General features: G+C 37.1%; 11 protein-coding genes and 1 pseudogene across 25 annotated transcripts; 8 read left to right on the top strand and 4 right to left on the bottom strand.

Moving 5' to 3' along the window:
* Nucleotides 1-573: 573 nt before the first annotated feature.
* On the top strand, nucleotides 574-7,596 carry LOC110763564 (acylamino-acid-releasing enzyme-like). 12 transcript variants are annotated; one of them, XM_021966362.2, is made up of 18 exons: nucleotides 574-769; nucleotides 946-1,112; nucleotides 1,256-1,414; nucleotides 1,524-1,833; nucleotides 1,945-2,166; nucleotides 2,269-2,487; nucleotides 3,988-4,126; nucleotides 4,269-4,420; nucleotides 4,517-4,599; nucleotides 4,689-4,810; nucleotides 4,911-4,989; nucleotides 5,090-5,267; nucleotides 5,645-5,705; nucleotides 5,868-5,990; nucleotides 6,207-6,404; nucleotides 6,606-6,674; nucleotides 7,044-7,120; nucleotides 7,251-7,596. In XM_021966362.2, the coding sequence occupies exons 1-18, from the start codon at nucleotides 738-740 to the stop codon at nucleotides 7,312-7,314; spliced, it is 2,454 nt and encodes an 817-aa protein (XP_021822054.1). In that variant the 5' UTR covers nucleotides 574-737; the 3' UTR covers nucleotides 7,315-7,596. The 12 variants fall into 12 exon arrangements, with proteins under 12 accessions (XP_021822054.1, XP_021822055.1, XP_088103278.1 ...); XM_088247152.1 differs by having other exon boundaries at nucleotides 580-769; nucleotides 1,029-1,112; XM_088247151.1 differs by having other exon boundaries at nucleotides 580-769; nucleotides 1,029-1,112; nucleotides 1,239-1,414.
* A 2,483-nt stretch (nucleotides 7,597-10,079) lies between these two features.
* On the top strand, nucleotides 10,080-13,340 carry LOC110763596 (Tetratricopeptide repeat (TPR)-like superfamily protein). The gene has a single exon (XM_021966418.2). The coding sequence runs from the start codon at nucleotides 10,271-10,273 to the stop codon at nucleotides 12,869-12,871; it is 2,601 nt and encodes an 866-aa protein (XP_021822110.1). The 5' UTR covers nucleotides 10,080-10,270; the 3' UTR covers nucleotides 12,872-13,340.
* A 1,809-nt stretch (nucleotides 13,341-15,149) lies between these two features.
* On the bottom strand, nucleotides 15,150-16,708 carry LOC110763569 (CBL-interacting serine/threonine-protein kinase 4-like). The gene has a single exon (XM_021966378.2). It carries the CDS (start codon nucleotides 16,637-16,639, stop codon nucleotides 15,332-15,334), a length of 1,308 nt encoding a protein of 435 aa, XP_021822070.1. The 5' UTR covers nucleotides 16,640-16,708; the 3' UTR covers nucleotides 15,150-15,331.
* Nucleotides 16,709-27,710: 11,002 nt separating this feature from the next.
* LOC110763560 (sporulation-specific protein) lies at nucleotides 27,711-28,889 on the top strand. The gene is made up of 2 exons (XM_021966353.2): nucleotides 27,711-27,979; nucleotides 28,416-28,889. Exons 1-2 carry the CDS (start codon nucleotides 27,851-27,853, stop codon nucleotides 28,515-28,517), a joined length of 231 nt encoding a protein of 76 aa, XP_021822045.1. The 5' UTR covers nucleotides 27,711-27,850; the 3' UTR covers nucleotides 28,518-28,889.
* A 748-nt stretch (nucleotides 28,890-29,637) lies between these two features.
* On the top strand, nucleotides 29,638-34,710 carry LOC110763559 (U-box domain-containing protein 44-like). Of its 2 annotated transcripts, none has more exons than XM_021966352.2 (4): nucleotides 29,638-29,828; nucleotides 30,598-31,969; nucleotides 32,319-32,640; nucleotides 33,070-34,710. In XM_021966352.2, the coding sequence occupies exons 2-4, from the start codon at nucleotides 30,740-30,742 to the stop codon at nucleotides 34,563-34,565; spliced, it is 3,048 nt and encodes a 1,015-aa protein (XP_021822044.1). In that variant the 5' UTR covers nucleotides 29,638-29,828; nucleotides 30,598-30,739; the 3' UTR covers nucleotides 34,566-34,710. The 2 variants fall into 2 exon arrangements, with proteins under 2 accessions (XP_021822044.1, XP_088102621.1); XM_088246495.1 differs by having other exon boundaries at nucleotides 30,594-31,969.
* Nucleotides 34,711-41,677: 6,967 nt separating this feature from the next.
* KCS20 (3-ketoacyl-CoA synthase 20) lies at nucleotides 41,678-44,453 on the top strand. Its single transcript, XM_021966402.2, has 2 exons — nucleotides 41,678-42,610; nucleotides 43,351-44,453. Exons 1-2 carry the CDS (start codon nucleotides 41,834-41,836, stop codon nucleotides 44,137-44,139), a joined length of 1,566 nt encoding a protein of 521 aa, XP_021822094.1. The 5' UTR covers nucleotides 41,678-41,833; the 3' UTR covers nucleotides 44,140-44,453.
* Nucleotides 44,454-44,654: 201 nt separating this feature from the next.
* LFR (ARM repeat superfamily protein) lies at nucleotides 44,655-48,760 on the bottom strand. Its single transcript, XM_088244094.1, has 8 exons — nucleotides 48,525-48,760; nucleotides 48,049-48,218; nucleotides 46,792-46,934; nucleotides 46,425-46,678; nucleotides 45,763-45,868; nucleotides 45,522-45,660; nucleotides 45,294-45,439; nucleotides 44,655-45,162 (listed from the first exon to the last, which is right to left on the bottom strand). Exons 1-8 carry the CDS (start codon nucleotides 48,709-48,711, stop codon nucleotides 44,907-44,909), a joined length of 1,401 nt encoding a protein of 466 aa, XP_088100220.1. The 5' UTR covers nucleotides 48,712-48,760; the 3' UTR covers nucleotides 44,655-44,906.
* A 4,080-nt stretch (nucleotides 48,761-52,840) lies between these two features.
* Nucleotides 52,841-58,492, bottom strand: LOC110760957 (Protein kinase superfamily protein). Of its 3 annotated transcripts, none has more exons than XM_088253174.1 (12): nucleotides 58,216-58,492; nucleotides 57,575-57,673; nucleotides 57,358-57,415; nucleotides 57,186-57,266; nucleotides 56,972-57,043; nucleotides 56,631-56,869; nucleotides 56,480-56,551; nucleotides 55,863-55,979; nucleotides 55,697-55,778; nucleotides 54,683-54,729; nucleotides 53,841-53,979; nucleotides 52,841-53,055 (listed from the first exon to the last, which is right to left on the bottom strand). In XM_088253174.1, exons 1-12 carry the CDS (start codon nucleotides 58,386-58,388, stop codon nucleotides 52,972-52,974), a joined length of 1,263 nt encoding a protein of 420 aa, XP_088109300.1. In that variant the 5' UTR covers nucleotides 58,389-58,492; the 3' UTR covers nucleotides 52,841-52,971. The 3 variants fall into 3 exon arrangements, 2 of the variants coding, with proteins under 2 accessions (XP_088109300.1, XP_088109320.1); XM_088253194.1 differs by having other exon boundaries at nucleotides 53,841-53,922; nucleotides 58,216-58,490; XR_015835892.1 differs by lacking the exon at nucleotides 52,841-53,055 and adding an exon at nucleotides 54,130-54,204 and having other exon boundaries at nucleotides 53,841-53,922; nucleotides 58,216-58,491.
* A 1,469-nt stretch (nucleotides 58,493-59,961) lies between these two features.
* Nucleotides 59,962-62,910, top strand: LOC110760949 (GDP-mannose 3,5-epimerase 2). Its single transcript, XM_021963307.2, has 7 exons — nucleotides 59,962-60,154; nucleotides 60,807-61,217; nucleotides 61,513-61,609; nucleotides 61,695-61,824; nucleotides 61,936-62,068; nucleotides 62,318-62,525; nucleotides 62,614-62,910. Exons 2-7 carry the CDS (start codon nucleotides 60,808-60,810, stop codon nucleotides 62,773-62,775), a joined length of 1,140 nt encoding a protein of 379 aa, XP_021818999.2. The 5' UTR covers nucleotides 59,962-60,154; nucleotide 60,807; the 3' UTR covers nucleotides 62,776-62,910.
* A 663-nt stretch (nucleotides 62,911-63,573) lies between these two features.
* On the top strand, nucleotides 63,574-64,782 carry LOC110760977 (F-box protein CPR1-like). Its single transcript, XM_021963344.2, has one exon. The coding sequence runs from the start codon at nucleotides 63,574-63,576 to the stop codon at nucleotides 64,780-64,782; it is 1,209 nt and encodes a 402-aa protein (XP_021819036.2).
* A 13,364-nt stretch (nucleotides 64,783-78,146) lies between these two features.
* On the top strand, nucleotides 78,147-78,822 carry LOC110760950 (splicing factor 3B subunit 6-like protein pseudogene; annotated as a pseudogene).
* A 9,023-nt stretch (nucleotides 78,823-87,845) lies between these two features.
* On the bottom strand, nucleotides 87,846-90,243 carry LOC110760967 (uncharacterized). Its single transcript, XM_021963333.2, has 3 exons — nucleotides 89,123-90,243; nucleotides 88,800-88,989; nucleotides 87,846-88,708 (listed from the first exon to the last, which is right to left on the bottom strand). The coding sequence occupies exons 1-3, from the start codon at nucleotides 89,567-89,569 to the stop codon at nucleotides 88,140-88,142; spliced, it is 1,206 nt and encodes a 401-aa protein (XP_021819025.2). The 5' UTR covers nucleotides 89,570-90,243; the 3' UTR covers nucleotides 87,846-88,139.
* Nucleotides 90,244-120,173: the final 29,930 nt, after the last annotated feature.

Here is a 120,173-nt window from a genome sequence, read left to right as displayed (position 1 = left end):
GTATTTTTCATGTTTAATACACATATTTTTTTATAAAATTTTCAATAATGCAGACAAAATTCATGTATTATACACATAATTTTCACATATTATTGAATAAAAATAATATATGTTTAAATATTAAAATATTATATTGTGGCTGAACTTTTCAGTTGTAACTTGCCAAAATTTTGCCGAATAAAACACGTACGTATTTTATTCGTATTTTTCCCATTACGTATTTTATTAACTATGAAAGAATGTGAGAGGCTAAGATTATTGCTTACTTGTTAACTTGTAACAGAAATGCAAGATTGTGATTTTACAATCTCTTTACTAACTATGAAAGAATTTGAGAGTCAATATTTAGTTAAGAATAATGTTACTCTTACCACATTTGTCTACCATATTCTCATAACATCTTATGTGGCAGATGAGATGTACAACCATATTTTACTCGTTAGTTAAATAGCGAGCGATTTGCCCATTTTGATCATATTTAACTGGGCAGATGCCTATTTTGTTCACATCTCACTTTTGGTATATACAATACAAAACTAGAGTCAAGTTGCCAACTTGCATATTTTATTTTTTGGTGAAATGAAATGCCAACATGAATATTTTGAAAACAATGAATCCAATGAAAGATTTCGCTGAACCCAATAGAAAAAGACAGTGGTCACCAGGGAAGAAGACGGTTGCTGAGCCAGATAGCTGGCTTGAACATGAGCCCAACTCTACCTTAACCAGACACAGAAATGTCTAAAAATGGGCAGTGCATGATTAAGCTGTAAGTGACATGGAGACCCTCTTGCTCTTTTCTCTCTACGTGAGCTCTCTCTTTCTCTCTCCCTCCTTTTTAGTTCCTGTGTGTTCTTCTTCCTTACATTCTGTTGACTTTTAGTCGCTGAATCTAGTTTTTGTGCTAAACTGCTTTGATGGTACATATATATATATGATAAAAAGTTTAAGAGGAGGGGAGGCTACCCATCCTGGGATCAGGGCATACCAAGGCCTCTTTGGTATTAGTCTTTTTTTGGTTTTCACAGATTACCAGCGGAACTCGAACCTATGCCTTAACAGTGAAGATAATGATCTTTACCAACTCAACAAACCCTCCCTCGTTGGCGATGGTATCTATATTTCAAGTTACTTACAGAATTCTTTCGGTTACAATTGCTACTGCACATTTCAGCTATATACTTTCTTTCTGTTGGTTGTTTTCTTCTTGTTGATCTTCCTTGCGATCTACTCTGTAGTAAAAGATTGTTAACAGTTTTAGCCATGGACGGTTCAAAAGCTGGTTCGTTTAAAGAGATGCCTCTGGGGATAGATGCAACAACTGAGGAAGAATATGCTTCCCAGTCTAGACTACTTCAAGAATTTACTGGTATTTCCAGCATTGATAAGGCATGGATATTTAAATCTGACAGCGGTACGATTTCTCATATTTCTAACATTCATGTCCTTACTTCACATACAAGCCGTTGAAAGCCAAAGACCCATTTCTGATGAAGATATTTGCACACAAAACTTTGTTATAGGAATTGGCTCCCAGGCAATGTTTTCAATTAGTCAACCAAATCTTTTGGCAAACAAAAGGAAGAAGTTCATTCTGACCTCTCATGTTTTAAGAGAAAGTAACAATTCTGTAAATTTCCAATGGGCCCCATTTCCTGTGGAGATGACAGGAGTCTCTGTGATGGTTCCATCACCATCTGGTGCAAAGCTTCTTGTAGTTCGGGATCCTGAAAAAGAATCTCCCTGTCAATTTGAAATTTGGGGTCGAGCTCAAGTGGAAAAAGAATTCCACATCCCCCAATCTGTTCATGGTTCAGTATATGCTGATGGATGGTAAATTAATCATGTGAATGCAGTTTTCCCAATGATTGCTGTATATGATATTTGATGTTATCCTGTGCACAAGATACTTTGTAGGAGAGTTCAAACTTTCAATGAATACAGGTTTCAGGGAATTTCTTGGAACTCTGATGAAACTCTCATTGCTTATGTTGCTGAGGAACCATGTCCTTCCAAGCCCACATTTACAGGACAGGGCTACAAGAATAGTACTTCCGCAGATAAGGACTTCGGTAACTGGACAGGTCAAGGGGATTGGAAGGAAGAGTGGGGGGAAACCTATGCTGGGAAACAGCAGGCTGCACTTTTTGTCATGAACATTAACAGGTCTAGGACAATTGGTTTACTTTTTATCAGTACCAAGATTAAAAGTAAGGGGAATTCTTCTTTAGATGGCCAACTTATTTTTAATTTCCCTATGCATTACAGTGGAGAGACACAAGCTGTTAAAGGAATTGAAAAGTCTTTGAATGTTGGTCAAGTTGTGTGGGCGCCACCGGTTAGAGGTTCACATCAATATTTGGTTTTTGTTGGGTGGTCAGAAGGTACCAGAAAGCTTGGTATCAAGTACTGCTTTAACAGGCCCTGTGCATTGTATGCGGTTAGGGCACCAAATTTTGAATCCGAAGCTGATGGACCTGAACTCAAGTGAGTTGCTTTGTGCAATGCTTATGTCCCTTTTTTGGACCCTTATTCTTGTAAATTGTTTTGTGAGGTTCGTTGTGCTTAGACATATCATATAACTATCAATTTCTTTAATTGTTTCAGAGATAGTTCAACTGAAGATTCTCCTGTGGTAAATCTAACTCAAAGCATAACTAGTGCTCTCTATCTGTTGTGAAAATGGACAAACACTTTCACTCACTCCCCTAATGATCTTGTTGTTGATGGACTTTGTGACACACACAAGGATGGATGAATCACACACACACACACTTAAGAAACCAACCAAGCACAAAGTGACACAAGTATTTTAGGGGTTCAGCAATTGCCTACATCCTCTTGGTGATCCCCTTGAGAAATTCACTAATGAAAGAATAAGTTACAACTTTGGTTTACAAAGAAACCCCCTTAGAACTCTATTCTCTCCCAAGCTCTCTTTTCTCTCTCACCCCTTGCTCAACACTTTGATACACTTGTGAACACTCTCACAACTCTTGGTGTTTCCCCCCTTTGGTGTCTAGACTACTCAAGACTCAACTCAGCTCTCTCTTGAACTGATTGCCCTCTCTCTCTTCCTCCCTTGGTGAGATAACCTCCCTTTGAACACAATAGCTCCCAGCTACTTGACAACTTTGAGATTAACCACACTTGCTGTCTTGCTTCCTCTTCCCTTTAATACACAAGCCTTTGGACTTAGGAGGAGGCTCCATCTTTTCCTCCCACGTTCTCCCCTTGGTTTCCAGATTTGGACCACAACTTGGGCAGAACAAAGGCTAGGCATTGACAGCTGCAACTTCAGCCACCCTATCTAGAGCTATAGGGTAGGTACTCTTTGAAACAAGTCAACTATCCTCATTCAATGGTGCTCCAGCTTTTCCAGCACCTTGCTAGACCTCCTAGAACCCATAACACACCTTAGAGGCCCGAGGGATTAGGTAGGGAACCAATACATGTGAAGGCCTCTTGAAAAACGCGTGGAAGAAAACAGCACAGCAGCCTGGCGACCGGTCGCCCGTTACTAGCGACCGGTCGCTTTACACTCTGACTGCAGGCGACCGGTCGCTTGCACCTTGCGACCAGTCGCTTTTCGCGACTTCCAGCTTCTCCTCCAGACTTCAAATCTGCTTCAAAATGACCGGTCGCAAATACCCAGCGACCGGTCGCTTCCTCCTTCACTTGCATACTTAATGTGAGCCATTTTTCCAACACTATCCACAGTTCAGGTAATGTTTTTTTTCCCCATCAGACATGTAAACTTCACAGGGGTCTATAACCTCATGCATTACTTAAATTGAGTCTCTGATATATCTCATTGGAGCTCTCTTTTTAGATTTTAGAGACTTGTCATTTTCTTCATGTCAAGGAGAATTCCTCTGGAAATGCTAGTCTAGATAGAACAGCGAATGGAAATTTTTCTAATTACTTCAAACATTAGCTAACAGATTGCTGATTGTATTCGAAACATGATGAATGTAAATTTTCCAGTCCAGATGGAAAATTCCTTTTGTTTTTATCTGCAAGAAGTGCTGTGGATTCTGGTGTACACTCTGCAACAGATTCTCTACACATAATAGATTGGCCGATGGATGGAGTACTGTCCTCATCTACAAAAATTGTTGATGTGGTGAGCTCTTCAAATTTTATCTTTTTGGTTTGAGTATGATCAAATTTTTATGAATCACACAACCTAATAATGGAAGATTTAGAACCTTGTATGAGTTTTGCTCCCTCTCTATATAACTTTACTTAATACACTTATTTTTTAGATTCCTGTTGTAATGTGTGCCGAGGATGGTTACTTCCCTGGGCTTTACTGTTCAAGTTTCCTTAGTAATCCATGGCTTTCTGATGGATGCACGATGATCTTATCCTCCGTCTGGGGCAGTTGTCAAGTCATACTTTCTGTGAATGTGTTGAGGTAACCATAGCGATCAGTCATCCGGATCTCTCTTGTATCTGCACACCTTTTGTTACCTTGTCCTCATTAACTCATGAAATTTATATGAAATTACAGTGGGGAAGTATTACGTATCAGTCCTACTGATTCAAATTTTTCATGGAATGTTCTTACACTGGACGGGGACAATATCATTGCTGGTAACATAAACTGCCTTGTTTAACTGATAACTGGATGAATATATTTACTGAAGTAGAACGAAGTTTCACTTCTTGTTTGATTTCTCAAGTGTCTAGCAGTCCAGTAGATGTACCTCATATCAAGTATGGTTATCTTGTTGATAAAGAAAGTAAAGATACTGCATGGAGTTGGTTAAATGTATCAAGGCCCACAAATGCATGCTCTGAGAAGGTCTGTCAATTTGCTTTTCTTAGTATCGTTATATTATTACTATGTGTCATGAATATCTTCAAAGCTTGCATTTTTTTTCTCAAAATTCTCCTTGCTACAGGTTGAATCTTTGATCTCATCTCTTCAATTTAGTATATTGAAGATTCCCATCAGGGATGTTTCTTATAGCCTGACAAAAGGTAATATAAGCCCTTTTTTTTTCTTTTCTTAGCCATTTTCTTTCTTTTGTCTTAAAAAGTAATTGATTTTGAAGTCCTCTATATGCTGAAAACCTTTCAGGTGCCACCAAACCTTTTGAAGCTATATTTGTATCTTCCAAAACTAAAAGAAGTGATCCATGTGACCCATTAATTGTATTACTTCATGGAGGACCGCATATTGTTTCATTGTCCAGCTTTTCAAAATCCTTAGCATTTCTCTCTTCAATTGGTTTCAACTTGTTAATTGTAAACTATAGGTAAGTTATGGCTCTCCTTTCTCCCTGCATTTCAATTTTCTTATCAGGGTCAGGGCTCCAAATTTCCAGCTAAAGCACTTGATGCTCAACCAAATTGTGCTCCAATTTTGTTGATCATATATGATGACATTGTCATATGGATGGGGAGAAAAAACAAACACATCATTTAAGATAGTTCCCTTCATTATTGACATGGTGTTGCTTCTGGCTGAAGGAAAAAAAAAAAAAAAAAAGACACGCTTTTGTTTGATGAAACAATGGGAGGGTTATAATACCCCAGTGAAAGAAAAGAGAACTAATAAGCATACTTTTTTTTCCTTTTTTCTTATCACCACCTTCTTGGCCTGCATTGCTCTGACATGCTAATTTTATCTCAGAGGTTCACTGGGGTTTGGTGAAGAAGCACTTCAGTCTCTTCCAGGGAACATTGGGTCCCAGGTGCTTATGCATATCTACCTTTAATCGTTTCATAGTAATCTTACTATTCTGTTATGCTAGCTGGTGTTTGCCTTAGAGATGCCTAATCTACCAAATGTGCGCTTAACTAGAGCCTTACCAAATGTGTTTTGAGACCCTGATCTCTTAGTTTCTTCTCTACAGGACGTGAATGATGTACTGGTGGCTATAGATCATGTCATTGACATGGGACTTGCCAGTCCATCAAAAATTGCAGTTCTTGGTGGTTCTCATGGTGGCTTTCTCACAACCCACTTGATTGGCCAGGTGTGGTAATTTGCAAAAAGCACGACTGTTTTAAGCATTTATAAGTATCTTCATGAACATTAGTGGTTTGGGGATTTCATTTGCATAGAGTTTTTTGTTTTTTGTTTTTAGGCATCTATAACTTATGCACGTCTGGTAGATGCTTTAGAAGGTGATATTTCATGTACTTTTAGGTATATTTAAGAATTTAATAATCTTGTAACTGAAATGCTGCAGGCACCAGATAAGTTTGCTGCGGCAGCAACAAGAAATCCTGCTTGTAACCTCGCATTGATGGTGGGCACGACAGACATCCCAGATTGGTGCTATGTGGAGGCCTATGGAAGTGAGGGTAAAAATACATTCACAGAAGCACCTTCAGCTGAGCATCTAACTCTCTTTCACAGGAAATCTCCTATTTCACATAGCTCCAAGGTATATGCTTAGATTGGGTCTTCTTTTTCTGTTACTATAATTTTGAGCCTGTTCTGGACTTTGAAACTAGCAGTATATTGGAATGGAAGGAAAATCTAAGAAAATAACTAAAACCAAAAAACAGTTAATATTGAGAGCGATATTATTTACTGAGGAGTCGTCTGCTACTTCTAACTTTTTTATTTTTGATGCTCTCTGCAGGTCAAAACACCAACCCTTTTTCTTTTGGGTGCTCAGGATGTTCGTCTTCCCGTTTTTACTGGATTGCAAGTAAGCTAATATGTTCCCCTCATAATGAACTACAAACTGAATACTTATCCTATCTTGATGGTTTGAAAACAATAACAAGTGCTTGGATAATTATTCTTCTTCGCTGCATTGCAGTAGAAAATTACTATTTTTCATCTTTTAAAGTGATTTCCTTTGTCCCCAAAGGGGTGGGAAGATTTTGATGCATCCACAGTTACCTAATCAAAATGATGCAAGTAGAAAAGTGATCTAGAACCGAGGCCTTTTGTGATAAAACCTCACACGCGGACTTTACAAGTGGTTAAGTTATCAATAGTATAGGTGTCAGCAGTAGTAGTGGGCCGCTGGTCTGTTTGTTGAAATCTTAACATGGATGTTTATTGTTTGTAGTATGCTCGGGCATTGAAGGAAAAAGGAGTTCCTGTCAAAGTCATTGTGTTTCCTAATGATACTCATGCAATTGAGAGGTAAAGTAAGCACATGATCCAAATGTGCTTCTGCATTGTAAACTTGTATTGTCTCAGTCACTACTACAATCAAGCTCATAAAACTTCATACTTGGTTTCATTTCAATCTGATTTGAAATCCTGTTTGCAGGCCACAATCCGACTTTGAGAGCTTTCTGAATATTGGTGTGTGGTTCAAGAAATATTTATCCTAAATGAGCTGGCATTTCTCTCCCCTGCTTTTACTGTACAAATCTTTAATGCAATATTGCTGTTTATTAAAGTTCCACCCAGTAGGTTTGATCCACTTATAACCAAACTCTTCACCTTGAACTTGTTGAAGGTGGCTAGCCATGCCTTTGTTCATCATGTATAATCTGCAATCTGGATGGCAAATATTTATGTTTTAGAAGCTAACATTATCGAAATCAATGTGGAAAGTTAAACTGTTATATATCTCGATTACGAATTATTGGGTTGATTAGTATGAGATTAAATTGCACCGTTTCCATAACATATAGTTTGACATTGCAACATTTTTTTTTTCTCTGATTACATCAAGACTCAAAGCTAAGGCCTAAACCTTTCCAACAACAATCATACTCATTCACCAAAATAACAACAATCGAACTCTTATTATTTCATAAAGACATAATAAATTAATAGATGATGAAATCATCAGTTCAGTCTTTATTCCACTGAAAGCAAACATCATACGTTTTGACATACAAGTTAAACCTACATGGACCATTTGGTACTATACTCCACCAACATTTGCTGCAATGCGGTGCATCTCTCGGGTTATCGTATATATCCAACCATTTAAATGTGTTTGGCCACTGAAAACTGCAGTAGAATTGTGTACTGAATATCCAGCTAGGTCGAAAATTGAATCCAAAGGAAGCGTGAGGAGGAAGCACTTGGACACCCCAATGCCGTCATCCTCTGATTTACAGTGAACTGTAAGGGTCAAGTTTCCACCCAAATCATTTGTGACTCTAACAAATCTTCGTTTTTATGAGCAGTGTTCCTTCGTCAGTGTCAGTGTGTCACATATGTTTATTCCAAACAACGAAAACAGCATTAGCAGCATCATTGCATTTCGAATGAACCAAGCCATGCTTGTTTAATCTTAGTTGGAAAACACACTAGAATGCAATGCATCAAGTTTTCTTATAGTCTAGAATGCATGCAGCTTTAAAAAGGTAACGGATGAGGTACATAGAACCAACCTGGTAACAATTTCCTGGGAATAAATGGAAAAACAGGTAAATAAGCGAATGCTAAATCGTTGTTCGCTCAACGTTCCATATATAACCTTGATAATTGAAAAGAAAATAACATAAACAATTTTTTATTAGATAAAACGACTAGGTACATTAAATCTGAATTTATTGTTGAAATTCAAGAAGGTTTCCAAATTAATTCCTACATCCATTACAATTAGATATCATGGAGATCTTTTCAAATTCGACGTGTGTCATTAGTTACAATCGAAATAAAAATTGTTTCCATATATTGACCCATACATTAATATAAAAAATGCAATAATGGCTTAGTTCTGAGTATCTTAGGGATAAATATATAAAATATTACACATAAGCTTGATTAGGTGAGCTTACTTAGTTGGATCATAGTCATCGGACTTTAATTGTAAAAATAAAATAATTAAAAAATGTATAGCCGAGCGGCTGTACTCCTGAAATATATTATTATATGTAACGCGTCTAGCCGCACGGCTATACTCCTGAAAAATATTATTATATGTAACGCGTATAGCCGATCGGCTATACTAATTAAAAATATTATTACATTAAAAGAGTATAGCCGCGCAGCTATACTGGGGTCCTTTTAAAAAAACATTATTTTCATTTATCGTAAGAGTAGTTTAGAGCATTATCCATTATTATTAGGCCCCTTTTGATTTTTTACTTTTTCAAAGTTATTACTCATATATATAGACAAAATTCACGTATTAATATATATTAAATAGAAATTAATAGTACTCGAGAGAATGAGATAGATTAAAGTCGTTTTCCCATGAAAAAAGAAAAAAGAAAAAAGTGGAACTCTTATATTGATTTGATGTGAAATTTCTTTCCCTTCAATATCTACTTTGCATATTTTGAAGCTAGCAAATTAATAACTATAAAGTATAAACTAATGGAAGTATGCCATGAAATTTCAAAATTGCTAGGGAAAAGAGAAGCTTTGAGCTCCAACTGTCACTTTGGGCTACTCAGAAATTGCCTAATCGTTAGGCGGGTCCTTTAAAATATATATATATATATATTAGTCACACAGCTATACTTTTGAAATATATTATTTTAATTGATGTGGTTGTCCACCTTATGTGGTAGATGAGGTAGACAACCACATCATTTAAAATTATTTAATATTTTATTTTCCTTTATGATTTATTAACACTTTAAAAAAAACTATTAATTAAACTTTCTTTATTAAAATACACTTAATTGATTTAATTGATGTGGCATATGATATGGATAAGCCACATCATGTGGTATAGAAATGTGGGATAAAAATATAGTAAGTATATCATTACTCAAATATAATAGCCCTGGACTAAATAATATTTTAGGGGTAATGCTAGATTTACCATATTTTTATACCACACTGTGTACCATCTATCTAATAAAGGTGGAGCCCACCAATAAAATGGGGCTCATCTCTATTAGAGGGGTGTAGTGGTAAAAAATGTGGTAAGCTTAGCATTTTCCATATTTCAGAGGACTAAATTATAGCTTGTACTACATTTAGCCCTATTAAATTGTTAAGTTTTGTAGGGTCTGTTATGATAATTTCACAAAGGAATATACAGTTGTCATTCACAAAAAATAATAGTAATAAAAGAATAATAATAGGTGTGCAAAGACATGTTTTGGGTGGATATAGAACCTGCATCTTGTTTTGATGGGTTGGGTTGGGTTGGGTCGACCCGAGTTTCGTATATGGATGATCCGAATTGTCCGACTGCCTTCAACTTTCTCCTATTTGATTTCTCTGCCCGTCCGCTTGAGCCTACCAAAGTTGATACTCTCCGAGTCTCTGCAAATTAATTACTCCAACAACGTTTGGAGGACTCTAACCATGTTATTATCACTTTCCTAATACTCAAGAAAAATATAGTATGTTTCAGTTTCTGTGAAAACAATGTTTGTGAAGCTCCAGTTGGACACCAGTTGCTTCCCCATTTTGGGTTCCATAAAAACCTCACCCAACATAAGGCATTCTCCATTAGACAAACTTGAACTAATAAACAAGGAGAGGAAACCCAGAGTGGTTCAGAGCCCCAATGGAGGAGGAGCGGTCAAGAAGGGTTTAAGTGAAGTTCATAGACCCACCCATGATAGATGTGGAAATGGTGCTGTTGTTCATGAGTTTGAGCAGAAGAAACACAGTTTTGTGGGCAACCCAGGTGGGGAAAAGAGGAAAATCACTAAGGGTAGTGGTGCTTATGTGAAAAGCAGGGATTTTGATGTTGAATTGAGGGCGGTGAATGGAAATGGAGTGGTGAAGAAAGTGCCTTCCAAGTGTTCGACGAAATGGGTCACTTATGGGGGTTGCATACCTGCAATTTTGAAGGCATTGGATGAAGTTGAGGATTTGGATAAGGCTTTGAAGCCATGGGAAGATAGGCTTACTAACAAGGAAAGGAGCATAATTTTGAAGGAGCAGGTGAGTTGGAAAAGGGCTTGGGAGATTTTTGAGTGGTTCAAGAGAAAGGACTTTTATGAATTGAATGTGATTCACTATAATATACTGCTTAGAATTCTTGGGAAGGCAAGGAAGTGGACCCATGTAGAGAATCTTTGGGATGAGATGAAGGTTAAAGGAATAGCGCCTATCAATTCGACTTATGGAACTTTGATTGATGTTTATAGTAAAGGTGGGCTGAAAGAAGAAGCACTTCTTTGGCTGGAGAAGATGAACAAACAAGGAATGAAACCTGATGAGGTTACTATGGGGATTGTCGTTCATTTGTATAAGAAAGCGGGAGAATTTCAAAAAGCTGAGGATTTTTTCGACAAATGGTCATTGAGCCTATCTTTTAGACAAGAGGGCACTACTACAACAGCTGCTGGTGGATTGGGGAGCTCTTTGCACTCTCATGTTTCTTTGAGCTCACATACATATAATGCATTGATTGACACGTATGGAAAGGCTGGCCAACTTAAAGAAGCGTCTGAAATATTTGCGACGATGCTTAGGGAAGGGATTGCTCCAACTACAGTGACTTTCAATACAATGATGCACATTTGCGGTAACCATGGCCAGCTAGAAGAAGTTGCTTCCCTTATGCAGAAGATGGAAGAGCTTCGATGCCCAGCGGACACGAGAACATATAATATTCTAATTTCGCTCCATGCAAAGCATGATAATATAGACATGGCGACAAAATACTTCACAAAGATGAAGGAGGCTCACCTTGAGCCAGACCATGTGAGTTACCGCATCCTTTTGTATGCATACTCATTAAGACACATGGTTACTGAAGCCGAAGATCTCATATCAGAGATGGATGAAAGGGGCCTTGAGATTGATGAATTCACTCAGTCAGCTCTGACTAGGATGTACATAGAAGCTGGGATGCTTGAGAAGTCATGGTTTTGGTTCATGAGGTTTCATCTTTCAGGGAAAATGAGTTCTGAGTGCTGTTCTGCTAATATTGATGCATATGGAGAGCGTGGGCATATTTTGGAAGCTGAGAAAGTTTTCGTTTGCTGTCAAGCAGTGAAGAAATTGAGTGTCCTTGAGTTTAACGTGATGATTAAAGCTTATGGGGTGGGGAAACATTATGGTAAAGCATGTGAGTTGTTTAATAGCATGGAGAGTCATGGTGTAGTTCCAGACAAATGTAGCTATAGTTCCCTCATACAAATTTTGGCTAGTGCTAATATGCCACATATAGCAAAACCCTATCTCAGGAAGATGCAGGAGGCAAGATTGGTAAGTGATTGTATCCCTTATTGTGCTGTGATCTCAAGCTTTGCAAAATTAGGACAATTGGAAATGGCAGAGGGACTATATAAAGAGATGGTTGGATTCAATGTTCAACCAGATGTTATTGTCTTTGGGGTGTTGATAAATGCTTTTGCTGATGTTGGCAGTGTTAAAGAAGCTCTCAGTTATGCTGATGCAATGAAAAAGGCAGGTTTTCCTGGGAACACGGTGATATACAACTCCTTGATCAAGCTCTATACTAAAGTTGGTTTTTTGAAAGAAGCAGAAGAAACATACAGACTTATTCAATCATCAGAGGATGGTCCTGCCATATATGCTTCAAATTGTATGATTGATCTTTATAGTGAGCAATCTATGGTTAAACCAGCAGAAGAAATCTTTGATGGCTTGAAGAGAAAGGGAAATGCAAATGAGTTTACATATGCAATGATGTTGTGCATGTATAAAAAAATGGGGAGGTTTGAGGAAGCCATTCAGATTGCAGAGCAGATGAGAGAACTGCGACTTTTAACTGATCTGTTGAGTTATAATAATGTGCTTGGGTTGTATGCGATGTATGGAAGATTCAAAGAGGTTGTGGAAACTTTCAAGGAAATGATGAGAGCTGCCATTCAACCTGATGATTGTACATTCAAATCACTTGGACTTGTTTTGGTGAAATCTGGTATTTCAAAGCAGGCTGTTGCGAAGCTGGAAGTGTCAGTGAAGAAGGATGCCCAGAGTGGTTTGCAAGCATGGATGTCAGCCCTCTATTCTGTTGTAAGAATGAGTGGAAGTAATTATGTGTAGATACCATCTCTGCATCCAGCGTTTTGAGTAATGACCATCTGATCCTGTGCTCCAATTTCTTGCTGATTTATGAAATTCAATGAGGAAACTGGGCTGTGGAACTTCAGTGTAGAAGTTTGCATGTTGTTGTATGTAAAGTTGCGCCCTACATAGTACATACCACTCAAAGGCACTGAGAAAGGAGGTGGAAATTTTTGACAGGAACACAACATAGATGGTCTGTCGTTTGACGGGAACAGGACGTGGATGACCCTGTATAGAGCTTATTGCCCAGCACAAGAATTGTATAGCCAACTTTACAGGAACAAGTCCTTGAGCCAAATTGAATATTTTGTAAAATCCTTGTATGACAAATTGTATCTCTTCATATATGGTTGTAATATGCAAGCAAGGTTCAAGTACCATGTAAGTTAACTCAAGGTCTCCTCTCATGCTTAATGCAGAACTTTCTCTACCTTTTTGTTTTTCACCTCTCAAGCACATAGAATACATATTTCCTTACAAAAGCATTTCTGTTTGAGAAGAGTGATAATATACTAAACTCACATACACTACACGAATACTAGGACTCGAACCTAGGATCTTGTATGGGGATTCAATTGCTCCAAAACACTATACTAGCGGGTCCCTTGTAAAGCATATACGTTTAGGAAGACGTATTCTGGACTTTGCTCTTTTTCAGTACTTTTAGTTTCTGAATTCACCCTTGGCAAAATTTACAAGCCCAGTATGTTAAATGTTGCTTGAATTAAACCAGTTCTAACGGGATAATGTAATTAAGGGTCCATTTGATTACCACTTCACTTTCATCCCACCACTTTTTTTTCGTCTCTCTTTTTCTCCATGTATTTCCCCTCTGTCATTAGGCAACAAAACAATAAAAATAAAAACTAAAAACCAAAAATGAAAAGATTACCAAATGGACTAGAAATTATAACCCATTCTTCATTAGTTCATTTCATTATCTATTTGCCAGGTCGCTTTGGTACAAAAATGCAGCTGTGCTAATGCAGAAGCTGATTTGATTTGATCATTTTCCTCTCTTTTTTTCTTCCAAAAACAAGGACAGTAAGTTCACATACTCAATAGGATGTTTGATTTCAAATCAGTAAAATGGAGAAGAAGACAACAATAATTGTTGAAACTATGCCAAATTATCAGAGTCACTTTTGTTATTCACACATCACAGGTCTCTCTGTACACCCACCCATTCATATTCATGTTTTGGTGGGGGTTGACAAGTTGACACCCAAACCACCTTTACCTTTTGGCTGACACTCCAAATAATAATAGTTTATTTTGAAAATATCTAACGATTATAGAAGCAGCTCGCACAGCAATACCAAAAAGTCCATAGAGCAACAGAAAACAGCATGGAGAAGGGCAGAAACAAACGCTTGCTTAATGCTCTTATGGTGTGTTTCAAAAGCTCAAGTTGGTGTAGGTGCTTTTTGTAGACAGTCAGCAGCTGTTAGCATCAATCAAGTATCTTCTGACGCTGAGAAGAATAATGCCCGTGAACCGCCTCTTGTTTTTCTCTTCTTCTGTTCTGTTCAGGCAACTTGCAACAAAGAAAGATAGAAAGTAGAACCAGCTGCCAAATTAGTGAATTATTTGTTGCACAGAAAACTTGGATATTTTTTTCAACTTCTTTTTGCGTTTTCAGATCTCTTTTTTTATATACAGTGGTATGTAAAAAGACAGCAACGATCAACATGTATGTGTGTATCTTTTCATATTTTCTTGTTCAGATTCATTTGCATGTCGTGTGTGGAAGATTTTTATGGATGCACAAGCAACAAATGTAATTCCAGTCAAAAAAGGGCAGGTTTGCTCAACAATCTACTTTTCTTGCAGGGCAAGGGTCACCAAAGCAAGCCTCATATTTTGTGACGAATACAATAATTTGTTTGCTAAAAAATAAAAAGGAGCGCCATGGAACACTCCACCTTTTCAACGATAATTTTAAGATTTATTTGAGTATTTGTTGGTTGATTGATATTATTGGGTAACTACTCTTAATCACTGCATATGCAATTAGTAGAATTAGTACCGGAACTACACGATCTTATGCTCCATTAGTAAGCACCTCAAATATGCTTCACAAATCCAATCTCAAGAAATTCATATGCTACCTAACACTTTTTAATCATTGGATTAACCAATTCACTTATTTATTTAATAATAGAATTTAGATTGATTTAGATTTTGTGAATCATCGTTGGATCTATTTCGTATGCGATATGACTTCCAACCATAGATGAACTCCTTGCAAAGATGAAACTAATTTTGATTAATCATATATTAGTACCAGTAACCACTAATCAAAGCAACATCTCAAGTTTTGATCCAATGTACAAATTCTAAACTCAAAACCCAACTCAACTAATATAACACAAAACCTAAATAATGTAAAACTTATGTCGTACCCTTAATTAGATCCAAATAATGCACACATAATCAAACGACGACGTTAAGCCACGAAACGACAAAGTCCTGCAACCCAGCTCTCAACTCCTCCCAAAGCCTAACCTCCTGATCAAGCTCGACCCCGCCACCCTCCGCCATTTTCACTTCCACCAACACCAAACTCAGCGCAACCTCCTTCACCTCAACCGCCATAACCACCTTCGTCATCACCCCCTTCCCTCGTTTCCCCAACCCTACATTCACACCGCTCTTCCCTTTCTCCACTTTATACCCTAACCTCTCCCCAACTTCCGCCACCTTTTCCACCACCGTCTCCGCCTCCGCCTCAGCCGTGAACCGCCTCTCCATCCGGCTATCCACCTCGAAGAGCCCCGACAGATCCAATCCCGAAGACATCGAGATTATATCAAATGCATTCATCCCGCACGGTACGACGTCGCATTTCGACTTCTCCTCCTCCGGTTCGAAAGCGCCCGTCAGCCCCAAATCCATCGATTTTTTAAACCACGCCTTCTCCATCAGCGCCTCGATCCCCAACCTCGTGTTCGGGTTCGGGTCGAGCAGTTGGTATATGATCCGACCTGCCGGCTTCGAAATCCAACCCGGAATCTCGTACTCTCGCCTCTGAACCTTCTTGTACATGGCAGCCAAATTGCTGTCTTCGAACGGTAGGCGCCCAGCGAGCAAGACGAAGAGGATAACACCGCAGGACCACGCGTCGGCTTTGGAGCCGTCGTAGCCGCGCCGGTAAACCACCTCGGGCGCCGTGTACGCGGGGGTTCCGCAGGCCGTCTGCAGCAGGCCGTTTTTGAGCTGATCGGGCAAGGCCGAGAGCCCGAAATCCGAGACTTTTAAGTTCCCGTTCTTGTCGAGCAGAAGGTTCTGGGGCTTCACGTCGCGGTGAGCGACGCCGTTCTGGTGGCAGAAGTGCAGGGCCGAGACGAGCTGCTGGAAGTACCGGCGGGACAGGGACTCCGGCAATTTACCGTGGCGCGATATTTTGGCGAATAACTCGCCGCCGGTGGCGAGCTCGACGACGAGGTAGATTTTGGACTTGGTGGCGAGGACCTCGTGGATTTTGAGGATGTTGGGGTGGTGGTGGAGGCGGCGCATGGCGGAGATTTCTCGGAGGATCCGAGGCTCCATGACGGCGTCGATTTGGGTTTTGTCGATGATTTTGATGGCGACGGCGGTATTGTCCACGAGGGATTGGGCCTTGTAGACCTTGGCGAAGCTTCCCCGGCCCAATATCCGGCCCAATTGGTATTTGCCGAGGAGGGTGGTGGTGGTGGTGGCGGCGGTGGAAGGTGGAGGGGTTTGTGGAACCCCTTGGTCCATGGCTCGTAGGTTGGAGAAAGCTAAAAGCAGCAGCAGCAACCTAGAGACTGTTGAGGACAAGGGCTGATGCGGTTTCGGTGTTGGCTTTTATAGCATATTGTTTATGAGCCTGCTAGTTGGCCTTCTACTGTCAAAAATTTTATTTCCCATACTACCCTTGTATTTTTTGTTTTGATTTTTGTACTTGTAGTGACTACAACTTTAATTAGAAAAAATACGTGTTTGAGGGTCAATTGAATTTTCACGCAAGTAAAATTTGACCAGATAGATATGATATCTGAGGGCCTGTTTAGTATTCAATTTGTATCCAACTTTTTAAACTCAAAAACATAATTTGAGTCCAAAACAAAGAAAACCTGTTTGGTAACCCTATTTTTAAAAACTCAAACTCAAGAACAACTAAAAAACATCCCAATTATTCAAAACAAAAAAAATCTGTTTTTTAAGTTTTTTTTTTAACAACCCACAAGTTCTCAAATTTTAAGATTTGAAATAGTTTTCAAATTGCATACCAAACAAGTTTTTGAATCTTAAAAATAGATTTAAAAACTCATTGTTTTAAAGAAAAATCAAAGTTTTTGAGTTTCCTATTTGAATAGAATACCAAACGCAACCTTGAGATTTTTTTCGTGTATTTAACACTTTGCACATCTTTGTGAGTTTATTTTTCTCCCTTAGGATTTGTATCCTATGTTGTACGAACACTTGAATTTGTATCCCATAAACATGATCATTTTCTTTATTTAATATATATATATATCATTATTATAATTTATTTTTTTAATTGTTGTGTCCTAATCGTGTCCGTGTTCTAGTTTTTTGATATTTTCCATATCCCTGTATTCCCGTGTCGCGTATTTGTGTCCCCATAGTCATATCCGTGCAACATAATTTGTATATGTATTTTGATATCATCACCCAAAAGCGTATATGATATATATATATTCAGAGTCGGCATTTATTCCATATATGTGCAAATACATGTTTATTAGATTCCATGTCACGCTTAGTTAGGTAGTTATAGATATCCTCTCCAAGTCATACTTATATGAGGATGAACTATTTTTTCTCACCAACCAACCTTTAGTCTATTGTTTCTCCTGGTTTAGATTCAGATATAAGATTTAACTCACATAAATACAAAGACGATATATATTTGTGATGAAGTCAATACCTAATTATAGTTAACTCTATTTGCAACGATGAATTTTGTTATGAGTGCGTTAGTTCGTTTTAAAAGTATCTTTGTAAATATCCAATTGGTTGTCGAACAAAAACTCTACCAAAATTAAAACCTTTTTATGGTAACCGCCACGGAATGCTGCCATAAACAATGACGTACATGCTTACAATGTTAATACGCGAAAACAATTAAATACGCTGTAAACAAACAGAAGAAATGGGTATTATCTTTTGTCATTAGGTACATACGAAAGTGGGCAATTGGGAATGCAGAAGGAACTTTCTTTTGTAACTTTCTATCGTTCCAAGTTGTGGAAGGGTCAGAAACATGATTTGAAAACAAAGGCATCAAGGTGAAAAGTATTTCCACTACCAATTAAGAATATAATGCTAATAAACTAATCAGTGTGCGACAAATGAGATGGCCCCATGCTTAAAGCCTTAAACAAAAGTGTAATTATATATCACTCTCTTTTCAAAGCAAAGCATCTTTTATTTATTTATTTTTTTAAAATTTTCTATAGTAACGGGTAATTATATGACAGACTGTAAAATGAAAGGCACCAGCTTCAACAATAAACACGCATAATACATAAGATTAGATCATAATCATAATTATTAATTAATTAATTAATGGAGTGATATGATATGGGAGCAACTTGGCCCCCTCTGATATGATAAGTCAAATTAGGAGGTAATACGACCATTCGTTGTGTCGTTTTCTTGCAAAAGTTCACGGGGTTGGTTCACTTCTGCCTGCCTGCCTGGTGCCTGCTCTCAACTTGCGTGGTCAAATTCACATGTATGTATAATTGGAAAAGGGTATTTAGGTAATTTACCCAGGTACAGGAACACACTTTCTCTCAAAGTCTGCACGGCTATGAATTTGGGCACGTTGGGATTACCTGCCAACGACTTATCTCCTGCTCCGTCCCTCGCCACTGGGGTTGAAGGAGGTTGTTGCCGCATTATTGTCTTTGCCTTGCAAAATATCATCTATATATATAAAACACTTTTTTTTTTCCATATTGTTTTCATGTTTTCCTTTTCTATTTACTTGATGGGTTGTGTTATGATTTGTATATTTTCTTTGACTTTTTATGTTGTTGAGAAATTAGGGGATTGCATTTATAATTTAGTTAAAAAAATCATTAGTCACAAATGACCATTACAATAACGAAACAATCTAACATCAAAATTAAAGACAATATAGGGGCTCTTCCACTAACGATTACGTCGGATCGAAGAAACTCTGACATAGGCATTCCTATTAAGAGTGCAAACTCAGAACAATCAAAATAAATAAAGCTTGAAAAAATCAAGCCATAACAATACAAATATATGAGATTCAACATTTTGTTTGTTTATTTAAATCCTAGCTCATTTTATTCAAAACTAATATCATTTCATTTACAACCAATTTATTTCAATGTAATATAATATTAAAAGCTCCAATTGACCATTTGACCCCAAAGTAGTGAGTCCGTCATCTTAGGGCTCGTTTGGTTAAAGGTTTAGAAACTTGGAAATGAGTTTCAAATTACATTTTCTAGTCCTCATTTCTCAGCGCTCCCAAATATGGGAATGAACATTCTTCATTTTCAAACATGGAAAGTTAATTCCCAAGAAGTTCAATCCGTGAACCAAACGAGCCCTTACATTAAAGTTTGAATTTCCTCTAATAAATTATTAATTTAAAATAATATAGACTGTGGATGCTAAAAAAATAAAAAAATAAAAACCTCATTCATACATTTGCATTGTTTTCTTAGTTTTTTTTTTTTTATGAGACATGCTATCCTTTATTTGTTTATTTTTTACTTATGGAATATGGAATGATTCCCATATGATTCTTTAAGAATATTACGATTTCTATATAATTTTTTAAAATATTGCAAGTCCTACCTAACTAAGAGGGTGTGAGCCTTACAATCATGTGGAATGAGTCTATATATAAGTTTTAAATTATGCATTAATGAGCCCCACTTAATAGAGTATGATATTGTGAATCATAATACAACAAATTCAAATATAATATTTTATTTTACATCAAGTCCACATAAGACTCTGGATCTCATTTTGCTATTGGCCCTGTTTGACGGCCATGGACATGCCACGTCGACCAGCTCTTGACCTACTTGCTTGTGTAGTAGGGGCCTACATAGCCGGAGACACTAGAGAGTAAACGGTGGTTTATCACGCATGCTGTAGCATGCCTCCAAAATATAAAAGAATAAAAAGACATTTTAAACCTTTTCCAATTGTACTTTATATTAGTTTACATTCAATTATATTATTAGGTTAGTTTGTTTTCTGAATTGTATAAATATATTTAATTATTAATGCATATTCTATGAGCTTCAATTTAGAATTTACCTTAGAAGATACTTAATAGGCCATGAGTTTTCTGGTTTTTTTTAAAAAAACCTTATGGGAAACGAAAATAGACAAGGGTGGATCCACATATGGGTTGGAGTGGGCGCCGTGCCAACCTAGTGCAAGGTTTAAAGTTAGAGAGATTAAGGCATAGTTTGGGATTGCTGTCACTTTTAAAAAAAGTTGCTTCTGCTGTGCTTTGAAAATAATTAGCTGTAAAGTAAAGCAGCTCCATGTTTGGTAAACAATATTTTTAAAGTGCTGTTAGTACAAAAAGCAGTGTAAAAGCGTTTGGTAAATTTTAATATAAAATTGTTGTAACTGCGAATAATGACTAAAATAGACATAATGTTAAAAGTGTTATGTACTAATCATGTGGTGGTAGTTGTAGTGATGGAGTGGAGGTGGTGGTAGTGATGAAGGTGGAGTTGGTGGTTGTGGGGATGGCGGTTGTGGAGGTGGTGGTGGTGGTGGCAGTGGCAGCATGGTGGTAGTTGTAGTGATGGAGTGGAGGTGGTAGTGGTGATGAAGATGGAGTTGGTGGTGGTGGGGATGGCGGTTGTGGAGGTGGTGGTGGTGGTGGCAGTGGCAGCATGGTGGTGGTGGTGGTGGATTTGGAGGTTTTGGAGAAGGAGGTGGTGGTGGTGGTGGAGGAGGAGGTGGTGGTGGTGGTGGAGGTGGTGGATGAGGTGGTGGTGGCGGAGGATGAGGAGGAGGATGTGGTGGTGGTGGTGGATTTGGAAGTTTTGGAGGAGGAGGTGGTGGTGGTGGTGGAGGTGGTGGTGGATTTGGAGGTTTTGGAGGAGGTGGTGGTTGTGGTGGTGGTGGTGGTGGTTGTGGAGGTGGAGGTGGAGGTGGAGGTAAAGGACGAGGTGGTGGTTGTGGTGGTGGTGGTGGAGGATGAGGAGGAAGAGGATGTGGTGGCGGTGGTTGTGGAGGTAGTGAATGTGGTGGTGCAAGTGGTGGAGTTGGATGTGAAAGTGGAGGTGGTGTCATTTTTTAAAATGAATGATGGTATTTTGGGAATTAAAAAAATTCATTAAATGTTCATCTCTGCTTCTTTTGAAATGCTTTTAAAAGCTGCTGTCAAAAGGCCATTGCTTTTAAAATAATCGGGATATTTTCTTTTTACCAAACACCTTAAACTGCTTAACTTTAAAGTGAAGCAGGTTTTTGGCGAAAAAAAGCAATCCCAAACGGGGCCTAACTATTATACTCAATATAGGAGCCCAAATTATTTTTAAAAAAAAACCTATATGAAATGGACTTTAGAAACACACCCAAAGCCCATTTACAATATAACAAAAAGGATTAACTTCTTTTAAATTACAAAACTGCCATTGATTTCTTAAAACAAACCCAACCCCAAAATCTCATTTTAAAAAAAACCCAAAACACTCAATAGGGCATCAAAGTAATTTAAATATCAAAATTAAATTCAATAGGGTCGGCTATCATTTTTTGGGTTTTTTTTTTGGTTTGTTTATAAGAATTAAATGGTGTAGGGTTTATTTATAATATTAGTGCTAAAAATGAGTATATGATTAAATATCTCTTTTTGGGAGCCATCATTTTCGGGATTTTGGGTATATGACTAAATAGTGTAGGAATTAAACTTGATTTTATGGAATTTTAGTATGAAGTATATATTAACTTAATGAGCCATCATTTTTAGCCTAAATCGTATTTTGCACTAAATGGGGGCTACAGTGTAAATAAGGAAGTACCCCCAATTTTGATTTTCTAGTATTTTTATTTGAATCCAAATGAGGGGTACTTCCTTATTTACACTATAGCCCTTAGAGCAGTTCCAGCAACGAGCCATTGCCAGGGCAAGAGGGGGCCCAAGCCTTGTTTTGAAGTTCCAGCGGGCCTAAGCTACCCGGGCAGCAGTTGGGTCCCAGTAAACCAGGCCAACCCAAAGGCAAGAATAGCTTGGGCGACTTCAGCAACAACAAAAAATTAAAAAATACAAAAAATGAGTGAAAGTGCTCTTTGCCATGAATAGTAACAACCCTTGCCTTTTGCCATGACAAATGAGTGAAAGTGCTCTTAGTGTGGTTTTGCCCTTGCTTGGCTTATAACCTCCTATAGTAATATAATATCACCAAGTTTTTCAAAAAATTAAATAAATAAAAAACAATTATGGCTTCATTCTTGACTTGATTTATATATGCCATTTTGTGACAAAATTTGATAACCTAACATTAGTGTTAAAAGAAGAAGAAAAAAAATTTAATTGTCCAAGAAACATCGGGTTTGTTTATGCTATTCTCCAGAGACGTACTGAATCATTTGATTGCATTCAACAATGTATAGTATTTTATGATAGTCTTCATCTTATTTGTGTGGTTATAACTTATCATAGTGTTCATCTTATTTTATTAATTATGTTTGGTTATCATATTCTTAAATGAACATAAGCATTGTCTCCTTGTACGTAACTTTGAAAGTGCCATTTACATTACGACACAAAAATTGAGTGTGGGTCCAAATATTACCAAAATATACAAATAAAACAATGGGTCCTTCATGGGCCAATCCTTCCACTAATTACGTTTAATTAGATGGATGTCAATATCATTGTCCGAGCATTATATTTATTCAATTAGATTAAAACCTAAACTACCCAATTTTGTGCACAAACAACGGCTTAGATATTTTCCTCAAAAGTTGACTTCAATAATTAAAAATGAAAATTGAACTACTTTCATTTCATTCACGGCTTATTTCTCTTACAGCAAGTCATTATTTTTACAGTACAATAATGATAAAATAATCAAATGAGTGTGGAAATAAATAGAGAAATGATGGGTTCAAATAGAAATACTCCTAATTTTGCAAATTAATTAATTAAACAGCATCAAACAAGTGCTCTCTCATCATGAATCAAAATTCAAGATGGCCTTTTGAGTATCCTGAGGAGTGACTTCAAAGTAAAGTTAAAAAGATGTTTTACAAAAAATCTTGTTCTCTGTTCATTAAATTTTGATTTTATTATTATTATTTTTGAATACAAACGATATTGAGGGAGGGGAGATTATAACATAAAATTTCAGGTGCATGAATAAGTGCTCTTAATCAATTGAGAGCTACAAGCCCCTTGCTTGAATTCCATTTTACAAGTACGCTCAAAAGAGTAATAAGGGATATATGTGTTTGGAAGTATTAATAAGTCCCTCTCAAAACTAATCCTATCCATGGTTAAAATATCTTAATTAAGAAAGTGTTGTTTGAAAATAATTTGGTAATTTTAACAATGAAATGCTTGGATGTTTTTGTTTATTAGTTGGACCAATAGCCTCGCATAATTGGATTCTTGTGTGCATCGTTAGACCACAGCAAAGAGGGCATTAGATTTGCAAATCTACATTAAGTTTAATACATGCCTAATCCAAGTCCATATCACGTACGTTTTAAACTAAGCCGTGTTGGATTTAATTTAAGCCATGGAATTTAAACCGACGACTTATATATTATTCATTTGTTTATATATATATTTTATGAAATTTACAATTTCTAAGTACAAGAAAAGACATGCTAACCGTGGCTGATTATCAATATGGTATCTACTTTGGTAGGGAGCCTGGGGCAAACAAAAATTCACGGCTAAAAATAATTAGGTTGATTTTTCTCGGTCTGCATTCCTTACCAATCTCCATCAGTCTACTCTTTTTTCTCGGTCTTCTTTCAAGTGTGATGGCCACATCGTCACCTAGCACTACTCAAGGTTGATTTTGAGATTTTAAGAGTGTAGAACGACAACAAAAGAAGAGGCTCTATATATATACTATATATACTAATAATCTTACACAAAAAATCTTGATTTTATTGTGTTTTACTTTTGTCTAGTAGGTGAGTCTTCTAAGAACGCATTATTGTGGTATGATATTCTCTCTGGGTTCTTTAATTTTTATTTTCCAACAATATTCAAATGTGGAATCTTGATTTGTATGTCAAATTGGAGGGAGAAACACTTGCATCAAACGGGCTGCCACTAATGTTTTGCCACATGAAAAAATTATTATGTGTGTCATAGTATTAATGGTCGGTGATAACAAAATAATGTTATCTCATTGTAACTAAGTTTTTCTCCAAATTAAGTTTGACTTGCAGGCTTGGGTTTGGGGGATTCATTATTAATGTTTTTTTTTTAAAAAGGCGAAGTCCAGAGAAAGTGGAGACGAAACTAGCCCGGCCCAAATCTACAAACACTGACCCGTAGCACACAAAATCGTTCCACGTATCAAATAGTAGTTTTCTAACTAGGATTAATTTTAACTTTAATTTCCTAAATTATTGAACTTCTGGCTTTTGTTTGTTTATGCTTTCTTAGTTGTTTGAGAACAGGTATTACTTTTAGTTTCCTACGAGAGATGAAAGATTTGGTGTGTGTCCTTGGCCAATTAGTATGCTGATTTGACAGTGGTACTACATGTGAGAGAGCCGCCATCATAGCTTGGTTTGACAGTGGAAAGAGAACTGACCCAGAAACTCATGAGGTTCTTGAAGATACTTCCATTGAGGCAATCAATAGAAGAGTGGAGAGAACTTAATTAATGCTCTATCCTTGGAATGGAAATCTCACAACAGAGATGTCAAGAGGAAGATTTTGATCACCTTAAAGGATATTGTAGAAGGGCATGCAAGAAACAAGGTAAGCATCTTCGGCTCTTTGTATATATATATATCATATATATGGAACCAAAAAAGAAGAAGTGAATATTTTGATCACCTTCCTTTAATTCTTTTAATTTTCCTCCCTCCATTTGAATTTGTTGAGTATACAATCTATTATTGCATGGTTGGACAACGCTATGAATTGGTTTAGAATTGTAGAATTTCAAGTTTCTAATCCTTCTTCCATCCCAAAACCAATTGGCAATGGGGAGTAGTTCAACTCCTTATAAGCCCTTTCAAGATTTGTTAGTTTTCTAATATATGGGACATTTTCTCTAGAGGGTCGTTAGGCGAGCTGAAGTTAGCACTTGTTTTTATAGATGTTTTTGGTTATTCTATAAGAAAGTTGATCTTTTAGTTTTAAGTTGTTATTTACTTTATCATCAGGCATGGGACACATACTTTTACTCTATCCCAAGTCTGTGTAATCATGTAATGGCAATCTGTCGTTGCAATTGAACAAGGCCATAATAAGATGTGTGTATGTATGTAGTAAAATATCTTACACTAAAATAAGAGCTGATGCGGTATTTGAGGCTCCTTTCTTATCTATAAACGTGTTCTTCTAATAAATAAATGGACCTTGACATTAAATATCAAATTCAACATTTAACTTTTTAGATTTTTTTTGTTTGTCAATATTTAACTTTTAGATTATGTTAGTGGAAACAGATTTTCTCTTATCATAAGTATTTTATTTCATAGAGAATCTTTTTTTTAAAATAAAAATTAAAGGGAATTGTTGCTTTACAAGAGCTATTTAGCCCTCTGGATCCTATGAATATGGAAATAAATAGTGAAATTATGGGTTCAAATACAAGTACTCTTAATTTTAAAAAGAAATTAATCAAACACCATAGAAGAATATAGTGGGTGCCAAAAACATTTTTAAGTATCCTGCCGAAATTTTTGGGTTCTAGTTGGATTCGGGGCGGGCTGGATCAAGGTTTCAAAGGGCTGGTTGGGCCTAGACAGGCCTAACTGGCCGGGGAGGACTACTATGGGCCTAACATGCTAGGCTTTTCATTTTATTTTTTAATATTTTTTTCTAAGTCTTTTGAAAAAAAAAAATCTTATCAAAATGTATGACTTCTATCCTAAATTAAGATTAGAGATTATTGAAAAAATTAACTTAATTTATAATATATATAAACCAAATAAGAAATTTATTAGTTTATCCTACATATTAAATTATTTTGGTTAAGTATAAAATGAGATTTTTTTTTTGGCCCAGGATGTAATGTAAATTAAGTTTGTTTTATTTGTCCAAAAAAAAAATTAAGTTTGTTTTAATATCATAAAAGCGTGGATGTATTTGAAAAGTGGCCAAACATGTTAGTATGTTACAATATCTGAGTTGCGCTTGAGTGAGTATGTAAAAGTAGCAAGGTGGATTTCAATATCTGGCTTTACTGTGTGCCTCATCGGTTGATTAAAAACTATTTATATTGAATGCTAATGATTTTGGTTAGGAATTTTTTTTAAAGGATTTTTTTTATTGAGATGGGAGTAATAATATACTAAGTTTATGTACACTACATAAATGCTAGGATTCAATTGTTTCAAACCACTGCCCAAGGTAGCATTGGCGAACCTATGAATTTTTTAGCGGATGTGCAATTTTGAAAGGCTAAAACTCTTTGTGGATTGAACATCTAAGGCTTTTTACCTAGATTGGTCTTAGGTTCCTTCATGCATTCATATCATACACGAAAAATTGTTTTATATAAAAATATTGACTAAGTATGAAAATTAGTTTTTCAAAATAATCATTTTCTCAAGATAATTTTTGGCTGCTTTTATTCCTTATACATCAAATAAGAAAACTTGATTTTATGGGATTTTAGTATGAAGTATATATTGACTTAATGAGCCATCATTTTTAGCCTAAATCGTATTTTGCACTAAAACCGATTTTTCATATTTTGATTTGGTGGGAATTTGATTTTCTAGTATTTTTATTTTTTGGGGTCCGACATCAAACAATCAATACCAACTAGGTCTTAATAATATTATTTCGACATATCCATTTGTTTATCAATGAACCAAAGGCGTCTTTCCTAATAGTCTGAGGGGGCTTTGCCTGGCTAGTAGGTTTTGATATATGAGGAGTTGGCTGAGGGCAAGAATTCTATAGTGAGGACCTTATATATGGCCCTTAGGTGAGGTCATATCTCTTAACCGTTGGATCATATTCGTTAGCCTGATTCAACGATTAAGAGATAAAACCTCATCTAAGGGCCATATATAAGACCCTCACTATAAAATGACTTTGAATGAGGGCTAGTGGCTGTAGTTCGGATTGAAAGGCCTACATCCAATTTGGGACGATAAAGATTCTTTTCAACACACCCGTACTTTTCTTTACATCATCTGCTTGAAGACCAAAAACTAACCATTGATTAAAGAAGGAGAATTTTTTTTAAAAAAAAAAAAAAAAGAGAAATAACTGTAAGTCACATCCATTTGGAGAATCAACTTAAGGACAACTTTGCATTTCCGCTTTTGCCAAAAACGGAATGATAGCTGAAGCTGATAGTGTTTGATGAATTTTTTTAAAATCCCCACAATGTCCCTATTAACTTTAAACAATTTACATTGATTATCCTTTATCTTCTTTCTCACATATCCGCACGATTCCTCTCCCCTCAAGCTCCTTGTTGTATGTCAAATTGGGGCCTGAATATGACTTGCAGGCTTTGGTTTGGGAGATATCAATATTAATATTTAAAAAATAAAACTAGCAAAGCCCACAGAAAGACGAAACGAAACAAGCCCGGCCCAATTCTACAAACACTGACTCGTAGCTCACAAAATCGTTCCACGTATCGAGTCCCTCATCCGCACGCTTCACCCACTAAATCCCTCTCTCTCTCTCGGCTCTCTCTGAGAAGGTGGATCATTTTTCTAGGGTTTGTGAGCTGAAACTTCAGTTACTGAACAACGAGAGTGGCCGTTGATTGATTAGGGAACATGTCTTCTCTGGGAACTTCAAAGGGAATTCTAGAGATCGCAAAGTTTGGGCTCTACGTCTCCGTCCCCATCGTTCTTATGTACACCTTCGCCAACAACACTACGAATCTCCAGAGATTCATGGGAAACGTAATCTCTCTCTCTCTATCTCTCTGTTACTGGTTTTGTGTATTAGCTTTGTGATGTATAATGGAGCAAGCTGTGAATTCAAATTGTTCAAAGTTGAGATCAGAGTAGATCTGATATTGCAGTATCATTATGTAAAAAATCTGTTTCATATTGAAAAATTTGCTTCAATTCCGATGTGGGTTTTATTAATCTAGCATAGCATGTTGTAGTGATTCAATTGAACCCTTAGAAGTTGAGGTGATAGTGTTGGTAGAATCTGTTAGATACTGAAAAGTTTGCTTGAAATGTGATGTGGGTTTATTGGTTTTGAAATTTATGGTGTAGTTTAATTTAGCCGAGAGGCAATGGATGTGATATTCTAGTTCATGGCATAAAGGGGCTTGCTTTGCTTATATAGATTTTGTTATGATCTGAGCGATTAGGTTTTGGTCTGCAGCATTCTTATGTTGTGTATCCACCTGAAGCGCCGAGACCTCCGTCACCAGAGGAAATGAGAGAGATGGCGCGAGAACTAGCTAGGAAGAACAATACCCGTTGATGCTTTATTTGGGGTTCTTTTCTTTTGTAACTTGTAAGTGCTTGCTATAGAGAAAACCAAAAATGCTGTGTCTTGCATTTAGATTTCAGTCGAAATAATGGTGAGGCCAGGTGGGTTTTATTTCAAGTTCAAGTGTGGCCTTGTAATGTTCCTCAATCCTACTTAAAATTTCAAATCTACTTTGCCCATTTCATGCTGTGTGTGGAGGACGAAGGAGCTTTTGTGACTTGGGATGTAAATTATATGTTGTGATACACCATGGATGGATTTGAAAGTGACCAAACATCGACAATATTCCTCATGTACTTTTGAACTTTCATTTCGTGTTCTTTGTGGAGCTGGAATCTACTTGAAAGTGAGTTCTTTTGGTTTGCTTTTCTGGGTTGTGCTTGAGTGAAGCTGGAAGGTTAAAAATAATAAAAATATATTATATTGTATTTAAAACTACGTGGCTCTAGGTTCCACACATGTGCCACATCAATAATTTAAAAGAAAATTTAACGGAATCTAACGGCATGGATCATTTTGATATGTAGAGGATAACCTTAAAGACCAATAGTGTCACAAAAAGGGTTAAGGAAGAAATGTGATAATTTTATAAACTTCAGAGACTATTTGTGATTAAAAAAAACCAATAAAAAATAAAAAATGGATGTCGCCCTTTCAATATGGGTTGCAGCCACGAGCCCTCAGCCAACTCCTCCTATATCAAAACCTACTGGTTCATTGATAGACAAATGTCGCGATTCTTCTGGTGGGAGGGAGAGAGTCAACAATGATATAAAATATAATAATCTACATTTTTCTAGCCACAAATGTATACTGAATACTTTTATTTTTAATGAAATGGCGAGGAAAATTCGATCTTGGTATATGTTGAAATAATATCGTTGAGAAAAAAAGTATTACTAAACTAAGAGTTAGTTGGTGTTTATATCAACGATTTGATGTCGGATATGAAATTGTAAACGCAAAGTTACATTGTAATACTCTTTTCTTAAGTACGTGGAATTTTCCTTGCTCTTTCATGAAATGCATTATTAGTATTACGTTCAAATGAACAGTGGTCACTAGTCAAATTTCCACACCGCGTCTGAATTAATTACTTCGAAATTAATGAATATATTATCGAGCCACAGAATGAATCTTTATTGACTTTCTCAAGTCTTCTTCTTGTCTTCCCTGGTGGTGCTCCTGGTCGCACTGACTGGGGCAAAAGCTTTGATCAATTACGAGCACTTTGCTTCATCAAGATATAAACCACAGAGGGCATGTAGCTCATTAAAGTGTAATGACGAACTCTTTTGGCAGGTACCTAAATTTACTACTTGTTCTGGGTTCGTTGTTCATGTTTTTACATTTCTGGCTTACTTTTCTTGCTTCTATCTATGTTTGTCTGCAAAAAAACCCTGTGAGAGAAACATAAGCCAAAAGAGTACTTTCCAGTTTTACAATCTACGTGATTTTTGTTTCTTCGTTGATGGAAAACTAGCCTGAGCTGACACACAGATGCATTTTCTGGCTTAGCCGATTTCCCACTTTTGCCTTCTGTTGCAGGGGTCTGAGCAAGGAATTATTTATCTCTCCTTTTATCAGTGATTTAACCAGGCATTTTGGTTTTCTCACTACGATTAATTTTAGCTTTAATTTTATAAATCATTGAACTTCTGGGTTTTGTTTGTTGATGCTTTCGTAGTTGTTTGAGAACATATTTTGCTTTTAGTTTCCTTCGATTTAACAGAGCTTAAAATTGAAAGATTGCTTGTGCTTTGCAGTTTGGATTGTGGTTTAAAATTCTGTCCTTCACCAATTAGTATGCTGATTGGTGTGTGTGTGTGTGTGTATTTTCCCAAAAGAGATGAAAGATTTGTTAACTCTTCCCTCCCAAAATTTGTAGCAATATAGAGGATATACATGAAATTTGTGTGTCTTTATTTATGAACGAGATTATTATCTATAATTTGCTCTAAATTTGTACAATTTCATCTTCTTCCCTTTGTTAAATTAATATCTTTCTTCTCTTCTCCATCCCCTTTTACTGGATTAAGCTGATTCTTCGTTTTTCTGTCTTTATAGCTAGATGTTCGATGGTCAGAAGGAGCAATAAAAATAGGAAAGCACTTCAACCAGGGAATACGCTTAACTGATCTAGTCTTCATTTTATAGACAGTAGGTGAAATCCTTCTTCTGTTCTAATAAAGGATTTGGCAGAGAATATTAGAATGGCATTGGAGCTTATACCTATTGGGACCATCTTGGCCGTGCTAACAAACCAGGTCATTAAAACAGCTCATGCTGCTAAAGATGTTATCGAAAGAGAGAGTTTCAAGGTCCTGTCAAAGCACTTGTTTGACATTGAACTGGTCTTAAAAGAATTGCAGCTTCAAGAACTGAATGATTCTCAAGCTGCTAGGCTTGCTTTGGAGTCCCTTGAAACAGATGTTAAAAGGGCTAATAATCTGGTTGAGAAGTACAAAAATCGAGCTCGTTTCTACTTGCTTGTCAAGTGCCGACACATAGTCAAGGAGGTACAAGACGTTACTAGGGATATTGGTAGGTCATTGGCTGCTCTATCCCTGGCAAATACTGAAGTTTTATCGGGGATATCTGATCAGGTGAATAGGTTACAGAATGAGATGCAAAGAGTGGAATTTGAGGCTTCCCAGTCTCAGCTCCAAGTTTTTGACAAGCTAAACCAAGGTCTTAAAGATCAGACCCTTGACCAGGGTTTTGCAAATGACATGCTTGCAGAAATAGCTATGGCAGTTGGAGTGCCTTTAGAGCCCTCGGAGATAAGCAAAGAGCTAGCAGATTTCAGAAAGGAGAAAGAAGAAGCTGCCAGCAGGAAGGAAAGAGCTGAAGTTTTCTTCTTAGAGCAGATTATTGAGCTGCTCTCTCGAGCTGATGCTGCAAGGGATTATGAAGAAGTCAAGAAGCAATACAAGCAGCGTGTTCAGGCCATAGAGAGATATGACACGAGTGAAGAGTATATTCAACCACTTAAGCCTTTTATTTGCTGTATAAAAGGAACTGTGATGGTTGAACCAGTCAGCCTTTGCACTGGTACTACATGTGAGAGAGCCGCCATCATAGCTTGGTTTGACAGTGGAAAGAGAACTGACCCAGAAACACATGAGGTTCTTGAAGATACTTCATGGAGAAGTAACCTTCCATTGAGGCAATCAATAGAAGAGTGGAGAGAACTTAATTACTGCCTCAAGATGAGATCTTCGAAGGCAAAGTTGTTATCAGGTGTTGAGACGTCCATGTTAGATGCCTTAAGCCAAATGCAAGATCTTATGCGAGAGAATTCTATTAACAAGGACTGGATTATGATTGAAGGGCTCACCGATATTATAATCTCTATCCTTGGAAACTCTCACAACAGAGATGTGAAGAGGAAGATTTTGATCACCTTAAAGGATATTGTAGAAGGGCATGCAAGAAACAAGGTACGCATCTTCGGTACTCTTTGAATACATGGAAGAAAAAAAAAAGGGAACTAAGAAAGATCCCCTTTCTTTGATTCCTTTAATTTTCCTCCCACTATTTGAATTTGTTGAGTATACAATCTATTATTGCATAGTTTTACAAAGCTATGAATTGTTTTACGGTCGTTGTAGAATTTCGTGTTTCTAATCCTTCTCAAAACGAATGCAACCCTGAAAAAAATTACTTAACGATTCAATTTTCTTGTTGACCTTACTAAAAAATAAAAAGTTTCAATGTTCTTTTTTATGTCCTGAAAATATACGAAACGTTTTGGAGTATTCTAAATCTCTTTTGAAAAAAATCTTTTAGGAAAAAGTGGTTGAATCCCAGGGGTGGGATCACATTGTTCCCTGCTTAGGCCGTGACTCAAGCATCTCAAAGGCTGCAATTGAATTGCTATATGAATTGTTGCAAGACAGATCTGGTTGGAATTTGTCTGTCTGCAGGAAACTCTCTCAACAGTGCAGTACAATTCTTTTCCTCGTTTATACCCTTTTAAAGGGTACTGTGAGGGAGTCAGCTGAGATTGCAGAGAAAATCTTGATGAAACTTTTTGACATAGATGAGGAAAACATTTCTTCTGCAGCTAAGTCTGGCTGGTATAAGCCACTTATTGATCGCATAGTTCATGGTAAGAGGATTCATTTACTGGGACTATAAACTTTCTTTATATTCAATTCCTTCGGTCACATAAAAGAATGAAAAGAGGGATGCAATCAGTAGATCTCAAATTCCTTTTACTACATTGTTCTTACCAGAAACAGTAATTGAATTCGAGGGGAAAAACGATATTGAGGAATTCTACTAGTCAGTGTGCTTATTTACAAGCCTATTAGGACACCGTGGATTCACTTTGTTCCATGATAGCCAGATATGCTAGTAGCTTTTCCTTTATGTGTGAGTGTATGGCCAGATGTTTTAACAATTAGTCTCATTCTCTGGTGTTTAAATGAGATATGTCATGTCCTCTGCATGAAATAAAGCTGTAATTCTGAATTGCCTATAATCCTTTTAACGAAAGATTAGTTGATATGCAATTTGTCATTCTAAATGTTTTCAGGGCCTGAAACTTCGAGGGTATCAATGGTGAGAACACTTGTTAACATGGAATTGGTCGACTCAAATTTGAAGCTCCTCGGTGAGGAAGGGGTTATACCTCCTTTGCTTGAAATGGCATCTGGCAATATTGAAGCAAAACAGTTGTCCTTATCTGCCTTGGCTGAATTGTCAAGTTGCAATACCAACAAAGAGCTGGTTGCAGCTTCTGGTGGGGTTCATCTTGTTCTAAAACTAGCGTTCTCTCCCCATGTTCCCTCAATCATTGTTGTTAAATGTTATGAAATCCTGGAAAAATTCGCTTCTGATGCTGCTGGGGTTAAATTATTTGTTGATGAAAATGGGAGCCAACTCGAGTTAGAGCCAATTGTCACCAATTTGATTGCGTTACAGAAGAATCCCAACTTGGCCTACAATGTCCGGAGGCCTTCCTTGCGCACACTACTTGGAATCTGCAAGTTTGATGCAGGGTTGGTTAAAAAGGCGGTTGTCACTGGCAATGCCATATCACTGGTCCTTCCTCTTCTTGATGACTCCGACTCCGAGATTCGAGAGATTGCAATAAGTTTGCTTTTCCTCTTCTCCCAGCACGAGCCTCAGGGGGTTGTTGAGTACCTTCTCAAGCCAAGAAGGCTGGAGGTTTTGGTGGGGTTTCTTGAGAATGATGACAAGGATGATGTACAGATGGCTGCTGCTGGCATATTGGCTAATCTGCCGAAATCAGAAAAATCACTAACTACGAAGTTAATTGAATTGGATGGACATACTGCAATCATAAACATTTTAAGAACAGGGACCATGAAAGCAAAAGAAAATGCTCTAAGTGCTCTTTTTAGGTTCACAGATCCCACAAACCTGGAGTCGCAGCGTATACTGGTTGAAGGAGGAGCATACCCTTTGCTTGTAAACTTTCTCAGGTCCAGCTCAGTGACTGCAAAGGCAAGAGCTGCAGCTCTGATTGGGAATCTTTCCACAAGCAGTCAAAAGCTCGCTGTTGTGTCCAAACCATCTGGCTGCTGGTGTTTCAAGCCATCGGGTGCTCCTGTTTGCCAAGCACATGGTGGCACCTGCAGTGTCACTTCCACATTTTGTGTATTGGAAGCAAAAGCTTTGCCTGACTTGGTAATGCTCTTATCCGGGGAGGTTTATGAAACTGCCATCGAAGCAATTCAAACTCTCTCCACATTGGTTCTTGAAGCCTCTCCTCAAAGAGGAGCCAATGTCTTGCATGAGGCTGATGCCATAAAGCCTACATTGGAGATCTTGACTTGGGGAACAGATTCTCTCAAGGAGGAGGCATTGAGTCTACTTGAAAAGGTTTTCTTGTCAAAGGAGATGGTTGAATTTTATGGATCAACTGCCAGATTAAGTCTTGCTGGTCTAACTGGCAGTAATTTTCATGAGGATGGTCGTCATAGGAGGAAGGCTGCCAGGGTCTTGTCACTCCTTGAACGTTATTCAAGATCATCAACATCTATTATTCCTGGGCTCTATGGCTAAAAGTTCTGCTTATCAGATCAGGGGAAAAAAAAAATACTTTAAAACTTTGCTTGAGAATTGTGATTACAGTGATCAAGTTTGGAAATTTAGTACATCAATCTCAGTTCATATAGGGTTTAGCATACATGATTTGGAACTTTCAGTATACATTGGTCAAGATGGGTGGGCAATATGCTTATAAAATCTTCATTTAGAGCACCATGTCATTACACTCGAATTTGTCAATTGGCATGCTAATCAAAATTCTCACATAAACAAATAAACATAACATGTGCATATGGGACATGTTTTAAAGCTCAACCAACTAAAGCTGTCATAAAACTAATATCAATATATAGAACTCAAAGAGTATTTTTCTCTTTTGGTCAGAGAACTTAATAGTCAAAACCATTTTTTTTTAACTGAGTAAACAATTTATCATTCTGTTAAAAGAATTCGCTTGGAAATGAAGTTGTCATGAGGTGCTATTTGTTTTCATATTTCTGGTAAAAACAAATAGCACCGATATTTGAGTTAGAACTATGGGCTAGTTTCTTGGAGTTTTGAGTTCGTATAAGAATTTGACGACGATTTTTGAACATTTGTTTTACACACAAAAGAAAAACTTCAAACTAATCAAGTACACCTATTTTTATACAATATAATTATAGTAGTGATGATTGGTGGTGTGAGTTCTTTCACTTTAGGTTGTCTTCCCTCAATTAGGGTTAGAAACTTCCTTGAGCATCCACAATGGGAGGGTGTATTTTCGGGGGTGTAACACCACTTTTACATCCCTTTTACATATCCGGGGGTTGTAAATGTGATTTTTGCTCTAATGGGTAAGATGTATAATTGATTTCTTTCACCTTTTTTGTTGTAGGTCCCACTTTTGCCCACTTTTTCTCACATTTTCTCATGTAGGTCCCACCTACAAGAGATGTAAAAAAAGATGTGCATGTGCATCTAAATTTGTATCTCATGGTGGTGATGCAAATTTACACTCGTTTTCACCTTATTGCAGGTGATTCTGATAACAAAATGTGTATATTTAACATACACCTCATTATACACCCTCCCACTGTGGATGCTCTTAGTTTTGGCTCCTTGAAAGTTCCCTATTTAAAAGACTGTCACCTTTATCATTTTTGTTCATACTAGAGGAAAACATTCCCATGCTAATGGAGTTTTAAACTGTTTGACATACATATGTTAAGATTCACATGTTGCATTTGTCACGCGGCCATTTCGAGTGGAGTTAATTTTTTCACAAGTGTCAAATTGCCACATAAGTCATCACATTTAAATTTAACATTTTGCATTTGACATGTCCCTTAGAGATGCTCTAAAGGAAATGTTAAATACCAAATATTAAATTTAAATTTGATGAATAATGTGGCAATATGGCATCCTGAACAGTTTTACACTCCACCTGATATGTCAAATTAAAATATTATTTTATTACATTAGTGTTGATTTATTTAGTACTTCTTAATTGAATACAATTTTTATATTTTTAATTAAAAATAAATAAAATACTAAATGAGAATCAATTAATTGAAACTAGAAAGAAATATAATTCACAATTCACCACATCAAAGATTTTTCATTCTAAGTTGAGAATAATATAGTCTTTATAAAACAAAAATTAACTTAGAATGAAAAAGGTTGTGTGTTTATCAAAAAGATATTGTAACTGTCGAATCATTCAATACTATCCTACTGTGAAGTGACAAGAGGAAAAAAGGGCAAAAATAAATGAAAGTAGATATTAGAGATGAGTCATCGTTAATTTAATAAGAAAAATGACTTCAAGACTTTTACACAACATCTTTTCTTAAATTTATTGTTATAACAAGTACCTCTATACATGTTTGGCTTGAAGAGGGTCCTCCATGGCTCAATGAGTTTCTTCAAGTTGACGCTAATATTTTGAAGTTGTCATGAATTTTTATTTATAGTCTTTATGGAGTGTGTGTCACTTTTTTTTCGAGTTTTCTTAAGTAAAATTTTAATGAAGCCATGTTTGTTCGCATGAGTCTGTAACCTTTCACAATTTTAATGAAAATTTACTATTTCCTCTTAAAAAAAAAAACAAGTACCTCTATAAATGCAACGCCTTAGCAAAGAGATTTAGCTAACACCAACAACACTTTTATTTGTTCTTTAAACAACACTATCTGTTTGATAATCAAAATGACTTTTGATATCTACCCTTAATTTTTTAGTCAACATTAAGCAAATTTCTTCCCAAGGTCTTAACTTCATAATCTTTTCAAATCTTTTGCAAATGTATTTAGTCAATGCTAATTAAGAAAATTTCTTACTAACATTTGTATCATTTTCGGCGATCTACAAACATATATTTAAGAGTACTTTTTCGATGTGATCATCAAACTCGAGAATTTTTCAACAGCCAGACTCTACCCTAGCACTCTTCTTACCAAACAATACTATTTCTACATTAAACAATCCTTACTTAGTACCCTTTGATGCCCACAGGGACGGACCTATAGCATGTCAAACTTGGGCTATAGCCCAGGTGAGTTTAATTCTTTTCTTATAGTTAGTGTTAATGCTAAGTATATATAATCAATTTTTGATGGCATTGTTGGTGTAAAATAAGCCTCTTTAAATAAATAAAATAAAAAAGATATGTTCTTAAATTAAATTTATATATTTATAATAAATTCCATCAGCCTCCCTATAAGGGTTTAGCCGAGCCTAAACTCTAACATTCCAGTAAGGTAAATCTAGCCTACCCTATTTTGAAATTCCAAGTCTGTTCTTAGATACCCACTCACTTATTAAAGTTGACATGAAAAAAGTTAGTTTTCAATGAATTTTGTGTGCCCAATTTCTTATTTCTTCGGAAAATATTTTGACAAATTACACGTTTTATTAAATGTTCATTGTGAAGAGAAGCAAGCAGCATACTGTTCATACACAGACGCAGCAGAAAACATATAGCTCCAGCTCATATATCATAACATATTTATAGATGAAAAATATAAATTAGGCCTCTTGTGACCCCATTTAAATAATAATAATAATAAATAAGAACGAAGTATGAAAAATACTTAAACTTAAAAATCTAGTTGCTGACGATTGGTGTGGGCAAAAGAGTTTGGATATATCTCGTGGTTGCCTGGTTGAAGGTGATTCTAAAGTACACGTTGTTGACTTTACACATAGAAGTTGTTATGCATTAATTAACATGTCCTATAGTTATATATTTCTTTTGGCTACCAAATGAATGTGTGTGGTGGTAAGGAGATTACCCTTTGGGTATGCCTTTTGGTGATGATAGTATTAGTAGAAGTAGAAGAAGAAGAAGAAGACAGATGCTCATTATGCTCTCCACCTACATCCAGTGCAACAATTATTATTAGTGACAGGTCGGGCCCTTTTCCATTGAACCTCATATATATACCAAGATCAATGCGAACTTTCCTACTTCGTGACAAATTGAGTAGCAGATATCCTCTAATTATAGCTTGTGATGCCGGTCTTAAGTTGTGCTACGTACATTTAACATCTAGCAGGTCTCGGTTTGAGACCGGAAGAGAGAGAAGAAAAAAGAGAGCTAATGTGATCATCTATATATAGTCTTCATGTATAATTAAGATTTTGTGACACGACATTATTTTAACTCGATAGTAATTGTCACATAACACTACCACATAACCGAGAAGTCATCACTCAAATTTATCCTCATATACCAATGGTAAAAAAAAGAAGTGGATTGCCTAATGTGTACTAAAAATTTAACACATATGAACCGATATTTTTATTAGAAAAGTAAATTGAATAATGAAACGACATAGTTTAACTTTCAAGACAAGTAAATGTATATATAAGCAGAGATTTCAACTCATATTTAGTAAAGCTACACGTCATCAAGCAAACCCACGATCACCTGGGCATGCTTATTGGTTAGTTGTTAATTGGTTCAGATTTGTCCTCCTCTCTCTCTCTCTCTCTCTCTCTCTCATCTTTTTCAACATCTTACTCTATCATTTAGTCTTTTATCTTTTTTTGAGTTTTTATAACATTAATTCATCGGTTTCTGCAACAAAATGTATATAATTAGTTCAGTCAGCAAGCTACTTAACTATACATCTTGAACGTTTCTAAGATCAAATTACGTGCAATATACTAAATATATACGAGTCAAGCTACCTATATTGATTCAATTTTCTAAAAAAGTTGAGGGATCAAAAGTAAACCCTTTCTCGTGAGTACTGAAATCCCTACCTTTACGTTATATATATATATTTGAATTTTTTATCCCTCGTTTCTGGTTGAAAGGCATAGGTTTGGTTGAAGCTGTTCATTGAAAGGAAACTAGTCTTCCCCTTGACAGGGTTCGTGTCTCTTATCTTATGTGCCTCCAGTAGTAATAGATGCACAAGTGGGGTATGTGCTATGCTGTAAAGTATACGTACTTCATGGAATTCTTTCATTAGAGTGGTCATTTTCTACTTTGAAAAATGTTTGGCTCCTTGCAAGTTGCATGCAAGTATTCATTCCTTCTTAATTACAAGCTAATCACAACACACCTACGTGCTGACTTAAAATGAGGAATTGCGTCATTAAGGAGTAATGTAATGACTTCTTATAAATTCGAATTCTCTACTTCTACTTTTGGTGTTTGTATTGTGACGATGGAATGGACGTTTGCTCTTTATTTTTTTAAATAAAGAACAGATTGTCGATAGGTTATTGATAACGTGTCGATATAATTGTCGTCAACAAAATATACGTACATGTTATCGATACAATATCGATGCAAGCATGTTTTGCAAAAAAGAATTTATGGTTATGCTTAAATACTCTAAAACTGCGTTGTTTTAAACTTTCATTTGATTATCCTAAATTTTTCTTTTTATATGTAAAGGCTTCCAAAGTATTTTTAGGTCAAACTAAGATTAGAGTGTTTAAGGAAACTTATAGCCATACAAAAAAAAAGGTACAAGTAGATTAACAACAATCTTCGCATTTTCTTAGTTAACATCACATGCAAAACCCCTAATAACCTAATTTCACCTTTCTTCCGTTGTGTATTTTTTTAGGTAAAAAGAGATGTCATTAGGTCCCCACTACTTAATATGAGCTTCATATCATGTTAACCCCCCGTATAAGATATCATTGATTTGGACAGAAATGAAGCATTTTTCCAAGAGTAAGACAACAAGACAAGAAGATATGCCCTAGAAGATACCACATACAACCAAGGAAGAAATCTTGGGATTATTTCGTGCAAGGCTTATTTTCCCGTCCACCATGACTAACATAAACAGATTAAAGTAGTGCCAACTTTTTTGGCCTGACCCAAATTTTTTACACAAATATATATATATATATATGCACCTACCCATTTCCCATTACGTAATTACAAGTGCAAGCGAAATTGATCTTGGTCTGGTCTGGTGGATAATTTGTTGGTGAGAAGTTTGTGCATTTAATTAGAGATGGAAGGGTTAAGTTTGTTGAGAGGAGCTGTCAGAAAAAGAGACACCAAATTAAAGAGAGTGGATGACTTATAAGAAGGTCAAAGGTCGCAATAACTTCTTCTATATATCTGTCACCGCCCTTCTTTTAACTCGAAGCAGCAAATCCCATCGGGGCTTCTTTCTTTGCTCTTTGTGGTTTTCCAAAACAACCCTAGGGTGTCCAATATAACACAGAAATGCCCTAAAACATGTACATCCATTTATATCGATCCCACTATATACTGACGTAACCAGAGTCCAGAGAGCTATATATTTATCTATATTGAATGTGGGTAATGTGTGTTTTGAAATTTGACAGAGACGTAACGAAATAATTTCTTTTTAATTGATATAAACGATATTGAGAGAGAGGATAGTCAAAGTTATGCTATATGAATAGATATGCTCTTTTAATTATTTGAACTACAAATCGCTTCCAAATCTTGTGTTTAGTCGAATCGAAACCCTTACGTCTAAGCATAAGAACAGGTTATTGGTCCCTAAATGTCCATGACTTTGGGGCTGCTGCAAGGTTTAATCAGGCATGGCCCCAACAATATATTAATTACAAATCAATCCTTGCTGTATTTCATCAATATTCGGAGACAGATCAATTTTGATGGCTTTAATCATTAAAGTAGTAGGCTTTTAGTTACTTGTCAAACGAGGGTCATCTCAAAAGCAATATCTAGTGAAGTGAGGCTTTGTGACACTGGGTCTCCACTTTGTCAGAGTAGGTTTGGGGTTCATACTTTATGGAGGAGATTTGGATACTGTCATGTAATGCTCTTTATATCAGACTTCTTCTACTCTTTATATCAATCCCTTTACTGACAAATAATTTTATTCACATAATCGTATAACAATTTTACATTATACCCATATTTCCTTCCCATCGACATAACCACTTTAATTAATTCCCTATAATTAATAATGTTTGTTGGATTGTTAAATCAATATTTGTAGTTGTAGATATAGAATTCCAAATATATAAATTTTAAAAGACTCTCAGTCTCAGCTAATGAGGGTTGATTCAGTTAGTAAGGTTGGTTTTTGCACTGTGTGTAGTTCTATCAGTGTTCAAATCCCACTGCCAGCAGTCTTTATTGGTGCGAGATTTGTAATTTTCTACATAAATTCATACCAGTAGCAGCTAGTAGTTGGGTGCCACGCGTAAGTATTTCTCGCTTGAGGTTGTGAGTCTGTCCTGGCGTTGGTGGTGAGAGTAGCCAATCTCTCCCTTAACTTTTCTTCATTTAAAAAAAAAAAAAAAAAAAAAAAAAACTCAAAAAAAAATTGTGGAGGAGGAGCTACGTAGTTCACCAAACGCAGGCATGAACTCATTGCTTGCACCACGCATCAATTGACACGTATCCACCTGAGGTGTACAGTGCACACTGACACTGGTGGTGCAGAGCGTAGGGATGCACAGAGTGTACAGACTACCAGACCCTAACAACAAATGGCAAACCAGTAAATACTGGACAACCAGTGGTCAAACTCGGTAACCCCCAATCAAAGTCCGCCATTTTCCCGGTTGGCGAAAATTCAATGCCCCCGCGTTTCACAATTAAAAGTTCGTTGGGGTAGTTGCATCCTCCCGGCCCCCTATCCCCTCCTTCCCTCTCCTCACGCCCTTTAAAACCACCTCACAACTCTCCCTTCCTCTCTAAATTCTCCCACCAACACTTATATATATATACAAGTTGTATTTCTCATTTCCACCATCAAAACTTCTTAGAGAGTTTCTTTGCCTCTTGCAACTTGTTAAATTTAGTGTTCTGACTGCGTAAAATGGCGGTACAGGATCAGAACCAGGAAGGGAAGTCGAACTTAGGACCTGAATCGTCGGGAGGGCGTAAAGCTCTTCCGAACTTTCTTTTATCAGTGAGGCTAAAGTATGTCAAACTTGGGTACCACTACTTGATCTCTAATGCCGTCTACTTCTTACTAGTCCCTTTGATGGCCGTAGTGTCGGCCCATCTCTCAACTCTAACCCTCGAGGACTTTGTCCAATTATGGCACCAACTCAAGTTCAACTTTGTGTCAGTCACTTTGTGCTCAGGCCTCTTGGTTTTCTTAACCACCCTCTACTTCACCACCCGCCCAAGAAAAGTTTACTTGATGAACTTCGCTTGTTACAAGCCCGAGCAGGCTCGCACGTGCACACGTGAGCTGTTTATGGAGAGGTCTAAGCTGACAGGCAGCTTCTCTGATGAGAACTTAGCTTTTCAGCAGAAGATTCTTGAGAGGGCCGGGCTGGGGCAGAACACCTACATGCCCGAGGCCGTGATGCGGGTCCCGCCGAACCCGTGTATGGACGAGGCGAGGAAGGAGGCGGAAATGGTGATGTTTGGTGCCATTGACGAGTTGCTGGAGAAGACTGGGGTGAAGCCTAAGGATATTGGGATTTTGGTGGTGAACTGCAGCTTGTTCAATCCGACGCCGTCTTTGTCCGCCATGGTTGTGAATCACTACAAGCTTAGAGGGAATATTGTGAGCTACAATCTTGGTGGGATGGGTTGCAGTGCTGGCCTTATTTCTATCGACCTTGCCAAACAGCTTCTCCAGGTTTGTTATTTGTGGCCTTTGCTATTTATTTATTCGTTAATTAAAAATAAAATATTTGTTTAGTTTAATTACAATGGATAATTAGGTTATCTTAGAAATATCAACTAAATACTAACAAAATATCGTCAAGTATCAAATACAATCTTTTAATATATTAAAGAACATAAGAATAGTAATTGAAAAAAATTATGAAATATGAAATATTACCAAAAAATTCAGAATATTTTTTTCTATACATATCTAGTAATTTTATTATTATTATTATTGATCTCATACATATAAATAAAATTAATCCTATGTGAATAGTAATTGCTCTTGAGTTGTCATGATAATGGGTGGAAAAGCAACAAAAATATTGCTAGAGCAGATACTATTGACGTGAACAGTAATTGGTTGAAGTGCTCTAAATGTGGTAGTAAATGTTATACATGTAACAACCAACATTTGAACCATTTTTTTAAAGTTGGGGTGCACAACTTGCCCACATGTCCAGCTGGTACATGGGATGTCATTAAAAGGACGTTTTGGTGTGCAATTGGCATCATAAATAGATAATTAATGGACTTGCAACTGAAATATACACAAAAGTAAACACAAGGATTTAATTTTCCTGGCCTACCTTTTACGTATCTTCATATTTATATAGATTAAAATCAAAATTGTAAATTAGATCAAATCATGTCTAAAGTATGTCATTTGTTTGCAACCTAAACTGATGTAGAAGGCATGTTGTGTAACAGGTGCACCCAAACTCTTATGCCCTAGTGGTAAGCATGGAGAACATCACCCTCAATTGGTACTTCGGCAATGACCGCTCAATGCTTCTCTCCAACTGCCTCTTCCGATTGGGCGGTGCTGCCATCCTCCTCTCCAACCGTTCCTCTGACCGCCGCCGCTCAAAGTACCAACTCATGCATACTGTCCGCACCCATAAAGGTTCAGATGACAAAGCATACAGCTGTGTTTTCCAAAAGGAAGATGACACAAAAAGAGTCGGTGTTGCTCTCTCAAAAGACTTGATGGCTGTTGCTGGAGAAGCCCTTAAAACCAACATCACCACACTTGGCCCAATAGTCCTACCCATGTCAGAGCAACTCCTCTTCTTTGTTACTTTGGTGGCAAGAAAGGTGTTCAAGATGAAGAATATCAAACCCTACATCCCGGATTTCAAGCTGGCGTTCGAACACTTCTGCATTCATGCTGGTGGGAGAGCAGTGCTGGATGAGATGGAGAAGAACCTTGAGCTCAGTGACTGGCACATGGAGCCTTCGAGAATGACACTTTATAGGTTTGGGAACACTTCAAGCAGCTCTTTGTGGTATGAACTGGCTTACTCTGAGGCCAAGGGAAGAGTGAGGAGGGGTGATAGGATGTGGCAGATTGCGTTCGGGTCGGGTTTCAAGTGTAACAGTGCTGTGTGGAGGGCTTTGAGGACTGTTAATCCAGCTAAAGAGCAGAACCCTTGGATTGATGAGATAGATCAATTTCCTGTTGATGTGCCTAAAGTGGCAAAATGCAAGGCTTCGTAATTAACTAAAACCTCATTCTTTGGGGGAAGAAAATGTTAACTGTATGAGTACTATAGGTCTATAACTCATACAGCGTTTGGTGTTTCTTTGTGATGCTGATTCATTTAATGTAATTTTTTCATAATGTTTGGTTGTTACGAAAACATAACAATACAAATGCCTTGAGATCCGAAACCAGGTCCCCCAAGTTCTACAGCAACAGAGCAATGAACAGGGGTGATAGAGTTTACAACAGATTACAAGTGTCTCAGATCAAAACTGTAAACTTAATAAATAAACTAAGAACTTGTCTGACGATGAATTTTCTTCTTTGTTTATTTTTGGGTACTGTTCATACTTACGATCAACAAAATAGTGTTACTAATTCTATGGTTACGCCGCCTAGCATAATTTTTAACAATCTCCCTGGGCAGGCAGTCACTATTGTTTGTGGGTTCCATCAAACACGCTCGAAAATATACAGGAATTTGAACAAAAGTCTCAATCTAAGAAAGTTGACTGGAAAAAGAAGTTCATACACATTAAATATAGTATGCATTAAAATCAGAACCAAAACATATGTACAGATTCACTAGTGTAGACTCTGATTCACACAACTACACTTCCAAATTACTACACCACATAAGAGAGCATTTGAATAACCACTTGAGATTCTTACTAATTATTGCTACGTCATCGGGTACATAGATTAGATCCTAGACTTGTTAGCTGAGGAACAATCCAATAACTTTATAAAGAGGCAAATCACTGGAGGATACAATATTTGGTTACATTCCCCAAACACCACGGGCTGCTGCCACTTTGTTGTTTGGTCTAGACGTCAGTTCATACAAAATCCTGGCAAAGGTATCGGAATACCTGGCATCTGTGAATAATATTTCAGCAAATGCATTCTCATAAGCTAGCAGCAAGGCTCGGTTTTGTGGCTCAGACACAAGACTTTCCAATATCATAGCAGCTTTCCTGCAAACTTCGGGAACTGGATGGGGTGCCTTGATAACTTTTAACAGTCTATCAATTGCCCTGCAATTTTGTAAAGTTTAAACAGAAATGTCCTTTCAGCAACAAATTTTCATTTCCAAACTCGTGATCGAAATTCTTGATCTTGAATTATTTATTATGTGGATATTTTTTGGTGGAAGAAGAGCCCTCACCATCGCTCACTAGCTAGTTTTAGCCTGCAGTCCATATTAACTTCAGCGAGGTTGTAGAGTGCGCCAACTGCAGCCGCTTGTGCCCCATGTGCTGTTTGTACATCTACTGATGGTAAGCTCATAAGATCAACCAATCGCTTATGTATCTGCAGTGTTCATTTAGCCTCAGATACAATCTTTGCACAATGTATAAACACGTTTATAACAGGGGAGTTTCTGAATATTAACCTGTGGAACAAAGGGAAGAAGGAAAGGTTCATTATCAGGGTTTATGATCAGACGCCCAAGTAACTCAGCTGCAGCACAATGCCAGGTTTTGACTACAGATCCCAGCATCCCCATGATGGCTTGAACTGCTCGTTTTCCTCTGTTTGATAGAAAATTAATTTATTTATCAAACAGAATTTGGAAACAAAGGGAGCTTAAGCTAGAATAACAAAATAAAATAAAAGCAGATCAGAATTCTAACGTTATCTTGATGTAGGATGGCTTTGATGAGCTGAAAATGCCAAGATCAAGCAATGGAGCCAAATTTACAATTGTCTCAAGAGCATTTGTCACAAGTTCCTCATCCTCTGTTAACATAGGGAGCATTAGAGTCATTCCATTATAAAAGCATAACCACAGATGCATTGAAGAAATATTTAGCATCATTTCATACTTGAAGGTTGCTAGTTCCTTTGTTCTGAAAAGTATCTCAAATAAGAAAAAAGATATGAATCCCCAAATATGAAAGAAGCATACAAGCAGAAAAGCTCCAAACCAAATTTCAAAATGAATTACGCCTACAAGATTAACACTACCAGTAAAATATGTCCGTAACAGAAAGAAGTTTAACATAACCCTTTTTATTAAGCTACAACATTGGAAAGTTGAATGAAAATAAGAGCTATACATTCTTATCAGTGAGCCGGCTTAAAAGGATATTGTGGTACTTGTATAAGTGATTACCCACAATAAAATCACACCATTAAGTTTTGTAACTGGACATTACTTTGAACTTTTTAAAACATCTCACATATAGATAATTATACTGAATAATGGAATCCTAAAGTTGAGCTAAGAAATTATATACGGATGACTAACTGCATTCAAGAAATAAATAATGCTTTACAAGACTATGTTTCTCACCTGTAAGGTAATCTTCTATGCATTGGAACACTGTTTCCAGACAATGGCGATGCTGGGCCATAATGACTTCATTATCTGGCATAAAAGAGAAGTTGCGAATGATATTGGAAGCAGCAACAGCACACTGCTGTCTTTCTGCTCGACCTTCTTCATCTAGATTAAACAGACCATCTTCATCAAGCCACCACTCTGAAGAAGAACGAAGTTTGGTCACATTACTCAGCACCGATGCTTCTTGAGAACTGGATCCCAAGCTGCCATGTGAATATTGCCAAAATCAGGTCTAGAATTACTCGTATCAAAGATGATTTTAGACATTCAAACTGGAAATTCACACATGAGAAGACCATAAACCTGTAGGGCTTACCCAGGAAGTGGGAGAGTGCCATTTGAACCTAATGCCTCATACTCATTTCCAAACCCAGTTACAAGCAAATTTGCACCCAAATTTCTGACTCTTGGCGCCTTTACGTGTTCCTTTGGAAGGGCTATATCACGCCAATCATCAATCTGTTAATCACAACAATGTAGTGTGAATAGATATTGTCAATGGATATTCCCACTCCTAATTGTTCATCTGCACTCCTTGATTTGTGTGCTTTAAAGTAATAATATTATGGCTTCTTATCACAAAATGTCCCTAAGGTTTACGAAACTATCAGATTGCATCCTTAATGTTTTTTTGTGTCATTCGTGGTCCTCAAGGTTAGTATGTGTAATCACAAATGGTCTCTGCCGTTAGGTTCCGTAAAAAACTCCGTTAGTTTGCTGACGTGGCATATATATGTATCCTAAAACATCCCTGAGGTTCACGCACCTATCACAAATGGTCCCTGCAATTTTGTTTTAAATTTTTTTCATTTAAAATTCATAAAATTTTGGTTTTCTTTTTTAAATCTTATGAATTTTAAATTATTTAAAAATATATATTGTATTTTTAAATACACATGACACTATATTATTGTAGATGTGGGCTCCACATATATGCCACATCAACAAACTAACGGAGTTTTTAAAAAATTATTTAAAATTCATAAAATTTAAAAATGAAAAAACCAAGGGTTTAGGGTTCATAAGTGGTCCTCAAGGTTAAAATCCATCTATAAATGATTTGTTTCATTTTTAAATTTTATGAATTTAAATTATTTTTAAAAAACTTCATTAGTTTGTTGATGTGGCATATATGTGGAGCCCACATCTTCAAAAATATAGTGCCATATGTATTTAAAATACAATATATATTTTTAAATAATATAAAAAAGAAAACCAAAATTTTATGAATTTTAAATTTAAAAAATTAAAAAATTTCGCATGGACCATTTGTGATAGATGTGTGAACCTCAGGGATATATATATGACACGTTAGCAAACTAACGGAGTTTTTGACGGAACCTAACGGCAGGGACCATTTGTGATCACACATACTAACCTTGAGGACCATGAATGACAAAAAAAAAACATTAAGGATGCAATCTGATAGTTTCGTAAACCTTAGGGACGTTTTGTGATAATAAGCCTAATATTATTGAATTTAAAATGCAGGATGACAAACTGAGAGCTGCCCAAAACTTCAGCATAAAAATTAAATTGCAGATATCAGAAATTAAAGGAGTGCAAGACATACAACACTGAGGAGAGCATCAAGCAAGCCAGGAATCTTCGCAAGAGGGGTTGTGTCTTTGCGCATGTCATCTTTTTCTTTGAAAGAGAGTAATGTGAGAGTGTTCAATGCCCATGTCAACTCACTCTTCAGCCCACTCTGAAGAGCCAGAACTATCCTTTTATTGTTCTGATCTGCAATGCGGATGATATGTATTGGTAAGAAGGTACAACAATACTCAAAAGCAAACTTTTCACTCCTGTGATTGATACCCTTTTCAATAAGTTTACATATTTCCATGCTGTGCTACCCAGTTCCCCAAAAATTGTTACTTCACTTTTATTTTTCTTTTCATTTACAATTTGGCAGTTCAATTACGGAATATATGGTTTGTTTATAGCCAAAATAACTTCAAAATTACAAATATCTAAAACTTCTAAACAAATTGCAAACAATTTTAGACTGAAATGCAATGCGGTTTAGGGTTTTGATAAACTGACCGGCGAAGGAACTGTGGACGTGGAGGGAAGGACCGAGGAGAGTCGACGGAGCTGCCGTTTCGGCGGCGGCGGCAGCCGCAGCTGCGGCGCTATTCCCGCCGCTTCCGAATGGGCGGCCTCTTTTCGCCGGCGGCGCCGAGGCCCCGCCACCCACTCCACCCGACTTGCTCTGCTCCCTCTTCTGCATCTCTCTCTCTCTCCTCTCTCTCGCTGGTATTTTGCTTGCTTGATTTTGGATCGTATTTTAATTTTAGGGCAGGTAAAATAATTTTGACCCGTGTCCGCCCCGTTATTTATTGGGCCTAAATGGGTTGTTGGGCTATGTTTTGACTTGGCCGTGACCCACTGAGTAAAGTTTTCAATAAAAAAGGTGCGCAAGCACTTTTCATGGCTTTTTGTTTTTGTTTTTATTTTTATAGCTTGTATCAAAAAATATTGGCCAAAAGTCACTTTTGATCCCTGTAGTTTGGCACTTCAACCACTTTTGACCTTGTAGTTTCAATTTCGTCAATTTTGACCCTATAGTTTCATATTTGTAGCAATTCAAGGACAAGTTAGTATTTCTGTCAATTTCTTTGATGATGCAAGGGGCAATTTTGTCAATCCAAAATCCTTGAGCATAAAAGCTTGTTTGAAATTCTCCCCATTTCATATTAGGGCTCAAAATTCAACCATTAATCCCAATTTTTGAAAAACCCTGAACCCTGTGGGGGTCTTTTTGTTACAATAGCTCTAGGTGGACTTGGGCCGCTGTAAAGAAAGAGTGACATTGCCCCTTTGCCTGGGTTCGAGGACTAGGCCCTAAAATATCCCGAAAGAATGCTGATTCTTAGGGAATATTTTGGTCATCTTCAGTGGCTCCTTGCAGGTTGAGATGTATAACAGGTTCTGGAATGATTTTGCTTGATTTTGTTGTATTGGAAGTGCCTTTCTTGAGGTGGAGTATGTGTTGCAGGTAGTGGGGTAGTGCTGGAGGAGATGTTCGAAGAAGACGGAGTTCATGGCAGCTGGGATGGCATACAGCAGCTGGTGGAAAACATACGGCAGCTCATGGAACGGTGTGAGATGGCTCCGGAAAGAGTTCATGTTGTACAGAGAATATACAAGCTTGGCATGAGAGCACGTTTCGATGAATTAAAATGGAAGAGCTTGGCATGAGAGGCTTGCGGTGTGGGAGCTAAGTCTCCATGAGTTTAGCAAGAGAGAGCGTTTGCTTGAGTTGAAATGGGATGCTGGGTAAAAGACATTTTAGGGCTTGAAATGGTTTCTGGTTGCCGGCAGAAGAAGATGATAGTTTCTGGGTTAAGCTTGAGTGTTTTCCAGCGGTGAGACTATGGCTTGTTCTATGTTGGTTGGTTTTGGGATGGCTTGAGATAGTTTTTGGAGGATGTTTATAGCTTGGAGTGGTTTATAAAAGAAGATAAGTATGATGGAGGAAGGCTTGGGCTTTGTGTGTTTACAGCAATGGGTTTTCTGGAAAGTGGAGGATAAGCTTGCCTCTGCTTGGTTTGGTATGTCTAAGCTTGGGATAGCTAGGGCTTGTTTCTGGGTTTGGAATGGCTGAAGCTTGGGGTGTTTTGGGGTGAGCACGCAGCAAGGGTATGACAGCAAGAACGGTTGTTGTTTCTGGGTTTGGAATGGCTAAAGCTTGGGTGTTTTTGGGTGTCCCCCCGGTTGTGTGTGGTTAAGGCCTCCTTTGTTCTTCCCCTTTTTATAGGCCTTGGGAGTTCTCCTATCTATGCATGCATGCTGCTCCAACATCAAGGTGGTTGCGCATGCTACTCTGGCTATGCACCCTTGTCTCCCAGTTGAGATGACAAGGCTTCTTTATTCTATGTAGGTGCCGGGTAGTTGGTTTTAAGAGGAGTTGTTTGCTGGTTCTGGTGTTGGGTGCTTGTTTAATGCCGTATGGTTGGTTTGGTGTCGTATGAGAGAGGTGTTGGACATATGGGTAGGTTAAGGCTTTTAATGAGGATCGTTGAGACGGTGAAAGCTGGGCTTTAATACTGGTAGGTTAAGTGCTCGAGGAAAATGCGTGATAGCTTTGGCTTTTATGCTGGTAGAAGAGGGTTGGTGATTTAATGCTGCAAGGTTGGCCGTGTTCTCTCTGCTTACCCATTCAACGGGCTCAAGAAAATGGGCTTGGGTTTTGGGGCTCCCAAGCAGCCCAAAACCTCAATTCTTTTGAATCTTTAGTGGGCCTCATGGATCCTTGTAACCATCCACACCACAACCCGCTCAGCAAGCCCCAGGCATATATGTGGCTTGGGCCCACTTAAGCTTGTCGGGTGGTTTAGCATAAGAAAATGTATTATTTGCTTGGCATGGCATGTACATTATTTGTATATTTAATTAATGAATTAATTCCCAAAATACAATTTGGGTTAGCATGAAGCAATTATTGTATGTTATATTGGGCTTAAGACACCTTTGGGCTTCTCGTAACATTTTGGGCCTCAACAAACCCAAATGACCAATTTCAAGCCCTAATTTGAAATTTGGAGAGTTTTAGACGAGTTTTTATGCTCAAGGATTTTGGGTTGACGAAATTGCCTCTTGCATCATCAAAGAAATTGATAGGAATACTAACTTGTCCTTGAATTGCTACAAATATGAAACTATAGGGTCAAAATTGACGAAATTGAAACTACAGGGTCAAAAGTGATTGAAGTGCCAAATTACAGGGACCAAAGTGACTTTTGGCCAATATTTTTTTATACAAGCTATAAATACTCTTGATGACTTGAACCACAAACAGCTTGCAGCTACTTCTTTTGAAGAGCCTTTCAGCCATGCCAGACTTCCTATCGAATCTAGTCTTCGACATCCTTGTACATGTGTATCCAAAGCGTGGAATGCCACAATCCATGACCAACAGTTTGCCAAAGCCCATCTCCAACGCAGCAATAGCGGACTTATTAAGGCGCAAAGAGTGGCATCTGCACCTCCCCTCATTGGAAAAACCATAACTCAGCTTGGGAGGTGCACTCTAGGTGTTCAATGAAAAGCCTAAACGAAGTCAATCTGCTGATGTGCTGCACTGTGTTGCTGCGCGCTGCGTTGTTGGGCGATGCGCTGTGTTGCATTATAATGCTGCATATTGCACCTCTGCTCAGCTTGGGAGATGGACTCTAGGTGTTCGACGAAAAGCCTAAACAAAGTCAGTTTGCTGACACTATATTGTTGCGTGCAGTGTTGTGTTGCATTATTACACGCTGCGGTGTGTTGCGTTGCTACCTTATTTGTTTTTATATTACTTCATTTACTTAAGTTTATAATATAAATAAGGAATTACCCCCCATATATATTCAAATAAAAATACTAGAAAATCAAATTCTCACCAAATCAAAATATGAAAAATCGGTTTTAGTGCAAAATATGATTTAGGCTAAAAATGATGACTCATTAAGTCAATATATACTTCATACTAAAATCCCATAAAATCAAGTTTTCTTATTTGATGTGTAAGGAATAAAAGCCGCCAAATATTATCTTGAGAAAATGATTATTCCGAAAAATCATTTTTCATACTTAGCCAATATTTTTACATAAAGCAATTCTTCATGCGTGATATGAATACATGAAGAGACCTAAGGTCAATCTAGGTAAAAAGCCTTAGATGTTCAATCCACAAAGAGTTTTATAAGACTAACCTAACTCTTATGTATTGAAGAAATATTTGCTTGAATAAGTTCCCCCGAAGAGCTGGCACTGGGCGGTTATAGAAGCAAGCCTTCGGTGGTTTCAAAGAATGGCAAGGGTTCTGTTGAAGGTGGACTGCGAAGACTTTGATAGGCATTTTTGGTATGATATAGAGAAAAGGAGTGTCAAACAAGTTGAAATTAGTGGTCTTCCCAGTCGATTCACAACCACCATTTGTTGGGTCTTCTTCTTTATGGCGATCCTGTTATTGCTGAGAGCACTAGCTATTTGTTCGAGTGTGTGCGTTGAAAGCACTAGCTAATCTAAGAATTAGTTATTTCCTTATGAGACGTGGTACAGGCTGGCCCTACAATCAAGTCTGAAATATCATACTCGAATTTTCCTCTTGCTCTCTGTTATTCTCTCTGTTTTTAATCCCTAGGCTTGATACCTATCGTTAAATTGCACTGTGATTTAATGACACTGCTACATTTAAGATAGAATTGCAGATGATGCTTCAACTTTTGTGGTTTCTTATGTTTCCTACTAATATTCATCTAATTATCCACGTACCTTTACCTTTCAATAAATATTTATAAATCAAGTGAGGAACTAGACGGAATAGGAACGGAGCACACGAGCATAAATCACAGGGGGTAAAGTGAGCCAATTGCAAGTACAAGGGGTAAATTGGGGTTTTTTGTAAAGCACATGGGGCATATCAATAATGAAAGCCTTCATCTAATTATCCATGTACCTTTACCTTTCAATATACATTATAAATCAAATCTTTTTATCCAAAATCTCAAAGAATGCCCACGGTCATGAAGCGATGATTGAGTACAGCCTGTGCAATTGGCCGTTTGCGGAAGTCAGGATTCAGCATTGCCTACAACCGAGTGAAATAACATTGTTTTAATAAAACAATATGGAAGTGACAATTGGAAGATATATCTTACATTCCGTTGAATGACTAAAGGCTTCTCTATGCTAGCCCCTCCTGCTTCTTCCAATTGGAAGATGTATCTTACTCAAACAGTATAACCAATTCAATGCCTAAAAAGAGCTATCTTCTTCTACTCACCAAAATGAGACTGGAAAACAGTAACCTTTTCTTCGACATGGTATCTTTGGACTGTTTAGGATATGCTAAGATACCATATTGCATATGTAAAAGGACCCTAAATATACTAAGGGCCCGTTTGATAACAATTTCAATTTTAGTTTTTAGTTTTCATTTTTTGTGCTAGAGTATAGAGGAAAATGAGAGTGAGAATTGGTGTGAGGATGAGATTGAGAGAAAGGATGAGAGGGGAGGATGGGAGAGGGGAGTAACAAAAGTGAAAACAATTTGAAATAGACTTCAGTTTTTAGTTTTTGTTTTCACTTTGTTACTCATCCCTACCATCCTCCCCTCTCATCTTCTATCTCAATCTCATCTCCACTCTCATTCTCACTTCCATTCAACCTCTTTTTCCTCTATACTCTAACACAAAAAATGAAAACTAAAAACTAAAATTGAAATGGTTATCAAACGGACCCCTAAGTGTTTAAAGTGAGTGCCAAAAAAGATCATCTATTTATGCTAACTTCGACTATATTAGCTCATCATATGCTGAAATGATGCTGAGATTAGCAGATATAGTTGTGAAAAAAGAAAAAATACAACCCAACCTGGAGTAACTCCCAACCAGCACCATCTCCAAGATCCAGGAACTTCACAGCATCTAATAGCCGGTCATCTGCTAAACAGTACCTGCCAAAAGGGGTCAAAGGGAAGAAATAAGCACCTGATGTAGAAACATCCCAAAACCTGCAAAGAAGATCTTAACTTTAAAAGTAAGGAAAAATTCAAAAAGTATAATACAAATGTAACACGAGCACACTTTTTTCTTATTCTACATAGACTCAATGAAAAATAAAGACAAAGAATCAAAGATAATTAATGTTTAAAAGTCTTTACCAGTCCATTGATACATTTTAACCCCTGCATTGTTCATCTTTTATATTGTAGTGCAGCAAATCTCCCTAAACATAACTATTATTTCAGCAACAAAGCAGATTAGTAACAAGACTCCATTGGACATACAGAAAATGGTAGCTCCATCAGATCAGACTGTAGAACAACTGAGATCAGGCTAAAAATATTCAACGTTAAAAAAGGAGCCGTAGATGGGAATTTTAACTCATAATTGATGTGACTCATATATTGGCTTGATGAGGTTCAGGTCACAATGGATAAATTATGCTTCATCCTAGTGTAGTCTGTCTACCATTAAATTTACCCTATAAATCATTGTGATTAAGCTTCAGTGATACCGGACCACATATGTGTAATTTTAGTAACTCTAATCCATGAAAACAAAGCCCTAAACAACAGAAACAAAGATAGTGAGGTATGAAGCCCCTACAAGAGGTAAAGGAAGTTCTTTAAACAAAATTTGAAGTGTTTATTACTATTATATAGACGAACTAATAATCATTATGAGCACTTTATGATATCAATGATATCTTACTCTCTTGTTGCTCCAAGATCAAGTTGGAAAGTGCTCTCCAAAAGCCTCTGCAAGTTCACAACATAAACAATTATGTGTAAAAGACTTGCGAATATCACTATATCTGATGTAGTAGCAACAGCAGGGTTAGAAACGAAATATCCTGCTAGCCAATGTCACTATAACTGATATAGTAGCAACAACAGGGTTAGAAAAGAAATATCCTGTTTGCGAATATCACTATAACTAATGTAGTAGCAACAACAGAGTTAGAAAAAAAAAAATTGGAATCTCAATACTAAACTCATTCTCCCAAGTTTGTGACTAGAAGCTTCTTTTCCCAAAGAGAACTGTTAATGGTAATCAAGGGAGTTGGACCATTTATTTCATTTTTTCTATTGTTACTCAAGAGTTAGTCAAACAGTTAACCTAAGAATCAATGTCAATAGTTTTAAGAGTCAATCTATTTGGGGTTTAGAAAACTGTGTCCTGTAAGTTTTCCAAGTCTTCAACTCTTTAATGTCATTTAGCATTTTGTGGATTCTTTTCAGATTTAAGTATTTATTCGAAGGTTTGCTGCCTTAGTATCTTCGTCTATAATTTCTCCTCTTCTTTTCTTTATTTTCTCTCTCTAATTTCTCTGCATTCCTAGCAGTTTTTCTTCTTTTCTCTAAAGTTCTTCTAATTACTAAAATTTGTACCACCTACAGTACACCCTAATATAAGTAGCACCCACCTTGTGTTGTCCTATATCAATTTGGAAAAGAATGGAGGATGTTGAAGTGCTGCCTTGATATCTCCATCTACACTTTCTCCTCCTTATTTTTCTCTGTAATGTCTCTGCATTACACCAATCCCTACTCTTTTTCTTTTTTTTTCTCAGGTTGTTCTACCAACTATTAACTTTGTCTATCTACAACCCACCACAAACATAGAAGTATCCACTTTGCGTTTTCCCACAACAATCACTCATACGAGAAAAAGGAAACTATCAACTAAAATCAAAAGAAAAGGTATGGTAACATTATAGCTTACTTGCAAGGAAAGTCCGTCCATTATGCCTGCTTCACAGAATGGAACAAATGCTAAGTATGCCAAGAGAAGACCTGCTTCATATCTGCATGGAGATCATAAAAAGATAGTGTAATGAATATGAGGTGGATTTGAACTTCTGAAATGAAGCCAAAGTGCAACAAATTACATGTCATCTGATATTCCAAAGGCTCTTTTTTCCATAGGAGTGAAGGCACCGGCAGTAGATGCTCGTCTCCAAAGTCCCTCTGATAGTAATCCAGGATCCCCTTCTAGATTTGAATACCTAGAAAACAATGTGTTTGGATATGCAACTGTTAAGGTACAGATGACCCGCTGTTATTCAATAAATCCTCATATGCCTTTCTTTAATAAAATAGATAATTGTAATGTAACCTGCAGTGAATCATGAATGAGTAATGGCATTTTGATTCACAAATAAATTAGATTATACAAACTAATTGGAGTGTTGAGTAAAAAAAAAAATTGACTCCACGTTTATATCCTTACTTTAAAAATATTATTAATTAACCTTTAAAAATTACTATTTTCCTTTTGATAAATTGAAGAGACTCAACAACGACATTTCCTTCTGCATGCTCCTTTGTTACCTCCTCCTTTGTCCATTGGTAGATTAAAAGACAGGACCTCAACAATTAAAATATTCAAAGAATCACTTGGCCAAGGATTGAAATTTTGGCCAAAGCACCAAAATTTTGATTACGCATAGATTACACATACAAAAAATATTACAAAAGCAAATATATTATATGAAAGTTAGCATACCCAATGTCAACAGAAAAGGCTAGATCCCGAAGTCGTGGGACCAAGTAAGCAGCATCTCTCTCTGTAATTGTGCTGCCAGCAGTTGAAAAGTTTGAGCAGATTATAGCAGAGAGAAAATTCATAAACTAATTATTTAGGGAAGCACTCATACTTCAGAATAACAGAAGCTGGTCCAAGACTCTGGTGCAACCTGTCATGATCATGCATGTAAGCCAGACCTCTCATAATGCCCTGAAGCAGCTTGGTAACAAAATATCTTCTGCGTTTGATTGTTTCCTCTTGCTCAAATTTATTCCAAACTCCCGCTGCACGGTTTCTTGACACTTTTTCACTCATAACTTTAGCATAATCTGCGGCACTAGATTTCCCATGATTACGAAAAGCAAGCCACTGCACATGATAAATTTCTTCATTCATTCATTGTCGCTACCAAAAGAATTAATAAACACTTTGTATAAGCAAAGTCTTGAGAAATAATTTCACATAACAAACCTGCTCTCCAGTTTTCGTTTCAAACCCACCTACGAGTATTGCAAGATTCTGACAGATGCCATTTGAACTGTTCTGAAAAACATAAAACAAAAGGACAACACTAAAAAACAGGAAAAGGAAACGCTTTTGGTATTGATATTGATTGTAAGTAATTGGGAAACGTTGCATGCATATGCAATCATTTATAGGTAATTTAAGTAACATCTTGTATTACTTGAAGGAATAGGTGAGCATTTAGCTCATTAGCAGCCATCATATCCGCCTCATTCCCACCAGCTCGTTGTCCAGGATAAACCTTCATGCTTAAAAATGTTACTGTTCAATAGAAATTATGAGCCTATAAAAGTGAATCGAACTAAAGAGGATGGCATTGACAACAATATTACCTTAAAAACAACTGGAGTCCCTTTCAGCGGACCCTGAGAGACTCTCCCATCATATAGCCTGCAAAAGAACTGCCATGAGTACTATTAGCATCAGAAGGACAACAATTTAGAGATATCTTGTTCACAATATAGATTTCCTTTGAGCTAATTTCCTCAAACTGATAGGACCAGTCATTGTGTGCCTAAGCATACCATACATATATCCTATAGAATGTACCTGATCTTTACACTGCCTTCTCCTACATCTTGAACTCTCAACCGCCCCAAATCACCCGATGAGTATTCAGTATCTTCGCCCAATGGAGACCCCGAAGAGCTGTTTCAGGCAGAGAAAAGGAGAAAAAATAAGATCAAATAAAAGAAAGAATAATGTATTAATAAAGTATAAACCAATGAATCCAAGTAGAATTTTTCTTTTTTAAGTTGATCTACATTTATCCATTTAAATTTCTTCTTTTCCCTTTGGTTTCTTATCAAAAGATCAATCAAGCATAGGGTGATTATCTAAATTAATAAGAACATACAGCTCTTTTTTTTCCCCTCCAATTTCTCGGCCACCAAACACAGAAAGCAAGTTCAACAACTATCAAATAAAATTTAACTCTAATTAACAACAATACTGATAACTGCCCAATCAACAACCTAAGCTTCGTTCCAATTGTTTAATAAGAAAAATAAAAACCCAAAACAGAGACAAATTCATAGGGCATTATGACCCCAAAAAAATCTCATAAAAGCTTCCCTATTTATTAGGACATACCACTGCAGCTCTCTATGGAAAACTTTTCTTCTTGTTTTTTTTCCTTTCATTTTCTTATAAAGCAAACAGAAAGTTAAGCAGCGTTGACAAAAGGATACCTGGTGATGTTCATGAAGCCATAGCTCCCAATGAGTCGACCCACCTCGAACGAGTCAGAGTTTGTGATCAGACTTGCTTTGCAACAAAACCGAGTCGTCCGAGTTCTGAGTAGTGAGTTGGGTTTGTGAATGTGACGAAGCGGAAAAAGGGAATCAGGTGGTGCGCGGAGCATGGTCGTTTGCTCAGCCTCCTTTCGATCTTTCTTTCAGTGTCCTTCTGAAGAAATGGCGCCAAGTGGTTGTTAGAAAAAGTTTTGGGAGGAGAGGATAAGGGGGTTTTGTTTTGGGGATGGAATTCCGTACGGCTATTCAATGAACAGTTTTTTTTTTTTTTTTTTTTTTAATGTCCAATTATGAGGTGCCACCTCAACATCAAATTAATTTGGACCCATACCACCACAAAATGTTTAGGGGATTTTCTCTCTTTTTAGTTGCTTTGCCTTTGGATGAAATTGTTTCTTTTGGAAAATGCTAGTGTGAGCAGCATACGACGTATGAGAATTGTCATGTACGCCACATACGGCTTACATTAGCATGTCTCAAAATTATTTAAGGAGCATTAAGAACTTTTGGCAATCAACTTCATCATTAGGGTTTTTTCATCAATGCGACACCAATATTTTAAATGGCCAATGTCACTTAAAAGGTTTTGTGGAGAAGATCTAAACTATTTAAGGACTTAGGGTTGATGGATTTTTCACCAGTGAAACACAACGGTGTCATTACTTGTATTGTATGACAATATCATATTTCATTTTATTGAGAAAAAAGTGTAAGTTACTATTTCTAATCCGAGACCCACCCTCACTAGTGTCTTCCAATTTTTTGGTAGTTTTACAATAAGAGGGTTATGTTGAGGTGTTATAACAATAGCTCTACAATTGATACGACTATCGAAGTCCCTCTCATTATAACCTCTCGTAATTGATGTGTCGTAATGGTTAGATGGAACAAGACTATCATTTTTTGTATGGGCTTTGTGGAGATATGGAGGAGACTGATCCAAAGGCTTAAATATGCTGATGGGCTTTACCAAGCTGAGACATGACTTTCGACCAAAATAGAATTGAGACATGATGACGTGATGAATCTTGGAGTCCACCAGTTTGATACCCTAAAGTAAACCAAACCCTGGAACCCAAGAAAATACTCATTTGGCCCATGTGTGAAGTGAACAAGCACACAAGTTGATTCTAAAAAAATGCGAAGAATATTTGTTTACCTTTGCGCTTGTTTCCAGAGAAGGATTCTAAAAAAATGATTGAGAAGAGCCAGTGCAGTCTGTACTGTGGACCCATATGTGCCTGTGATCTTACTTTCTTGAGGAAATATTCCCTTAAGATCTCTTGTTTAGTCGTCCCAAAAGTTGTTTTCTTTCCGGCAATCAAGTTTGTCAAAAAAAGTTTATTATAATTGCATGTAAATACCACGTGCGTAAAATGTGACTAAGGTTAATCCCCTTGCGCTCCAGGTCCTCTCTTTGAATCTTTTTTTTTAATGTCGCTTGTCCAAAGAAAAAAGTTATAAGATTAAATACATCGAGCATAATTTGGTTAGATTTAAAAATCTTGGGTTTTATATTGATAAAATTGAAATCCTCCCGAGTTCCATTTCGATAATGACCTTAATCTTGAAGGGAGCATAGATATAGATTTTACACTCTTCCAAAGAAAAAAGAAAAACAATAAAGTCCAACAACTGCATAAAGTGTGTCAGTCCTCACTAATTTGTTTTCCATAAAAATAGGAAGCCTGATAAATTAGATAAATATGGAAAACTAAATAGCATTAGAATTTTACAAGGAGGACGCTTGAGCTTGCTTTTGTTCACTTCTATTTATAGTACTGGGCATTCCTGCTGGAATTCTATTCGAAATCTTCCAAACTCTCGTTCACACTGCAATATCATCATCTTATTCCAACATCTCTCAGCTTGCAAGGTTCGTAATAAACTATTTTGGTTGAAAATAATTTCTGGGCGTGCTGGTTTTGCTTTGATCTCTTTCTTTTTTTTACGGCCTTTTCCATTCATCGTCTCGTCTGCCTCCAGTTCGATAATTTTGCTTCTGGGCATGTTTTACTTTATGCAAGTATTGTGATTTCAGGTTATTTTGATTATTGGGTTGTCTTTATTTCCTTGTTTCATGAGGGTTGAGGATGCTCTGTTTCACTAATTTTGATTTTCTGCTGTTTATTTAAAAATTCATTTGTTTTATTATTCCGCAGTGAGTGTTTTAAAGTGATGCTGTGGCATGGAGTTATGTGAATGTTTTTCAATTAACATACAGGTTTTGTGTACCCTGTTATGTTTGCCGGGAATGTGTAGATAAGATTATAAGAAAATGTAAGCAGTATCTGAAAGTAGCATTCCTACATTATCAACCCTTAATTGAATTTTAAGCAGTATCTGTTCTTCTTCCTTTAAACCAACCTCGGCATTAATTTTAGATTGCACCCTTTTAACAATAAGAAACTTCATTGGCAAGGCACTTATTCGATTTGTTTAGATGTTAAAATGCTTAATTAATCATAGATGCTGAAAAGTGTTCACTACAAACTCTTCACCTTTTTTTGTTATGTTTATTGTTGCAGAATGGGAACTACTGGGGGAAGTAAATACGGTGAATACACATATGAGAACCTGGAGAGGGAACAGTACTGGCCTTCCGAAAAGCTTCGGGTTTCCATAACGGGGGCTGGTGGTTTCATTGCTTCGCATATTGCCAGGCGACTGAAGAGTGAAGGTCACTACATTATTGCTTCTGACTGGAAGAAAAATGAACACATGACAGGGGACATGTTTTGTAATGAGTTCCATCTTGTTGATCTGAGGGTGATGGATAACTGTTTGAAGGTCACTTCTGGTGTTGACCATGTGTTCAACCTTGCTGCTGACATGGGAGGTATGGGTTTTATTCAGTCCAACCATTCCGTCATTATGTATAACAACACAATGATCAGCTTTAACATGCTCGAGGCAGCGAGGATCAATGGAGTTAAGAGGTTTGTTTGCCTTGGATTTGTTATCTGTTTTTAGACATTTCAGTTAACTTATTCCACTTGATTTCAGCAATGTTTAAGGGTCTATTGATCCACACTAGTCACCTAAATACCTTCCACTTCGTTTTTTTTTTTTTTAAATTTAACAAAACAACTGAAATGGTTCTTTTATCTGTTTATTCTGTTTTTGAAGTCTTTTTTTCTTCACGATATCACATATGATTTCAAACTTCTGTTTTTTTTTTTTTTTTTCGCTGGTTGAATATCTGCTAACTCGATTTCTCATCATGGTTTGCAGGTTCTTTTATGCATCTAGTGCTTGCATTTACCCTGAATTTAAACAGTTGGACACTAGTAATGTGAGCTTGAAGGAGTCTGATGCTTGGCCTGCGGAGGTTTCTGCTGAGTTCTTATGCATTTACATATGTTAATTATGAAATGTGTTTTCGTCATTTTTGAATTCCTTTGCTTGTGTAATAGCCTCAAGATGCTTATGGCTTGGAGAAGCTCATGACTGAAGAATTATGCAAGCACTATAATAAGGATTTTGGTATTGAGTGTCGGATCGGGCGGTTCCACAATATTTATGGACCCTTTGGAACTTGGAAAGGTCAGCCTCCAGTTGTGAGTTCTTTTATGACTTGATACACACTGCCGCACGCGTATATATATGTATTTTGGCATATTCATTGTTGCATATTGTTTGTTATCTGTTTTGCAGGTGGTAGAGAGAAGGCCCCTGCTGCCTTTTGTCGAAAAACCCTCACTTCCACTGATAAGTTTGAGATGTGGGGAGATGGGCTACAAACGCGGTCTTTCACCTTCATTGATGAATGTGTAGAAGGTGTCCTAAGGTAATACTGCCTTCAAATGAAAACATTTGTTGCTACAATTTGATATTTTGTGGCACTCAAGATTCTGTTGCTTTCATTGCACATCTATTGGTTTAATGTTTAGTTTACTGTGGAAATTGTAGTACTCTTCTATCAATCCCTCCATCATAGGAAAAATAACTGCTTTTTAAGCTTCATTTGAAAATCAATAAGTTGGATTTTGAAAAGGGATAATGGATGCATACTGATTTGACATTCAAATGCATTCAGATTGACAAAGTCTGACTTCCGGGAGCCGGTGAATATTGGAAATGATGAGATGGTTAGCATGAATGAGATGGCTGAGATAGTCCTAAGCTTTGAGAACCAGATGCTCCCCATCCATCATATCCCTGGCCCTGAGGGTGTTCGCGGACGAAACTCAGACAACACTCTGATTAAGGAGAAGCTTGGCTGGGCCCCTACCATGAAGTTGAAGGTACAATTTTTCAGGAGTGATTTGTTTTCTTGACTGAATCTCACTTCTACTGAATGAACTAATGTGTGTTTAACTCTGATTTTAATAGGATGGATTGAGAATTACATACTTTTGGATAAAGGAACAGTTAGAGAAAGAGAAGGCTCAAGGCATGAATTTGTCAGGTTATGGGTCATCAAAAGTAGTGGGAACCCAATCACCTGTTCAACTGGGCTCTCTTAGAGCTGCTGATGGGAAAGAGTTGCTCTAAACCACCAAGACATATATGAAGAAGATGACTATATAATTTGCTTACCCAGCATATTTGGATATGACAGATTTTCATACATAAAGCAACTGCATGGATTTGGTCTTAATTATTCTTCAGCTTTTCGAACAGCAGCCATTTTATGAATATGTAGTATCTAGGGTAGAATAATGTTCTGCGCTTTCTTTTACTGATGAAAGCTTTCGATCAAATCATAGGTTTGGAACGTCATTATATCAATGACAATTAGTAGCGATGAGTGTTTGTTGTCCAGCTAGAAGATGTGATCTCTTGAACAAAAGAAGAAACAAGGGTTTAAAAGCTCAAGTATGCATATTGGTCATTCTAATATCCATACTTGTGTGAATAAAGTGATGTTAGACAACAAAATACACGAGACTCCAGCATAGTGCATTATGAAAGACAAAAATGGGGCAAAGTTCAAACTGCAATCTATGGGGCTTTCACCTGTTTTTATTTGGTTGTCATAATTTTCCTAAAAGAAGAGCAACATAAACTTTCCCTCATTTTCTCGCCATCCAATCAATCCTCGAATGGGCAACAAGCCCCTTGCCTGTTTGTTTTTAATATTAGAATAGGTAATCTAATAGAATATCGATTCCTCGATATAACAGTTTTTATGACTCCTAACTTACTTGTTAAGCAAGAATATTTGAAACCTTGGGGTTTCCTAGGATTACTAGGATTTAATTATGCGTCATATTTTATCAATGAACATAAAACTTTAGCTACCAGATCCCAGAACCTCAAACCCTAAACCCAACCTTTCTAGTTTCAACCATGTCAAACATCCCACAGGAGCTAATCTTTGACATCCTTTCACGGCTTGAGTCGAAGGATTTGATCCGATACACGTGTGTTTCCAAAGCTTGGTATGCTTTGATCCACAACCAAGACTTCATCAAAGCGCATCTTCAACTCTCCATCAAAACCAACTCTACTCGCAACATTTTATTCCATAATCGTCGTACTAATTATACCTTAGATTTCCTTTCATTGCCTTTTGACAACGATGAGATGCTCGGGACAGCCACGAAACTCGGGAGTCCGATGCCGTCAAAATACTCATGGGATATAGTTGGCTACGCCAATGGTCTGGTTTGCCTACGCAACTATATGGAAGGGGGTATTGCTTTGTGGAACCCGTCAATTCAAAAGTTGAAGAAGATTCCCGAACCGTACGCCCAGCTGCCACCACCAGAATTAGACTACGGATTCGGGTACGATTCAACCAATGATGACTATAAACTAGTGCAGATTGTGGAGCTTGCTAATGAGGAAGACATTGTTGTGAGTCATCAAGTTAGGGTTTATAGCCTAAAAGCCAACTCATGGAAAAGGATCCAGGACATTCCTTCCAGTGGTTATTATGTCTTCTCAGTAGGTTTTTGTGACATCGTGTTTCTCAATGGTGCTCTAGGTTGGCTGATGTGTGGCGAGTTATCAGATCCTCAGTGCAAAATCGTAACCCTTGATCTTGCGAGTGAGAAATATCGGGTGTTTCCCATCCCAGTGGATAACATTGAAGATCGTTATATGCCGGACTTAAAGATCTTGGGAGACTATCTGTGTATTTGTCTTAATTTCAGGTCTCGAAGGGATGTTTGGATTATGAAGGAATTTGGAGAGACAGAATCGTGGAGCCTGCTTTATTCTATTGACAGGCAACCGAATGTTTGTGTGAAGCCTTTGGCTTTTTCAAAGAATGGCGAAATGGTTCTTTTGGAAATGCTGGGCAACGAATACAGTAGGCTTTCTTGGTATGATTTGGAGAAAAAGAGTGTCAAACAAGTTGAAATTAGTGGTCTGCTTCCTTTGCGTTATTACTTAACAACCGTCTGTTGGGGGAGCCTTTGTCTTCTTGATGGCGATCCTGTTATTGCTAAGAGCTCTAACAAGAGGAAAACGTCAAGCTCTAAGAAGAGGAAAACTTCAAGCTCTAAGATGAGGAAAATTTCAAGCATCGTGAAGCCTTTCAAGCTCTGGTAGTCGAAGCAAAAAACAAAAAAAAAAGATCTGAATATTTGCTTATGATCTATGTGATCTTTGTACGTAATGATCCTTTTTTCATTATTGTAACAGTGTTAGCTAGTTTGTCAGTCTGCAGTTTTAACTCTTATCAGCATAGCTTTTCATTTATGCCAAATCAGTATAATAAGAGGGGAGAGTCTCTAGGTCGCTCTTCACCCGTTTACCTAGTCTGCAATTTTGTTTTGAACTCTTATCAAATTCTACATATATGGGAACATCTGGATATGATAGATTTCATACAGGAAGCTACTGCATGGACTTGGTCCTAATTAATTATTTCAAGGTTGAATAATTCTGCTTGTGTTCTTCAGCTTTTCGGACAGCTGCCATCATTTAGTATCCTGAACATGAAACATTATACTGTTCTGCAATTTCGTTTTGCTGATGAAAGCTTTCCTGCAAATCATAAGTTTGGTATTAATATTGTATTTGAAGAAATATCTCGTTCAGTTTTTCTCACTGTGTCTTCCAGCCCATTGGCGTGTATTTGGCACGTTCCATAAGTAGGAGGATAGGATAGGATATAACATCCTTTAGAAAATATATCAACTCAGGTTTAGTTGGTCCATGAGGAAGCTGGTGAAGCCAAGTATTGGCAACATCAAACTCATACAGTAAGCCACACATGGCCAAATATAGTTTGGCATAAATGCGTGTCTGGAAAAGCCAAGTAGAGCACCCACAATTCTGACTTCCGGGAGCCAGTAAATAGTGGAAGTGATGAGATGGCTGAGATAGTCCTAAGCTTTGAAAACAAGGAGCTCCCCATCCACCATATCCCTGGCTCTGAGGGTGCTCGCAGTCGAAACTCAGGCAACACTCTGATTAATAAGGAGAAGCTTGGCTGGGCTCCTACCATGAAGTTTAAGGTATAATTTTTGAGGAGTGATTTGTTTTCTTGACTGAATCCCACTTCTACTGAATGAACTAATGCGTGTTTAACTCTGCTTTTAACAGGATGTACTGAGAATTACATACTTATGGATAAAGGAACAGTTAGAGAAAGAGAAGGCTCAAGGCATGAATTTTTCAGTCTATGGGTCATCAAAAGTAGTGGGAACCCAAGCACCTGTTCAACTGGGCTCTCTTAGAGCTGCTGATGGCAAAGAGTTGCTCTAAACTACCAACTCATATATGATGAAGATGACTATATAATTTGTCGGCCTGGAACATCTGGATATGACAGATTTTCATACAGGAAGCTACTGCCTGGATTTGGCCCTAATTACTACAAGGTTGAATAACTCTGTTTGTATTCTTCAGATTTTGGGACAGCAGCCATTTCATGATTATGTAGTATCTATAGTAGAATACTGGTATCTAGAGTAGAATACTGTTCTGCACTTTCTTTGTTACTGATGAAAGCTTTCCTGCAAAGCATAGGTTTGGAATGTCATCATATCAAATGAAAATAAGTAGCAATGACCGTTTGTTGTCTAGCTAGAAGATGTGAACTGTAGAACAAAAGAAGAAACAAGGGTTTAAAAAAGCATTAATTGGTCATTCTAATATCTATAGAGACTCCAGAATAGTGCAATATGAAAGAAAAAAATGGGGCAGAGATCAAACTGGATTGGGACGATATATCAAGGGCTTCTTAGATATAGGTCCAATTTCATTAAGATATAGTGGAGGCAGGACATCAATTCAATGCGTTTGGCCTTCTTTTTTAGCATAATTACTTCCAGTGCCATTATACAACAAAAGGAAAACAGAAGCGACACATCCCAATCCATGCTGATTTCTTGCTTGATTAATGGAGATTGTGTTGGGTATACAAATTATGGGAGCCCGGATTAGGTCTTTGGCAGACAGTTGCAGCGCCTTACGTACAGGTATTTTTAATTTCTTGGTTTTGATTGTAACAATATATATTGTGTTACATATATATTCTGTTTTTGCGTTTTTGTTTGATGTGAAGTCGTCAACTTACCTATTGCAGGGATAGAGAGAAGCTTGTAGATGGTTGAGATCATAGCTTCCGGGTGGAATGGGTTGAAGAGGCGTTTCTATCTGCTGCATTAATTTCAGTTGTCTTACAAGGTTTGTTAAAGCAGCAACACAACAGGACGTTTCTTTGAGTGTTGAATTATCAGAATTGAGTGTTAAAGCAATGGCCAGTTGCTGTTAGTATGACGTTTCTTTGCTTGCTTCATTTTACTTTGTTGAAAACAATTCAGATTTGAAGGTCCGAAACTACATTGAATTATAGTTTATTTGCAGTTTAAATGATATATGCAATCTCTTTCCCAGATATTATGTTCTCCAATTTTGAAAGCGTACAAAGAAAACTTATCACACAACGAGAATGAGAATATCCGAATACATGATTACAGAGCAACCTGCGCAGATTAAGTTTTCTTCTATATAAAGAACCATATATAAGGAGTTACCTGTCCACTAGGTAGCATAATTACCTATATTAAAAAGGGATACCTATGACCGAGGAACAAAACAATGCAACACACCAACATGGTTTGTTTTCATTAAGGTTCACCTTGTTAAAGTAGTAACAAATTAAAATGTGGCTCACGCAAGAGCTAAAACCTTTCACAAATATTATGTTATCCTCTTGAATAGGGTTTAAAGAAAACTTATTTATTTCAAAGCGAAATTGAGAAACCAAAATACAGGAATGTAGATCAACATAGCATAGCATGAAAAGTGTCCAACAAAACTGAAAACCATGAGGAGTTACCTGTCGAATAGGTAGTTGAGTCCTATTATACCCAGCGGCGGACCCAGGAATTTTTCAGCGGAGGTGCAATTTTAAAATGCTAAAAGCTCAAAAAAAAAAAAACAAAAAAAAAGACAACTAAATATCCTTATAATTTAAACAACACTAATGTTATTCATAATTAATTGAAAAAAATAACATTACAATTAACTACATTTGTTGCCGACGAGGTTTCATATCATGAAAACGTCGCATTATATTTGCATTACTGATACAAGAAAAATGATCACAAGAGAGGATGTGAACTAGCCGGATTATTTGAAGGAAGGTTGGAACTAAACGGATTATTTGAAGGAGGATCTGAACTCTTTCTCTTAAGGGTTTTATATCTATAACTATGACTAATTGACTATAATTTATCAATTAAATAAACAAATCAATATCAAATTATCAATTAAATAAATAAAAATTAATTATACCTCGAATAGCATGTCACGTAGCCTCTTCCCCCTTAAGTTTGCTATTGTTCTTACTAATACAGAGAGAGCTAAATAAGAAAAAAAAATTATTAACAAAAAAAAAAAAGAATAAACAAAATTGGCGTTTGCTAAAAAAAATAAAAATATGCATATGACTTACTTTGGATTGACATACTCAAGAAGGAAAAAAAAAAACGCAGGTGCACACACACTTTGATGAAAATGGGTGATGTTAAATTGGTTTTTATAAAGAGAATTCCCAATCCCATTTAAATAAAGAATTCCCAAAACCCCATTGAATAAAGAGAAATCCCAATTAAAACCAAATTAGGTAAGAATTATAAAGCCATTTTAGAAGCCAACGAATGGCCCAGCAGTTTCCCTTTTTTAAACTTTTTTTTATATATAAAAACCCTGGTCCAAAACGACGTCGTTTTGGCCAAGTTTATTATTATTTTTTTAAAAGCAGCGCCTGGTCCAAAACGACGTCGTTTTGGCTAGGCTTCGTTAAAAAAAATAGAAGGTCACGCGATGCGCACAGCGCGCAGCAGCCCAGCAACGTAGCAGCTCAAGTTCACTTGCGCATTTCATCGAACAGGTTCCGTGCGTGAGCAGAGGTGCAACTCCAGCAGCTGTAATGGAGTTTTCCAGCGACCGGAGGTGCAGGTGCACCTCCTTGTGCCTGCACAGGTCCGCCATTGATTATACCTATAGCACACATATTCTCCCTAGTAATTAATCCTAGAAAATATTACCTATAACACAGAGGAAATTAATAACAAAACGTGATGTCCAAAAAAAAAAATACATATATATATATATATATAGAAATTCTCTTATGCGGACATCCAGATGTTATTATCGTGCGGACGCCATGTATTTTGTACTACCCCTCTCTGCTTTCCTGCCTATTTACAATAGAATCCGCACGATAATAACGTACGGACATCCAGATAAGAGAATAACTGTATATATATATATATAATAACAAAACATGATTTTGGGGAAATGTATGTTGTATTTGCCTTTTCTATTCAATGCCACAAGTTGAAAATGGCTAATTATTAAGACATAAATCACTATTATCCAATTCAAGTCATATGGGATATAATTGGTACAAAAAAATATTTTTAAAATAAATAATAAAAAAGATTACATCAAAAAATTTTAAAAAGGAAACTAATTCTATGTGGCACAAAAGTTAAAGAACTTTCATCAAAGTCACCAAATCCGTGGATTAACCCAACTCCTAAATGGGAATTTGAATCTATATTACATCAGAAAATTTTAAAAAGGAAACTAATTCTATGTGGCACAAAAGTTAAAGAACTTGCATCAAAGTCACCAAATCTGTGGATTAACCCAACTCCTAAATGGAAATTTGAATCTATATTAAATATGAGGCTTTCACCTGTTATTATTTGGCTTGCATAATTTTCCTTAAAAAAACAGCAACTTACACGAGACAACAAAATAGTCGAGACTCCAAATCCTTTTTTCCCTAAGTGCCGCAACACAACTTTCCCTCTCCGCAAGGGCATCAAGCCCCTTGCCTTTTTGTTGTTTATTTTAGAATAGGTAAATCTAATAGAATATTGATTTCCTCGATATAATTAATTTAATTCATGTTACCTTTTATAGTAAATTGAGCTTAGACTCATAAAATTCATTTTAAATTACCTAAAATCTTTCTTTTTATCTTTCTATTTAAAATACCCAATTTTTTCAAATAATACCCAATGAGTATGATCCAACTAAGCAAGTTACCTAATATAATTTAAAATATGATTTATTGTATTTTTTGGATTCAAAAACTACCCTTATTTATAAGTTAATGTGTTATGAGGGGTGTAACTAATGACCAGGGGCGGCCCTGGGTGATTGAAGGCCCAGGGCAAAACTCTAAGAGTGTGCCCTTTATTCATAAATTTTTTTATTATCAAATAATTAATTGAGTGCTGCTATTTTCCCATCTATCATATCTTTAAAATTTTAAAAACAAGTTTATCTTTTTGTAAAATGACTTATAAGAACTTATGTAACTCACCTTTAAAAAGCTAGAAACTAAACTTATCTGAAGTGTTAATCCAGCGTGGATGTTAACAATTTTAAAAAATTATTTTAGAATATTAAAAAATATTAAAAACTTCGTCACTTCCTTCCCAGGCTGCACCCAACAAGCCACCACCCAAACACCACCAGCCATCTAGCATAGGGATGGCAATAATACCCGTCGGGTCGGGTCCCCGGCCCTAACGGGGGGAAATCGGGGCCGGATACGGGGATCCCCGAATTTGCAAAATCCCCGACCGGGGACGGGCCGGGGATGGTATTGTTATCCCCGTCCCCGAACCCGGCCCGATAAGTAATATATTTATTTATAATAATTAATATATATATATATATATATATATATATATATTAATATAATATAATAAACCCTAGAGAGTCGTTGTCTGTCGCTCCTTATTCCTTCCTCCTACACGGGCTGCTATCTTCTCGAATTCTTTGAGCAAGCAACTGCACATCAAGTTTCGACTGCACATCTAGTTCTCTCTGTCAGCAAGGTTCTCTCTCTTTGATAATTTTATATTGTTTACTTTGTTGTCTCTAAAGCAATTAACACCACAAAGCACGGCATATGCATGTTTTGGTATGATAAAAGCTGTGCCTTGTCTGATATGCATGCTTTGTTCTGATAAAAGCTATACCTTTTTTTATATGCATACTTTATTCTTTTCCTTTTGAGAGAATAAAAAGCACCAACATGTTCATATATATATTTTTTCAATATGACATAACAAAAGGAAATCTAACAATGGTTAGTTCAATAAAAGCTGTACCTTTTCGATCTATGGAAACCATACCAAACCATTGTATGTAGTGCCCTTCAATACTATGCAAAGAGGCAACCTTGCCGAGAATAATTTTTTTGTCGTGACTATTTTTTTTTTCTAGATGGGTGACAACAATGAAGAGACTCAAGTTCCTGAAACCCAAATTGAGGAGGATAACAACCCTACACCAAATGAAAATGATAGCAATCCTGCCGTAACTGAAAATAACAACATGGAAGCCACAAGTTCAACTCAAGATGCTGTGAATAAAAGGAAAGTTAGATCTCCTGCTTGGGAACATTTTGAAAAGAAAGAAATTCAAGGTCAAATGAAAGCTGTGTGCATTCATTGTAAGAATATCTTAGGTGCAAGTAGCAAGAATGGGACTAGACATTTACTTGATCATGTAAAGTCTTGTCTTTATAAAAGACAAAGAACCATAGATCAATCAATGTTGAATCCTACAAAGTTGAGTGATGGGACTGTCAAAGAACCATAGACATTTACCTTAACTGTAGATAATTGTTCTACAAATGATTCCATGATTGCGATAGTGTTAGATAAGATTTGCTCCAGTTCACTTATGTTAGATGGACGTTTATTCCACATGCGGTGTTGTGCTCATATTCTGAATTTGGTAGTGAGAGATGGCTTAGAGGTGATTAAAAAGAGTATTGAGAAAATTAGGTACAGTGTTGCATTTTGGCTAGGAACCCAAAAAAGAGAGGAGAAATTTCTTGAAGCGGCCAGGCAGTTGAGAGTTCCAACCTCTAAAATGTTAGAACTTGATTGTAAGACTAGATGGAACTCTACATATTCCATGCTTAAGACTGCAATTATATACAAAAATGTTTTTCCTCGTTTGAAGCATCGTGAGCTGTTGTACAAAGAAGTGCCTAGTGAAAGTGATTGGGCAAAGACAAATGAGCTTGTTGATAAGTTGGCCATGTTTTATGATGTAACTGTTCTTTTTTCAGGGACCAAGTATCCTACTGCCAATCTTTACTTTAAGAATATTTGTGCTATTAGATTAGCAATTTATGATTGGCTTAGTTTTGAACAAGAAGAGGTGCAAGCAATGGCATTACATATGCAAACAAAGTTTGAGAAGTATTGGCATACAATGCATGGTTTGATGGGAGTTGCAAGTATTTTGGATCCAAGGTATAAGATGAAACAAATTGAATTTTTATGCCCTCTAATATGTCCAAACAATGCAGCTCAAGAGATTAAGAAATATAAAGATATTCTCTATGACTTGGTAAAGGAGTATCAGTCAAAATCTCAACAAAGTCAGCAGGTGCAATATGAATCTTTGATTCCTACTTCTTCATCTAGGCCATCTATGCCTAAACTTGATTTGGTAAAGCAATTGGATGTGTTTGTTTCTCACTCCACTACCCATGGACATGTCAAATCTGAGTTGGATCATTATCTAGAAGAGTCTCTTTTACCTAGGAATGATGATGATGATTTTGATATATTATGTTGGTGGAAATCAAATGGGATAAAATATCCTACTTTGCATGATATTGCTAGAGATATTTTGGCCATTCCTGTATCCACAGTTGCTTCAGAGTCTTGCTTTAGTACTAGTGGAAGGATTATAAGCCCTCATCGTAGTCGGCTTCATTCAAAAACAGTAGAGGCATTGATGTGCGCTTGTGATTGGTTATGGAGTGAGATAAGAGGTATTGAAATATTTTTGTGGTTATATTTTTCATATTAAGTAAAACGTTTTATTACTGTTTTCTGATATTATTTTTTTATACTATTAGCTTCAAGCTCTAATGAGAATGAAGCTAGAAGAGTCACCATTCAAGATGAGGAAGTTGATAATAATGAGGAAGAGGTAACATTCTTATATTTAATAGCTCTCTTTATTTTTTTAAATGAATTTTTCTTATATTGGCCAGTATCTCACTTTCTTTTAAATAATTGTAATGTCTTTATCTTATTAATTTTTTTTTTTTATAGGAGTCTACCATTGAAACAAAGAACATCTCTTTGTTTTTTGATTAAAGCTATGAATGATGAAGCATAGGAGAGTTCATTGAAATTGTGAAGTTTTATTTGATGACTGAATATTGTTAATATTTCTTTAGGATTGGTTTTTTTAATTTAAGACTAGATGGATTTGTTGTGCTTACTGGAAAAGTTTCTAAAGATTTGAATTGAGAAATTGTTTGAAGTTTTGTGTCCTCCTTCTTTGCCTTGTTGAGAAATTATTTTAACAAGAAATATCTTGTGGTGGCTATTTTTAAAATTTCACAATGATGTGACTGTGATTTAGAAAATTATTTTAAAAAGAAATATCTTATTAAAAACCGGGGATTGGGGCGGGTATGGGAGGCACTTCCCCGACGGGGACGGGGACGGGGATTCCCCGAAAAGCCTAAACCGGGGATTGGGGCGGGGGCGGGGACGGGGACAGGGACGGGGATGGGGAGTGGGGACGGGGATGGTATTGCCATACCCGGCCCCTAACCGGCCCGTTGCCATCCCTAATCTAGCACAAGCCTAACAGCACCCACCCGCCCAGCTAGCTCTCAAGACACCTAATCCCCATCAAACCAAATTATCCATAACCCATTCTACATAATTACCGACCCAATTTGACAAAACTCATTAACTAGTGTATTGCAATTTGCAAGTATGAGAATCAATTGAAATAGCCCTCCTCACCATTTGAGACAAAAACCCAAAAAGCCTGATAAGCAAATCCTTGTTTAGAGAAACCCAGGGAGGAGATGTGTGCTTGGGGTTGGAGAGAGAGAGAGAGAAAGAGAGAGAATTCTTATGCCTGCCACTCCAATGCCATACCCATTACATTTAGTTATTTTATTTTTTTATGAGCACTTTTAATTTTGTTTTGCATATACATGTATATTTTTTTGTCTGATCATATACATATATATAGGCTAATATAAAAAAATTTGTGCCCTTCTCAATCGTGGGCCCCGGGCAGTGGCCCTGGTTGCCCTGGCTAAGGGCCGACCCTGCTAATGACACATGTTGAATTTGGAAAGATCTCTAAATTGTTGTAATGGATGTAGGAATTAATTGAGAAACTTATTTGAAATTAAATATTAAATTCAACATTAACGTATTAGTAATCTATAAGTGATTAACGTTTTGGTTTATTTAATAAAAAATTATGTTGTTTTCCTTTTATGAATTATACGTCTAGTAATCTATGTTATTATAGTTTTATGAATAATAGTGTACATTCTAATTATGTTGAAAAATAATTTGATAATCTATTTATTGTTTTTAATATATATATATATATATATATATATATATATATATATATTTTAAATGAACCTATTTTTTCTCTAAATAATGTACCTTTTTTTTTCTCTAAATAAAGCATCTATGACTTGTTTTATGAAAAATAATTTGATCATCTTTTTATTATTTGTTTTATGAAAGCTTTTTTTTTTTTTTAAATGAACCTATTTTTTCTATCCAAATAATGCACCTATTTTTTTCTCTAATAATGTACCTAGTAAAACAATTTACATGCTATAATGAACCTATTTTTTCCCTAAATTTTATATATGTTTTTTTCTCTAAATAATGTACCTATTACTTGTTTTATGAAAAATAATTTGATAATCTATTTATTTTTTGTTTTATGAAATTTTTTTTAATTGAACCTATTTCTTTTCTCTAAATAATGTACCTTTTTTTCCTCTAATAATGTATACCTAGTTAAAAAATTTACCTAGTATAATGAACTTTTTTTTTTCTAAATAATGTACCTATTTATAATTTATAAAAAATGTGCATAAATTTCAATTATACAATGTGCCTATTTTCTATAAATTATTGTGTACCTATTTTTATTTTATAAAAAATGTACGGAAATTTAAATTACAAAGTAACTGACCTAGTTTTTTTAATTATTTTGGTAAATAATATACCTATATTTTTATACGTATATATTTGTATTTATATTGTTCATATGTACATTATTGGATATATAATTTACATTTTTTTTTTTTTGCAATTTTAGGGGGCCATATGTTAGAGGGAATGGCAACCAAAAGAAATAGCGTGATTGATATGCTATAAATAGGGAGTTTTAATTACAATTATGGCAGTTAATGAAATGTTTGGAATAAATTATAAATCAAATATGAAGTCTGATGGCAACGATGTAAAAACATAGGAATACTATGACCTCTTATATTATGCTGGTCTTATAAGTTTGAAATTGGGTCTCAAACCCTAAAGCCAACCTTTAAAGTTTCAACCAAGTCAAACATCCCACAGGCGCTAATCTTTGACATCCTTTCCCGTCTCAAGCCGAAGGATTTGATCCGATATATGTGTGTTTCCAAAGCTTGTTATGCTTTGATCCACAACCAAGACTTCATCAAAGCGCATCATGAACGCTCCATCAAAACCAACTTTACTCGAACCATTTTATTGCAGGTTGCTACTTGTCCCTTAGATTTCCTTTCATTACCTTTTAACAACGATGAGATGCTCGGCACAGCCACGAAAGTTGGGCGTCTGATGATTTCAAAATACCATCTTACTAACACAGTTGGCTACGCCAATGGTCTGGTTGCCATCTGCAACTACACCGATGAGTATATTGCCTTGTGGAACCCATCGATTCAAAAGTTGAAGAAGATTCCCTTCACAACCCATGAACCGCATGCGCATCCGCCATCACCAGATTTCAGGACTATGGATTCGGGTACGATTCAACCAATGATGACTATAAACTAGTGGCGATTGTGCACTTTGGTGATGGCGAGGATGTTACCTTGAGTTTTCAAGTCAGTGTTTATAGCCTAAAAGCTAACTCATGGAAAACGATCCAGAACATGCCTTGCGGTGGTTTTTCGTTAGGGTAAATGGTGGAAAACCCCCCTGGACTATTTGGCTTGTCGAAATGTCCACCCTGAATTTTTTTCCAGCCAATTTAGCCTTCGTATTAAATTTAATCGCCAATTTCACCCCGCCGTTAGGGGTTCCCCAATTCCATCCAATGCCCGTCAAAAAAACCACGTGAGAGGCACGTGAGTCATCTGCTGAGGGTAATATCGTCCGACTCAGCATCGAAGTCTTCATCTTGGTGATGGTAGCTTTCACACATCTCCATAGAATTGGAATTGGAATTACAATTCGCCTGGGAATCGAATTCCCCTAGACTCTGGCACATCTTTTCGAACGAATTCAGGGCTTTGGGCTCGAACTGAAAACTGGGTTTTTCTCCGATTGGCTCGCCGATTAAGAAACTGGAGCATCCGTCGTCGATGACTCTGAAGGGCAAGAGCAATTCTACAGATTGGTCCAAGAACGAGTCGTGGGGCTTGGTGAATTTCCGAGGATTTGTGAAGTTTTTGGTGGAGAAGATGTTGGGGTAAGCTATGGAGAGCAATGCGGCGGCTTCATTGAAAGTCTGGTTGGGGCGTTTTCGAGGGGTTCGGGGCTTTCGACTTGAGATTGCGAGGCCTGAGTTGCTTGATTCTGAGAGAGTTGAAGAAGGAGAAGATGTGGAGGTTCGGGTTGATGTGGATGGGGATTTGACTATGTCAAGCTCAAATGCATAGGTTCTTTCGCCGCCGCTGAAACACGAAGACATTTGTGGATGGAACAAAAGGCAGAGGAATTGAATTGAAAAACCCCAAAATTCAGGTGGTTGTTGAGTTAAAGCCCATAAGAAACAGAGGAGATGAACTCATAGAGCTGAGGAACTAAAGTAAAACCCAATATTCAGACTGAATTCGAGCTGTGGCTGCTCAACAAGTAGACTTTGAAGACTAAAAAAGCCAAAATCTTTTCCGTGCCTCTCACGTGATTTTTTTTACGGCCATTTGGATGGAATTGAGGAAAACCTAACGGCGGGGGTGAAATTGGCAATTAAATTTAATACGAATGCTAAATTGGCTGAAATTTTTTTTCAGGGTGGACATTTCGACAAGCCAAATAGTCCAGGGGGTTTTCCACCATTTACCCTTTTCGTTATATTCAGATTACCTGGTGTTTTCAAACGGTACTCTAAGTTGGCTCATGTATAAAGAGTTAAATGGTAAAGATCGGTACAAGATCCTAACCCTTGATCTTGCCAGTGAGAAATATCGGGAGTTTCCCATCCCAGACCCAATCGATGGGGGTGACATTGAAGATTATACGCCGGATTTGGGGGTCTTGGGAGACTATCTGTGTATTTGTCTTACATTATACGACTCTCAAAGGGATGTTTGGATTATGAAGGGAAATGGAGTGACAGAATCTTGGAGCCCGCTTTGTTCTATTTACCTGCTTGGGAAGCCTTTGTTGTTTTCAGAGAACAGGGAAATGGTTCTTTTGATGATGGAGCGCAAAGGATACAATAGACTATATTGGTATCATTTGGAGAAAAAGAATTTCAAAAAAGCTTTTCGGCTCCGTCGGCGTCCACTCACAGCAACCATCTGTCGGGAGAGCCTTTGTCTTCTTCTTGATGAAGATCCTATTAAGAGCTCTAAGCAGAGAAAATTTTCAAGCGAGTGAAGGCTTTCAAGCTCTTTATTGTAACAGTGTTAGGTAGTTTGTTAGTCTGCAGTTTTGTTTTGAACTCTTATCAAATTCTACAGGAAGCTACTGCATGGATTTGGTCCTAATTATTTACGGTTGAATAATTCTGCTTGTGTGTTCTTCAGCTTTTCGGACAGCCCCCGTTGTGTGCTATCTAGATTCTAGAATAGAATCCCGAACATGAATCATTATACTCTTCTTCAATTTCGTTTTGCTAATGAAAGCTTTCCTCATAAATTTGGAAGCAAAACCTCGTTATAACTTATACCAATGACAATAAGTAGCATTGCAATGAGTGTTTTTTGTCTATCTCTCTCTACAAATAAAGAAGAAACAAAGGGTTTAATAGCTTTAAGTGTTTAAGTGAGGTTAGATGTAAATAAACACTTTCAAATAAAGAAAAATCATGATTTGTTTTCATCTCCGACACGACAAGGACCTCAAACCTAATATCTTGTATCCATTCACTCATCAAAAAAATTATGTAGTTTTCACTTTAAAATTCGTAATTCAATACTTAAGAAATTAAAAAAGATTTTTAATTTTCGCGATTGATAGACTTTTCCTGTTCTAAATAAATAATATGTCGTAAATGTAATTTGGATTTTCATTTTTTACTAGCAATATTGAGGGAGAAAATTTCCAACACAAAATTAAAGGTTTTTATCAACCCCTGTGTTAACTGGGGTATATTTTCCAACCATCAGATTCGACATCAACAGTCAAACATTATTTTTAAATTAAAAAAAATGGAGCCAAGTCGGTGGCCCTGGCCTATAAAAACTCTTTGCAATTGAAAATCAAACACATGAGACGAGACAACAAAATAGTCGAGACTCCAGATCCTTCTTTTCCCTCACTTTTTCCCCCAAAGAAAAACTTTCCCTCGCTTTCCCGCCCTCCAAACAATCCCCGAATGGCCGCAATCAGTCTCCGAAAGGGCAACACTCGTCTTCCCCCGGAAGTCAATCGGGTTCTCTACGTCCGCAATCTCCCCTTCAACATCTCCAGCGAGGAGATGTACGATATCTTCGGCAAATATGGCGCCATACGACAGATACGCATCGGCACCAACAAGGACACCAGAGGCACTGCCTTTGTCGTTTACGAGGACATCTACGACGCCAAAACGGCGGTGGATCACCTCTCCGGCTTCAACGTCGCCAACCGCTACCTGATCGTGCTTTATTACCAGCAGGCGAAGATGGGCAAGAAGCTTGATCAGATGAAGAAGGAGGAAGAAATCGCCAAGATGCAGGAGAAGTACGGCGTCTCCACCAAAGATAAGTAGTTAATTTTGTGTGATTTAACTCTTCTTCTGGTTGGAAATCGTTGGGTTTATGTTTTTGTATATGTTGAGGGTTATATCTATGCTCTGGATTTTGTAATCTAACTATTTGGGATTTGGATGGTTTTTTTAATGCTCTAATTGGCTCTAATTGGCTCTAATTGATTTGTTTTGTAATTTCTTCTGCTTTGATTTGTTTTGGTTTGTGAATGTAGATGTGATGAATTTGAAAACAATGGTAGATTTTGAGGTATGCATTGTTGAATGAGATTAGTGATTGAACGCTTTTGATTTTGTTGGTTTTAGAATTTTGAGGCGAGGTATAGTATTTGATGCAAAATCAAGTTTTGTCACTGATAATAAACGTGATATTTAAGGCGGCATGTTTGTGTGGATGTGTTGTGTCTATGGATTGCCATGTGATCAAATTTTGTATAAGCTCAATGTGCAAGTCTCTACATTAGGAATACTGGTATGGAGAGTTGAATTTTCTTAGGAAAGTGCTGAAATTGAAGAAATATCTCGTTCAGTTTTTCTCATAGTGTCTACCAGTCCATTGGCGTGTATTTGGCACGTCCCATAAGTAGGAGGAGAGGTTAGGATATAACATCCTTTAGAAAGGATATCAACTTTTTGTAAGATTTCACATGTTTAGTTTAGTTGGTCCATGAGGAAGCTGGTGAAATCCTATATGGCATTATCCCTTTCTTTTGTAGTTTTTGGGTGGAGAGGGGGGAGGGGGGTGTTGTCCTGCTATAGTGGGCTACAAATTCCACTGGGATGGCTTTGATCCGGTTGTTAGTGCTCACCAAATATCCTATCCTCATCCAATGTGCCAAACACAAACCTTAATACACAGAATGCTTGTAGCTGCTTTCTATTCTTTGGTTCGGATTGGATTGTAGATTTGGGGAGAAGTGATGGAATTTGAGCACGAAGAGACAATATACAATTAAGAGACTGAAGAATGCCCTTGGATGAATTTGATTTCTACTTACTAGTTCCGTCTATGCTTGCTGATTTTTGCAAAACTCAAGGATTGACACGGGGAAGAATTCATCTTTCCCGGCAGTAGATTAGTGGATTTGTTAAAGGATGTATCTTGAGTAGCCTAAATGTGTAATTAAGGGAGCAGCTGTTGCATAGAGGCAAATTCTATAAATAAATAAAAACAGACTTGTCTATAATAGAAAACAAATTCTGCTGCAGTTTTGGTGATGCACCAGAAATAGAAATCAAAGCAATGGGCTTACAGTGAATATAGCTTAATAATTGAATCAGGAATGATTAATCTATGAAGGGCTAAGCTTAAGAACACTATTTTAGTTCAGATTTGATTTTCATTGAATCAATAGGGAAATGTATTTAAAAGAACTTTTATACTGCTATAGCAACCTTGGAATCCCCTTCATTACATATGTTTTCATGAAATCTTAGCCATACAAGCTCATTTAAAAGTCACATGACAAGAACTTCTAAAGCTTTTAGTCTATAGTTAATAGTTATAACATAATATAAAGCAAGATAATTCTCATGACATGACGATTACGAACTTGATACATAATAATAACCAGTATGTAGGTCTGAAGGCTGGGCCTACTTGGGCTTAGAAGTCTTCTTAGGTGCTCTGCTTCCAGGAGAATTGTCTAGACTGTTTGTGGGTGTAAGATGGCGGTCAACTTCTTTTGACTTATTTGAGATTGCATCCATTGGAAGTTGGAAGATTGGAATATTTACCTATTGCTTGGAGAACACTGCAATTGAAGCTTACTTTCTACTTTTTCAAGATCCATACACGTAGCCTTCCCCCTCCGAACTCCATCCCCCCATGTGTGGTGGAACTCAAGACCTGCTATTAGAGAAGTGCACCATCTTGGTGGCAGTGATAATGACAGATGATTAAGGGTAAAGTGAATGGGATGTTAACAGTAAGGGATGCACTTTGTGATAGGTTCCTGTTTCCAGGTAAAACTAGTTTTGTCTACCTATTAAAGAATACTCTAAACTTGACTTACAGTTCCAATTACCATCTTTCCCCCCTACTTGTTTGTGTGGTTTTTTATATATATATTTTATTTATGTTTTTGTGGTTGGTCTTGAAAGCTTTGTGGAAAGGAAGGGTTTTTGATGTCACTATTTCTTCTACTGTTTTCTACTTATTACTTATTTCTTCCTCAAGTTCTTTAATGTAGTCATTGTGTCCTTACTGGTTAGGATTATAAAAACATGAGAAGGTGCAAGTAATAGTGTTAGCTTTCAACTCTCTGACCCATAAACATGAGAATATTTTGAAATTGTTTGCTGCCTTGTTTAATGGAAGGGCCGAGATTCTGTCTGCGAGTGGACGTTCTAGATGATGTTATAACACCACCCAACTACCAAACAACTTGACCGTAGCCCTGCTTGTCGACACCAAACATCGGAGATACTGGTCAACATTGTCATAAAATGACACTGCATATGCAATTGATTAGAATAAAGTTTCTCTAAAAAGAGACTGAAATGATATTTCTCTGCAGACCATTGACTACAAATTAGCAAAGCAAAACTCATTTCTAGCTCGCCCCTCGCATTATTTATTTATTTTTAAATAATTTTTTTTTAATTTTCCCCTATTAAGGTTATCTATTAATTATTATGATACTTGAACAACCAGTTGTACATGTCTCAATGAGAATCATAGAGATTTGATTATTTCTCTTTTTTGGTTTGGTAGGCCAACGATAGCCTTCTGGCCTTTGTTTGAATGATTTTTTCTCAAACCGAAGAAGAAATATTTATCCTCATTCCAATGTTTCCATGAGTGGATTCAAGTTCAAATGTCCCTTTCCAAACATTTCATGACTCATCAAATAGATTTGTTCAAATTATTATCACTCTGAATTTATCTATTTTACTAACCCGAGAATTCAATTCAAGCTCAAAAAGTGGGTTATGCCATTCAATCAGGGTAGTGAATCCACTCATTATGCGCCTACTCGTAAGTTAGATTTATTTGAAGTTATTTATACTATTGTTTATAATATCAATCCAAGCCAAACCTCTCCCCCAACTCAACATAAAGTAAATAATAATAATGAAGTGAGACTAGACTACTTACAGTTTGAAGACCAACAAATCATGCAAAATGTCAACATGAAATGACAGCATAAATCAACCTAGCTTTCCCAAGAAAAAAGGGCACAACTGAGATCAAAGGATTAAAATGGAAGTGACTTTTGAACGTAATGCAAGTGAAAGTATAAGCTTTTGAAATACGGCAATAAACTTTCTTGAAAGCTCTTTGCAGCTGAGAATGGCCTGCTAATAGAAATGAATTAAGAACAAAGTTGCTAAATTCTTTTTTATTTGGTCAACAGTTTGCTAAATTCAATTCCAAGTCGCTTCGCCTTCCAAATTGCCAATGGTCATGAACTAAAAACAAAGCTTGCGAGGTTCAATACCAGGTCACTCTGCTGACTATCTAGATACTCTGTTTTGAGCCCAATTACAGGATTCATAGATATTTATTTATTTCATATTTCTAAATTTTATGTTCATTTTGTTTTAATTTTCTGTACTTTTTTTTTTAATACAAGTCATAGTCTAAATTACAAAGGATTGAAGATTTTGTGATTTCTAACACACGCTATCAAAGTTGAGTCATGGCCACTAGTCTGTAAATTAAGATCTATTTTCAGCGGAAGTCGAAATCCAATTGGAATGAGTGGCATAAAATGGTTTGGCTATATCCTACTGGAAATCCAATGGGAACCTTCTTGAATTGGTCATAATAGAATACATCCTGAATCCAAAAAATAAATAAATATTCTATAAATATTAAAAATAAAAATTATATAATAAAAAAGTAAAAACCCCACTAAAAAAGATGGTACTAGAATTTGCTTATAAAACAGCAACAGAATGTCGACATCAATTGAAGCTTGTCGAATACAAACAATCAAGTGCATCATTTAAGCAAAGATTTTGGCCAATTTTTGTTGTTGGGTATATTTAATTCCTCATTCAAGTTTGAAGTACTTGTACAATAATTAGTGGTTGTAATTCAAATCTAAAAATATCCTTCGCCTCAGTAAATAAATATTAATAAGAGGTGATTTCACAGGCTGCATCATATATCATTTATGAAGCTCAGGCTCAGGCTCAGACTCAGGTAATTTCACAGGCTTTCTGAGGATCCTCCAGCTAAACAGTAGCATCTGCAATATCTCATCACCTCAATTTTCTCTTCTTTCTTTTTTTTTTTTCTTTTTTTCTGATGTTCTAACAGTTAATTTAATTTTTTCCTCAAATGGTTCACAAAACTGTCCTCTTTTGAAAGAATTAATTGGGGTTTTTTTGCCATTTGTTATTTCCTGTATTAAATTTGAGTCAGTAAAATAAATGCAAGTATTTATGTTTAATTGGCTCAAAAGGGTTGCATAGTAAAAGCCCATCTAGAAAGCGCCAAGCCAATCAAGATCATTTCTTTTTCTTTTTCTTTTTCTTTTTCCTTTTTTTTTGGTTTGATAGATAATACAAGGATTACGACTTGATGAATTTGGGTAATTTTGTGGGAAATGTTCATTTGGAAAGCAACAATCCGCCAAATGCAACCTATTGGTCACACCAAAGGCAATCAAAAAACTTACTGGTGGTCGCACAAAATGCCGGGGTTTCCGCATAAACCTGTTTTGGCCATTTAGCCATTTAGCTTGGAGAATATGTTGAATCTGATTAGAAAAAGAAAAAAAAAACAAAGCAAATGTGACCATTAATTTTGTATGTGGCTAATTGTTTTTGTTTTTGGGTCCAATTATAATCCCCCTCTCCTTTTCAAGTCTTTTCACTTTGTCGCAAATGAAATATTGAGACGGAATAGAATTGGTTGTTGTTATAGGTCTTGGGGCATTTCCTTTCATGATTTTTAAAATTATTGTTTTTGTGTGGAATATTATTAGTCGACTTATTGAGTCTAAATTTCATGCTACAATGAGTTGAGCAGGGCGCATGATTCATTTCTAGTCGTTGATGTATGTGTCATCACCTAATTTGATGTGCAAAATTCTCCTATATCCATGTCAAAAATAATCGCTATATGTGTACGTGATCGACCAAACGATATTGACCAGGCGTTTAAGCTTTATACTAAAGATTTAACAAATATACCATCAAGTGACATTCATTTGATTATAAGCATAATATCAACCCAAAATTTAATATATGTAGAAGATCTAAACACTAATAAAATACCAATAAAATCAAATGATGTGCTAACAAATAATTGAAGTTTGTTTCTTCTTTTTCTTCCTTAGCAGTTTATGAGGATGTTATCCATCCATGTCCAAACTTGGATAACCCCTAGAAATAAGTGGATTTTATTGGATTTTCCCCTAAATACAAAATAATCAAATTGGGTTTGTTTTTATTATAGTCTAGTCTAAGCAAGGAAAAAAAACAGTTTATTTTAGTTCCTTATAAAAGTCATGAAACATTAATTTCTACGGAGTTTGAATGAGACCATTTTGTCTTGACATAAACTGCTGACCATGGCTCGGCTGCTACGTGCATCTTCATGATTTGTTTTGGTTCATACAATAAAAACAGTTGACGTGAAAATATTAATTGTTTTGTGACAGCAAATGTGAATCACATACTGATTTTAGGTTGAAAAAACAAAATTATTATTATTATTTTTTATTTTAATGATGGTGAGAGCTTCATATTGGTTTTGATTTGAAGCCTAAAGTCAAGCAAGAAGCATTCAACTCCATTGAAATCATCTGTCCCCATTAAAGCGATGGGAGATATGCTAAATAAATTTATAAAAATAAAAAAATTACTTCTCCATGATTTGTTATATAAATTTGTGGACTGTATGTTTCAAAGTGACCTCAATTTATATTCTCATTATGTTTTTTGAGTGTGATGGATGGATGGCCTCATCATCAAGCTATGTGTGCACATAGTGTTACAAGAAAACACAGTTGTGAAGTTTTAACTTTTTACCATTGATCCACGTCATCCTCCGTGGACACCTGTCATGCATTTTTTATTTTTTTTGGTCTAAACCATGAGGTGGTCCTGGATGGGCCTCAACTATGGGTGGCACCTTTAAGCCTTAACCACAACCCAGACTAATCCCCACTCACACCGGGTCGGCCCATAAGGGGTAAAGTGTTGGCCAAAGTGGTGACTCCGTACCAGAGCAGGGATCGAACCCCTGACCTCTCTTAAGGAATGAGAGTGCCGAACCACTCACACCAACTACCTTGGTTCACCTATCATGCATTTATGTCTCAAGCAGGACGAGAAAGAAAAAATAATAATAATAAAGAGGGAAATAAAGAAGAAAGGAAAAGATAAAAGGTTGGCTTGTGTTATAATTTGACATCTTATATACTGTTAAACCTTTTTAGACTTTAGGGTTTGTTTCTATACTATAGAATTGTGGATGGATGGTTTTTTCTTTTCTTTAAATAAAATTTGAATACAAATGATAATTTAAATTACTTTAAGTGGGCATACTCACTGCTCTAACCAATTAGTCTAACATGCATATGATATGAATAGAGGTGTTTAATAAGATGAATATATAACCTTTCTTTTTTGTGTTACGCATATAAAAGTGTTGTATGGTATAAATTTTCGTTTAATTGTATAATATAAATCCGCAATTTGATAATGGACTCGTTTGGTGCCTAAGGATTGGATTCAATAACTCAATAGATTCAAGGTATGGATAAGTTATAAGGTGTTGATATCTTACCAGATTTTGGGAATTGGATCAAATAAATTTCTTTCATGAGTAAACCATCACCTACCGGACAAAATTTCTTCAGTTCCTCCTTCAACATACCTCAAATCTAATAAGTTATCTCTAGACAACAACAAAAATCATGAAGACATTATATGATTAATTGGGTAGATTCAAAACATTTCTGTGCACGTCTGGATAATAGTGTTGTGGATGAAAATGCGTACATACATTGTACTCATTCATTCATGCTCCTCTGGGTGGGCAGTGAAAGAATCTTCTTCTGATAATATGAAGCCCTTGTGAAAGTATATGGTGACAGAATATTTGTAAATGAATAAAGAAATTGATCAGAAGCAGAAAGAGGAAAAAAGCAAAAAATATGAGGGACCTGAGAGCGCCACATGTCATCTAAACACTGGGTCTATATTTCGTACAGGATAGAGAATGCATGAATGAAGAGCAGGGCAGTGGCAGTGGCAGTGGCATCAGCACAGACATGTCAAATCATGATTGGATAAGAGTGAAGGAGCCCTAGACTTTTCGTGAACCCCTCACAGGGTTTTTGGGGTTGGTACATTCCTCAAATTTTGTGCTATCAAAAAAAGAAAAAGAAAAAGAAAGCACAAAACCTAAAAAGCATATGTCCAAGAGAATATCCTAATCCCACAGCCAAACAGTGTAGAATCCACTACTGTACAGATGGGGATGGGTGCACCTTATCCTCTCTCCCCAATTTCCAATATCCAAACACTTGATTTCGTGTGGTGTGGGCAAACTTGGGTGAAAGAATGAAATCAAATTTGCACATCACAAGCAATCTCTCGCTCTCCTCGTTGAGAGAGGAGAGAGAGAGAGGGTAGGTGGGAAGTTGCTTTCACAAGGGTATTAATTTTTTTTAATTTTAAAACTCTGTGGCAATTTATTTTTTTGCTTTGAACAAAAAAGAAAGCCCCAGCATCAGACTTATCACCCCAAAAAAAAAAAACATTTAAAAAAAGGAAAGGGACCCCACAACCACAACCCCCACTTTTGGAGCCTTTGTAGTTCTTGAGAGCATTGTAACCGACCCTACCCACTTGATAAAATTATAAGATATGAATGAGCATAGCAATAATAATATGAACATATATTTTACACAACATAATGGATTGCGAAGCCCCCACCACAATCACTTCTAAGCAAAAAGATTGTAAATTGGTTGAGAGGATCACATTTTTTAATCATATTAATAAATCCTTTCCTATGATAATTGACGCGTAAAAATAATTTGCAATTATAATAATAATTAATGTAATAAGTACACATTGAAATGATATCTATTATAAATAATAGTCAGGTCGCATTAGTTAACACGTAGTCGAAAACTTATGATCCCATTGAAAAGAAAATTTTGGGCAAATCTGTCACCAATGTAGCACAAACAATAGAAGGGCCAACAAGGTTGATTTGTCTGTAGATAGCCATGATGCACTCGACTGTTGAAAGCGTGTGTCTGAATTGAACCAGAAAAGAGGGGGTTTCTCTTTCTCAGAAGGTGGGTTTATAAGGTTTTCAACCCTCCAAGAGGCTTGAAATTTGTCAAACACTCCACTGTTTTGATCATGTATTAAGTATGATACTTTAAAAATATGCAGCACACTCCACTTCTCCTATTATTATTATGGAACAAACTGTTGAAAGCTAATAAAATTTAGTAAGAGAATCAAATATATTAGACTCAACGCATTCGTTATCCTTCGGGTGATGTTTCCATTATCCCTAATTGTCAATTTGAATCACAAATTACCCCTAATTATCAGTTTTACCCCAAAAAATACATCAAGCAATGCACAATGGACATCTTAAACAAAAGGACATGAGTCCTAAATTCTTGCAAAAAAAAAGACCCAAACACAAAAATCTTTTATCTTCTTCACCGCCCAGTCAAATTGTTGCACGTGTTGGAGAGTAGCTTGTTGTGAGTCGTGAGAGCAGAGAGTCCTCAGTCAAACTAACACTTCCACACACACAAAAATGAAGTGTCCCTCATTTCTGGTGGGTCGTGGATGAACAGAATGAAACTCGTTTACTGGTTTGCACTTTTCACGAGCAAATAAATAATAAAATAAACACAACCAAATTAATAAAATTGCAGGGAATATCACGCAATCCTAACGAGTTTTATTCATTATTAACCCCTCACGGCCTTCGAGATTCCACGAGCCCCCCCTTCCCGTCTGCCGTCATCTTCATCATCATTTTCTCTCTCTTTTTTCTTTAATGATTTTAATTTTTTTCGAAAAAAGTAAAAATGCCCTAAAAAGATGAGAAAATTGAGAAAAGAGACTCTCATCCCACTTTGTTCCCCTTTCAAGAAACCGTCACTGCAGAGAGTACATTGCCTCAAAATACCCACCACCAAACTAATTAGTAATTATTAATAATAAATTAGATGCATAAATAAGTAAATTACTAATTTAAATACCAGGTGCTAAATATTATCTGTTTTTCCTCTTTTCTATTTTTAAAACTATTTTTATTACATAAAGATCATGGTGCATAGATTTACTTGCTTCTCTTACATTGGGGTGCCCTTGCTAACAAAAAAGGAAGGGGAAACTGGGAAAAAGACACAAGTTCAAAAGCCTGTACCAGTACACTCCTACTATTCCAACTGCCATTTATATATTTTCACTTATATTTTTATATTTTATATCTTTTTTTTTTGTCCGTGGATTTTCAAAATTAAGAAAAAAGGAAAAAACCAAAATTTTCCTCAACATTTCTCCTTGAGCAGCGAGGCCAATCCGGTCACGACCCTCGCTCCTCTCTCGACGCTCTTCGGCTTTATCGCCGGCGGCTGCCACTTCACCGCCGCCTTATCGCCGGAAAGTGGATTTTCCGCAGGCGACGGCAGAGGTGTAGTCGGCGGCGACGGGCTCTTGCCGAAGATCAACTCGAGTTCGCCGCAATCGCTGAGATTGTCGGTCTCGGTCGGAGAATCGGAAACTATGGTTTGGACCTCAGGCGCCGGAGCGGCGTCGTTTTGGGGATTGGTTGCGGTGGCTCGGGTGTAGGGAGAGAGCCACTTGGCGCGCATGTACTCGGCTTTCCGCCATGGAGGGAAGTGCATGCCCTTCTTCTTCAGGCTCTGTTTGGCTGCCTCCGACACGATGGAGACGATCTGGCCAAGACGGTCCGATTTTCCAACAAAAATGTACGGCAGGGATTGAAGGACGGCCTTGTAGGGCCCAGTGGATCGAGCGACCTCAAATTCCGATCGGAAATCTATGTCAATCAACAACCTGTCGCCCTCTACCATCACATCGATATACTCGTATTCACCTGAAGCCCAAAAGCCAGAACCAAAATTATTATTTTTAATTCTCAGAAAATCTGTTTGGATGCTCGGAAAGTGAGAGAGAATTTTAAGTACCGGCGGGGAAAGAGGACGATTTCTCCCATTTCGATTTGCAGATGGAGGAATCGTAGCCGAGAGAGTTGAGTCCGTCGGTGACGACCTTCCTCCAATCGTCTTTCTGTTTCTGATTCTTGTTTGCTTCGACGATCTTCGCTGTATCGGCTAAGAGGTTTCTCTCCGCCACACTCACGCATGGAATCAGACTCTGATTTTACAAAAAAGCAACAATCAATCATCTAAATACTCTGTTTGGTTGCCAGGAAACCGCGAGAAAATGAACAGCTACAGTAATAAAAACGTAAAAAGAAGTATAGGCAGAATTGGGGCGACGAATATACCTTCAGAATATCGGAGGCGTCGCCGCCGAACGAACCCGAGGGGATTGAATCACCAAAACCGCCACCGAAGACGTCAAGCTCGTCGTCGGAGCTGTCATTGCTGTTGCCATGAAAGCAATTGCAGCGGTTGCGGCCACATTTCTGCGGTGGCTGCTTCTCGTTGCTTTCTTCGATGAAATTCTGAACCATCTTCGCCAAGCAAACCGAGCTCGGCTCGAACTCCGTGGTAGCAGCGGCGTTGCCTCCGTCCTTGCTGTTGTTGAAGCTCTGCTGCGGTGACTCAGTACCACTGCTAGGCTTCTCCTGAGCCGAAGAAATTCTAAGCACGCTCGGGAACTGCCGGTCAAACAGCCTCCTGAGCCTCGATTTCAAGACCGGTTTCGCCGAGTCGACCCTGGCCGGTTCGATCAAGGCCTCGGAGTCGACATCTATCGGCTGGATCTTCATCGGAAATGGCACAGAAGAGGGAAGCTCCGGGAATTTCTTTAGGATTTTAGTGCTTTTTTTGCTGTGGTTTTACAAATTACAAATGACTAGGCTGACGCACCGCCTATCTATATCTCAGTTCTGCTCAATTTTCGGAGCCTCATAAACTTTGGGATCCAAAATCAAAATCCACAGACACACAGACTCTTCGCATTTACACCGCTACGAAATTACCCAAAAATTTCTACAAAAATGAACTCGATTCTGAAATCAACGTTTTCTTCATCCACATTCACTCTCCTCCTCAACTACCAAAAACACTCAAAAATCTCAACGCGCTCTCCGACTACAAGGTGAATCCGGTCCAAAAGCTCCAAAATTAAGATTAAACAGAAAAATTCGTACCACTCTCTAGAAACTGTTAATGTTTTTGTTTTTTTGGGGAAAACTTGAGCTAAAAGAGTATGGCTTCCGATGAGGGTTTTTCGTGGAAAACGTGACGGCGACGATCGAAGATACGAACATTTCGTATGCATATGAGTAGTAACGTCGCCGGAACATTCATTTCCGGCGATGTATTCTCGCCGGCGACGATGCTGGTGGTGGTGGTGACAGGTGAGCTGATGATGAAGAAGAGAAGAGAGTTTTGAGTAATCTGTGGGTGAGGCAAATGGGTTTTGTGAAGAAAAGAGGTTAGATGGGTTTGGGTTTTATATAGGGGGAAGCTGAGGGGTCTGCTTACCAGGATCGGGTCTGCCATGTTGGATATTACGTGGAAGAAATTATCCGGAAAATGCAGTTTCCAGCGTGGGGTGGTGGATGATGATATATGGATGAAATGACCACCGTGCCCTTCGTAAGCAGACGACATCGAAAACTGGCACAAGGGAGGGGATCGTGGGGTCGTAAAGTCGTGTGAGAGATGGGTGGGGAACGAGGGGGAAGTGTAGGGTGTGAGGTTTTTCGAGAGGTGCGCAGCTAAACGGTTGTGCGACACGTAGTTTGCGTTGGTTCGAGCGCGGGGTCTGTTTTGGAATTTCGTGATTTTAAACTGACTGCAACGCAAGGACATCATTTTGGACCGTTTTAGATTCCTACCCCCGCCCCTCCTCCCTCTCTTTTTGAGCTTTGAGCTACATAACTCCCCCTTTTTTGTGTTTAACTGAGCTCAGTAACTCCCTTTTCTTTTGGAAAAAGAAAAGGGGAGAAAATTCAAGTTATTTTAATTTTCCACTTTATCACAATTGTCCATTACAACAAAAATTAACGTGCCTATTAAAAAAAACAAAAATTAATTTATCAAATTCGGAGACACGAATAAATTGTGTGAAACGTAAGTATAAAATGAGCTCATTCTAGACTTGATTTATTAAAGAAAGGTCAAATTCATTTGGTCATTATTAAATAAATGTACATGGAACTCCTGGCTTGTTTTTATTAGCATTATTCTTAAATTCATCAATAATGTATGAAAGTGTAAAATATTAGAATTAATTAGACAAACATTGTCCAGCCAGCCAAAATAAAAGACTATAAATAGATACCAATGCTTGGCCTTGTCTAGATAAACATTGATTGTTGCTTATTTAAAAAGAATGAACTTTGGCGTGACTATATATACACTGAAAAACTATGCTCTTTACTTAGTCAAAATTACTATCAATGGTTCTATCTCTAATAATATTTTCTTTTATCTATAATAACACGCACTTCGCGCGTGATGTTTTTATTAATTTTATTTTTACAATAGCATTTGTCAAAAATTATTTTTGTGAAATGTCACTTTATATGTTGGCATATATAGGACAAAAAACCAATTGAAGGAATCCCCTTTAATAAAAAAAGACACTTAAGTTGTTCCCATATATATAATCGATTAGTGCCCATTGTGGGGAGCCAATTATGCTTTTTACTGTTTCATTTCAAATCATGATTTCTCATATTTTTCACAATATCAATCCAATTATGATCCATGAGTGCAGCAATGTTTTCTTATTGCCCTGTGTCAGGTGGAGTCTCGCAATTCATCTAGAGATGCTTAATTGATTTTCGATTGTGAAAAACATGTGACATTATACTTTCTTATTGAGTGATAGAACACGTATCGATCGATTGTACAAATATCTGCTTGAATTTTCTAGTAAACGTAGCTACCAAAATTAATTTAAATGAGATCCAATGCAATTTCACAATTTATTTTTGTTACTCTATACAAACAAAAATTTGGCCATCTATGTCGACTAATCAAATCCCTTTGACTAGTCCAACTCCAAGAAATGATGGTGATGCAAAAGACAACGAAGGAACAATAATGACCTAAAATTATATTGGTCTAGACATGCATGAATTTCACTCATCAGTATTGGCAAATCTTTACCATTTTATATTTTTGTGTCCCCGTGAGTGAGTGACCAATGAAGGGTTAAACGAGTTGGACCGTTAGGTTGATAGAGCTATATGTTTGAATTTAAAACAATGATGGACAAATTGGTTTATTAGCAGTAAAAAAACAAAAAGTAAAATCAAGATTTACAGTGAGGGTACGACTCTTATATTGTACGCATGTCTGGTCAATTCCTCATCGGAGTTAATAATGAAGAGGACACACAAAACAAAAGTTATAATTTTGGGTACATTTCAGAAACTGAGAAGTGATTGTATTAAAAGCAGAGGGGGACAAAGCTAAAATCAGTATGTCAAACCATATGAACCAATGAAGAATAGGCCTGTATTTTTTCATGCTCTTCCAACATGCCTTCCTCTTCTGGGCAATCACTTCTCTCCACGTACGTACTGCTTATTTTTTTTCGGCTTCGTGCTACATATTTTGTGGCTTTTAGGTTAAATACAAAGCATTATTATATACTATGGAACTCCATGCTTGGGTTAAACCAACTCAAACGGCATCGTTATTCCTGAAATATCGTATTTTAGTCATATACACTTTGAAACTGAATTTTTAAAAAAGTTTTATTCATTCATGGGTAGAAACTATGACGCTGAAAGATGAGCGTTAAAGAGTTATTTTGCTCCTATTATGCGTTGCTCCTTGCCGTTAAGGAGTCATTTGTGATCCGTTATATGATAGTTTAAGTTTTTGGAGTCCGAAACAATTAATCTAACTTGATATTAGAGCTTTCTTTGCAAATGAATGATCTTCTTGAGTTTGATTCTTATTCTCCACTGAATTCATGAGGGATAATGTAAGCTCGATGTACATTATTAGCTAGTTATACGACAATTCACATTTACGAGCAGATATTATTATTCTTTAATTATTTGTTTTTACTATTTTGCCTTCGTATAATAACTGATTACATCTTTAGCAATAATGTAATCATGTATTATATTACTACATACACTTGTCATTAATATATGTTTTAGTTTGCATAACAAAATCTGGTCTAGTCTGGTTCTAGGGAAGTAGCATCCCAGATATTATAATGTGAATCCTTTTGCATCATTTGAAAATCCAAAGCTGTAAAATTGTTGCCCCAACATTTAATACCTAAATTCTTGTGCAAGTAACCAAGTGCCAAAGTTTTCAAATACCCGCGGCCTCCTCGGCATCTCCTTTCTCCAAAGTCCAAACATCAAATGAGGAGGCCTGTGTGCTTTCCTTCATGCACACCAAAGTTTCCCCATTGTCAAAAACTGCAAGCAACTTTTTCTTCTTTTGTGCTTTAGATGATGAAAAAGTGAACTCTTTAAAGAATTAGAGAAACAAAATTATGTCCCAAAGATAATTAGCAATTCATCACTAAACTAAGAGCATCCACGATGGGCTCCCTAAACCACATCCTTAGACAAATTTTAGGGAGGAATTAGAAACATACAACTCCAACTATGCTCCCTATCCACCTCCTAAAATAGGGAGACCTCTAGGAGCTCCTAAATCTGAGGAGAGAGAAAGGACTCCTAGTGACTCCCTATAGTTTAATGCTGCTTTATTTAATGAGTATTTCAAACATTTAATTAATGCTAACTATTTTATATATTATTTTTTAATAGAGATGGACCAATTAAAAAAGAGTTATAATATTTATGACTCCCTAAACTAGAGAGTATGATTGGAGTTCAAATTTTATAGAGAGCTTCCAAAATAACTTTTATACGTTTTTTAAACTAAAATTTAACTAAAAAAATAGAGAGCATGATTGTGGATGCTCTAAACAACCCACTTTAGGTTTAATTAATTAATTAATTTTTTGTGTTATGACTTTAATGAGGCAAGACTATTGATGTCACTTTAGTGAACTTCTTTTGATGATGGCCAAATGCAATTATTTAATTTCTTTTCTTGAGACTCATTATTCTCTCTTTAAAAAGCTTTTGGGAACATGGGCTTGTTATTAGCTTTTGGGACTCAAGTGCTTTTAATTTACAATTAAGTGTATTTTGGACTTAATCAGAAAAAGCAACAGATTAATTAAAGAAGTTCTTTTTTTTGGTGACACGCTTTAAAATTTGCATTAGTACTTAGGAGGGCCCCTACCTTCATAATTTGAAAGGAGTATTTTCTTCTTTAAATTTATGCGAGGATAAGCCTCATCACAAAGTTGATTTTCGTACCTCTTATTTGGCCGAAAGAATTCACTGTTTGGATACTAATCAATGTTGAAGCTAGATGTCCGTTACTATTTGTGCTTCTTTTTTCTTTCGCAAATATTCGACTTCTTTTGGCTATTTGGGTTTTTTCGGGGGCCATTTAGGTGTTTTTGACTCAAATTTTTATTTTTATTTTTTGGGGGGTTTAATGGACTCAAATAATTTAATAAATAATAACAATTTTGAAATCAACATCAATCTAATTCCATATTCAAGAAAGAAAGCTAAAGAATTCCATGATTCAGTAAGAAATAGAAAATTTAAGATAAGTTTCAAACTAAGTTATACAACTAAAAACAAGTAAAGCAATGCCCCAAGGGGCATTGTATTATGAGGAACAAATAATAAAAATATATTTGGCTGTAAAAACAAATAAAAGTACCATTCAAAATGCTCCGGTATTATTATTAAAAAGGATAAGCTTAAAAAAGAAAAGTAAAGTAAAGTAAAGCCAAAGGGTTGATGAAGATGAATCCTAGTGAATTCCCCCCGCACATATGGAAGTATTCATTGCAATCATACCCGTCGACATCTAGAGATTGAAATTGAACATATAATTCAGATTTTAATTATAAAGTATTTTGCAAATATTAATATGCGGATTGAGTAATGTATATATATAATTCTTTCAATGGAGAGTGGGGAAAACATGTGGGTGGAGTTTTTTATATTTATTTTTTATTTTAGTACAAGTGATAGTCTAAATTACAGATAGAGGTGCCAAACGGGCCGTGTCGGGCCCGTCCATTTATGAAAATCATCAATCCTAGCCCGAGCCCAGGGCCCAAGCCCATATGGGCTCCGGCTCTGCTCGTGATTAGCCACTAAACAAGCAAAGATGAGCCCACACCAAATTTGACTTATGTATTGTTTTTTTTTTTTGGGTAATATTTTTTGCAACTTCATTTAAATTTTTTTTTTACAATTATGTATATACTAAGTGCCTGTTTGGCATTGCTTCTTTGGAGTGATAAGTGATTTTTAAAAAAAATTTTGGAAAGCCCAGCCCGTTTGGTAAACTATGAGAAAATAACTTATTGTTAAAAATTGATGTGAGAGAAAACTATAAGAGAAAGCATTTTCTGATTATATGGGAATCATTACCAACAACACTTTTAACAAAAAGTTTACCAAACGCCAAACTGCTTTCTATCATAGCAAATCTAACAACGATTATTTTCAAGCACAACAATGCCAAACTGGCCCTAACAAGATTTATTATTTGTTGAAAAAAGTGGCAAATAACTTTTTTTTAATGTACATTTAAATAGAAAATGAGTAGATTATTTTTTGGATTTTAAAAATTGAAATTTGAAAAACAAAATTATTATTTTATATATAAAGAAAACATTAAATTTTAATATATATATTATTAAAGAAAAGAAATAGACTTGAATTTAAGATATAAATGTAATAATATTATGTATTATTTTTCTATAAAATAAATATAATTTAATAAATGGGCTTTAAAAGGGTTGGCACATTTGGCATAATTTAATAAATGGGCTTTAAAAGGGAGGGCATTTCACACACAACTAAGATGTCATAGGGTTTCGAACCTATAATCTCTAATTTACAAGTTAATGCCCTTTTTCACTAGGCTAGAACCCGTTGGCGTGAATAAAGCATTTTAGATTTGGTAAATAATAGCACTTTATAAAGGCGCTACTATGGTTTCCCTAATATACCATGGCAATTTATGTAAACTATTTCAAGAAGTATAGCAAACAATATCAAAATGACTAAAAATGTCAGAAAAATATTTTATAAGCAAAACCATAATAAAAGATTTCTGTAGTTGTAGCTTGAATCTAATTTAAGGTAGCTCTATTTATCATAATAAAGCCAAAATTAAGCCACCTAATTTTATTTTATTTTTATTATGGCAAGAAGTAACAACAAAAAATTGAACAATTAGGAGCAAATAAATAAGCTTGAGAAAAGTTTTATTTGATACAATTGGAATTAAAGAATTTTGGAAATTTGCTAGATAAAAGAAAATAAAGTTGGATATGATCTGACTTAATTAATGGCAATGCCGATAAATAAGTTTTTGTTGCATGCGTCACTTTCCAATTTCCATTTAGTCATGACAGTTGAAGAAGGTATCAATGAGTGGTTTATGAAGTGGGCCTCTGTGTGTTTATGTATTGGTGGTAGATGAGAGGTCTAAGTCCTTCTGCAGAGCCCTACAATAATGCAACTACTAAACTACTGATATAGATATATGCAAATCTGGGTTTTGGAAAACCTAGTAGTATCACAAACTTGGCCATGTTTTCTTCCAAGCTTTTGCATTAATTTAAAAGGTTTAGATGGAACAATCGTATTAGGTATGAAATAGCAAATTCCAACTTGAAAATAAGGAGGCGGACATACTGTTTCTGACTAACTGTCATCAGGGATGGTCCTTAGAAGGGACTAACCTAGGCTATAGCCCAGGTGAGTTATTATTTTATCAGTCTAAAATTTAATTTAGCCCACCCATTTTTACTAATGACAATCATGCCACGCTCACATCCAAAGACTCACAAGTTCATCGCTCATCCAATAATACACTCAAGGAAAAGAAGATGAGACAAACTAATGAATTGAATTATCTTCGACTATTCCAGAACATTCTTGTGTAGGACATCTCTATAAAATTCTCTCTAAAATGAAAAGTATTTCCATATTGTTATTACTTTTTTAGTCTACCGCCAACTTCTTTTTATTTATTTATATATATATTGAACAGTCTATTGCTAATTTTCTTTTCACTTATAACCCTCTTCACACATAATCCCTTTAAGTGAAAAAAATTTAAAAAATAAAAGAATGAATTGGCACGCTGTAGTAACTACACCTTTATGTTCCATTCTCTGGTGCGTATATAAGGTAAATTTAAAAATAAATGATGGGTCATGCATTTTAAAAACCTAAATTAATATTATATCATGAAAATTGGACATTATCGTTCTTTAAGATTGAAACTTTGGTGAACACAAAGGGGGATGATCAAAACATGAATTATATAAGACATTATATATGCTCCCTTTTGATGGTAAATCTAGTGATATTATTAGGAAAGGTTGATCTAATCCGCCACTTTCTTGTATGGATCATGATATTATTTTGGATTTGTTGCTAAGGTTTTGTTATCTATATAGGTGACTTTCAAGGCAGTGTTTGTGACGTCGTACGGCTAACCAGTTAATGGCACTCAAGCTTGACCCATTCCTCTAACCCACTTTCATTTTCAATTATGGGATGATGATTTATTAAACCATAGCTATGTTCAATTATGTTATATATATATATATATATTATATAATATGGTATGTTGTCAAGACTCGATGACCTCTCATATCAACCATAAAAAAATAAAATAAATCTACCCGAATGATGATTTAAATTAATAGTTTGATAACATAATAACATGTTAAATTACTTGATTAAAAATGATGTGCGGCATTTAGATTTTCATTCTTGAAAAAAAAAAACCTTTGGTCGATTTCAGTCTTTCTGTGTTAGATGCATTATCGTAAATACATATTGTTATAATTTGAGGGAATTTGATACACATCAACATGCCATGCAAGTTGCAACGTATGATATACACACAATAATTTGTCATATCACAAGAGTAGATCTATTTGGAAATCTGTAGAGTGACAAATTAAGAAAGGAGAAAGGCATGGGAAGAGGACAATCTGTAGAGATATTTTAGCCATTTAACCAAAAGATTACGTCTCGGTTTTCCTACTAAAAGTTGGATCTGTATATGCAATTGGTATTGCATTATGAGAGAGAGGGAGAGAGAGAGAGAGAGAGATTGGGTGTCATGATCAAGAATATTAAAATACCAATATTGGTGACCATCCCGCAGAAGCTACCTACTAAAAAAGCCCCATCTACTATTTAACCACTTAAAGTAGTACTAAATAGACTGCATATGTCACTCACATGTACTACATTAGTGTTACTGCTCTATCTTTCTCCAAAGGACCACATCTGTTGGCCTACCAAACCTCCTATTCCCTATTAAACTAGTCACATCTTTCTTATTTAGCTAGCTAATCATAATTATTTAGGGCTATTTTATTTTAATAAACAAGACACTCTCAAAAGCGAATCATATAATTTTATAAAATTAACGACATCTTGGATAGAATTGTTAGAAATATGACGGTGAGGATGTGTTAACTAGTTATGTATAATTCCTGGATGGATAAATTATAATGTATCAACGACATTTAGTACTCTCTAGTCGTAGGTGATTGTATGACGATGATGATTCATGTAAATTTTACAATGTATTAACGATTGATAGTTACTCATGAACACAATTATCTTCAGCATTTCATACATTGGATGGGATGGTCCCATTGCAATTCAAATGAAAGAACTCAATCTATGGATCAATAAATACCATTAGAGAGAAGATTAGTTGATAACAATCTACACCATCCTAAACCTCGACCTCATTTAATTATGAGAGATAAGAAATATTAATGTGATGCAGTACATATTATGTCAATAGATCCGACGGCGTAGGACATCCCTGATGAGAAGGTACATATATACATCATCTTAATGCAGTACAGCAAGTCATAAAATAAGAAAGATAAGTTCGCCTTGTTTGTTTGTTTGTATCAATTACAACAAAGTTGGTGCCTCAACAATTAAAATTGTTTTAGCTTTTTTTTAATTAATTTGACAGATGATGATTGATGAGGACATAAAGGCGCTCGGGCAAGGAAAGGCTATAGATGATATGATGGCTTTGTCTTTGTCCACCCAACACCAGAACCCATCTGCTTGGACTATTTGGGTTTATATTCTTTAGCTGGGGCCTCCTTTTTTTCTTCTTTTTCCTCTTTCTTTCTGTTTTTATTTTTTTATTTTTCTGGGTAAAAGCCGACCTGAGCAAATGCCCTGATATTGTTTATAATTATGCCCTGAGGTTTAGGTTACTATTTAACAATAATTGCATAATTAACTGCTTCATGATGGTGTTTAGCTTATGGGTTGATTCGTTGAAGCAGTCCAGACTGGATAAAGATAATGGGGGATATGTGGGTTTTGATACAGTAGGGCCAATCTGTGTGATGATGCCAAGATATCATCAAGTGTTAAATCCACCACACATTAATTTCTTAATATGTTCCTATTGCACAAACATTGTTTTCTTTTTTCCTTCTAATTTTGTGTTTAACGAGGATCTCCAACTCACATTGGCAGTGATAGCCCATTTTGTCCAATAGCTATGCCAACTTTATATAAATTGACCCACAAGACTTTGATAGGACCAATGTATATAATACCAATAAATCGTGTGATGAGAGAGATAAACACATATTGTTATTCTTCCGTTTTCTCCTTTAAAGCGAGGCAATAACCGCTGCTATATTTGGTGGCACAAGCCTTCCTTCCTCAGACCCCTACCAAAAAATTAAAAATTAAAAATTAAAAATTAAAAAAGAAAAAAAATAGTAAAAGGTCTGCATATAATTGCCAATGTAGCAGGTATTATATGGGCTTTCAAGTCACCTCAAGATAAGCAACTGGGCATCATAAGTGGACCCATATGAAGTTGGAATGTGATAGTTCGAGCCCACCTTGTAGCTTGCACTTGGGAGAAAGCTCAAGGCAAACTACTGTATGATTATGTCATTGACTCATTGTCTTGTGTTTAGCTCAGCCAATTCCCATGAAAGATTATTATTATGCCTCCTCTTCTATTGAAATACAGTATCAAGTGGGCAAATCAAAGTTTAGTCGACAGATTGATTTGAAAAATTCAACAAATAAAAGAGAAAAAAAGGAGAAACAAGAAGGAGAGGACAAAAATGGTGCCCATCCAAGTGCAAATGGAAAAGTGTTAAAAGCGCTAAGTAGGGTTGTTAGAGATTTTCGTCCTGATCTTAGGCCTGCAACACCACATATTCCATCTTCTCCAAAAGCTCTTTCATATTATGATTATTGTATGCTGATTATATATAACTTTTCTCTCACAATATGTACGTGATTCACTGGTCACACTAATATTATGAGGTGGATTTCACTCTTACGTGGGTGTCGTGAGAGAAAAATGATAAATAACAGGCACATATAAAAATTCATTCATGGTAGAAGGTAGCAAAAAAAGCACAATTACTGACTGTTGATATCTTTTTTCCCTTTTACTTTTGAGGCATAATGTTAAGTAAGTTTAGAGATGATGTGGTTGGGTGAGTTTCAGTAACATTAGCCTTTGTCTTTTTAATGCATTACAAGTGATTTGGACAAATTGGACTTGTAGGAATTTAATTTGTATGTTTCCCTTTAATGAATATATAGGCTTGATATATACAACTTACATTTACAACCAATGCTTGATCATTCAACCAGAATTGTTTCTGTGGCAGGGAAACAATTCTGGTTGTATTTTCACCCCAAAAGGCAACTGCAATGTGAGTGCATGCCTAATGTGATTAGCCCATAGCCCCATACTTAGAACTGACTCCTGCAAAACTAGCTTGCAAGGAAAGCATGCCAAAGAAAGAACTCTCATTCCAGTTGATTTGGCCCAATAATAGATGTCACCTACTACTAGTATTCTTAATCCATATTATTTATACAAGGCCCTGTCTCATGGAATTTAATCCCATTGATTTACAGGGTAGTTTGGTGGTAAATAGTATGTTTACCTACGCCACCCTCAACTTCATGAAGCAATCATATTGTTGTGAAAAATGGACAAACACTTTCACTCACTCCCCTAATGATCTTGTCGTTGATGGACTTTGTGACACACACAATGATGGATGAATCACACACACACACACTTGAGACAACAACCAAGCACAAAGTGACACAAGAATTTATAGAGGTTCAGCAATTGCCTACATCCTCTTGGTGATCCCCTTGAGAAATTCACTTCATGAAAGAATAAGTTACAACTTTGGTTTTACACAGAAAAACCCCTTAGAACTCTATTCTCTCCCCAAGCTCTCTTTTCTCTCACACCCCTTTGCTCAACACTTTGATGCACTTGTGAACACTCTCACAACCCTTGGTGTTTCCCCCCTTGGTGTCTAGACTCTCAAGACCCCAACTCAGCTCTAAACTTGAACTGATTGCTCTCCCTCACGTACTCCCTTGGTGAGTTAACCTCCTTTGAACACAATAGCACCCAGCTACTTGACCACCTTGAGATTAACCACACCTAACTTCAACTTGCTTTCACAACTTATAATGTCTTGCTTTACATCCCATTACTTACACAGACCAATGGACACAAGATAAGGCACCATCTTGTCTTCCACGTTCCTTCCTTTAGTCTCCCACTTAGACTAAAGATCAGATCATGCAAGTAAACAAATCCCACTTCAGCCACCTTCCAACAAAACCAGAAAATGGAGAATGGATTCTCCAAACCAAGACAACCAATTGGCAATGAGTGCTCTCCCAACTATACAGCAGGTAGTCCACCTTCTTTTAACTCAGAAGTGACCCATTAAACACCTGCAATCTTGTGGAAAGCGATAGCCACCGAAAAAGTAGTTGAAAACACGTAAGGAAAACATCAGCATAGCACAGGGGCGACCGGTCGCCGATACCTTGCGACCGGTCGCTAAGACCATTTGGATACATAGCGACCGGTCGCTGATACCTTGCGACCGATCGCTTCCTGCGAATTTTTCAGACTTCGACTCTGCTTCTAAACGACCGGTCGCCCAAACCTTGCGACCGGTCGCTCACTCCTTCGCATGCATACTAAATGTGAGCCAATTTTACAACAATCTCCACCTTGGCGAACCATTCAATCACCCCCGTGAACCATTGTTGACCTCTAGAACCTCTTCAACCTCTTAGAAATCGTTCTAGTAATTTCCAATAGCTCCACCATGGCAATACACCTCTTGCCTCAATGCACCTTTGGTGGAAGGTGCTCCACCCAAGCCTAAACTTGAGTAACTTGAACCTCTTGTGCAGAGAAGAGTTCCCCCTTGCCAAATTCGTTGCTCCTTGCCTCCTTGGAACCTTGAACCTTGGACTTCCCTTGATATGCAAACCACATACCAAACATTTGTTCACTAAAACCCCACTTAGCACTCCTTGCTCTTGGATTTAAGAACACATTTCTTTTCATCAATGCACTTCTCCAACTTTCCCGCTTCATGCTCCCTATAGCGCCCCGAAACGTGGTTGGAACTTCTTGGTCCATCCATCCAAAACCTAGGGAAGGTTTGATGGATTCCTTGGGCCCGGACCTTGCATTTGATGATGGCTCCACCTCAAGTAGAACCCCTTTGTGAGTTTGTTGTTGTTGCCCTCCTTCTTCAGCCCTTGTGTCAAGCTCCACCTCAAATGGAGTCTCCTCCATGACCACCTTGGCAAGAAGTTTCCTTTCAACAACATCCTCCCCATCATTCCTTGTCTTGACTTCACCTTTGTGGAATTTCCTCTCCACAATTTCTGCACCTTTGAAATCAAACACCTTTGATGATGAACCGTTAGTCATACAACCTTGACTAACCTTCCTTGCCCAACATCTCTTGAGCACACTTGCAGCCACATCATGTTGGACCGGCTCCTTGACATTAAGACTTGTTGCTTGCTCTTCCTTGGTACAAATCTCTGCACCACCCAAGAGCTTGTATGTGTTGTTTGGTTGAATCTCCCCCTTCATAACCACCATAGAACCTTGCGTGACCATGAGCTTCCCTCCTTTGGCCTTGTAAGAGCAACCTTCTCTATCCAAAGAACTAAGAGAGACTAGATTCGTTCTTAGTGCAGGTACAAACCTTACCTCACTAAGAGTCCAAACTTCACCACCTTGCAACTTGATCTTCACAGTCCCTATGCCCAAAACTTCACATGTAGTTTTGTCTCCCAACATAATTTTGCATGCATCCTTATCCTCATATGTGTCAAACATCAACTTATTTGCACACACATGATGTGAGCACCCGGAATCTAAAATCCAACTTGAAGAAGAATTCTTACATGAAGAACTTGCCATGACTTCCCCGTTACTTTCATCCGTAACCGTCAAGAGTTCATCACATGTGTCCTCATCACACACGTGGGCTGAACTTCCAGCTTTCTTCATCTTGTTCAGCTTCTCCTTCCATACCGGACAATCTCGTCTCCAATGATCCATAGATCCACACTCGAAGCACCCTTCATTGTCCTTGGACTTAGTATTCCTTTTGCTGCCCTTGCCTTCTTGCTTGCTTGAACGACTCCTTGCGAACAAACCAGCATCTTGAGAGTTCTCCTCCGAACGTTGAGACATCCTGTGATGCGACATCACATCTTGCACCACCTCCTCAAAATTCAAAGTACTCTTCCCGAACATAAGTGTAGTTCGGAAATGTTTATAAGACGGAGGCAAGGATGTTAGTAACATGAGTGCCTTATCCTCCGTATTATACAACACATCCATTCTTTGCAAGTCAGCAACACATCTATTGAAGCTGCTCAAATGCTCCATTAGATTTCCTTCCTCCGCCATCCGAAGATTTAGGAGTTCCTCCTTGAGGAAGAGCTTGTTGGACAGCGACTTCCCTGCAAACATCTTTTCGAGCTTCTCCCATGTTTGCTTCGCTGTGTCCTTCATCACGTTGATGAGCACCTCATCGGAGATGAAGTTCTCGATGGCTCCTCTAGCCAACTCATCTAGCACACCCCACTCCGCATCTGTCATGGTAACCGGCTTCTTCTCTTTGCCTTCCAAGACAACACTGAGATTTTGTTGTGTAAGGGCCGACTTCATCCTCCTTTGCCAAAGTGTGAAGTTCTCCTTCCCTGTGAAAGGCTTCAACTCCACCTTCATGCTGACAGATTGTGGTAGCCTCTGATGCATAGAGCTACTTCCACCTTCAGCTTCCTTGTCACTTGCCATCTTCAACACACTAGCAATTGCTGCTCCAACACAGCTCTGATACCACTTGTTGTGAAAAATGGACAAACACTTTCACTCACTCCCCTAATGATCTTGTCGTTGATGGACTTTGTGACACACACAATGATGGATGAATCACACACACACACACTTGAGACAACAACCAAGCACAAAGTGACACAAGAATTTATAGAGGTTCAGCAATTGCCTACATCCTCTTGGTGATCCCCTTGAGAAATTCACTTCATGAAAGAATAAGTTACAACTTTGGTTTTACACAGAAAAACCCCTTAGAACTCTATTCTCTCCCCAAGCTCTCTTTTCTCTCACACCCCTTTGCTCAACACTTTGATGCACTTGTGAACACTCTCACAACCCTTGGTGTTTCCCCCCTTGGTGTCTAGACTCTCAAGACCCCAACTCAGCTCTAAACTTGAACTGATTGCTCTCCCTCACGTACTCCCTTGGTGAGTTAACCTCCTTTGAACACAATAGCACCCAGCTACTTGACCACCTTGAGATTAACCACACCTAACTTCAACTTGCTTTCACAACTTATAATGTCTTGCTTTACATCCCATTACTTACACAGACCAATGGACACAAGATAAGGCACCATCTTGTCTTCCACGTTCCTTCCTTTAGTCTCCCACTTAGACTAAAGATCAGATCATGCAAGTAAACAAATCCCACTTCAGCCACCTTCCAACAAAACCAGAAAATGGAGAATGGATTCTCCAAACCAAGACAACCAATTGGCAATGAGTGCTCTCCCAACTATACAGCAGGTAGTCCACCTTCTTTTAACTCAGAAGTGACCCATTAAACACCTGCAATCTTGTGGAAAGCGATAGCCACCGAAAAAGTAGTTGAAAACACGTAAGGAAAACATCAGCACAGCACAGGGGCGACCGGTCGCTGATACCTTGCGACCGGTCGCTACGACCATTTGGATACATAGCGACCGGTCGCTGATACCTTGCGACCGGTCGCTTCCTGCGAATTTTTCAGACTTCGACTCTGCTTCTAAACGACCGGTCACCCAAACCTTGCGACCGGTCGCTCACTCCTTCGCATGCATACTAAATGTGAGCCAATTTTACAACACATATTACCCCAGATGGCATTTAAATCTCCTTTTTCCTTTCCTCCCTAATTCTGATCATCTTCTGTTGCTTTCACTAACAGATTGAGAAACTCTTAACACTGCTTGTGGTTTTCTCCAAATCAAACCAAAAAATTCTTTCGTCAAAAGAACCACTTCATCATACATCAGCAAGTGAATTAAACGTTGACGTTTACACTGTTAGCTTGAATTCATATTGCTCGGGAGCAATCTGTCAAGATGAGTTAAAGTCCATGGTGCAGAACAGTATGCTGATAAGAGGGAGACTACAAGATCATTCAAAGCGGGGATTTGGTACATCAAGCTCTTCTCACATGGGAATTTTATCTCATATACATAGGCGGAAACCTAAGAAACCACCAAAGTTGAAACATCATCTGCAATTTTATCTTCAATGTAGCACTACTGAATGCAATTCTCTTCGTTTCTCAACTTCTATGTTTTTCACAGAACTGTCATAAAATCTATACCATATGCCAAAAGATCATCAGCCAGACAAAAAAAACATAGAATTATTGGACTGCCTAAACAAACTAATACCGTTAGTGTTACCATAAAACGAAAAAAGATTAATGAAAATGATCAATAAGGCCAGTGTAAGGGAAGGAGCATAAGTTCACTTGCTCAAACAAAATCCGCAGAATTTGATTTATGGTATATTTTGAAAGGTAAAAGTATATTAGATGAATTCAAATTTACTCAAACAAAGAAAGATCATGATTCATTCTCAAAAGAAAATATGAAACAGCATGTAACAGTATGCTGATAGGAGGGACTAAACCATCAATCATTCAGAAGGTTTTACTTCTTGAAGCCTCATTGCAAAGATAACCATAGATGCTCCTCATGGCATGGTTTACTTCTTGAAGCCTCTATTGCCTTCATATCAGAAAAGGTGTAGGTCAATAAATAAAACGTAGCAGGAAGGAAACACAACAAAACCACGAATGCTATTAGGTTGCTTTGGTCACAATCCAACCCAGTTGGAACAACGCCAAACACCACAAATTCCAGTCCAAGAACCCAACATCGCTTGCTTCTTCTTCTTCTTCTTCTTTCGATTCAGCACGTAGGCCCAAAGAGGTCCCGATAGAAATAGTTAACAACATGGAGAGGGAAACAACATTCCCAAACCAAAGTTTTATCTCAGCCAGACCAACAAATAAAAATAAAAATATTTCGACTAACGAAAAGGAGGTGATTTGTAATGATATGAGTTAAAAACAATCTGCAGACTAACAAACAAACTAACGTTGTTACAATAAACAGAAAAATAATGATTACAAAGATTAATAAGCCTAGTAGTCTAAAGGACTCCTTAGCAAATTCACCATTGTTGCGCCAGTGAACTACTTTTCTCCCTAATTCTCATCATCATCCTTTTTTTTTTTTGGGCGTTGACTACAGATCGAGAAACCCTTCACTGCTTGAAGTTTTCCTCTTCTCAGAGGTAGAGGGGACTTGCTGCTGGCCTCTAAACAGTAACAGGATCGCCATCAAGAAGACAAAGGCTCCCCCAGCAAATGGTTGGTTGGAAATTGAATACACCGGGCAGCCCACTAATTTCAACTTGTTTGAAACTCTTTTTCTCTAAATCATACCAAACAAGACTATCGGACTTGAAATTTTTGCTCATCTTCAAAAGAACCGTTCTGCCATTTGTTGTGTAGATACAGCTGCACCAAAATGGATTCAGTTGCATCCTCAACTTGTGATACTCGCAAGTGCACGAGCCGTTTGGTAGTATAGCATATGTAAGTGCGAGGTCGATCCCACGAGGATTGGTGATTGAATGATCCAATTCATTTCTCCTACACAAAACAGAAATGAAAAAGAAAGGAAATAAATAAAACAAGGAAGAAAGAAAATAACTAACTCAAGCAGATAAGTTCCCAAGTTCAATTAGATTAACGGATTGATTCTAGCTAATGTATGATTAAGCCATGGTGTTTGGTCATAACCTTGTGTTCCTAATTCCCTAATTTGATCATTTGTTGTCTAACCTAAAATTAAGCATTAGGAACCCATTAAGCATAGAAGAACAATTTAAACAACCAAGCATGTATCTAATCCCTGTTGTCGAATGTCCATACATACTCTTCCTATTCATAGTTCAATTCGAATTAAAGCATGGTGTATACTCTTAATTCAAACCAAGATAGCTAACATGCAAGCCTAAATGGTGATCAATCATTCAAACTAGCATATTAACTTATAAGCATAATGAATAAGAACATGAACCATAATTGAAACTTGGAAACTAATCAAACTTGAAACTAAAGAAAAGAATTTACATAACAATGAAAATTAAAGTAGAACTTGGAAAAACTTAAGGAGAATTTCAGCACAAAGATCTCATTATAACAATTGAAAACTAGAAAGAGAAACTAAGAGAATTTGAGGGAGAGAAGGGAAGGGAGCTCTAGAGAAGTGTTTGAGAGCTCCCCCCCTTGGGGTGTGTTTACAAGCTTGGGAAACCTCACTATATATAGGCCTAAGGAAGCTGAAAATCTGAATTAAGTATGGCTAATGCATACAACACTTGTTTTATAAAATCTGAAATGGTTGATGCACTTCACTAATGCATACAACACTTCCATTATAAAATCTGAAATGGTTGATGCACTTCACTAATAAATCCCACCAGCAGCCCTAGCTCATCTTCATGTCACCATGACCAAGCTTCCAACCAGAAATAATAGCTCATCCTGAGGTCAGCATGACCAGCAACTTCAAGGGCTTACGAATTGGGCTTCCCTTAATCAAATTAAGACTTTAAGCACTCAAACTTGAAGTTCAGAATGTCTTCTTTCCAGCCATATATCATTTGGGCCAATCCAAGGTCGGAGGAGGAAGTTAAGGCCAAAACAAATTGCTAACTCATTTTGCGCGCTGATAAAATCCATCCTGAGCATGGCTCTGTGTTTGCTAGGTAACAGACTCCACAATTATCCAATGGGGCTGAATTTCGGATATGTTATAGTATACACCCATTGGAACAACTTTCATGAAGAATGTGGCCTCATCCGAGCTATGTAGGTTGCTGAAACAAAGCTTGCAATATGACCTACGAAACTGGGCTGGCAGGGGACTGTAGCCAAAATTGAGTTTGTCTTTAAGCTCTTCATCCATTCATCCAAATTAGGCCCTAACATGCATGGATTGCATCATTTCCTATCCAAAGCCATCATTGTTCCCTAAAGCTGAAAGATAAACACAAAAAGGATTAAAAGCACAAGTTTAACTCAAAAACATAACCAAATCATAAGCTAGAAGGGTACAAAATGATATACAATTATGAACCGATCAAATACCCCCAAACCTAGATTTTGCTAGTCCTCGAGCAAAACAACACAAAACAAAGTTAAAAACAAAACAAGAAGTTAACTAGACCACTTTCGTAGGTAACTCGATTGCATTGAGCGAATGCAACAAGCCTTTAAACCTCTAGGCATCCCTAGTAGGAGGAGTTGTGTCTCCTGAGGGTTTAACAGATACGATACCCACAAACGTTTTTCTAACTCTACAAAACAAAATGGTTAGAAAATTTAATAGATTTGTTAGTCCTTAAGCAAAAACAAAAACAAAAAAAAACATAAAAATAAAAACAAAACACAAAACACAAAAAACAAAAAAAATAAAAAATAAAAACTCAAAACAATCTTTCCGAACATTTTGTGAAGAGAAATGACTCATGCACATGACTTAAACGTTTTGACAATAAAAGCTCAATTTTAGACATTATTCACAAAGCGGCAAAGTTCAAAACATAATATGCTCAAAGTGTAGTAGTGTGATAGCCAAATGCAACAAATTCCCCAATCTTAGTTTCCACACAATTTCAAAAATCATACCAAACACAATGCAACTTCAAATCTCACCAAAGTTGTCCTCTCACAAATGAATCACTCAGAAGAGGGCTACAATGCAACACTCAGTTATAAACATGAGATTAGAGTTAAACCATAAAGGAGTTAACTCAAAATAGGAAGATGAAGAACTTGCATTAATATGATCTCAAGAAGGATGCCAAACACTTAAAAGTAAGAAAATGCATGCAATTCAACCATATGACATTTAAGATCAATTTAGGTCTTTATTATAGGTTGTAATGGGGCCAAGGGTGTAAGGTGAGTAAGAAATGAAAGGTATGGATAATACAAAGTCCAAGGAACTCGCAATGTAAGAGCATAAAACAATTGTTTACAAGACTTCGAATCATCACGATTAGATTTTTTTTTCTTTTACATGATCAAAACTCCTTATACCTTCATTTACATTGATTCAAACTCCTTTCCAAACACCAAATTATTTTGAAGGCCCAAAAATGAATTTTCAAACAACCGCCACTTAATCACAACTTTCTCTTTTCTTTCACCAATTGTGTGATTTTTTTTTTCTTCGAAATTCCCAAACTTAGTATGAAAAACACATCCCAATTAAAGCTCATGAGTTCCTTAGAAAGGTAAATATTTGTTTTTCAGGCTAAGGCGAGGAAATATAATTGGTAAATGAAAGAAAAAGGTTTACATGTAGGCTCAAAATGGTTAACAATGGAAAATCATGCTTAAGCATGCATAAGGTTAGCTTGAAAGGTACAAACGATCCAAAGAGGGCCTTAATATCACTTCTTAAATGTCATGAAATCAAATTGCATAAGAATGAATGACTTTTAAGTGTTCAACCAAATCAATGAATAATGAGATCAAACAACAACTTTGATGACAAGAAAATAAGAGTATGTATATAACACTCATGAATTGAAGTACAAGGCTCAAAAGCTCACTTTATATGGTTGGTTATATAAGTCTAATTTATGCTTCATACAATTCTTTAGATCATGCAAATCCTTTAATTGGAAAATTATGAAACAAATGGCAAGTTTAAAGAAGGTTTCAAGCATATCATGTTAGAACAATGCCAAATTAAAATTATTTTTTTTTAATATATTTTTTTTTTTAAATAAAGAAAAAAAACACTAAAATAAAATGAAATCCAATTTTCATTTAAGTCATGCAAACATTTATCACAATCTCATCAAATGTGTTCGGAAAGTGAATAAAATCAAAATAAAAATAAAAGCAAGACTCAAACAAAATAAAATAAAAATAAAAACAAGTAAAAAAATTAAATTAAATTAAGGAAAAAAATCAAATTTACATGCTAAACTCCAATACCCCCAAACCTAGAAATGAACATTGTCCTCAATGTTTAAAAATTAGGAACAAGCAATGTCATAGCAAGAAATGAAAGGTACTAAAGTAAATATAAATCACAAAACACACAAGAATTAAAATACACAAATAAAATAATTACAAAAATAAAAATTTCAAAACAAACAAACAAACAAACAAAAAATGAAACAGTAAACCCTAATCACACAATTCTGAAACCCAAAAAAATTTGAAGCCCAAAGCCCACAATGAAATTAACCCACCTTGAAACCCAAACAAGGTGAAAAACCGACCCAAAATGAATTCTGAAGCCCACACATTTTATTATTATTATTATTATTATTATTTTAAAAAGAAGATAAAACGTGAATTATGAGCGCAAAGTGGGATTTCTGAAAAGAAAGCACGTGGTCCCTAATGTCGTCTCATGGATAGTCACGGGCAGAAAGCAGGAGCCACGTGTCGACGCATAGAGGCGCCGCAGACTCCACAAGCAGAAATTACGGGGCCATACAAAGTCGTGATGACTTTACTGAACGCGTCCGTTCAGAAAGGTCACGTCGAGATAAATGTGTTGGGTACGGTTGGAAAGCGAGAAGGTTGTGGGACTCGATGAATGCTGGAGATTCAAAAATGCTTAGACGCTGCAATGGCTAGGGTTTGTCAAAGACTATATCTATAAGAAGGAAAAAGAAGGGGATAAAAACAAAACCACAAACTCAGAAACACAAAAGAGAAAAGAAGAAAAAAGTGAGAAATCAAATGGCCTCTTCCTACCCATTTTCGTTAGATCTCAACCTAGCTCCACCGACTCAGACACGAGGCCAAGCAGTAGCACCAGTATGGATGCCCTACTTTGCCTCCGCACGGGGGCCTGTGACAGTAACTGACTCAATACTCCTGGACAACGATGTTGCCATTGGAGTGGGCAGAAATCTGGTGACTCCTAAAGATATACGTGTTCTGGGGACAAGGGATGACAACCGGGTCGTGAGCGATGCCCTGGCACTGAGCGTGCAGAGTACAGCAACAGTCGCAAGTTTGGGTCATCGCCTACTTGCGAAGTCCCATGAGGTAGAGGTGCTGAAAGGTCAGTTGGCGGCGGAGCGAAGTATGGTTGAGGAGTGTCAGACTGCTATAAAAAGCTTGAAAAGGGAGAGGTCAAGGATAGTGGAGGTGAATCGACACCAGCTAGAAGTATTGCGGGACGAGAATAGAAACCTATCAAAGATGGTAGAGTTGTACTCTCGCGACATGCGAAAACAGCTGGAAGACCTAGACAGACCGGGTAAACGCAAACAAGCAGATCGCGAGAGTAGTTACGCTCAAGCTAAGATTGCGATCTTTGGGAGCTCAAGTGATGAGCCCCAAGAAGCTGTGCGTGAAGCCCCGGAAGAGGACAGCCAGAGGGCCAAACTCAAAGCTCCAATGGTCGAGACACCAAGCACCGAGAAGAAATGATTTCCTACTGCATTATTGTTGTTTTTATTTTATTTTGTTGTTTTTGTATTTTCGTTATTTTGTTTCGGAAATAAAAGAGTAAGGTTGCAGAAAGAAAAAGAAAAAGAAAAAGAAAAAGAAAACACACTTCCCAACTAAAATAAAACAAAGACGACAAACGGAAAAGAAAACACATTTCCCTAACTAAAATAAGACAAAGATGATAGCCGAAAGGGAAAGGCAAAAACACAAAGCTCTAGAAAATGAAAGTAACGGGCAAAACAATAAAACACCAGAAAACACGGAAAAAAGAAAAGTAAAGTGAAAGTAAAGGTGCTCCCCCTTGAAGCGATTAGGTCGAGCATGCCCGGGAAATCCGAAATGGTGTTGGCACCTTCATCAGCATATGTCTATTTAAAGCACGCCTCTACAAGCGGATGATACCCAGCATTTCTTCCTGCAAACTCAAGGAAAAACATCAAAAAATCCAGAAACAAAAAAATGGCATCCTCATGCACTCACCTTGATGATCTCGACCTTGAGCTGTCCCTTGCACCTCCGAATGCCCAGATAAGGGCTCCTCCAAACCGTGTCTTCCCAAACTCCACATATCATCACGGTACGGCCTCAAACTTTGCTGAGGCAATACCGAACTTTTCTGAGGCACTGCCGAACAGAGCAGTGCTGCTAGGAGGCATGATTAGCAGCAAGCTCACTCCGACAGATCATCTGCATGTGGCACAGAGGTCTGACAAGGCAGCGGTAGAGGAGTCCCACAATTTAACTGTGCTCCACGCGGTCTCCGCTACCAATTTGGGCATGCGATTACTGGCGAGGACAAGGGAGTGTGCCGCGATGAGCGAGGAAATAGCTTCCTTGAAGGCTATGGTGGCGGACTTGCAGAAGCGGCTCTACTGCGCCAATCAGCACGTGGAAGCACTGCAGAGAAAAAATGAGGACCATGTGGAGCTGCTGCAGATTCTACAAGTGCGAGAAAATAGAGGCAAGCCATGATGATGATGGAGATGAAGAAGATGAAGAAGATGATGAAGAAGATGATGATGATGTTGTTTTTTATTTTTATTGTTTTTTTTATTTTTGTTTTTTGTTTTTTTGTTTTTTTTGTTTTGTTTTTTTTTGTTTTTATGCAATGTTTGAATTGAAATAAAGTTTGTTTTTAACACTCAGAGAAAAAAAAAACTAACTAACCATACCACGTAAATAAATACATAAACTAACTTAACAAAACAAAAACAAAAACAAAAACAAAACAAAAACAAAGACTTAACAGAAAAGAAAACAAAAAAAATAAAAAAATAAAATAAAATTTTAAAAAAAAACTTAATTTAAAAACACACGAATATACAAGCAACTCATGGATGACCAGTTAAGGGCCTCAGAAAACACAGCCAGGGGATCCAGGAAGGTTGGAGGGGTCACAATGGTCCCGCTTAAAACCCAAACTTCTTAGACACCGAAGGTGTCGCCTAAAGAACTCCTAGACACTGTATTAACGGAAGTGCTCACTGGGGTTACCATAAGTCAGCTCATATGAAAAATCTTTTTTTAAAAATTTTTAAGATAAGAAAAAAAAAAACAAATTAAGATAAAATGAAACAACAAACCATAAACGAAAATGAACTAAGTACTGTAAACAAATTAAAACAAACAACATAAATTGTTGTACTAAAAGAAACAAACCAAGAAACCAAAGAAAAAAAAAAAAAAAAAAAAAAAAAAAAAAAACAGCACTTTCTATCACCTTTTTATCACCATTTGGACAGATTCGTTTCTATGTTTTTCAGCTTCGACCTATGTTCAGTTTTTAGGCTATAACTTTCCAACCGTAAGTCCAAATTTCACGTTCTTTATATGGTTGGATTCAGCACAGAAAAACAAAGAACTCAACGCGGACCAAAAGGTAAAAAAAATGACGGAAATAAACATAATTCAAAGAAGAGAAAGGATTGAAATGCTCCCCCTTGAAGCGATTAGGTCGAATGTGATGCACTTGGAGGTCGCGACTTCTCCCATTGCTCCACACTTCCCATTCTTATGATTGAGGTTGCCATCTCTCTCCATTTTTATTAAGCTATCATAAATTGCTAAAACAAACACACAAACTTGAAATTGAATTAAAGGATTAGGAAATAAAAACTAAAATGCAAAGGAAAATCAACACACATCCAATTTCATGCTTCAAAGCAACAAGCACCAATGGGTTGTGTAAGCTGGGACTTAAACCCAGTTCTCTTGCTTGTTGGGCAATTGTCCTTTTCTGTTGGACTACAAACACAACTTGTCCATTAACGTCATTAACTTTAAAACTTGAAATTGTCTAGTTAAGAAAAAAAAATAAAGTAGGAAAGCCAAATAGAATCAAACAATGTTACCGATCCCCGGCAACGGCGCCAAAAACTTGTTGTGTAGATACAGCTGCACCAAAATGGATTCAGTTGCATCCTCAACTTGTGATACTCGCAAGTGCACGAGCCGTTTGGTAGTATAGCATATGTAAGTGCGAGGTCGATCCCACGAGGATTGGTGATTGAATGATCCAATTCATTTCTCCTACACAAAACAGAAATGAAAAAGAAAGGAAATAAATAAAACAAGGAAGAAAGAAAATAACTAACTCAAGCAGATAAGTTCCCAAGTTCAATTAGATTAACGGATTGATTCTAGCTAATGTATGATTAAGCCATGGTGTTTGGTCATAACCTTGTGTTCCTAATTCCCTAATTTGATCATTTGTTGTCTAACCTAAAATTAAGCATTAGGAACCCATTAAGCATAGAAGAACAATTTAAACAACCAAGCATGTATCTAATCCCTGTTGTCGAATGTCCATACATACTCTTCCTATTCATAGTTCAATTCGAATTAAAGCATGGTGTATACTCTTAATTCAAACCAAGATAGCTAACATGCAAGCCTAAATGGTGATCAATCATTCAAACTAGCATATTAACTTATAAGCATAATGAATAAGAACATGAACCATAATTGAAACTTGGAAACTAATCAAACTTGAAACTAAAGAAAAGAATTTACATAACAATGAAAATTAAAGTAGAACTTGGAAAAACTTAAGGAGAATTTCAGCACAAAGATCTCATTATAACAATTGAAAACTAGAAAGAGAAACTAAGAGAATTTGAGGGAGAGAAGGGAAGGGAGCTCTAGAGAAGTGTTTGAGAGCTCCCCCCCTTGGGGTGTGTTTACAAGCTTGGGAAACCTCACTATATATAGGCCTAAGGAAGCTGAAAATCTGAATTAAGTATGGCTAATGCATACAACACTTGTTTTATAAAATCTGAAATGGTTGATGCACTTCACTAATGCATACAACACTTCCATTATAAAATCTGAAATGGTTGATGCACTTCACTAATAAATCCCACCAGCAGCCCTAGCTCATCTTCATGTCACCATGACCAAGCTTCCAACCAGAAATAATAGCTCATCCTGAGGTCAGCATGACCAGCAACTTCAAGGGCTTACGAATTGGGCTTCCCTTAATCAAATTAAGACTTTAAGCACTCAAACTTGAAGTTCAGAATGTCTTCTTTCCAGCCATATATCATTTGGGCCAATCCAAGGTCGGAGGAGGAAGTTAAGGCCAAAACAAATTGCTAACTCATTTTGCGCGCTGATAAAATCCATCCTGAGCATGGCTCTGTGTTTGCTAGGTAACAGACTCCACAATTATCCAATGGGGCTGAATTTCGGATATGTTATAGTATACACCCATTGGAACAACTTTCATGAAGAATGTGGCCTCATCCGAGCTATGTAGGTTGCTGAAACAAAGCTTGCAATATGACCTACGAAACTGGGCTGGCAGGGGACTGTAGCCAAAATTGAGTTTGTCTTTAAGCTCTTCATCCATTCATCCAAATTAGGCCCTAACATGCATGGATTGCATCATTTCCTATCCAAAGCCATCATTGTTCCCTAAAGCTGAAAGATAAACACAAAAAGGATTAAAAGCACAAGTTTAACTCAAAAACATAACCAAATCATAAGCTAGAAGGGTACAAAATGATATACAATTATGAACCGATCACCATTCTTTGAAAACACCACAGGTTTGTAGGTCTGAAACTCCGCAGCATAAAGCATGTCAATAGAATAAACCGTGTGCCAAACAAAGTGTAGAGATTTGTGTAAAGATTTTCTGGTTTAGAATTCTTTCTTATGTCTTTCATTACTTACAATCAACACATATATATACAAGTTCCTAAGCCCACCAAGTTAGGCAACCAACCTAGTTAGGCAACCAACCTAGTCAAGCCCCCCAAATATTGTAGGTGCCAAACATAGTAGGTGCCAAACATTAATTGACTACATAATTAACACATGTTAATTGACTACATCATTAACACTCCCCCTCAAGTTGGTGCAAAGATGTCACGCATGCCCAACTTGTCAATAGACTCATTGAAAACTCTACTTGACACTGCCTTTGTCAGAATATCAGCCAGTTGATTTTCTGAGTTTACGAACGGAAACTTAATCATCTTTTTTTCCAGTTTTTCTTTGATGAAGTGTCGATCGACTTCCACATGTTTAGTACGGTCGTGTTGTACTGGATTATGTGCTATCTCGATGGCAGCTTTATTGTCACAATATAGGTTTGTGGCATTCACTTGTTTAATGCCAAGATTCTTTAGTAATCTCCGCAACCAAAGCAATTCACATACTCCTTGAGCCATTCCTCTAAACTCAGCTTCAGCACTGGATCTTGCTACAACTCTTTGTTTCTTACTCCTCCAAGTAACTAAGTTGCCACCCACAAATGTAAAATATCCAGAAGTTGAACGTCTATCCGTGATACACCCTGCCCAATCAGCATCAGTGTATCCTTCAAGATCCATGTGTGTATGTTTGGAGAACATCAATCCTTTTCCAGGGGCAGTCTTCAAGTATCGCATTATCCGTATTACTCCATTCATGTGAGCTTCACTTGGTTGATGCATGAATTGGCTTACCATACTCACAGCATAAGCTATGTCAGGGCGTGTGTGGGATAGATAAATCAATCGCCCAACTAACCTTTGATACCTTTCTTTATCAGTAGGAGCTTGATCTGGATACATTCCCAATTTGTGATTCTGTTCAATAGGTGTGTCAGCTGGCTTGCAATCCAGCATTCCTGTTTCTGTCAACAAATCTAACACATACTTTCTTTGGGATAGAAATATGCCATGTTTAGATCTAGCAACCTCAATGCCAAGAAAATATTGTAACTCACCCAGTTCCTTCATCTCAAATTCACTTCCAAGGAGCTTATGTAGATTATGCATCTCTTCATTGTCATTACCGGTAACCACCATATCATCTACATAGATGATCAGGGCCGTAAGCTTTCCACCACGATGCTTTAAGAATAATGTGTGATCTGAGCTACTCGGAGTGTACCCAAATCGCTTCATGGAATCAGTAAATCTCCCAAACCAGGCTCGGGGTGATTGCTTTAGCCCATACAAAGATTTTCTTAGCTTGCATACGGTATTAGGACCGGATGTCATAGGAATCCCTGGTGGTGGATCCATATATACTTCTTCTTGTAAGTCCCCATGAAGAAATGCATTCTTTACATCATATTGCAGTAGTGGCCAGTCAAGATTTGCAGCCAAGGATATGAGAACACGTACAGTATTGATTTTGGCAACTGGTGCAAACGTCTCCTGGTAGTCAATTCCATATGTTTGTGTATATCCCTTGGCCACTAATCGAGCTTTGTATCGGTCTATGGATCCATCAGCTTTGTATTTAACAGTGTATATCCACCGACATCCAACTGGTTTCTTCCCATGTGGTAAAGGAACCATTTCCCATGTAGAATTCTTTTTCAAAGCTTCCATTTCAATTGCCATTGCTTCAATCCATCTAGAATCTGTCACAGCATCCTGCCACTTACTTGGAACACATACAGTAGATAATTGATTGACAAATGATGCATATGACTTTGACAATCTATGAGTGGACACATGGTTATTGATGGGGTATTTAGATTTAGCATTAAGGTCAGGGCAATATTGAGGTTTAGGTTTTCCCCTAGTGGATCTAGGTGGAAGTATATATGGTGCAACATTAGGTGGCTCAGTGATTACCTCAAGTACTTCTTCATCACTAGACGAATGATGCTGTGGCAGGGCAAGAGGGGTTGTATTTTGTAGTTGATCATCTGGGGCATCTGGATCACCTTCTGGTTCCATAGTCTCAAGGTCTTCACTGAGGTCAGAACTGAGAAGATCAAGATCTTCAGGATTTTCAACTCTGTGAAAACGCGACTGGTCGCTGGATTCTTCGTGACTGGTCGCCTCAGGCACTTCTCCATTTTTTTCAGTATATTTTTCGATCGTCTCTTCAAATGATGAGTCCTTCTCTTCACTCCCCCTCTCCCCCTGAAGAGAAGGGGTCTTGGAAACCACAAAGTAGGCCAAATCTTCATGAAAAGTGGCATCCATAGTGACAAAGAGCTTTTGAGTAGGAGGATGGTAACACTTGTATCCTTTTTGATTCAAGCCATATCCAACAAACACACATCGGAGGGCACACGGATCCAGCTTACTCCGTTGATGAGAAGGAACATGAGCATAAACAACACAACCGAACACACGAGGAGGCAACTTAAGGATGGTAGGAAGAGAGATGTGATGAGCCAAGGTATCTAGTGGAGTTCGGAAATCCAGAACACTACTAGGCACTCGATTAATCACATAGACTGCAGAGAGAAGAGCATGACCCCATAAGTGGTGAGGAACTGATTTATCAAGCATGTAGGCACGGGCAACTTCAAGTAATTGGCGATTCTTCCGTTCGGCGACACCATTTTGTTGTGGAGTGAAGGGTGTGGAGGTTTGATGGATGATGCCTTGGTCCTTGAAGAATTGAGCCAAGGCACCATTTACATACTCCCCACCATTGTCGGACCGGAACACTTTGATGGATGCTTGGAACTGAGTGGTGATCATAGCATGGAATTCCCGGATTGTGGTAGTAACATCACTTTTATGGGCGAGCAAGTACACCCATGTCATGCGGGTGCAGTCATCTATAAATGTAACAAACCATCTTTTGCCATTAGAAGAGATTTTAGCAGGACCCCAAACATCAGAGTGAACCAACTCAAAAGGAAATTCTGTTTTATTATCACTTGTGGGAAATACGGCACGATGGCTTTTGGCCAATACACACGTTTCACACTGAAATTTTTGATCAACTAGACCTCGAAATAAAGATGGAAACAACCGGCGAAGATAAGCAAAAGATGGATGTCCTAAGCGACGATGCCAGAGCCAAATCTGTTGGTGAGCATGTGAGTTTGGAACATGAGTATGAGCGGCACGTGGTGGTGGCGGTGGTGAGACTGTCAAAGAATACAACCCCCCTCTCCGTTTACCATGCCCAATCGTCTCGTGAGTCAAAAGATCCTGAAATGTACAATGAGAAGGATAAAAGGTGGCATAACAATTATGTGAATCAAGTAATTTTCCAACTGATAATAAATTGCAATTAATAGACGGAACTAAGAGTGTATGGGGTAAAACTAGAGAAGGGGAAAGTGATATGGTCCCTTCTCCAGCAACATTAGAAGGGACCCCATTGGCACTAGTAATGTAAGGATGGCGGGACTGAGTAGACAGTTTAGAAAAAAGGTTAGAGTCAAAAGTCATATGATCAGTGGCACCAGTATCAATTATCCATGTAGTGGGATGCGTACCTGAGTTGGGGTTGGAGTTAGAGAGCAAGGCAGGAGACGGGGATGCATCGGTAGTCATGACACAAGCAGCTTTGGGTGTCATATTGCGGGTCTTGTGTGTATCCCACCACTCAGGATAACCATGAAGTTTAAAGCATTTTTCAACAAGGTGATCACCACCACAATGGGTACATTTTCGAGTTCCTTTTGCATCATCAGGTTTAAGGCCACGAGGGGGCAGCCCAGAGGATGCACGGTGGGGTGCCCGATAGGGCTTGACTGCCATGGCACTGCTACTTCCAAGCATGGAGGATTGGCGACTATCTTCCTCCATCACAAGTGCATAAGCTTCAAGGACAGGTGGTATTGGGTTCATAGCAAGGATCCGGCTACGGACTGAATCATATTGAGGATCGAGTCCTCCCAAGAAATCGTACACTCGATCGGCATCGAGTGCTTGTTGGTGAAGCGCCACACCATCAGGATTGGTGTGCTTACAAGGACGAAGGACGTCGATTTCCTGCCAAATTAGATGCAATTTTTCATAGAAAACACTCACAGGCTCACCATTCTGAGAGGTGGTGACTGACTGACGGCGGAGCTGGTACAACTTAGAGCTATTCTGAGTAACAATATAGGTTTTCTGAGCTGCTTCCCACACCTTACAAGCTGTTGGGCAGTGATCAAATAAG

Source organism: Prunus avium, chromosome 1 (assembly GCF_965620075.1).
Source record: "Prunus avium chromosome 1, drPruAviu1.hap1.1, whole genome shotgun sequence".
Lineage (NCBI taxonomy): Eukaryota > Viridiplantae > Streptophyta > Magnoliopsida > Rosales > Rosaceae > Prunus > Prunus avium.
This window is presented reverse-complemented; position numbering and strand designations above follow the sequence as displayed.

Bases quoted from the DNA above. Each gene is read 5' to 3' on its own strand.
- LOC110760977 (XM_021963344.2), top strand. From the start codon at position 63,574: ATGTCAAACATCCCACAGGAGCTAATCTTTGACATCCTTTCACGGCTT.
- LOC110760967 (XM_021963333.2), bottom strand. From the start codon at position 89,569: ATGAAGATCCAGCCGATAGATGTCGACTCCGAGGCCTTGATCGAACCG. The intron at 88,990-89,122 runs GTATATTCGTCG...TTGTAAAATCAG, and splicing joins ACGCCTCCGATATTCTGAAG to AGTCTGATTCCATGCGTGAG. The intron at 88,709-88,799 runs GTACTTAAAATT...TTTGGGCTTCAG, and splicing joins ATCGTCCTCTTTCCCCGCCG to GTGAATACGAGTATATCGAT.
- LOC110763559 (XM_021966352.2), top strand. From the start codon at position 30,740: ATGGCATTGGAGCTTATACCTATTGGGACCATCTTGGCCGTGCTAACA. The intron at 31,970-32,318 runs GTACGCATCTTC...AAAATCTTTTAG, and splicing joins AAGGGCATGCAAGAAACAAG to GAAAAAGTGGTTGAATCCCA. The intron at 32,641-33,069 runs GTAAGAGGATTC...AAATGTTTTCAG, and splicing joins TATTGATCGCATAGTTCATG to GGCCTGAAACTTCGAGGGTA.
- LOC110763564 (XM_021966362.2), top strand. From the start codon at position 738: ATGTCTAAAAATGGGCAGTGCATGATTAAGCT. The intron at 4,600-4,688 runs GTAACATAAACT...TGATTTCTCAAG, and splicing joins CGGGGACAATATCATTGCTG to TGTCTAGCAGTCCAGTAGAT. The intron at 5,268-5,644 runs GTAAGTTATGGC...ATTTTATCTCAG, and splicing joins TTGTTAATTGTAAACTATAG to AGGTTCACTGGGGTTTGGTG.
- LOC110763560 (XM_021966353.2), top strand. From the start codon at position 27,851: ATGTCTTCTCTGGGAACTTCAAAGGGAATTCTAGAGATCGCAAAGTTT. The intron at 27,980-28,415 runs GTAATCTCTCTC...TTTGGTCTGCAG, and splicing joins TCCAGAGATTCATGGGAAAC to CATTCTTATGTTGTGTATCC.
- LOC110763569 (XM_021966378.2), bottom strand. From the start codon at position 16,639: ATGGACCAAGGGGTTCCACAAACCCCTCCACCTTCCACCGCCGCCACC.
- LOC110760949 (XM_021963307.2), top strand. From the start codon at position 60,808: ATGGGAACTACTGGGGGAAGTAAATACGGTGAATACACATATGAGAAC. The intron at 61,610-61,694 runs GTTTCTGCTGAG...CTTGTGTAATAG, and splicing joins CTGATGCTTGGCCTGCGGAG to CCTCAAGATGCTTATGGCTT. The intron at 61,825-61,935 runs GTCAGCCTCCAG...TCTGTTTTGCAG, and splicing joins ACCCTTTGGAACTTGGAAAG to GTGGTAGAGAGAAGGCCCCT.
- LFR (XM_088244094.1), bottom strand. From the start codon at position 48,711: ATGCAGAAGAGGGAGCAGAGCAAGTCGGGTGGAGTGGGTGGCGGGGCC. The intron at 45,440-45,521 runs GTTAATATTCAG...TGAACACTGCAG, and splicing joins TTCTTCCCTTTGTTCCACAG to ATACATAAGCGATTGGTTGA. The intron at 45,163-45,293 runs GTGAGGGCTCTT...ACAAAATTGCAG, and splicing joins AAACTAGCTAGTGAGCGATG to GGCAATTGATAGACTGTTAA.
- KCS20 (XM_021966402.2), top strand. From the start codon at position 41,834: ATGGCGGTACAGGATCAGAACCAGGAAGGGAAGTCGAACTTAGGACCT. The intron at 42,611-43,350 runs GTTTGTTATTTG...GTTGTGTAACAG, and splicing joins TTGCCAAACAGCTTCTCCAG to GTGCACCCAAACTCTTATGC.
- LOC110760957 (XM_088253174.1), bottom strand. From the start codon at position 58,388: ATGCTCCGCGCACCACCTGATTCCCTTTTTCCGCTTCGTCACATTCAC. The intron at 57,674-58,215 runs GTATCCTTTTGT...TGCCTGAAACAG, and splicing joins GGCTTCATGAACATCACCAG to CTCTTCGGGGTCTCCATTGG. The intron at 57,416-57,574 runs GTACATTCTATA...GTTCTTTTGCAG, and splicing joins GAAGGCAGTGTAAAGATCAG to GCTATATGATGGGAGAGTCT.
- LOC110763596 (XM_021966418.2), top strand. From the start codon at position 10,271: ATGTTTGTGAAGCTCCAGTTGGACACCAGTTGCTTCCCCATTTTGGGT.